This window comes from Moschus berezovskii, chromosome 19 (assembly GCF_049115385.1).
Source record: "Moschus berezovskii isolate FMDL1 chromosome 19, NW_MosBer_1.0, whole genome shotgun sequence".
Classification (NCBI taxonomy): domain Eukaryota; kingdom Metazoa; phylum Chordata; class Mammalia; order Artiodactyla; family Moschidae; genus Moschus; species Moschus berezovskii.
The window spans coordinates 22,572,927-22,717,105 of NC_142478.1; the positions used below are offsets into that span (position 1 = coordinate 22,572,927).

The window sequence follows — 144,179 nt, forward strand, 5'->3', positions numbered from 1 at the left end:
CTTAGGCCTTTATGATAGCTTAGGCCAGCGTCATCAAACTTTCTGTAGAGCAGGATGGTAAACATTCTCTGCTTTGCGAATTACTCAGTTTCTGTTGCAGTTATTCACTGCTGCTGTGATACTGTCCAAGCAGCCAAACACAATATACAAATAAGTGGGCATGCCGGCGCTTCAATAAAACATTATTTACAGGATCATCTGTCATAGTTAGCTCAGTGACTTTGCATTATTTTATCCTGTTTGCAGTCAAAGTACTACTAGACCAAGGGTTGGTAAACTGCACAAAAGCAAGGAATAATTTTTACATTTTTAAAGTGTTGGAAAACACAAATGCATACACACGTGAAGAATGCTGGACAAAGACTATGTGTGGCCTTAAAGCCTAAATATTTACTACCCGGCTTTTTACAGAAGTTTGCCGATTACTACACTAGACTTACAAAAATGAGTTGGATAGTTATTCTATTTTTCATTCTCTTGAATAAACTGCTTAATTCATAAATAAGTTATACAATAAATAAGAACTAAAAAAACTTTTTTAGTTCATAAAAATTTGGTATGCCTCCATTGTAAATCACAGATTCCTGTGATTCCAGGCTCAGTGGTCGGAGAAGGCAATGGCAAGCCACTCCAGTACTCTTGCCTAGAAAATCCCATGGATGGAGGAGCCTGGTGGGCTGCAGTCCATGGGGTCGCTAGGGGTCAGACATGACTGAGCGACTTCACTTTCTCTTTTAACTTTCACACATTGGAGAAGGAAATGGCAACCCACTCCAGTGTTCTTGCCTGGAGAATCCCAGGGACGGGGGAGCCTGGTGGGCTTCCATCTAAGGGGTCACACACAGTCGGACACGACTGAAGTGACTTAGCAGCAGCAGCAGCAGCAGGCTCAGTGGTAAAGAACCCACCTGCCAATGTAGGAGACACGGTTTCAATCCCTGGATCTGGAAGATTCCCTAGAGGAAGAAATGGCAACCCACTCCAGTATTGTTGCCTGGAGAATCCCATGAACAGAGAAGTCTGGTGGGCTACAGTCCATGGGGTTGCAAAGAGTCTGAAATGACTGAGGGAATAAACATGCGTGCATGTCTGGAAAGCAAATGAAGCCTAGTTGTTGTTGGTTTGTTTTTTTTTTGCATTATGGATATCCTTGATGATCACCTTAAATGGTTATTTGATTTTTTATTTGTTTAATTTTTCTCTTTTTGTCTACTGCCATTTCAGTATCTATCTATTTTCCAAAAAGATGTCCATTTACCATAGGTTTCTTTATTACTGGCACATAGTTTTCATTATATTTCTTTGTTACTTAAAAACTTTCTCCATCTTGCTAAGATATTTTCTATTTTTTATTTTACATTTAATTAATTTCCTAAGTTTTTATTCAATTTATCAAACTTTTATATATTAATCTTGGCAAAAATTACAGTTTCCTATTAGAAATGTTTTCTATTGTGCTTTTATTCTTACTTTTCTTACTCCTGAATTTTTTAGTTATCCCAAAGTTTGTGTTAAACATGTAGCTACTTTGCTCTAAAATTTCCTTATTTTCTTATTAATGTAATTTATAGCTTTCAATTTTCCTTTGAGTAACTTTTCACTGAGTCTCACAAATTCGAACATATACGTTTTTATTATTATACAATTTTAATTATTTTCTTAATATTTTACTCACATTTGTTTAACCTAAAAACAAGTTGATAGTATGATTTTTAATTTACAAACATCTAAGATTGATTGTCTTACCTTTTATAATTGTTACTAATTTCTAATTATTGCATAATGGTAAGAGTGTGTAGCTTGTGTATAATTTTTTGAAACTTTGTTGGGGTTTCAGTTGTGTCTTAGACATGGCATTTTGGATAATGCTTTCTATATGCTCTAAAATAATCTGTGTTTTATTTGGTGAATAGGAAGTTCTCTATAGAATGACCATCTTAAATTTGTTAATCATAATCTGCAGATTTTCTATGGCGTTGCTTATTTGTCTGCTTGGTCTGTCTATTTTTGAGAGAATGCCATGAATTTTCAACTAACATACTTGTTTTTAAAAAATTGAATTTTAACATGTATACAGAAAAGTATAAAAATATCAGCATGCAATCCAGTTAAAAGACATAGGTATTTACCAGGTTGTTAAATTGCACACAGGATCCTGGAAGTGCCTCTGTGCCCCCTTCCCCTAATCACTTAAATCCACTTATCCCCCAAAGATAGCTATCAGAGCTTTCACACAATAGAAGTTACTTGTTTTTAAAATTTTATGTAAATTAAATCATACAGTATGTAGGTTTTGCATCTATCTTCTAACACTATGTAATAGCTATCAGTATTGCTGTACAGTTATATTGTCCATTCTTTTTCATTATATTGTAATATTTCACAGAACAAATACAGTGATGCATCTGTCCATTCTACTGTTTATGTATATATGGATTATTTTCAGTAAAGCTACGGTGGGTAGTCTCATCCATGTATTTTGGTACATGAATAACATGCATTGTTGTTGGGCAGGCAAATTCATAAGAGTGGGATTTGTCGGTCAAAAGGTATCTATATGTTTAACTTTAGTAGATACTATCAAAGAACTTTAAATCCCACTTTAATGATAGCTTTATAGAATTAAAAGAAGATCTTCGGGATCCACAGCTAATCTAGGTTACTTAGGAAGTAAAACAGGACTTGATGATACTGGGACTTTCCAAGTATCCCTCTTCTCTGCTTATTCTCTTTTTCTGTTATTTCATGAGGGTTTTCTCAACATGGCAGGGGACAGGGCCACCAGTTGTTCTGGGGTCATATCTTTACAACTTCCAACAGATGAGAAAAAATAAACCTAATCTGTTTAGAAATATCCTATCTCAGGCCACATTCCTCCTATACCCTGCAGCTGGGGAGATGATTATTTTTGGCCAGGTCATTCTTTATATGCCCATGTTAATAATCATGGGACAGAAGTTGTCACCAGAAAAGGGAAGCTACAATGACATATTACATATATTTTTAAATATTATTTTTATCCCTATTTTACGGAGGGTAAAATAGGATCTAAGATAAAATAGATTGTCAATAGCTGCTGCTAAGTCACTTCAGTTGTGTCCGACTCTGTGCAACCCCACAGACGGCAGCCCACCAGGCTCTGCCGTCCCTGGGATTTTCTGGGCAAGAACACTGGAGTGGGTTGCCATTTCCTTCTCCAATGCATGAAAGTGAACAGTGAAAGTGAAGTCACTCAGTCGTGTCCGACTCTTCACGACCCCATGGACCGCAGCCTACCAGGCTCCTCCGTCCATGGGATTTTCCAGGCAAGAGTACTGGAGTGGGTTGCCATTGCCTTCTCCTGTCAATAGCTAGATTCTTTTTTAAAAAAACAATTAAAAATTTTGCATGAACAGCATTCATGGAAATAAAAATGAAAGAGAAGAAGCCAAATGACAAAGATTCAGTCACCTTAACACCCTGACAACTCAAACTGAGTTTTCACCCTGACAAGTCACCCTAACACCCTGACAAGTCAAGCTGAGTTTTACCTTCTAGTTCTTGTCACTATGCAGACACAATTTTAATGTTTTAATTACTGTGTCAAAAAATGTTCTGTTTTCATTTAATAGCTTTTTATTTCACATAATCTTTGTAAACTTCAATGACCTGTATTATAATTCATAGTTCATGTAACTTCTAGTAATTGGATATTTAGTTTATTTTTAAAATATTTATCATTGTAAACAATGCTGCAGTAAACATCGCTGGGACTATAGGTTTTCTTTTGTATTATTTTCTTGGGAGGGATTCAGGGAGCATAAATAGTTTTATGGCTGTACCAGGCAGTTTGAAGACAGAAAAATTCCTTTAAATTATAGTAAAAGTGTTTGAGGTTTCCATACATTCTTTTCTGTCCCAGAATATCTAATTCTGTTCTCTTTTATCTATTTGGATCTTTTTTTTTTTTAAACTTTTTAGTTTGTATTGGGGTATAGCTGATGTGTGATAGTTTCATGTGAACAGTGAAGGAACTCAGCCACACACATACATGTATCCATTCTCCCAAAAGTTCCCCTCACATCCAGTCTGCCACATAATATTGAGCAGAGTTTCCTGTGCTATACAGTAGGTCCTTGTTGGTTGTACATTTTGAGTATAGCAGTGTGTACATGTCCATCCCAAACTCCCTAACTATCCATTCCCTTGATCCTTCCCCTCTGGCAACCATGAATTCGTTCTCTGAGTCTGTGTGTCTCATTCTGTTTTGTCAGTTAGTTCATTTGTATCATTTCTTTTTAGATTCCACACATAAGAGATGCCATGCTATATTTCTCCTTCTCTGTCTCACTTACTTCATTCAATTTGACACTCTCTGGGTCCATCCACATTGCAGGAATGCAGCATTCCATTCTTTTTGATGGCTGAGTAACATTCCATTGTATGTATATACACCATATCTTCTTTATCCATTCCTCTGTCGATGGACATTTAGGTTGCTTCCATGTCTCGGCTTTTGTAACACTGCTGTGGTGGCTATTCTTTGTGCACTAAATTAATATTTGTAAATAACACCAGAATAGTCTCCCAATGCTTAAAATAAGGCCTAAAGCCGGGGGAGACTATAAATGCATTTGCTTAGAACTAATTTTTATGGTACACACATATTTGAAGACCATACAATTTTTTAATTTGTAAGCTTAGGACTATTGCTTTCTAAGGTAACCCTGAAAATAACTCAACATTTTCTCTGTAAACTACATTTTCTGCAGATTTCCGTGTGATTGGATGAGGTATACTGGTGTCTTTGGTACCTATTTGCAGCTTTGCAGAGTTTTGGAATGTGACTCTATTTGTATGATAGTCCAGTCCTTTTGGCCTTAGTCTAACTTCAACAACTTTTCTGCAATAACTTTATTTCCCCTCGTTTGGAGCGGAGTGTTATTTTTTCTTAAGAGAATATTTTTCCTCCTTTAGACTTTATCTAACTTCTGTCTGAGTGCAGCCTTGCTGTCAATTTATTAGCTCAGTCATTTAGCACAAAATTTAAAATTAAACTGTGGCTCTATGTTAGTTAGAGATGGGAAACTGTTCCCTGAGATTCTAACATTCTACTTTTAACTCATATTTCTTCAGAGCTAATCTATTTCCTCTTTTTGGAAAACAAAGGCCTCTCCTCTCTTCATTATGTACATGAAGCCAGAGAATTGTGTGATTGAAAGACATGTAGGAGGAGGAAGAGAAATAGAGGAAGAATTTTCCTTTTGCTTCTTTTTTTTCCCTTTTATTTCTTTTTTTGGCATTTCAACAAGATTGAATGAGAAAAACTAACCATTTTTATTCTTTGAAAAACATGCAGCTGGGAAAAAGTATTTATTTTGGCTTGATAAAAACCCTAACTTGGTATACTCAAAGCAAATTATTTGGGTTTAGGTAGATTATACAAAAGGGAAATGATGTAGCCTCAGTTACTTGCACTGATGCGGTATAATTTGCTCAGGTGCCAACGTAACAGGAAATGGTCTGATCTCCACTTTAAAGTGGCTGCTGCTTTCTTGTGTCATCCTGGCTTACCTCCTCATCCCCATTGCCACCTCTCACACACACGTTTGCTGTCTGTTGTTTTTGCTCAGATGTTCAGAAACATATTTAATAGTGTTTGTAAATGTAGATTCAGAGTAATGATAACTAATTCTTCTCACTAAAATCCACAACCACCCATGACCACAGCCAAAAGTGGTAGCTGAGATTTCTTTTGTTATTTGTTTTATGAACACTTGATTAAGAAAGTTAATAGGGTTTAAACATGTTTGCCTTTCTTACTATTTCAAACTAGACATTTTAATTTTAGGTTATATTTCTAATATATTTAAAATTTATGATCATAATGTAACAATAGTCTGCACACAGACAAAAATCCTACATAATGTAAATACTTTCTCAATTTTATTCTGTGTGTCTGTTTTCAAGCTTTTATTATATGCATGTTTTTATATCATTGTAAATGTTGGTTAATTTTGAAATTAGATATTTTTGGTAATTTGTTGGAATAACATTCAAATGAAGGGTACATCTTTTATGAATACTTAGTTTAGGAGGTCACCTAGCACTAATAAGAATCAAAAAATGACTATTTTCTGGAGTCACTAATTTTTGAAGTAGTCATACTCAGGTGGCAATTTTAAGTACTGGTGTATTATTGATAGTAAGAAGTAGTTTTTATCTTTAATGTTAAGTAAAGCTCACAGTTTTGTGCGTGACAGCAGCTATACAGAATCCTTCTAGCTCTGTGAATATTAGATTGACTGTGTTGCTAGGAAACCCAAAATAAAAAGAAATTTAAGTAAGCAGGAAGCATTATGAAAACTAAATTTTGTTTTTATAAACAGTGCAGCTTTGGGTTATGCTCCGTGATTAAAAGGTTGGTGTAAACTATTTCATATGTACATTAAGAAGAAAGAAACTTCTTACAACGTAGTGATCGTTTCCTGTTTCATTTTTAATTTTCTTCTCGTGTAAAGAGCTTTCACTAGGAGTTGCTTGAAATCTCTGGGAAGGTCTGTTCTGAATTTACTACTTCTGGATTGGTTAAAATCCCTTTTAAGTGTGTGCTTTGTTCTTTGAAAGCTTTGGTCAGTTGAGCAACTTGCTGCTCGTGTTAAAAAAAAAAAAAAAAAAAGAGCTGAGTAATGCTGGAGCTTTCTCATGTGGCTGATGCAAACCTGGAGAATTTGCATCATCATCTAGCTGGAGTAAGTTGGTGTGACAGGCAGGCGCTTAAATACCAGCCCATGAGGAAGCTGATCTGGTCTGTAGTGATAGGGCGGCAGCAGCAGCCGCAGCAGCAGAGGTAGTCGGGGAAGTGAACGAACCAGAACACCATGAACAAACACACAGGTGTTTCTGAGGCATAATTAGATCGCGGAAGGTGAAAATACACCTTAGATCTTTTACCTGGGAGCACAGTATCACTGAGAACGAATCTGAAAGCAAAGAGGAAGAGATCAGTTCGGTCAGTCACCCCAAGAGACATCACAGTTGAAAGTTTGGAATTAAAAAAAAAATTTTTTTTTCCATTTCCTTTTTCCCCCCTGCGGGTCACGACCATGGTCAGAAAGCCCGTGGTGTCCACCATCTCCAGTGGGGCTTACCTTCAGGGCAGTGTTAATGGGAGGCTGCCTGCCCTGGGCGGCAAGGAGCCACCTGGGCGGGAGAAAGTTGTGCTGAAGAAGAAAATCACTCTGTTGAGAGGAATCTCCATCATCATTGGCACCATCATCGGAGCAGGAATCTTCATCTCTCCCAAGGGCGTGCTCCAGAACACAGGCAGCGTGGGCTTGTCCCTGGTGGTCTGGACGGTCTGTGGGGTCCTGTCACTGTTTGGTGAGTGTTCCTGCTTCTCTGGGGGTGTGTCTGGGGGGTTGAGCACTGTGCTGTCTGGGAGAGCAGAGCGAGATTTCAAAGGAGTGAATGAATGGCAAAGGCTACCGCAGATTCTCTGATTTCTGGGGAGGTATGCGAACTATCTAAGCACACTGTCCACTGTTGGCAGAATGCTGAGTTCCCTGAAATTGCATCCTATAGTCTAGGCTCTCTGTTCCTGACCAAGGCACTCTGTTTTCTGACTTTTCCCTTTGGCATTGAATGTTGATGCTAACTTTGATGACCCAGTAAAATACAGGTGAACTTTCTGTACCCGGCGCTTATGCTCAGTTAAGGTATGTTTGGGGTGTCTTGGCAGCTGGCAAGCTGAATGAAACACCTGTGAAGCAAAACCCGGTGTGGCCTATTTAGACACAGAACTGAGTGCTCAGCAGAAGTTTTACTGACTTTTTATTGGCAAAACAAATGGATGGCAGTCTTTCCCCTTTTAATTGTTTTAACTTCATGTGCTTGTCAGTTCCTAGTCTTCTTTCAAAAGTCCTTGAAAGTGGATCAAAGTGTGATGGCACATAATTCAGCTCCTTTTGTAACGGATTATTGCAAGGGTGTGAGCATATTTCACATTTTTTTATACTTTTCATATCTCCCCAGTACCCATAAATTTTTGCAGTATAAATTGTAAAATTGGAATTGGGTATTAGTTTGCTATGCTTGCCCAGCTCTGTTTTCTTCGTTTACAGTTCACTTGGTCTTCTGAGACACAGGTCATTGGTCCACCTGTCTGCAGAGTTAGTCTCAACAGAACTGGTAGAACTGGTAGAAGAAATGTGATTATTAACTTTTTTTTTTTTCAAAACCTAGATCTCTTTTATTGATGTGATAATTAATAATAAAGAGGTAATAAATGTCCCCTCATGAGGTGGGCATATGACTGGAATGCTTCTTGGGTTAGCTGTAAAGGTATTAAAAACTGGTGAATGGTCAAGAAAATTAAATTATATTTATACTATGGGGAAAATGTCTAAGGTATATTTGCTCTTCTCTGGCAAATAGTGCTTTTTTATTCCAAAAGATATTGCTCTTTAAAGGTATTAACTCTTTGTCCTAACTCTCTAGGACCAAGTACTAACTCTTGGTCCTACATGGACCAACCTGTTTATTCTGAAGGTCTTGACAATGTTTTCATGCATTGGTTTGAGCATCTATCTAGAGAACTCAAACTTTCATGATTAGGAAGAAAGTATTTTAAACAAAACTTGTTGAAATAAAAACTTAGTATGGAAATATCAACAGAGGAATTATATTTAGATATTTACAAAGGGTTTATGGTATTCACATGGTGTGGCATACACATTTATAGACAAAGAGAAACCTAATTATTGATATTCTTAAATGATTTTGTGTACCCTCAGCCTTTTATCTTCTCCAACACTTGGTATATTCAGAATAAATCATTTTCTAATAGGAGAAACCATAACCAGTTTCCTGGATTTTGTATCCTGTGTGCATGCAGCTCCACTATGTGATTCCATTTTTGTACACTATAAAAGGCTATTCAGATATGATAAAACGGGTGGCTCTGAGCATTAACTAGTTAAAGTGATGTTGAATTATACTAAGAAAATATGCTTCTGCATAAGTGGTTAAAAATAAGCTAATGGGACTGGCTAAGTTTACACTTCAGTTGGTATTCTTTGATTACTAATCACAGGGAATATGCTTCTATACTAATACATTTATCAATGTTTGCATGACATTGGTCATTTGAGCTACTAGGAACTTTTGACAGGAGTGCCTTCCTAACGGGAAGCAAAGCAAAATATAAGGGAAAAAATTCTTTGTCTTAAAACTCTGGAACTGAGTATAGAATGTGTATATTGTGTTTACAATTTTGTTTAAAGTCAGGTTTAATACATGGTTTTTTACATCCTATTTTGAACTGTTTTCATCTGACTAATATGGTTATGGAGCTTGAGACCTTTAAATGAAAATTTCACTTCCCCAGAACTCAATTTAAACCTGGGGCAACCATCCTGGAGTTTAACTAAAGAATACACAGGTCTAGGTATTGAGTCTCTGGAGATAAATTCTGAGATTCTTAAGACACTGTCCAATAACATTTAATATTGGATGATTTTTTGTACAGCCTACCAACATGGCAACTGGTTTCCAATAGAGAATGAACTGCAACTAGTTATAGTTAGTTTTAAATGGATAAACTGTATTGGTGATTCCCAACTATCCATCTGTAGACTAAGTTGCTTTAGAATTAGCTGTGCTAATTTTGAAATAATAGATTTTCTTTGATGCCTCTGTTGAAGAGTCTGGCCTCTCTTGATCAGAGAGTAGGTCTGGGGTATGGCCTTAGTGCTTATATTTTTTATTTTAATTAAAAAATTGTTCCCAGGTGACTCTGATACAGTGCTGGTTTTGGAAATAGGATAAGTAACACTAAGATTTTGCTGAATATCCAAATTACATTTATGTTGGACAGTTGTACCTGAAGCTCTGATTAGTAATAATTTCTCACGCTTTTAGTCTCCAGAGTAGCTCAGGCAGAAATTATGTCTTACATTTGAGTACTTAACAGTATGGGTAGAACTTTTCACATAATGTCAAGATATACTTTTCATTATATATAAAATAAGTTGCTCACAGCAGTAGGTAAAGCTGTATTTCATGAGGTGCTTTCTGTGTATCAGGCCCATTACTGTCCTTGGCATTCATTTTCATACTTAGACACACAATCCCCTTATGAGGTGAGAATTAAAATCTTTATTTCTCAGAGGATGAAACTGAGGTTTGGGGAGATTATATAGTCTGCTCAAGTCTTTGTGAATTCTATTGCTAAATGTTAAAAACTGGTTTATAATTAATTTTATCTCCATGTTCATAAATATGTTATTGCATCTCTTTTTCAAAACTTTTATTTTAGTCACCCAGGAATGATACTCTGAAATACATCTATAAGAAACTTTCCTAAAAATAGAGTATCTGAGTCAAATTAATTTTGTTGATAAACAAAACATATCCTATAAATTAAATGAAGCCTTCCAAAACCCCGAGTCCATACTTTTCAGGAGAAGAGAGGAATTTTATTGATTTTGATGTGTCACAAAAACATCATTTATTAAAAGGATGCTCAATATAATGAGGTCAATTTGATATAATTCTTTGTCTTGATGTGAAATTATGTTCTTCAAAAATGGATTGTTATTGGCATCTATTTTCTTTCTCTTGTTCTCAGATTTGAGATTCAAAATTCTTAATAATAATATATTGTTTTAGAAATTTGTCTTTACCATTTCAAGCAAAATTACCTTGAACAGAATGAATGAGAGTTCAAGCATGAGGGAGTTACAAGGGGAATTTAGAGGTTCTTAGGAATTTGATGAGGATTGTTTATTTTGAAAAAGGGTGTCATTTAAACCAAAGGATGTAGTATCATCTCATGAAACATTGTTGTGTCCATTCTACTGCTGGATGACTTGGTAATATTTTGACTTTGTGCCTTTTTATCATAATTATTTCACAGGAGCTTTGTCCTACGCTGAACTGGGAACTAGTATAAAGAAATCTGGTGGTCATTACACATATATTCTAGAAGTCTTTGGCCCATTACCAGCTTTTGTGCGAGTGTGGGTAGAACTGCTCATTATACGGTAAGAGCCTAGATAGAAAAAAAGATTAAGGAAAAATAAACCTATTCATTATCCCATTTTTGAATCACTTTGATTATTTTTAAATAATGGGAAGAGTTGACTCACTGGAAAAGACTCTGATGCTGGGAGGGATTGGGGGCGGGAGGAGAAAGGGACGACAGAGAATGAGATGGCTGAATGTCATCATCGACTCGATGGACGTGAGTTTGAGTGAACTCCGGGAGTTGGTGATGGACAGGGAGGCCTGGCGTGCTCTGATTCATGGGGTCGCAAAGAGTCGGACACGACTGAGCAACTGAACTGAACTGATGTGGTAAATATGTCTCCTTTAGGACATAAAATCCGGGTTCTCAATTAATGTTTTTAGTGCCATTTTGCCACTGGCAATAGTTTTCTAACCATGCCAAACTTTCAAAGCATCTGCTTGTTGTTAATATTCAACTATTCTCTGTGTCATTTTCAGGAAAGATGCTGACCTGAAAAGAATATGAATTGTCAAAATCTACCATGATAAATCAGACCTTTTGTTTGATTATAAATTGTGACAAAATTAAATGGTCTTCTAGGAACTGGGGTTTTCCTTCTTGTAGATTACACCATTAGCCATCTTAAGTTTACTCAGTTTTCGTGACTAGGAAACTTCTGTTCCTAGCAACTTAGTATGTCATCAAGTTTTATATTCTACCAAAAAAAAAACAACAAAAAACAAACACATACACAGTTGTCACAAATGACTCATATCCTCACATTAAACAAATCAGTGAACTACAGTTGCAAAAAGCTTTTTTGATTATATTGTTGTAAGAATACATTCCCCTTCCTGATTGCCTTGGTTTAAAATCAAACCAAATAATGCTAAGTCACTCTGAATAGCAAATTTCCTCCAATTTTGTGGGAAACTTATGATGTCACGTGAGAACTTCAGATTATCCTTAAAGCAAACTGCTTCCATGAAATGTGACTAGCACATTCTGACTGCAGAATTTAACAGAAATAATTAAAGAAACTTGCTCTTACTGTAAACTTATCAGACTTACACAGCTGAGAGCTCCTGTGAGCTCTTATTCTATCATTTAGAGCTAAGTGGTAAATGCAGAGCTAATAAGTATTGACTTAACACTAATCTTGATTTTTATAGTCCTAGGAGTCTCTTTAGTAGTAAAGAGCTTAGAATAGTATTTACATCTTTGTTAAGTCTGTTCTCATTTTAAGCAATTTTGCATTATTTAAAACTTGTTATAATGAAATAATGATAAAGAAGTATTTTGTTCCTTTTCTAAACTCTGGGATTTGCCTGGGAGGTGCCTTCCACTCTTTTCTGATAATATGAAGATTACTCTTCAAAGGTCTACTTAAGTTCTATCTTTTCCACAGTTAATTTCCTGTTCACCCTAGTTTATAGTATTTCTTTCCTCTCTTAATTCTTCTGAAAAAAAAAATGCAGTCTCTGCTTCTCATTTGACATTGAACATGCTGGCTTATATTCTTACTGAATATTTCAGGAATCTGTGCTCTGTTTCCCTGTTAAAACTGCAAGCATTTCAAGCATATAAAACCAGGTCTCTCACTTTTTGTAGCTCTTATACTACTTATTGTCATATATTAAATGCACTGATTGTCATATCTTAAATTCTTTTTGAATAGAAGTTGAAAAATTTAGTAATCATTCAATCTTTTAGTAAGTTATATTGGGTTGGCCAAATTGTTCATTCAGGTTTTTCCATTAAGATGGCATGGAAAATCCCTAACATATTTTTTGGCCGACCCTAATAGTTTGAATAAAATATACTCAGTATTCAAATAAGGACAATACTTATTTAGAGTGGTGGCCTGTCAGAATAGTGGGCTCTGGGGCCTGATGCAGCTGAGCTTGAGTCCCTGTCCAGCCATGTGCTGGATAATTGTGTTGGCTGGTGAGCCATACTTTGGTTAATTGCTCAGCATTGTGATGGACTTGATCATTCCATTTGCAGTAGTAGCACCAACACAGTGCTCATTCATTCATGTGTTCGTTCCACAGACTATGCTGCTGAATGGTGTATGGCAAGTTAAAAAGATCTAAAGTGAAGTGAGGCTCAGTTCCTATTCTCAAGTAGCTTATAATCATATTACCTTAGAGAGCTACTTCACAGGGTGTGTGTTTATGGCAGCAATTACCTAAATATATTCTAGAAGCTTTTGTAATGGATTCATATATTTCTTTGTAATAATGGACTCACATTACTCAGTTGGTCTTTCAGAGTAATGAATGACTTGAGGGGGTGACAAAACACCTGAGTAGTTTAACATTACTCTTCCATTGAAAGTACCCATGGTACCTAAATATTTACTATTAAAATTGTACTTCAGATTAAGTCACTTTTGTCAGAAATAATCTGTAACAAATCTTAAAAAGAAATCATACATCAGAGATCATTAGAATTCATACATTCACCATGTATTCATTAGTTTTCTGTTGAGTTACAGACACTTTACTAGACACTTTACCATACACTGAGGATGAAATAGTGGTTAATATGGACACAGTCATACTCATGAAGCTCATGGTCAAGTGAGGGAAACAGTTATCAATCAAGACATCATGTAAGAGAATAAAAAGTTACTACTGTGATACACACGTGAAAGGGGAGTTATGAATTTCCATAAAAGAGTATACTCTGGGAGATCTAATGCAACCAGAGGACTGAAGAAGCTTCCTTGGGAAAAAGATTGAACTGAGACCTGAGGTATAAGAAACTGCCAGTGAGTTTCAGGGGCTCCAGGCAAAGGATATTCAGATTCTTCTAGTGGGAGGAAGCACATGGAAGAGGAAGGAAAAGTTTTGACCAGATGGAGCCTTGAATTGAAGGATTTTTGTGTCTTCTGACTATGTTTTGAAAGCACTAAAATGACAGGATGAGATTTTAATTTATACATTGGAAATTTATAAATGATGGAGAATAAGAAAAATATCTTGTGGTTAGGAGGAGATTGTCTTGGAAAGGAAAAAAAAGAAATCAAGAAATCTCACTACTGCGCTTCTTCACTGAGGAAATCATAATTGAAAAAGACACAGGCACCCCAGTATTTATCACAGCACTGTTTACGATAGCCAGGATATGGAAGCAACCTAGATGTCCGTTGACAGAGGAATGGATAAAGATGTGGTACATATATACAACGGAATGTGGCTCAGCTATAAAACAGAACACATTTGAGTCAGTTCTAGTGAGGTGCATGAACCTAGAGCCTGGTATACATAATGAAGTCAGAAAGAGAAAAACAAATATTGTATATTCACACACATGTATGGAATCTAGGAAGATGGTACTGATAAACCTATTTACAGGGTAGCAGTGGAGACGCAGACCTAAAGAACAGACTTGTGGGCATGAGGGTGGGGGAGGAGAGAGTGGGGTGATTTGAGAGAGTAGCCTTGAAACATGTACATTGCCACAGATAGCCAGTGGGAATTTGCTATATGATGCAAGGAGATCAAATCTGGTGCTCTGTGCCAACCTAGGGGAGTTGGGATTGGGTGGGAGCTGGGAGGGAGGTTCAAGAAGAAGGGGACATATGTATGCCTATTGATGCATGGCAGAAACCAACACAATATTGAAAAGCAGTTATCCTCCAATTAAAAATAAATAAATCTATCCTGGTTTCTAATACCAGCAGGTCAGGGTTGGAATACATAATGGTGGTTGGTTTCCTGACGATCCAGGGGTTGGACCTGGAGGTTGAGTAACCATGAGATGGAAAATAAACTGAAATGGAAGATTTGGCATGGGAAATTTGATAATTCCATTGACTAGCCTGTGTATCTAACAAACATGCATTCATATTGCAGTATCTTTAAACTGGAAAGGCCTGTGTCATTTTCTAACAGAAAGTTGAAAAACTAAAATAGAATCATTTGCTACCAGTTTTACTATATACCTGAACTTATTTCATTTTCTTATCTCATTCATGCTTTCTCTATTTATAAAATGATGAGACTAATTTTGTTTTTCAACACATACATTTCACCTAAATATTTCTCTGGAATTAAGAATAATCACTTGGCTTTTCAAGGTTTTTCTGTTTGGAAAAATCTGGACTAAAACAATGTTAAGAATGTAAGCATATATTTGCAATGAACACTTATTAATACTAAATTTTTTGAGTTTTGTGTTCTTTTTCTGAACCCATGAGACTGTGCTGTTAACTCACTCCTACTCTGATGGAGTTTAATTGTTGACTGACTGAGAAAGGAGACTATTTCTTGTGTGGCCCAGCCCTATTGGATCTCAAGTAATAAACTAGATTTTTAAGAAAAAGTCAAATATGGGAGGGAAGAGGAAAAACTGACAGCACCCAGCCTTGTTCCTAAGCAGATGTGAAGTTTAAAAACTAGCTACTAAAGTTGTAGACAGTATTTCATTTGTAATATCTGTGACGACCTAATCAAATATAGGCTAAAAATTCAACATTCAGAAAACTAAGATCATGGCATCCAGTCCCATCACTTCATGGCAAATAGATGGGGAAACAATAGAAACAGTGTCAGACTTTATTTTGGGGGGCTCCAAAATCACTGCAAATGGTGACTGCAGCCATGAAATTAAAAAACGCTTGCTCCTTGGAAGAAAAGCTATGACAATCCCAGATAGTATATTAAAAAGCAGAGACATTACTTTGTCAACAAAGGTCCATCTAGTCAAAGCTATGGTTTTTCCAGTGGTCATGTATGGATGTGAGAGCTGGACTGTGAAGAAAGCTGATCGCCGAAGAATTGATGCTTTTGAACTGTGGTGTTGGAGAAGACTCTTGAGAGTCCCTTGGACTGCAAGGAGATCCAACCAGTCCATACTAAAGCAAATCAGTCCAGAATATTCATTGGAAGGACATGCTGAAGCTGGAACTCCAATACTTTGGCCACCTGATGTGAAGTACCAATTCATTAGAAAAGACCCTGATGCTGGGAAAGATTGATAGAGGGAGGAGAAAGGGATGACAGAGTATGAGATGTCTGGATGGCATCACTGATGCGATGGACATGAGTTTGAGGAGCCTCCGGGAGTTAGTGATAGACAGGGAAGACTGACATGCTGCAGTCCGTGGGGTCACAAAGAGTCAGATACGACTGAGCAACTGAACTGAATCAAATATAGAGTTCTTAAATTCATAGACTTCCCTATTTAATATGTTCCATATGCTGAGTAACAGTACCTCAAGGTAGAAAAAGTTAGTGAAAGTCCTATTTTTTTTTCCTGTGGTTAACCTAAATATGCATTTCTTCTAGCCCTGCAGCCACTGCTGTGATATCTCTGGCATTTGGACGCTATATTCTGGAACCATTTTTTATTCACTGTGAAATTCCTGAACTTGCAATCAAGCTCATTACAGCTGTGGGCATAAGTGAGTATCATAGGTATAAATATGAAGAAGAAAACAGTCCCTGCAAAAGTGACTGGAGACAAAATTTCTCGAGACTTTTTGCATGGTAGTGCTACTCCCCACATGGTGGTGGTCTTGCTTACAACTGCTCGCCAGATTTCTGTTGGAAAACAAAGAAAAGAATAAGGTTTTGGAGTGATGCCTGATACGACATTATAAGCCTATTTTGTCTTGGGTCAATAGATGTGACGGCTAATCCTTTAGAATAGGCAAACAAATCCACCTTCTTAGTAAAATAGTAACTTGATTGTGCATAAAAAGAGACTTTTACAAGTGAAAACCCAATTTTTAAATGGGTGTTCTGAATTATAAAATATCCTTCCTTAGCAATAACACGTAGAAGTATAAGGCACTTACCCTCTTGGAATGGTGTTTGTGTGTTGGGTATGTATGCTGTGTTCATGAATTTTCTAGTGTTACCACCTGCCACTCACTCTGTGTTTGAATTTTAGCTGTCCATTGATGGTCACTAGATTCTTCTTCCAATGTTTGATTATTAGTAGCGTTTCTCCAATAGGGGTTTTCTTGATCATTTCCAAATTAGGAAGTTGCTCATTTTCATCACTGGGCACAGATATTAGAAATTTTTTTAAAAAAAGGAAGTAAAAAAAAGAGGGATATGCATAACATGACATAAGTGATGTGAGGCTCAGTATGACTCCAACTTCCTGTTGTAAGAGAGAGGCGAACACAGTTACACGTGAAATAACTCTAGCGCTGGGTCCATATTTCTGAACTTAGATAGTTTCATCCTGGATTCCCCCCTTAATTCATGAAACATAATAATTGTTATGTGGACTATTTGAAGGAAGACCATGAAAAATACTTGAATGAGATATTTCTAAGTTCTGGAGAGGTAGTAGTGTTCTCGATTGATCTTACCCTTTACATACACTACGGCTGTGAGAATTGGGGTCAAGTCACTTCTTTCTGCACCTCAGTGTTCTTATTTATAAATCATGTCCAGTCTCATAAGTTGTCTTTTGAGGATTAAATGATATTAAAAGAGTGTATATAAAGTGTTTTGAGTAATGCTAGAAAGGTTTTAAGAGTGAAATTACAAATGGTAGCTTTTTATACTCTTGTGGGAACACATCTCATCAAGTTCTATAAGACCAGGGCCTTAACTAACTGATATGTTTCCAGCCCTTCACATAGCCCCTAGTATGTTGTTTGTGCTCAACAAATATTTGTCCATGACTGATTTTAATGAGAAGAGATATAAGTATTCTTCTCTAGTAGAGAAGCTAATGGAATGCCTATGTGTTAAACTTAGAGAATTACACATCTTCACGTTTCTCAAGCAGCAGGAAATGGAGGTAAATGAAATAGATTTTGCTCAGATCTAACACCGTGAAGTTTGATTTTTTCAACCATTTTAGCATTGTGGTTATAGCTCAGGCTCTGCAGGCAAACAACCTGGAATTGAAATTGAGTGTCGGGGTTTTCAGTTATGTGATTTGGGACTAAATATTAAATCTCATTAAGCATCAGTTTTATTTATTGGTAAAATACCTGTGAGACGATAATTTATCTTCAGTGGCTCTGGAAGGATGAAGTTAGATTTCTAAGACTTTAGCAGAGTGCCTTGCCCATAGAAAGTTCTTGATAAATCTAGTGTTCCTCTTAGGGACTGGATCAGTAGCCACTGTTGAGCTCATTTTATTCTTGTCTCTCAACTCACTGAGGCAGAATCGTATCACAATTATTATATTTGAAAAGAGAAACACAGGGGTAGCATTTTGAGAGCTCTGTAAATTGCCAATCAGAGGGTACTGATTAAAAGCTGTAACAGCAAACTTTCATTATATATTATGTAAACATTTACAAATCCACAGCTTGGATTGAGAAGGACTTGTAATGAATTAGATAATGACAACACATTACCATTTTGGTAAATCTAGATGACTCTTTTATTTGTCCCAATTCTGTTAAACATTTTAAAGGGAAAACTGTATTTTAGAGGAGTAAATGGAAACTGTTCAAGTTAAAAATTTAAGGGAATTATAGGTACAAATGATTAAATATGTTGCAGTTTACAAAAGCTGTAGTAGGGTTTGGTGACGGTGTAATTAACAAAGAGCTTGAGTAAATCTTAGGTGAACTTAGTCATGTTCTTCCATTTTTACCATTAGTTATAACATTAATTTACAGATTTTGAAGCAAGCTTGAGTTTCTGAGGAAATTTGTTCCTAGGATCAGAAGCACTGAATGATGAAACTAGATATTCTTGCAACTCGGTGGCAGGTGATATAAATCAATGGCCTAATTGGGAAAGTCAAGCTGTCTCTGAGAACTTAGGTTTAAAGCAACAGCAGGTGGAGATGGAGATAGAAAAGGAGACATTTACCTTGGGGCAAATCTCACATTCTGTAGGGTTCAAAGCGAGGAGAGAGGTGATTTTCTGCCTGCTGGGGGTGAAAGGTTAGTGAGATGTAGAAAACAGAGTTTAATTGCATGAATTGCTTCCCTGTGTCCTCCTACAGGGGATGGAAGCAATTTGTGGTAGTTTGAATTCTCTAGTTCAAGTAGAGAAGAAGAACAAACCTGAAGGTTGTTTTTATGGTCAAATCATAGAAGAAAAGGAATTTCAGGGTTTGTGAAATGTTAACCTATCACTTGAGAAGTGAGAGTCAGGTGGGAGTGTGGCATTGCTAAATACTAATTGCCCCTCTGGGGCTTCCCTGGTGGCTCAGACGGTAAAGCATCTGCCTGCAATGCGAGAGACCTGGGTTCAATCCCTGGGTTGGGAAGATCCCCTAGAGAAGGAAATGGCAACCCATTCTAGTACTCTTGCTCCAGTACTCTTGCCTGGAAACTCCTTTCCTCTTTTGAAAGTATTCAACTTCATTTCTCTCAAATTAATAAAGGCGAAGTTTTGGAGTACTTCCTTTGTGGTCCAGTGGTTAAGACTTCTGCCTTCCAATGCAGACCATGCAGGTTCGATCCTTTGCGTGGTACTTTTCATGCATTGGAGTAGGAAATGGCAACCCACTCCAGTGTTCTTGCTTGGAGAATCCCAGGAATGGGTGAGCCTGGTGGGCTGCTGTCTATGGGCTCACACAGAGTTGGACACAACTGGAGTGACTTAGCAGCAGCAGCAGATCCCACATGCCTAGCAGCCAAAAAACTGAAACATGAAACAGAAGCAATATCATAACAAATTCAGTAAAGACTTTAAAAATGGTCCATGTTAAAAAAAAAAAGTCTTTAAAGATAAAAGGGTTTTGCTTACTCCAAGTCTTGTCCATTCTGGCAAGCATGTCAGGCACGTGGAAGTTGAGTAGGGAAATCTTATGTATTCACATTTGTCTTTCTCCTCTAGCCCAGTGTCCCTAGGTAAAGGGACATTGCTCCCTTTACTTTCTATGGAACTTCATGAATTTTCACTCTCCTCGAAGCTTCAATAAACACTGAAGTATGTTCAAGAGTTAAAATGACCCTGTTTAAGTATACACTTGAGTGACAGAATATTCCAATAAAAGTACCTTCTGTCAGATGTGGGCTCTTATCTCAGACACATCCCTAACAACCTCTCTGAGTCTCAGTTTTCTTATTAGTTTAATTTACGTAGGTGAACAAAGAGCCTTAGCTTCTTCCGACAACCTGTGGGAATAATTGGAGAAAGCAAACAAAATAACACTTGTGATTATGATGTGAGAAAAAGAGATAGCCATTTCTATAAATGCATCACTGTATTTTCTCAAACTGTACTCTGCTAGCATCATTAAATTACATGAAAGAAAGTCTAGGCTGCGTTCAGTGCTAGCTTTTCAAATATTGCACAAAAAGTGGCTCTGTTTAAACCCGAAATTGGACTATCTTTACTCCTCTTCTACCGTAACTAAATACCATGACAACCAATTCTTAGGTAGAGATATGTAGTATTGAAATATACAAGGACTTCAAAACAATAACCATACCCTTCAGAAGGATGAGAAATAAAATGTGGAATCAAAGTGTCTTGAAATCCCAGCCAAGATAAACGTGAGCCTTAGCAGAGAGGAAGAGCATCAGATGTTTGAGAGAACTAGTGAAATCATATGTGTCTTTTGACCCGCTTCCTCATGGTTACCTGTGAACTACTGGTAAAATTGTGTACTCTGGAGTCAGTTTACTTGGCTTCAGTCTTATCTTCACCTTTACCTTTGTGAACATAGACAAGTTAAGTAATATCCGGGTTCTCAGCTGTTCATCTGAAAAATAATGCTGATGATGGTAACCAAGTCATAGCGATATGAGGATTAAATAATATTCATGTAAGGCCTTTGCACAATGTGTGTTATATAATAGTGTGCATTTGTTTAATGCTTACCATTTTTATTCCCAGTAGTGAGATCCTAGATGTAGCCTCTCTCCTTCATAAAGGTGTTTATTGCTACATAGCTTCTCTGAAATGAATCTGTCCAGGAAACAAATGCTAACAGAAAAATGGAGGCAACCCAGGCAGCTGCTGCAAAGAACAGTGGAACAATTCATTTCAGCTCACCATGATGCATCCGTACAGTGTCCATATATTTTACCAGCTTAGCACAAAGCGGCCAGAAGCCAGGGAGAACCTGAACCTGGGGGAAAAAACAAAACAATATATCCAGACTCAGTAACCTCACTCTGCAAAACAAAAGACAAACTTGAACTACTGAAGTACAGAAAGAAGTGCTTGCCAGTCCTTAAATCACGGTATCAGTTTTTAACACTCCCCTAAACATCCTCTTCGGGGAAGGCAATGGCACCCCACTCCAGTACTCTTGCCTGGAAAATCCCATGAACGGGGGAGCCTGGTGGGCTGCCGTCTATGGGGTCGCACAGAGTTGGACACGACTGAAGCGACTTAGCAGCAGCAGCAGCAGTAGCAAGCATCCTTTTCAAACGCAGCTCCCTTCCCTATACATTTCTGATTGCCAGAGTTTATACCTGTAACTTTCATTGCTGCATTTCAATTCTTAGGATCTGACCAGCACCATTAATAAGTAAATAAAAGCTATATGTCTCTTATTTTCATTTTGGTAACATTTAAGGTCAGGAAATAATAAATAAGCTCAAATCAATACAGGTAATTTTTAATGCATGAAATTAGCAATTATTATTCAAAGGAAGTAAAGCTAGGATGAAAGCTTGCTCAGATTTCTTTAATGCTTACAGTGTAAATAGATAGTGTATGAAAACCAGAGTAGATACTATTTGTTTCAGAAACTCTGAAAGCTCTTAGCATTTAGTGAATCCCAAATCCCTTTTCAATATTGTTGGATAAGCAACATATGTGGACTTAAACTTCTCTGTAAAGACACACGATGAAGCAGCAGTTCTCACACCACTTGAGGACCTCCACGGTGCCTCTGTACTGGCTGCCTCATTGCTTGTTAAGCTGTATCCCTTCAGGGTCATAGAGGTACATCTCAGCTGGAATTTGGCGTATGGAGTAATGAGGGCAATGTCTGGATGCTCAGATAAAGCAGGGTTTTGAGAAACCTTTTGAGAGAAATCAGGCTTAACCAGAATTTTGATTTCAGGTGCCTGAGAGGAAAGCAAGGTGAGATTATCAATTCATAATATTTGTTTGATTTTTGTCATCCATTTTTCTAAGAAAACTTTACAAAATATAAAATCCCCATCACTCATTTTTGTTTTCTAATTCAATAGGCATTGAACTCTGACGCTCTTTTGAAAGTAACAAGCCTTCTTTCCTCTTCCCAAATGCATAGAGGTTCTAATATGAGAATGCCTCTCCTTTCCCTCCCCCTTCCCTTCCTTCTTTTCCTCCCTCCCTCCTTCCATTCCTTTTTCTCTTCCTTCCTCCTCTTTTCCCGTCCTCTCTTTACAATAGCTCTTTTCTCCTGTGCAGTACTCTCAGAATGGTGTTTGGTTTTAGGAGCTCTGCTTAAGAGAGAACAGTGCTCTTTTGTGTTGGTGGGAACATGAGTCCAATTATTTTCAGACCAATGCTGCATCTCCTTAGCTAAAAAAACAATCCCTTTCATATGATGATTCATTTATCACAGAGTCATTTGCATAGAAAAAGGACAAGAATCACTGGATGATGACGATGAGTGCAGAGTTGCATTAAATTATTTTCAGTATATAAGTGCTTTTTACAGGGGCGAGAAAAATCATTTTACTTTTTATCTTTCTGCTGATAAAATAATGCACTTGGCAATTAACAATGGACCTGTCTAGTTCTTCATGTTTCCAGCTTCAAACACAGGTAGAATATTTCGCTCAGCCTACCATATAGCTTATTCAGGGCTTCAGCCTTTCTAATCATTCTCATCATTTCTCCTTTCACACACTTCTTCATTAGTAAGCCCCTACTTAACTTTGTATGGTCCCTTATTCTTCCCATCTTTGAGCTTTTTTTCCAAGATGAAAATTGCTTTAAAATTTTTTTTTTTTACTTAATGCTTCATGTTCATTATAAGAATTATTAAAAGTAGAAAAATAAACTTTTAAACTTAAAACTTATTCCATATTCTGTCATCTACAGATACCTTCTCTTAATGTTTTGGTAAATACTCCTTGAGAATTTTTCCTTTCCTTGCTTTCTATGTTTGTGACTTTGTTTTCTATCTATCTTCCTATATGTCAATTTAGCATCTTTCCATCTCGCTGTAATTTGCTGTGTTGGTCAATAACATGTCATGAACCATCTTTTATGTAATAAATATTTAACTGTGTCATGATTTTAAATGGTTGCATAGTAAACCCTTAAAAAGCTATACCTTAATCAGCCTACTTTTAGAAGGCCGGATTATTTAAAATATTTTTGCTGTTGTATATTATGTGTTGAAAACATTTGCATCAATTCTTAAATTCTGAAATTAGTAATGATTGTATCAGGCAATTGGAACTATGAAGATCACTCATTAGTGTACATATGGAAAGCTTCCTATTACAACCTGAATTGTAAGAATTCTGTTTTTATTTTTAATCCTCCAAGAAGTATTTTCATTCATTTTTGTTGTTTGTTTAGGGAGAATACACCTTTTAAAAATAAAGCTTGTAGCTAATAACTACAAATGTCAGGTATGAAGTAGCTTATTTGTTTGGAGTGGGTAGGAGAGGGTGAGTAACACCAAGTGTGAGGTTTTAGGTAGAGTATAAAGTTGAAATCTGCTGTCTAGAATAACTCAGTCATTCTAGAATAGTATAGGAGGCAGGGCCTGAAAGTACCACCATTTATTTCATGCCTTTTTGGCTGAAGGTATTATAGATTTTGTTTTAAAAACTGAGGATCCAGCTCATTCATTTATTCAACAAAACTGTGTTAATGATCTTCCTGGGCCATAAATGAAGCTGGATACTAGCAAGACAGAGATAAATGATGCTTGTTCTGTTCTCAAGGTTCTCACGGTCCACAGCGTGGGGTGAGTGGCTAGTTGAATACTGCTGAGGACATTGTAGACAGCATCACCAAGAAAGAGAAATTCTGCTGGCTTCAGACCCCGTGTGCATCCTACTCTGGAAACACTTTTGGATTTATCATTCAAAACATTTTTTCAAGTTCCAAAACATATCTTGGAAACCTGTACATTTAGGGTAGGTTGAAAGTCACTCCTTACTATGCTGATTGGAAAGTGGAGAGAAAATACAAAAAATTCTGGCTAAGGCTAATTCTGAAAGTCGAATAAAGTCCCAGCCCACTTTTCCACACATTGTCCCTTCTTGAGTGTGATCCCAAGTCTGTCCCTTTAATGTGATCCCAAGTTGGCAGGTGACCATGCATGCGGACATTGAGGGAGGGAAAGAGCTGTCCGCTGTATCAGGTAGAGTCATATTCAACAATCTGCATGTAATGACCTCAGGATTTGCTTAGAAGATATTTTTATATGATTGTTAGGGCACCACAATCCTTGTTCACTCTTATTGACATATATACAAGGAATCAAACCGTGATCTGCTGCATTGCAGGCGGATTCTTTACCAACTGAGCTATCAGGGAAGCCCTTACAAAGAACAAGAGATAACTTTTTACTGTCTGCAGATTTTATCCAGTTTCTCAAACTTCAGGGTGCATAAAAATCACCTTGAGATCTAGTTGAAATGCATATTTGTAGTCCTTAGGTCTGGGGTGGCATCTGAGAGTGTGCATTTCTAAAATGCTTCCAGGTAATGAATGGCAATGCTGCTGGTTCATGGTTGGCACTTTGAGTAGCCAGGACCTATGACGTCTTCACATATACCAATGAGGATTCACCTTTCGTAACTTCATCTGTTTGTTTGCAGCTGTGGTAATGGTCCTAAATAGCATGAGTGTCAGTTGGAGTGCCCGGATCCAGATTTTCCTAACCTTTTGCAAGCTCACAGCAATTCTGATAATTATAGTCCCTGGAGTGATGCAGCTAATTAAAGGTATGGACTGAAAAGTAAATGCTTTTTAAAATATGTATCTGCTTTTGGTCTCTTCTAACACCGACTTTCACTTGTACTAGCAGAATCCCTTAATTAGTCTCTCTGCTCATGGAACTTAGACTCTATACTGTCATCTAATTGATTTGAAAGCCTGCAGCATTGGGGGGGTGAGTTGGTATTTACAGCTGATTGGCAACAAGAGGATTAAGACTGGGCCAAGCAGCAAAATAAGGCATCAGTGAATTTTCTCTTGGTCTAAAATGTTTGTAGCGAAAACACAAAGTGAAAAAAAAAAAAAATAAGCTGTTAGTTTTAACTACAGATAAATATGTCTTCTTACTTTTACTTTAAAGTAATTCAAGCATATATTAAAGATTAGAGAAAAAGATATCTGGAAAATAATGAAAAATGATAAAATATTGTTTTATTTTTTGGTACTTATTCCTTTTACCTTGAGAATGGAATTTTGACAGAAGAGAGTCAGATATGGAAATAGCATTCATAAAAAGAACAAATGCTATCTGACAATAAAAATAGTTATAAAAATATATTTTATTGTTACATTATTTTAATGTAAAATCTGCATTTCTGTAGGAATGTAACACCATTTTCTAGAGTTGAGATGGTTGAGAGTGATGTCATTTAGAATTTAAATTGTTCTGGGTAAGAAGGCACAGGCAATTGCTTGGATTCAGGGGAAATTATTGGGTGAGAAGGGGGTCTAGTGAGTTGTTTAACTACCAATGGGCACAGTAGTAGGAAATAAGCAAGGAAGTAAGAAGCAATGATAAAGTAGTGATGTGTAACTTTGGCACGTAAAGTATTTCATGTTTACATTGATGTTGTCTGTTCCAAGGAAAGGAGTTTATAGAGAAAGTTAATGAAGTTACAAGAGAAGGATTACTCAAGGCAAAAGGAAATACCAAAATTAAACAAAAAATCATTGCTGATGGTAGAGGCATTAAACAATAACGAAGGTGGAAAGATTTGTCATTCTGTACCTGGGGAAAAGTAACTACTGCTGTCCGTTTAATAAAACCTAGTGGGACATCTTAGAACTCTCCCAGCTAAATGTTTGCATCAAATTCAGCAACCTCAACCAACTCAAAATAAACACAATGAAGATCTTTAATGCTGTAGCTTACACTGAAGGGAAAACATGAACTCACTCTTCTAATTCATATTGGTCTCCACAGAGCTGGCCTTCTCATACTTTATCTGATCCATTAGAAATGTAGGGAAAGTAATTTATTTTGTTACCGCTTTCCTTTTCTGGGCTAACTCTTTAGATTTCTATAAGGAATTTCTTACATTTTTGGAAAGTTCAGAAACCCTGAGTCATTTATTCCAAAAAATGACATACAGTCCTTTAAAACAAAGATTATTTTTTTCTTTTCTCTTTTTGATGTAGGACTGTAGTCAGTTATTACCACTTAATTATATATGTTGGTGAGGTGAGGTGTAGTTGCCCAAATGTTACTGTATTGCAAATTCCTTGAGAGCAGAAGTCATGACATATCTTTTTTATTTTTTTTGACACTTACACTAGAATGATCCTTTAATGTTTATGGTATTGTTACTGAATCAAGCTTGGGTCTGCTTGCCCAAGGACCAGCAATGCCAATCTACTGACAGCAAATTGTGGTGAAGGAAAGCATAGTGTTTGTTTCAGAGAGTCAAGCAAGGAGAATGGGCAGCTCATGCTCAAAAAATCTGAACTCTCTGGTAGCTTTTAGGAAAGCCTTTTTAAAGAAAGTGTGAAGGAGAAGGTCACAGGGTACCTGATAAACTCCTGCACAATATTCTGATAGGTTGATGATAAAGGTGAGGTCACAGAGGTCAACATTATCAATCCTTAGGTTCTAGCCAATTTGGGGGCTATGTGATAGTGGTCATCTTGCAATTAGCTTCTTCCCACCTGATACAGGCTTTAGTATCTGGGAAACAACTCAAGGATAGGACTCAGGATGTTAGCTGTAGCCCTAAGGAACAACTGGTGATGGTGGTTTTAGTTGCTAAGTTGTGTCCGACTCTTGCGACCCCACGGACTGTAGCCTGCTAGGCTCCACTGTCCGTGGGATTCTCCAGGCAAGAATACTGGAGTGGGTTGCCATTTCCTTCTCCAGGGGATCTTCCTGACCCAGGGATCAAACCCGGGTATCCTGCATTGCAGACAGATTCTTTACCAATTGAGCTACGAGGGAAGCCCAGGGAATAATTAAGGAACCTTTATTTTGCTTTATAGCTGAACTATTACTCTTTTATCTTTCTTGACTGCTTTCCTTTGTTTCTGCATTTTCTCACTTCTCTGATTAAAATCGCTCTTTGGAACTCAGGGAAGCCTAGGAGGCTAAAACTTTCCTACAAACATGTGGCCGGGAACATGGCAGTGTTCTGTCCCCAGTTTCATTATCAGTGCTTAATGTGACCAGGTTTCCTTATATATCTCACTTAGCAGATAAATGACCTGGGGATTTTACCAGATTTAAGGTAAGTTAAATATTTTGGAGAGTATTCTTAGCAGATATATTTACTCTGTTACTATAAAACAGTGATATTTCTTTGTCTCTAACTTATCACATATTTTTCACATTAATACAAAACTTCAAGAGGAGAAAATTTTTACTTACCCAGATTGTGCATTTATTTTGATCTAATAAGATTCAGAAAATAATTGTATGTTCTATATTCTCTTATGAGGATTTGTTAAACTTTCCTTTGAATCTAATAACTTTCATCTTCTTGAGATCTCTGTTATGCAGCCAAATACTCCTGAAATTTGGAAACAACTCTCTTTTGTAACACCTTGTGCTCAGGATTCAGTCTGTACAAAGTTTGGTATCCTTTATTGATTATTCAGTATTGCACTTTTAGCAATATTGTCCCATGAGGCCTAGGAGACCACAGATCATGATAAAGCAATATACAGCAGATGTTTTTAATCTGGGTTCCAAGATTTATGTTTTTTTCTATGAGGACACAGAGGTGTTTTAGTAAAATAGATATTTCTAAATTGACAGTGTCACTTTAAAAAATGAGATATATTTGGGAATTGGATGTTTTGAGAGAAAGTCATTTAGTGGATAACACAATATTCTCCATTTTTGGCCTCAAAACTCACACACTGTATTGATATATACGTTGTTGTCTGGAAACTGCAAACAAAAACTGAGATTTAAATGTGGAGAGAGTTTTATGTACACCATCTACCTTCCACCCCCCTTTTATTTACTTATGTGGTGGCCAATTTTGAAACAGTCATATTTCCTATTTAGATAATCTCATTTGCCATTTTCTTTGGGAAACAGAAACTCATTATGCTTTACTTTGAATATTGACGGACTAAATCTGAATTTCTATTTTTCAATTATCCAAAAGATATAGAAGAAAAGTCCTATCACAAAGAGGAGAAAACTGTGATGCATAAAAGCATTCAGTCTGCATGTTGACGCGACAATGTGTTTAAACCCTATTTAAAGTTCAATATAGTTTCTTTTGCATGCTTCTAGAAGGAAACAGTGCCGTTCTCTAAGTAAGGGTCCACAGACCTTCTCTGTAAATGGGCAGATAGTAAATGTTTTCAACTTTGTGTGCCGTGTGATCTCTGTGACAATTATCAGCCCTGTTGTTGGAGAGTAAAATTAGCCATAGACGGATTGTATCTAGGTAAATAAGTGAGCCCAACTGTGCTCCAGTTTTTCTTTATAAAACAAGCTTGGAAGCGCCAAGCAGATTTGTTTCACAGCATTATGCAACCCCTGTTGGTATCTAATGGAGTATAGGGAGAAAGCAAAAAAAAGCAAGTTAAATGATAGGAGAAGGTGGTTCTGGGGTTTCATGCCACCTCCTCATTGAAGATAGATCCTTGAATAATTCCTCCCAAGCACTGTATTATCATCACTGTTGATAATTATATCACACTCCTAAAAATTATAGTTTACAGATGATCCTTTAGTCTTCTTTCATGGTGAAACTTTGTTAAAAGTAGAGGCATGCTAAAGCAAGGGATTGTTTTTGAAATTTTGTTTTCCTCTTTGCCACGATTTTATTAAAATAAATGTGAAGTAGTGTTAGTGGCTATCAGCATATGTTTGGGATTCCTTCTCTATAATGGATACAGCATTAATAGGTAAAGTTGGAAATGAGCAGAGAGTAAGAAATCTAGACCTGCAACTGTTTAGTTCATCCTCAAGCCCCCTTCTCCCCCTTTTCATTTTTATGGTTAAAGAATGAATAATAACCAGCTCTTTGAAAAGTCCTTAATCTTTCCATTCATATTTCAGGGCAAACACAGTATTTTAAAGATGCCTTTTCAGGAAGAGATGCAAGTATTATGGGATTGCCACTGGCTTTTTATTATGGAATGTATGCGTATGCTGGCTGGTAAGTTGATATCACTATCAACTGGTGATTTGGATGGTTCATTAATTTCTTCAAGTACTTCAAGTGCCAAGCACGGTGCTAGGTAATTGTGAACAGCCCTAATTCAACATGATATGATGCACTTGAAGAGAAGAAGGTAATGTGGCTCCCTTCACCAGCCCAGTCACCGTGTACACAACTTAACATATCACCGAGGTTTCCAGTCAAAGCAGGTACTAGATTTAACCTGATAATGTAAATTTAACATGATAATGTAAAAAATAAGCACATGCTAGGTCTTGAGAACCAATACAAATCATTTATAAGTATGGATCAGTAAGAGCATAACAGTGTCAAAAGCCATTAAAGAATAGCACTTTGTTTGTCAAAAGGGCTTCCAAGTTCCAAGGTCTACACAAATAGTGATTAGTTGATTTTTTTTTCCACCTTCCTATCAGAAAGAAAATTCAGATATAGAAATAAGTAACATGTTCCCAGGAGGTAAAATGGTACTGTAAAGGCAAGAAGGAGTAAATAGGATAGCGAAATCAGATGTAGTAGATAATCTGCTACATTTTAAAGGGCTATATAAATTCCTTAAAATTTCCTCAACATTTGAAAACAAAAAAATGCAGAAAAGATGAATAAAACCACAGTGCCACAGGTACACTTCTGTGGATCCATGTTAAAATGTGATGACATGCTGGTTGAAGCATTAAAGCTTTGTATTTATGTCTTGTCGTGTTTAAGAAATGAATAACAATAACCATGGTTATGAGTGGGAATTTTTTCTAATTAAATTTTATTGATCTGGTAAGATTCAGTTGAGGTGATTATTGCAAGAAATGTCACTAGAAATTCCATTACTTAAACATCAAAATGATTGTAGTAAAATTAAATTTCAGTTTTGAAGTAATTAGTAGCAATATTTCTTTTAAAAGAAATTTATGGAGCTAATTGTACAGTTGCAGTTAGGATGTTCTATGAGCCTAAAAAAGCAACAAACTATACTAGCTTAAAATTATGTAAATGCATCTCAAATACAAACACAATTTCTTTTTGTTTCTTTTTAGGATCTTACTCTCTAATACATGGAATATAAAAATATATTTTTCAATAAATGAAATTTTTACCCTTTTAATCTCACTGAATTATGGAAATTCAGAGCACTAGAGGAGGTTAGGAGAGTAAAGGAACTAAAAATTTTAGCATGGCATCTGAAGCATAATGTTTGAAGTTCTTAGAAAATTGTAGCTCTGAAGAGTCTAACATAAAATATTTGTGTACTTTTGGAATATTTTGATAGCCATTGTGTATGTGTGTTAGTCTTAGTATTTTTGAAGTCTTTTTATATTTGTCCAAAGCACAGTGTGGTGCTGAGCAAGAAAAAAAAATTAAAAAAGGAGTTGTGCTCCCAGGGTTAGCAATGGAATCATCTATTCTATGGCAATTCAGCCTGATCAGAGCTCCAGCGCCCTGGGGCAGCGGCCAAGCCCTGGGAGGGTCATCAGGAGGGGCCAGAGCAAGTTGGGGAGGTGACAAAAGCTTTCAGTTAGAGCCAAGTGTTGGGGGCTTGGTAGTATTCAGTCAGGAATGTGGAATGTGGAGATCCTCATGAGAGAGTTTTGATTAATTCTATTGAATGAAGTTTCTTTTGCCTGTGAGTGCCATGCATCTGTTGCCACGGAATCTTAAAATATTCTACCCAACTCACTCCCCTACTACAAGGGCTGAATACTCAAGCCACCTGCTTTATGGAGAGCAAATCTTCACTTCTATAATCTTTTGAGGGCTGATAGCGTTCTCCAAGTATAAAGAGTCTTTTCATTTTGAATTATCTTATTATCTTAATCTTTAGTTTTTTTGATGCTAAACCCAAGATGTTACTCTCCTTAGAAACATTTTAAAAAGACAGTTTTGGTGATATAAACAAGAGTCCAGAGAACTTAAAAATGAGGTGGAAGACAGGAAGCTTTTATGGGATGAAGAGTAAGGAACAAAGAAGAGAAAAGTGGAAAATGAATGTAAAACAGGTAAATAAGTATAGAACCCAAGATTGACTTGGATTTTAGTCTTGGAGATTAGTGGCTCCATCTTAGACATAGAAATTTATTTCAACACTCTGTTTACAGGGCAAATGGGGTTTACATGAACCCTTGTTTATATTATACTTTTCCTCATAGAATCCTCATGTCCATGTCATATTTTAAAGAACAGGAAACTTGGTTTTCTTATATTCTAGAGGATTCAGTCATAAGACATTAAGGCCAGGATTTTAAATGAATGTTATCTGATACAAGTGATTTATGTATGGGGCAGATAAGTAACTATATGTCTCCAACAGCTGTTCAGCTACCTGAATGCTGCTTTGCAGGTAGGTAGAAATAACGTGCTTGTTAATATGTGGCCATCCATCTTAGAAAAAGGGAGCTGTGTTTAGAAGAAATAGTCTGCTGGTTTGGAATTCCAGAGGAAAATGTTAATATCTGGATATAAATGGAACAAGATGGAAACTAATAGAGTGCCCAAAGCAGGGGTTATGTAGTCAGTTTCCAAATATGATCCTGCCTCTCTGACCTTTCTTTGTCTTTCATGATGGAATTAAAAGACTGTTTTGTGAAATTATAAGTGGGGCACCATAAATGAGCCTCCACTCCCTGTGCTCCTGCCCTGACAATGTTTGATGCAAAAATGAAAGTGTAGGGGGCATTGCAAATAAGGAGACAGAAGCAGTCATTGTCGTCAGAACTTAACCACCCACGGTGTAAGTAAAAGCAGCAAGACCCTTGTTGTCTGGGAGGCCTTGTTCGGTTAGCAAGTCACCACCTACCCATTGAATAGGAAAAAGGCACGGCCAGACCTTGGATGTGAATAGAGCAGGCTGTTGGTTTATGAGGAGTGCTGGACCTTTTTAGAATGATGAAAACTCCTTCACAAAAACATGATTGGGGGAAAGAAATCATTAACCCAGCCAGGTCACAGAGTTGGGTCAGAACAACTTTAATATTATTGCCAACGTCTGCATTCAGAGAAATATGTCAGTCTCCCTGTGGCCCAGGGGAACTCAACCAATTTCAGTCCCATATCCTGATCCAAAGCTAAATATTGCTTGGTGGGGTTTTTTTTTTTTTTTGAACTGTGTAATAGGAAATAGATTTTTATTGTCTTTTTTTAAAAAAAGTTTTAAATCATATCCTCAGTGGATTTAGTCTTCTAAAGCATCTTCTGGGATTATTTTGTAGCATTGTGTCAAATCTAATCTAAAGAATAAGCTTCTTTTTAAAATAATTCATAGTTGGGTATTGGAATGCATTGCCAGCTTTGCAGTGCCTTTTATACGCAATCATGGAAAAGCTGGAACAATAGATCTTGTGAACATTCTCTAGAGAACTTGAGTAGATGTATAGGGAACGCTATGGATGCATGACTGGAGACTAGGAGAGCATAAAGGTATATTTCCCACAGGATGTGAATGTTTGGACCAAAATAAGAAGCTTTCTCCTTCCAACCCTGCTACCATGTCCCAAGTCCTTTCCTTTTCTCTATGGAAAATATTTGAAATTGGGTTCTTGTTTTCATAAATATTTCCTTTCTTTCCTTAACATTGTTGGAAAAAGATCAGTTTCTAAAACAACTGTTTAGAAGGAACTGGCTATTTTTGAAGCGAGAAGCCTGGAAATATTTCTGTGTGTGTGTGTGTGTGTGTGTGGTTTTTGTGTCACTTTTTTTTTTTTTTCCTTTCCCCCTTGGTTTTTTGTTTTGTTCATTTTCTTCTTGTACTTCCCATTGCCTTGGGCTTATAACAAACGCATCAAATCCCTCAGAGTGCATATTCCACATATAAGTATTGATTGTTGCTTGCCTTCCTGGTATAACTACAACCTCTATTTTTAGAAAATTACTTTCTAGTCATTAAAAAATATCCTTGGCTGCTAACCTTTTAGATCACCTTTGTTGCTACTGCTTTCTCAGATATTCAAATGTTTTTGCTTCGCATATAGTCCTTAAAATATCAGACACCTTAACTTTATTAAAAGATAAACTGAGTCATATTAAAATTTTTAAGAGTTTGAGAAAAAATCGATATGAATTGACAGCATCCTATCTAGCAGATAGAAAGGAACTCCAGGGAGCTGTACAAAAGAGAAAGCTTTTTATCGGCTGAAAGGGTGGGAACAAAAAAGTTATACTAAGCTAAAAAACAGATTGGTTATTACAGAGTTATTTTCATTTAGGGGGTAGCAAGAGTCTACCAGGCAGAATACTTAAATAATGCAGTTCCTAACTGACTGGTATTGTATTCCATTTCTGGGAGATCTGAAGCTTTAACTGAATTATGTTTTGGTTTGGTGATACAAGGCTTAAGCATAAATGACTCCATTTTGGGCCTGTTGTCTTGGTTTTTTACAACTATGAGCATCAATTGCCTGCTTGTGAATAAAGATGGAATAAGAAAGCTTTTCTCATCTTTGTTTTATGAGATACTTTAAGTATGTTAAAGGCTGATGGACTAATATTCTAGTCACTTGGTTTTAGATTATACAGAGAATTTATCCCTATTGACCCATGCTTCTGTGGACCTATGTAATGGCTATTTTATCTTCTAAGGAATAATAAGAACACAGAAGAGTACAATGAAAATATGACTTTTTCACTTTGTGGACATTTTCTAAGCCTCTGCAATGAAGAAATGAAAGTCTTTGTCCTTATGTGTCTAGCTCTATTCATTATAATCCCTTAGGTTTCCCATCTTCATGATTTGGTGATCTATGTGTGCATATCTGAGGGGTCTGCTGCATCTTGGAACCTTGAAAGAGAACTTTAAGGGCTTTAAAAGGGTCTCCAGCAGTCCTTTTAGACTGGAAAAAGAGCTCAAGGATGCGAGGCAGCCAACATTCCTGGGTGGGATAATGAGAGTTATAAAGTGAGGGAAAGGAATCTGAATTCTTCTTGGGCTATAAGTTTAAGGTAATATTTGCAACCCTATGGGACTAAAAAGTGAACTATAATGTGTCTAGAATGCTTCTTGTCATGTAAGAGATGACAAAAGTGTTCAGGTCTTAGTATCAGTTTATAGTGTATTGACTAACAATGGACCTAAAATTAGCTGCCTAAATATACAAAAAAATTGGCAACTTCATAGTTACTATTATGCGTAAGGCATATTTCCCTCATGTTGTTCTTGTAGTTGCCTCATGACTTGAGATTATTTGGATGGGATGCATATTGGAAAACTGAATTGAAAGGAAGAAGTGCAAATTGAGAATTTATTATCTTTTATCCCATTTTTTATTTCCTGTTTGCCTCAGTGTTCATATCTAGTAAGTCAATTCCCTAAAACTGAGAAATGTTATCATACTTCTATTTTCCTACAAGTTTTTATTGACCTGTCATCCCTACTGAAATCTAGATTCCCAGAAGCCAGAGGCCATCTTGTCCTTACACTCTATTCTCACTCCCTGGGCACCCTTTGTACTGCAGAACGTTAAGCTGTAGCTCACAGCCCTGTGCACACAGAACTTTACCACACCCACATGTGTGTGTGCTATACTCCACCTGGGATGTCCTTATGCCATTTCACCAGGGCTAATAGTTAAGCGTTTTTGAAGTCTTGACTTGGGTGATGCCTCCTCTCTAAAACTTTCTATGACCTGCCAGTCTGGTTTTGACCTCACCCCTGGCTCCTGGTAACCTGGACATGCTCTAGCATTGCCTCCCGTGTTATATCCACAATGGACCATTCTATGAACAATGGGCTTTTTAAGGAGAGGGATTATAGATTTCCTACTTTTATTTCCCCAGTGACTAACACACAATAATCTCATATATTGCTGGAATGCAATTAGGAATCCAAAAATGGTAAAAAAAAAAAAATTTTTTTAAATAATAAACATGTATCTACCCTATGATCCAGTGATTACATTCTGAGTATATGCCCAAGAGAAATGATTGCATGGTCCCCAAAAGGACATGCACAAGCATATTTATGGTATCCATATTCATAATAGCTATAAATTGGAAATAATTCAAATACCCATCGGTGGTAGGCTATATTGGTGTTACATTCATACAATGAAAAGCAACAATAAAGAATGATGAAATGCTGCTAAACACAATAACATGGATGAGAGTCAACAGATATAAAGTCCAGCAAAAAAACAGACACAAAGGAATAAATATTGTATAATAGTTATACAAGCAGATATTATTAGTCTATTGAGATGAGCAAAACTCGTCTATAGTGATAGAAATCAGAATAGTGGTTGCCTTTATAGGACGGTGAAAGTGATGATTGCAAAGGGCCCTGAGGGAACCTTCTAGGGTGCTAGAAATGTTTTATGTTTGGATCTTTGTTTTGGTTGTGTAGGTGTATAAGTAAATAAAAATTTATCATTATACACTGAGATTTGTTTGCTGTTTTTACATTATACATATTTACATTTTTACTGTTTACATAATGTTTACATGTTAATACATTAAGATTTGTTCACTGTTTACTAATCAGTTTGCTGTTCATGTTATACCTCCATTAAAAAATTAAGAAATAGAAAAGAACTCCATAAATACTGTTTAATAGAAAAATAAAATGCGGGAACTTTTAGTGTTGGAGAATTTCATCTTAGGTTATTTGTTTATAAGGTTTTTATAATTCTGAGTTTGATTGTAAATATTTAAAATGTGAAACTTTGGATAGTGATCATAAAGTTTATTAATGGTTTGTAATTTATGTATGTCTTCTTAGGTTTTATCTCAACTTTGTTACTGAAGAAGTAGAAAATCCTGAAAAGTAAGTAGTTATATTTACTGTGAAATATTTATAAGGAATAAAATATAAGGTTATATGGTTAAAAAGTAGACCTAAAGAAGGAATTCAGCGGGGGCTAATTAGCTTTCTCACCATCATGATCAGTGTCTTGGGCAGTAAAATATACTTGATTTTATTATAAGTTAGATGTAAATAACTTTATTGTATATTCTACATCCAGTATTTAAACTGTCCGATTACCTGAAAGTACAAAAGAATAGATTTATATTTTAGGTAATTCATTTCTTAAAAATATACATACAACTTAAAATGGACTCCTGGCTGCTCACAAATGTTCCATAATTTGTGAACTCCAAAAATTGAGTATTTCTAGTATTCATGTGAATTTTTTTCATAACTATCCAATTAAGGAGAATGATGTAATTAATGAACAAGTAGTTATGAAAGCCTGTAAATAGCTGTAGAATATCATAGGAACTCGTAAATTTGAGGAGCTGGATGACTGCTTTTACTTTTGTTGTTGATAAAAATCATCCTTTTATAATTAGGTGTCATGATGGTTTATATAGGTTCCAAAATGAATTATTTTTAATCTAGAACTTTGAAAAATGAATTTTTATGATTTGTATAAAAAATGGACTTTATACAGGAAAATTACATAATCTATGGCCAGAAAGTCAAGAGAAGGACAATTTAAGTTGTACAGGGTAAGATAAAGACAGAATTTTGAAACTATTTAATTCATCTGACTTTTATTAAATATCTACCATGTTCCAACTATTGTGCATCATCTTACATGATGAATAAGACTTGCATTCAAGATTTTATTGTCTAGTCATTGAGTCAAATATGTAATTAAATAACTGTAACATGGTGTGATTGGTACCACAGTAGATGATTTTCTCAGTCTGACAGAGATGAAAGGAGGAAATATTATCTAGAGAGATGTTGCTTATACAGAGACTCAAGTGATGAGTAGCTGATCCTTGTTGTTGTTTAGTTGTTAAGTTGTGTCCAACTCCTTTGTGACCTCATGGACTGTAGCCCGCCAGGCTTCTCTGTCCATGGAATTCTCCAGGCAAAAATACTGGAATGGGTTGCCATTTCCTTCTCCAGGGGATCTTCCAGACCTGGGGATTGAACTCATGTCTCCTGCATTGGCAGGCATATTCTTTACCACTGAGCCACCAGAGAAGCCCCAGGTGTTCCTTAGGTAATAAAGGAGAGAGAGAAAGGAAGATAAAGGTAGAAGAAGGGACAGACTTTGAAGAAAGGGGAACAAGTACAAAGGTGAGTCGGTATGAAGTAACCTGGACTTCAGAGAACATGCCTAAGGGTTGACAATTCAATTGAAGGTAGACTAAAGTTCTGGCGGCAAGTATATTAGAAGCTGATTAAATCTGGCCAAGTACCAGCGTTGTCAGTATTTTGGACACATAAACCAGCGTGTGTGCATGCTAAGTCAGTTATGTCTGACTCTGTAACCCTATGGACTGTAGCCTGACAGGCTTCTCTGTCCATGGGACTCTCCAGGCAAGAATACTGGAGTGGGTTGCCATGCCCTTCTCCAGGGGATCTTCCCGACCCAGCAATTGAGGTTAAAATGGTATTTCATACTATCTGATGTAAACTTTATGCAAATTTAAACATGCGAAAAGATTCTTTTATTGAGAAATATAAATTTATAGCAATCTTTTTATCTTTAGAACTATGGTAGAAAACATACATTTACCAGAAACTAGTTATTTCTAGCATTACTCTGAAATGATAAACTACATTTTAACTCTAAATCTATTGATTACAGAGATAAATAGGTTGCTCTGTTGTTGTTTTTTAAATAATTAGTGTGTAAGTGGCAATGTGGAGAAAAGAATTCTCTTACTAGGTTTCATGTAAAGTATTTATTGAATTTGCTTTGTGTTAAAGAGATAGCAATGGTTTATGGCTGTCTCTTTTTTAATCTAAAAACATTTCAAGAGACTTATTGCTAAAATCCATTATCAGAGATAATTTCTTCTCAAAATAAGGGCAAACTGTAGGTTTGGATGTGAACCCGTAATATAACATTTATGACATGGTACCTCAGTGGCATGGATATAATTCATATTCTTTTTTAATGTTATTTAATAATTTAATCGTAGGTTTTGTTTTCAGTGTGTACAATAATACTATTGTGCATATTAAGCTTATTCAAGACTATTTATGCCATTGTTAGCTTGATCTGAGTTTTTGATGTATTCTGTCAGAGAGAGATGCCAGTCAAGGATTCTCTTTCTCCCCTTTTCTTTTTCTTAAAGAGCCTTAGTTTCACGCATAGATAATGTCCACGATCATTATATATACAAATACTAAAGAACTTTGATGTATTGGTTCAGTGATTTTTCATCATCATTATTGTTGTTGCAAAGAGATTTCCTCATCTCAAAAAGTAATCATAATAATAGCATGTGCCTTATTGGATTATGGTAATGAGTTGATATGTATAAAGTATGTAGATTAGTGACTTATTTTTAATCTTTACACAGTTGGTTATTGCTAATATTTTTATACTCTTGCTTTTGGAACAAGATAAAATGTTACTCCCGTAAGAATGTTTTCTAGTTTTCAATATCCTAAGCAATTCTTTTTCTCTGGTGTGTTTGAAAGAAATACAGAAAAATTATTTCATACCATGTTGAAACTTGTTGTATAAGACTAAGGTTGTTATCACTGGTTACATTGGATGAAATATTGTCTTTTATTGCAAATCATGATTCTGCAAATTTCATTAACTCTTCCTAGAATATTTTTCATTTAAAATTATATTTTAAGCTCTTAAACAAAGGAACTTTTCAGGAGAGAGTGCACATCCCTAGATTTTTAACTTAAGATGGTGAGTAACTGCCAAGGCTTCAGCTGAAGAAAGAAACCTCTGATTTCTTTCTGTTCTTTTATGTTAGGTACTCAGATATTCCATTTTTGCATGGAGGATTCTTTGTAAAACTCAGACAACACATTTATTTTCTCAGAATCAGAATATGAGAAGTCTGCAGAATCCCCTTAATAAAAAGTACTATGGAAAGTACCTAATGGAAAGTATTAATTTGTAATATGTACTTATCAACCAATATTCAATGTATTAATTTTAAAAATAATAATCCTCTGAAATGTTGACAGTTAGTCCAAGTCTTTTAAAACTCTTATTTTTTAAAAAAAAAAAACAGACTGCTTTGGGAAATATTGATGGTTGAATATAGAGAACAGATGGTAGAATTATGCGGACCTCGTCCAGCTGTGTAATTTGTATTATTTTGTAGGGAGACACAGCTCCCAAATACCTTTAGTTACAAGGGAGAATAATTATTATTCCATCTCCTTTGTGACGTGCCAAGATAAATATGCTTCCCAATCAGTCATGGGTGCATGTGTCCAGGTGTGCTATAATGGGCAGCATTCTGGCAGCTGGTGAAATGAATCATCAGCTGGAGATACAATACTTTTTACTGTCCTCTTCCACCTAGTCGATATAATTTCCCTAAAATTGTGACCTGATAGTAAAAGAGATCATTAATTTAGATCAGTGAAAATAGTGATGCGATTTAAAATATATAGAATGTAGAATAAGTTTTCATGATCGCAATGTTACCCTTCACATATAATTTAATTTCAGTGGAAATCTTTCAAATTAACTAACATTGCTCTATGGAATAACTTCTGAACTGCTATTATGACTATGACTTATAGAACAGTTTCTTAATGTAGCAAATGAGAGATGAACTGGGAAATTAATTGAATCTTAATAATGGAATCCAAATAGCTCATGACTTCTTTCTTAAGTCTCATCTATTCTTTAAAGCTTATAAAGGGCAAAAATTTGGGGCAAAATTCCTGTTATATGATTATATTTGTAGTGTTAAAAAATATTCCCATGGTGTTTCTTATGATTTATGTTGATGACGTTGGTTTTGTTGTTTTTTACAATTTTCTCTGTAGACTAAGGGAAGAAGAATGCTTGTGTTTTTAGGAAGTGTGAGGCTTTTCTTTGACTGCCAAACTCTTTTATGGAATATATCTTTATATTAATGCTGTTGCTTTGATTGTTTTTGTTTGGGGTCATATCAAGATGGCATTAAGCACCTCGGTGGTAAACTTGGTTGCCAAGGGAACCAGTTGGATTGGGTGTGGGTAGGTACCACAGGAAGGTAGCCAGTTGACACAGTCTGAAATAAATTTCATCAGGTGATTAAAAAAAAAAATCTATGGATCTATGGAAGGAGTTATCATTTAGGAGTTATTAAATATTTTTATGTGAAAACACAGTGATTATCATTAAAATTTCATAGTAATATAAAATTATTTCATTTAATAGTTATTTATAGCATGGTAACTGGCTTCACAAACAACAAATATTAGAGTAAGGATCATATTTTGAGGAGCAAAAATGTCCAGTTTGGACCACGAAGGTGATATATAGTCCCAAGGAATATCTGAATTTTAAAATGATCAAGTGTGCAATAGTAATAATTGTTAATGTGTATCAGTTCAGTCACTTGTATAGTTGTTCTTAAAAATCAAAATGTTTTTATTTGAAAATATAATGAGTTTTTCCTTCGTGACATTACTTTTCTGGCAACTGTGCAATCTATCATTGTTCAAAAAGTTACATGGGGTGAAGAACATATCATTGAGATGTATAATGTTTGTAATCCTGCTTTCACATGGATAAATCATGTCTTCTGTTGATGAGAGCCAAGAAATGGATTGCTTTAGTTTGACCTTGGGGGTCTGAGATTAGTCAGTCTGTCTATTAGACTTGTTCCAGTGTTCTTCTCACTTCATTTATTCCTTCTGTTCTGAAGAATTGGAAATAGTAGACTTGGAGGAAGTTGGTAAACCTTGATATCATCTGTCATTATTGAAGAGCAGGCTATCAACATGCTGTGATTAATCAGTTTTAATAGAAAGTTTAAATAATCAGAGTGTCAAGTTTAATTAATACTTTGCCTGCTTTCAATTTGTATTAATTGATGCCTGAAAGTCATCACACCTTATACCAATGATAATTTAGAAGAGGAGAAATTTGGTTTGGGAAAAATGCCCAAAAACCTTTAAGGTCCTGGGATTGATCAGAGTGGTTCATAAATGGTCCATAACCATGTTATTTACATTCAGTTCAAATGATGCAGTCTTCAATTCTGAGTATGTATGTTTTTATCCTTATTGATTTGTAGTTAGCCAGAGTAAAGGCGTTTGTTAATATTTTATGATTTTATACGCCTATTGCTTATAGGATATATGAAATATTAATATATTAAAATCATAGAAAAACAAAGCAATTTAAAAATTGTCCAAATATGCTGAAGCAAAATTGCATGACAAAACATGAAAAGTTCACTTGAAATCTTTTATCTTGCATTTTGGCATTTAAAGGATGTAATTTTCTATGAAAGGCAAGTCTTCTTAAATGCTTTCTAGCTTTCTAATGTAACAGTTGCTAGAAAATAGCATATAATGTATATATGTACGTTCCGTTCCGTTCTGTCGCTCAGTCGTGTCCGACTCTTTGCGACCCTGTGGACTGTAGCCTAGCAGGCTTCTCCATCCCTGGGATTCTCCAGGCAAGAATACTGGAGTGGGTTACCGTTTCCTTCTCCAGGGGATCTTCCCGACCCAGGGATCGAACCCGGGTTTCCCGCATTGGAGGCAGACGCTTTAACCTCTGAGCCACCAGGGACAGATTGTAGTAATATTGTTTTGTGATCTTTTTAACATTAAAAAGTAATGTTATTTTCATTCTTAGAGTATTCCCAAGGTGCTTTTTATAAATACTCAAATGTTATGTTATATGCTCTTAAGGTATGTAAACTAATTTTCACAGAAAATTATCTCACCGTAGGTAAATGTATCTAGAAAAATACGGATTATTAAGCAAAATTAATTTGTAAAAGTCTTTGCCACATGAGCTTCTTAGATATGATGTCTCCTAATGAAACTAATTTGTAAAATTGAATTTATACCCAAGTTTACAAATATTTCTTTGGCAAAATGAGGCATCTCTTTATTAATGGCAATAAGGCACATTGCTAGGATTATTTTAATATGTGACAGTGTTTCTCTTCAGTTGTTGAAATAATTGAAACCTAAATTGAAATCATTCTACTTTATGTATTTTTTCTGGAAATATATATATGTAAGTTTGGCAGATGTATTTTTAACTATTTTCAGAGTAGGAGGATAATTATGCTGGTTGAGCCACTGAGGAAGACAAAAGATCAGGAGTTGTACAAATGACACAGAGAAGAGATGATTCTGTGTTCAGAGAACAAGGTCACCAAGTTACTCTTCCTTCCCTTTGTGCTGTCTAAAAATTTCTCTCTAATGGAACATGAGGTTGATGTTCCCTGAGATCACAATTTTTGCATTTCTCAGCTTCACATATGCATAAAAAATACATTTGGCTCAAACACAGTTTGTTCATGTAAGGCTGAAGTGTCAAATAAGTGGTGCAGAAATTACAGGGTTATATTATAATATTTTAGCAAGCAGTAATCAAAGAAGACAGATATTAATCCTTCATGTGCTTTGTGGAAGATATTTAGAATTTTTTTCCCCTAATTTTTAGGATTCTAATCCTATTATGAGGCAAAAATCTGAAGGTGAATGCTTTTGACTGTTTTATGTCCTTTCATTTTAGTTGTCTCTAAATTTGAATTTTAACTTTTTTTAAGTTTATATTTTGAGTCTAAATTCATAAACTCATGTTTTAGGAATAGTGGTGGTTCTACCCCATGTTTCTGTTCCCATTAATTATATGTAAAACAAGAGACCACAAGTGGTATGATGAATGGAATCAAAGAATTTCAGAACTAGAGGGGGACTTTGAATGTTGTGTAATCTAACGCTTTACCAAATATGAATCTCCTCCATATCTTTAAACAGATATAATTCATATAAGAAACACTGGGAAACTTACTGTAGCCTCTTTGAACTGGGCTACCAGTATTTTTTACTGCATCTGTTGATTATCAACATGCTAATTTCTATAAGTGTTTCAAACTTTGATAAATTGTTGACTGGCTGGCATAAGTAGGGTGAATCAAATGTCTTGACTTTATTAGGTACAACAAAACTGTCCTTTAGGGGCTTCCCTGGTGGCTCAAGACAGTAAAGAATTTACCAGCAATGCAGGGAGACCCAGGTTTGATCCCCAGATCAGAAATGCCCCCTAAAGTAGGAAATGACAACCCACTCCAATATTCTTGCCTGAAGAATTCTATGGACAGAGGAACCTGGTGGGCACCTGTCCATGGGGTCACAGAGTTGGACATGACTGAGTCACTAACACTTTCAAATGTCATTAATTCCTCAAACAATAGATGTTGAAGAGTTAGAATCCTCCCTGGTGGCTCAGATGATAAAGCGTCTGTCTGCAATGCTGGAGACCTGGGTTTGATCCCTGGGTCGGGAAGATTCCCCTGGAGAAGGAAGTGGCAACCCACTCTAGTACTCTTGCCTGGAAAATTCCATGGACAGAGGAGCCTGGTAGGCTACAGTCCATGGGGTTGCAAGGAGTCAGACATGACTGAGCGACTTCACTTTCATTTTCACTTTATCTGAAAGGAAATACCTTCTGCAATTAGAAGTAATGTTGGTCACTAGGTTGTCTCCTGCTTTTGAGTTCAACATTGTAGGAGCTCCCTTCATCAGTATTCTGCTTTATGCAAATAAGCTACCCTTCTCTATGCCTGGATTTGAAAATCGATGATTATACTCAAAAGGTGGCTCATTACTAAATTTTACATTCTGGATTATACTAGGTAAAAACTTCTTAGAACACTAATATCTAGTTCTTGAACTGCTGCTTGGTATTCATTCATTCATTAAACAATGTTTAAGATTCTCACAAAAATAGATTGATGTCCCATATTGTTTCTCACGGGAAGAAACAAGATGTATCTAGGCCACTAGCTGTGTGTTTGCCATGCACTGAAATAATTTTGACAATTTTGTTTTAGTCATACTCAAACATTGACTCAGCTTATCGATCTACTCAGGAAAACAAGCAACTTTTGAATTTGTATAGGTGTAAGCTAAAATTGTATTCCAATAATGTAAACATCTAAGATGAACCCAGTAAAGTTGAGACTTTCCAGTTAAGCAACATTTCCTTCAGTTTTATGAACTATAAAAATATTTACTTACTGAATCTTTGAAAATAGCACTTGCTCAGGGAATAAAAATTCTAGTGCTGTCTCATCTTAATGAGATGTTTCACCTTGGGCAGACCTCTAAATTGCTTCTGAATTTTTATTAACCCCCCTTTAAATAGAGGGTATTAATCCCTATATTGCGGTTCCCATGGGGTTGTAAAATATGTGAAAATCAAAAATGTTAAAGAGCCTGACAAGTAATATACAAACACCATCTGCAACTCAAACCTATGTTCTTCAAAGATTAGAATATTTCATAATCTTTGGAAAAAATTAGAGGATTAGCATAATTGTTTTATGAACAAAGGTGCTTTTTCAACACACATGACCTATTAATCAGCTTGAAAAGTTGTTCTGCACCATCAGCAAAGTGCCCAATTATTAGTAGTTAAAGGGTTCAGAAGATGATGAGAAATGCTTTTTATTTAATAGTTTCTAACCTCCCTCAGGTGGTAATAAGCTCTTGCATCTTAATCAGAATGAGTTTCTTGGCAGGTTATTTTTTCCGTCTGAACCAAATATTTGCATACCCACACCCATGCTGTCCTCATCACTCCATTGGCTAATGGTGCTGCTATAATGGATGGACTATTTGTATTTCCAGTGCAGTCACCTATTTTTAGGTTCTCTCTCTTCCCAAGAAACTCCTTTATGAAATCTGACGAACAGGTTCTTGATCTGAGTGGCTGGTATCATGTACTGAAATTTTTATTTCCGGAAAGCAAACTATGGAATTAACACAAAATTGGAGAACACAAGTGCTAGTTTAGCCCTAAAAGGTGTTTGTGTGTGTGTGAATGTTCACCTAATTTAAAAATGCATTTTTGAAAATATTATACTTGTTATCTAAGTAATAGATGGATTACTTCAGAGTAACACTTCACTATTTTAACAATATAATGTGTCTTATTTCCATTCTTAATTGAAAAAGCACATATAGAAGTGAATTAACTTCTCATGGCCATGTAATTAGTACATGAGAAGACTAGGATTATAATCCATGTTTGATATAATAATGGACTATTTCTCTGTCTCCAGAGCTTTTCTTTTCTTTTTTTTTAAATTCGTGTATAGTTGATTTACAATGTAGTGTTAGTTTCTGATATACAGCAAAAGTGATTCAGTTACATAAGTATACATATATATATATATAATTCTTTTTTAATATCCTTTTCATTATGGTTTATTACAGAAAATTGTATATAGTTCCCTGTGCTATACAGTAGGACCTTGTTGTTTATCCATTCTATATATAATAGTTTGCATCTACTAGTCCCAAACTCTTAATTCACCCCTCTTCTCCCCCATCCCCCTTGACAAGCACATATCTGTTTCTTATGTCTGTGAGTCTGCTCCATAGGGAGATTCATTTGTGTCATATTTTGGATTCCGTACATAAGTGATATCATGGTATTTTTCTCTTTCTGTCTTATTTTGCTTGGTAAGACAAAGGTCCATCCATCAGAGTTCTCAAATACCAGCTATTCTCCTTGGAGGCAAAACAGATGTGGCCCATGGGTGTGCAGGGTGATGGTGTAATGCCTGACTAAGGATGTAATTTGGCTCTGAAAAAGGAAGTTTGGAGAAGGGCAGAACCTGGAAGGCTAGAACAGGGAAGTGACGGTATCTCTGATAGGGGATAAGTGAAGTGAAGTCACTCAGTCATGTCCGACTCTTTGCGACCCCATAGACTGTAGCCTACCAAGTTCCTCCGTCCATGGGATCTTCCAGGCAAGAATACTGGAGTGGGCTGCCATTTCTTCCTTCAGGTGACCTTCCCAACCCAGGGATTGAATCCAGGTCTCCCGTGTTGTAGGCAGACGCTTTATCATCTGAGCCACCAGGGAAGTGGTTCATGGGCATGCACAAAACCATGGAGCTGTTTGGTGGTTTTAGGGAATATTGTGTGGACTCCTTTAGCTAAAGTGAAGGATTGTGAAGATGAATAAGAAGACATAGTGGTAGTTAAGATGTGGGTGCTGTCGTGAGGTGAGCTTTATCCTCCATTACAAAAATGTAGGACCTGATCTAGGAGCCCTCTGGGATGGTGTGGGTGGGGGTATGTTGAATATTTTCGGTGTACTAATGAAGCATTGTTTGGGGAGGATGACCCTGATGGCATGTTCAGTGGATTTTCTTTTTGTGACGTATATACAGTTTGAAGAGAATTACAGCTGAAGAAGTCACATTTCATTCTTTTATATGATTTTTTTTTTAATTGGAGTACAATTTACAACATTGGAGCTTTACAATGTTGTTTTAGTTTCTTCTGTACATTGAAGTGAATCAGCTATATGTATCTTAGAAAAGGTAGTTGTGTGCTGGATTTGAACCACTGCTAGAGTCAGACATGGTGAAAAAAACATGGCAGAGAATTCTATCATATAGCACCTTAATCTCTTTACTGCCCAAGCCTAAAGACATGGACTAAACAAACTACTTAGAGAAAAAGAATGAGTCAGCATAGTCACATATAACTCTCCTAAAAAATACAGAATTGTCTTTTTTAATGAAAAAAATGGGGTCATTTATTCGCCATACCAATAAAAGAGCAAGTGAGGCTAAATTAAATGAGAAGAGGGTTCATTTTAGAATAAAATTTCTATTGATATGTGTTGAAACAAAGAGAATTTGATTAGGCATTAGAATTATCAAAATCAAGCTAAACGGGTTATCATTTAGCCACAATGATTTAGATATTCAGGTTGAAAAAAGTCAGAGAAACCATTGCCTAAACTTGCTTCCAATTCTATAATATGAAGATTCATTGTTTAGATTAGTTGAATATATAGGAACCAATGTGGAGAAGCATATACTGCATCACAGGTCCATATTATTGGGGAAGGTGTCACCTATTAGGAAGATAGAGGAAATCCAGAAATCCTTAGTTAGATTTTTAAGGTCAAATAGAAATCACAATATTGTAGTTATCTTTTAATTAAAAAAAGTAGTTTTAAAAAAAAGAAATCCTGTATCAGAGTTTGGAAGTATTGAAATAAGATGGGTTTAAAAAATCTGACATTCAAACATTTGGATTCTAGGGGAAACGAGTGTAAGGAGGCAAGGAAAATAGCATCATCATATCAGTACAGGACAACAGTTGGGCTGGGAGGAAGTTAGCACTGCCAGGCATAGTGAGATTCACGTTGGTGTAGAAAAAGCTCTGAACTTGAAGTAAGTGATGAGGAGTCTGGTTCTGGAGATACTTAATTTTGTGTCTGTAGCTACATCCTTTATCTTCTCTGAGCCTTTGATTTCTCAGTGCAAAAAAGGAAGGGTAGAATAGCGAATCTTGAATTTTCTGTCAACTCCAGTATGTTCTGTGATTCTTGTAGATGACATGCAAGTACCTAGTTTAACAAGTAGAAGGTATTTGGGGAGCATGGCCAAGGGATGAAACTTATGAGACCGCTCTGAGGAAGAAAAAGTGTCAACTGTGACCAGTTTCTAGATCACATAATGATTGGGAGATTAGACAGGACTAAAGTTTTGGATTTACTTTAGAAAATGGTAAGAAGTTTGGATGGACATGTCGGGGTAATAAAGCCAGATTGGCATCCACCCTCATCCCAGTGTGAGAATTTATCAGACCTGAAGATCTAGGGTGAGATGCAAGCTCTGAAAACTGACTCATTGGCACCACCTTAACTACAGGATCTTATGATAAGTTCTCTACCCATTTACCTTCTTCCATTCTCACATTAGCATTGTTGTGGCCCAGTTTATTAGACTAACTCACTGTCACAATTAACAACACATTGAACTTGACCTTAAAAAAATAAACCACAAAGGCCTGGGGTGTTAGAACTGGAAGGAAAGTAGCCCTGAAATTTTCCAACCCTTTCCTTGTGAAGATAAAACAGTTGAAGTCAGTTGTTGGATTGGTGGATTAATTTGCTTGTATTTAGGAGTTTCAGTCTTGATCCCTTTCCAGTCCTCTTTCTAAACACTTAGTGATATTTGAATTGGAGAAGGCAATGGCACCCCACTCCAGTACCCTTGCCTGGAAACTCCCAGATGGAGGAGCCTGGTGGGCTGCAGTCCATGGGGTCGCTAAGAGTCAGACACGACTGAACGATTTCACCTTCACTTTTCACTTTCATGCATTGCAGAAAGAAATGGCAACCCACTCCAGTGTTCTTGTCTGGAGAATCCCAGGGACGGGGGAGCCTGGTGGGCTGCCGTCTATGGGATCGCACAGTCAGACACAACTGAAGCGACTTAGCAGCATCAGCAGCAGCAATGATGTCTGAATACGAATCTAAGAGAGATGGATAGGGCAAGATTGTAGCCTTGAAATTGTTAACAGTTGAGGGGAGAATATAATCATTAGGAATCACCTGTATGTCATTTGAGAAGAGAACAAAACTGCTTTTCAAAAATACTAACATTTACCTACATTCGACTTTCTAAAACTGTTATTCACATACTGAATGAAAGAAGTCCCAGGCTACTTGAATTAAGTATCCTCTTCCAGGTCGCTTATTGAAGGTCTTTTAGTTACAAAATCAAAACAGAAACTTGATGATTAGGAAATATTAAAATATTAAGCCATTATAAGGAAATGGTTGGGTTTTTAAAAGATAGACTAGTTCTTAAAAGAGTTCTGAAGTCTCTCTGAGGGGCAATATTTAATTTCCCTGCATTGATATTGTCAAACAGTCAAAATCTCACTTCCTTTATTCTGGCCTGAGGCAGGCAAAAGAGAAATTGATATAGAAGACACGATTAATTTTTTTTTTCTTCTTTAAGCCAGAAAATGACAAAAGAAATGAATGAGATAGATAGCAAGAGGAGGTCATGATTCTAAAAGACTGTTTTCTAGCTGCTCGAAGTCTGATAGAGGAGAGGTTAAATGTGTTTTAAATGCATGTATTTAGCTACTGATCCTCATAATGCCATGTACTCTTGCCAGGGAGAGGGGATCCAGTGGCAAAGATGGGGGCGGAATGGAGGTGCAAATTAAACTCAGTGATATCTCTGTCTGGGCCATGAAACTGTCTTTCTGCCAAGCCACAACCTGAACTCTGAACTGCAGCAAGGGAGAGAACTTCCGCTTGAATGTGTAGGTGCTTTCACACTGGCAAATTTATGATGCAACTCTGTGACTCAGAGCGGCAGTTTCCTATTCTCTAAAAGATAGTGCTAATTCAGTTCCTATTGTTATTTCTTTCTTTCAATTGATTTTTTTTTTTTTTTTTTTTGAGCCTAGTTACCATTTCTACAGCAACTCCTCCCAAAATTCCCTTACCTCTCAATCTGGCCTCCCCAACTCCACGTGGCTAGTCCAGGGGCACCCAGGAACACAACCCTGTATCTTGTTCTCATAATTCTCCTAACACACCTTGTTTATTCCATTTTAACTGGTTAGGACACAAATTTCCATCTGTCGTTGTGGTCAAATGATTTAGTCAAGAAATAGAACAGAAAATTTCTTTTTTTTTTTCCTTTATTTTATTTATTTTAATTTTTTTCAAAAACAATTTTAGCAATCTTTACTTAAAAACAACCTTATCTTAAAATGGAGTAACTTTGGTTTTACGAGCAGCAAGCAAAGTACAGAAGCAAAAATGCATTACAGAAGCATTAAGTTCTACATTAGGTCACAGCGTCTAATCTGAAATCACACCCATAATATCATTTTTCAGGATATCTGGGAAATAGTTATTTCCCAGGATGTCCGAACCATAGCTACTCTATTTTGACTTTTAATTGTAAAAAAAAAAAAAAAATTTTTTAATAGCCAAAGCAAATTTCACCATTAATGACATCAGTGTTTTTCTAGGTATGGAACTCGTAAAACCTTTTTCTGAAAAGATCTGACTATCTGAAGGCCTGTTCTGCCAGTTTTTTTTTTTTTTTTTTTTTTTCAGAGCACAGGGTGCCTCATTCCTGATTTTCACCCTGAACTTCTTTCAAGGGGTGTTGAAGGTCAGCAGCTTGCAATGGTCATGATGTAATCTTTGTAAAGGCAGCTGGCAAGTACCAACTTCCAGTCAGCAGGGTCCCTTCATAGCCACATATCTGAGCATGTGACACCATTTCATGGCCATTGTGTACCGCGGTGCTGGGAAGGCTCATTCCCAGGTCTAGGAAAGTGATGGGCCACTCAGTGTGCTAAAATTGGACCAGGTCTTGCAAGTAGCAAAAGTCTCTGGACCACTGTCTTACTAGCCTCCTGGTCCAGGAAAATATTTCCTCTTGTTGCTTTTTCCCATACCCAGAGTCACATTATTACAATTATTGATCTCATATGGAATTGTCAGTTCAGCATTATATCACAGGCTCAGTGAAACAAGTGACATAGAAAATAATATAGCCATAGCTAGCAGTTATTAGTAAAATAAGAATTATAAGTCAAGAACTTTCATTAGATAAAGCCTGGTATACCCCAAGTCACCTGACTTCATTTGTTAAATGATTATAGTCTGGTGTTAATCTCCTGCCTGTACATATTATGGAGCATCCAACCTTTATCTGAAGACTGGTTACTGAGATAAGCCTTAAAAACTAACCTAGAGTGTCCTTTTTAATAACTTAATTAAATCTTTTAGCAATATCACGTAACAAGGAACTGTCTCAGCAGTGAGTCTTAGTAAACACTAGACATTAACAAAACTAGAAACTTAATTTAACAATTTACAAACTTAATATTCCGTGATTTTTCATTATGGAGGCCCTGTAGCCAGGGATGCTTTAACCCATCAAATAAAAAATGAGGTTTGTCAGGGAGCTGGGAAAAGCCAAGCAGCCATCTTGGATTTCCCATAGCCCTGACTCTGATTTCCAGCTATTGTTTTTAATTTTCCAATTTAGAAGCAGACTGTTGCCATGGCTTAAGGACATTAGGGTGGCACAAGTCTAACAGAGTTTTTGTATAAGCTGAATGAGCTTTTACATGTCTACAAACCCGACAATTGGATTAATTTCTAAAACTAGCATAGGATCAGGCCTATGGTAGAAAAGCATTTGATTTATATGCAGAGGGCTAAGAAGTCAAGAAAACATTATAAATGATCATACAAATCAGGTCCAGCATCTTGGGCAAGCTGTCTACCTCTGATGTTGTCGTCTTCTCATCCTGGTGTAGTGTAGTTTCTTCTGAAAATAGTCCTTCCATCCAGGTTGGAGACAGTCCTTTAAATTATGTCTTTTTTTTTTTTAGTCCTGGTTGCAGGTCACGAGGCATCTGATTTTCATCCAAAGATAGATCACTGAGATAAGCTTCAGAAACAAACTTAGGGTGTTCTTTAAGAATTCAATTAAATTTTACATTAATATCACATAACAGCAAGGAACTATCCAAGAAATGAGTCTTACTACCTCCATTGGTAGACCGCCATTAACAAACTGGGATTTAACATTTATTGAAACATCCTTTTCTCCCTAAAATCACCCTCATTTTTACCAAATATAACCAAATTAAGACTTATTTAAAAAATAGATCTGTTCTCAATAAACTTGACCTGATTATTTATATAACCATAGACCCCCCCCCCCTTTTTTTTTTCTGCTAAGACTTTTATGGAGTCTCAAACTTAACTTTATTTTTTTTATTTTTTTTTATTGGAGGCTAATTATTTTACAATATTATATTGGTTGGTTTTGCCATGCATTGACATGAATCCGCCCCTGGTGTGCATGAGTTCCCCCTCCTGAACCCCCCTCCCACCGCCCTTCTCCCTTTATCCTCCCTCTGGGTCATCCCCGCACACCAGCCCCAAGCATCCTGTAACATGCATCGACCCTGAACTGGTGATTCGTTTCACATATGACAACATACATGTTTCAATGCCATTCCCCCAAATCGTCTCACCCTCACCCTCTCCCACAGAGTCCCAAAGACTGTTCTATACATCTGTGTCTCTATTGCTGTCTTGTATATAGGGTTATCATTTGCATCTTTCTAAATTCCATATATATGCGTTAGTATACTGTATTGGTGTTTTTCTTTCTGGCTTACTTCACTCTGTATAATAGGCTCCAGTTTCATCCACCTCATTAGAACTGATTCAAATGCATTCTTTTTAATGGCTGAATAATACTCCATTGTGTATATGTACCACGGCTTTCTTATCCATTCGTCTGCAGTTGGACATCTAGGTTGTTTCCATGTCCTGGCTATTATAAACAGTGCAGCAATGAACATTGGAGTACATGTGTCTCTTTCAATTCTGGTTTCCTCGGTGTGTATGCCCAGGAGTGCGATTGCTGGATCATATGGCAGTTCTATTTCCAGTTTTTTGAGGAATCTCCACACTGTTCTCCATAGTGGCTGTACTAGTTTGCATTCCCACCACCAGTGTAAGAGGGTTCCCTTCTCTCCACACCCTCTCCAGCATTTATTGCATGTAGACTTTTGGATAGCAGCCATTCTGACTGGTGTGAAATGGTATCTCATTGTGGTTTTGATTTGCATTTCTCTGATTATGAGGGATGTTGAGCATTTTTTCATGTGTTTGTTAGCCTTTGGAGAAATGTCTGTTTAGTTCTTTGGCCCCTTTTTTGATTGGGTCGTTTATTTTTCTGGAATTGAGCTGCAGGAGCTGCTTGTATATTTTGGAGATTAATCCTTTATCAGTTGCTTCATTTGCTATTATTTTCTCCCATTCTGAAGGCTGTCTTTTCACCTTGCTTATAGTTTCCTTTGCTGTGCAGAAGCTTTTGATTTTAATTAGGTCCCATTTGTTTATTTTTGCTTTTATTTCCAATATTCTGGGAGGTGGGTCTTGGAGGATCCTGCTGTGATTTATGTCGGAGAGTGTTTTGCCTACGTTCTCCTCTAGGAGTTTTATAGAATCTGGTCTTACATTTAGCTCTCTAATCCATTTTGAGTTTATTTTGGTGTATGGTGTTAGGAAGTGTTCTAGTTTCATTCTTTTACAAGTGGCTGACCAGTTTTCCCAGCACCACTTGTTAAAGAGACTGTCTTTTCTCCATTGTATATTCTTGCCGCCTTTGTCAAAGATAAGGTGTCCATAGGTGCGTGGATTTATCTCTGGGCTTTCTATTTTGTTCCATTGATCTATATTTCTGTCTTTATGCCAGTACCATACTGTCTTGATGACTGTGGCTTTGTAGTAGAGCCTGAAGTCCGGCAGGTTAATTCCCCCAGTTCCATTCTTCTTTCTCAAGATTGTTTTGCTATTCGAGGTTTTTTGTATTTCCATACAAATTGTGAGATTATTTGTTCTAGTTTTGTGAAAAATATCGTTGGTAGCTTGATAGGGATTGCATTGAATGTATAAATTACTTTGGGTAGTATACTCATTTTTACAATATTTATTCTTCCAATCCACGAACACGGTATATTTCTCCATCTATTAGCGTCCTTTTTGATTACTTTCAGAAGTGTTTTATAGTTTTCTATGTACAAGTCTTTTGTTTCCTTAGGTAGATATATTCCTAAGTATTTAATTCTTTTCATTGCAACAGTGAATGGAATAGTTTCCATAATTTCTCTTTCTATTTTCTCATTATTAATGTATAGGAATGCAAGGAATTTCTGTGTGTTGATTTTATATCCTGCAACTTTACTGTAATCATTGATTAGCTCTAGTAGTTTTCTGGTAGAGTCTCTAGGGTTTTCTGTGTAGAGGATCATGTCATCAGCGAACAGTGAAAGTTTTACTTCTTTTCCAATTTGTATTCCTTTTATGTCTTTTTCTGCTCTGATTGATGTAGCCAAAACTTCCAGAACTATGATGAATAGTAGTGGTGAGAGTGGGCACCCTTGTCTTGTTCCTGACTTTAGGGGAAATGCTTTCAGTTTTTCACCATTGAGGATAATGTTTGCTATGGGTTTGTCCTATATAGCTTTTATTATGTTGAGATATGTCCCTTCTATTCCCACTTTCTGTAGGGTTTTTATCATAAATGGATGTTAAATTTTGTCGAAGGCTTTCTCTGCATCTATTGAGATAATCATATGATTTTTATGTTTCAGTTTGTTAATGTGGTGTATTACGTTTATTGATTTGCGGATATTGAAGAATCCTTGCATTCCTGGGATAAAGCCAACTTGGTCATGATGTATGATCTTCTTAATGTGTTGTTGGATTCTGATTGCTAGAATTTTGTTCAGGATTTTTGCATCTATGTTCATCAGTGATATTGGCCTTTAGTTTTCTTTTTTTGTGGGATCTTTACCAGGTTTTACTTATATCTTTCCTTTCCTCCTTTGCTTTTTGCTTCTCTTCTTTTCACAGCTATTTGTAAGGCCTCCTCAGACAGTCATTTTGCTTTTTTGCATTTTTTTTCCATGGGGATGGTCTTGGTCCCTGTCTCGTGTACAATGTCATGAACCTCCGTCCAGAGTTCATCAGGCACTCTATCTTTCACATCTAGACTCTTAAATCTACTTCTTACTTCCACTGTATAATCATAAGGGATTTGATTTAGGTCATATCTGAATGGCCTAGTGGTTTTCCCTACTTTCTTCAAGTTAAGTCTGAATTCGGCAATAAGGAGTTCATGATCTGAGCCACAGTCAGCTCCTGGTCTTGTTTTTGCTAACCGTATACAGCTTCTCCATCTTTGGCTGCAAAGAATATAATCAATCTGATTTCGGTGTTGACCCTCTGGTGATATCCATGTGTAGAGTCTTCTCTTGTGTTGTTGGAAGAGGGTGTTTGCTATCACCAGTGCGTTCTCTTGTCAAAACTCTATTCCTTTGCCCTGCTTCATTTTGTGCTCCAAGGCCAAATTTGCCTGTTACTCCAGGTGTTTCTTGACTTCCTACTTTTGCATTCCAGTCCCCTATAATGAAAGGGAAATCTTTTTTGGGTGTTAGTTCTAAAAGGTCTTGATAGAACTGTTCAACTTCGGCTTCTTCAGCATTACTGGTCGGGGCATAGACTTGGATTACTGTAATATTGAATGGTTTGCCTTGGAAACGAACAGAAATCATTCTGTCGTTTTTAAGACTGCATCCAAGTACTGCATTTCGGACTCTTTTGTTGACCATGATGGCTACTCCATTTCTTCTAAGGGATTCCTGCCAACAGTAGTAGATATAATGGTCATCTGAGTTAAATTCACCCATTCCAGTCCATTTTAGTTCACTGATTCCAGAATGTCGACATTCATTCCTGTCATCTCCTGTTTGACCACTTCCAATTTGCCTTGATTCATGGACCTAACATTCCAGGTTTCTATGCAATATTGCTCTTTACAGCATCGGACCTTGGCTCTAGCATCAGTCACATCCACAACTGTGTATTTGTTTCGCTTTGGCTCCATCCCATCATTCTTTCTGGAGTTATTTCTCCACTGATCTCCAGTAGCATACTGGGCACCTACCGACCTAGGGAATTCCTCATTCAGTATCCTCTCATTTTGCCTTTTGATACTGTTCATGGGGTTCTCAAGGCAAGTATACTGAAGTGGTTTGCCATTCCCTTCTCCAGTGGACCACATTCTGTCAGACCTCTCTACCATGACCCGTCCATCTTGGGTGGCCCCACACGGCATGACTTAGTTTCATTGAGTTAGACAGGGCTGTGGTCCATATGATCAGATCAACTAGTTTTTTGTGATAAGCATCTGAATGCAGAGTTCCAAAGAATAGCAAGGAGAGATAAGAAAGCCTTCCTCAGCAATCAATGCAAAGAAATCAAGGAAAACAACAGAATAGAAAAAACAGATCTTTTCAAGAAAATTAGAGATATCAAGGGAACATTTCATGCAAAGATGGGCTCGATAAAGGAAAGGAATGGTATGGACCTAACAGAAGCAGAAGATATTAAGAAGAGGTGGCAAGAATACACAGAAGAACTGTACAAAAAAGATCTTCATGACGAAGATAATTACGATGGTGTGATCACTCACCTGGAACCAGACATCTTGGAATGTGAAGTCAAGTGGGCCTTAGAGAGCATCACGACGAACAAAGCTAGTGGAGGTGATTGAATTCCAAATGAGCTTTTTCAAATCTTGAAAGATGATGCTGTGAAAGTACTGCACTCAGTATGCCAGCAAATTTGGAAAACTCAGCAGTGGCCACAGGACTGGAAACGGTCAGTCTTCATTCCAATCCCAAAGAAAGGCAATGCCAAAGAATGCTCAAACTACCGCACAATTGCACTCATCTCACACGCTAGTAAAGTCATGCTCAAAATTCTCCAATCTAGGCTTCAGCAATATGTGAATCGTGAACTTCCAGATGTTCAAGCAGGTTTTAGAAAAGGCAGAGGAACCAGAGATCAAATAGCCAACATCCGCTGGATCATGGAGAAAGCAAGAGAGTTCCAGAAAAACATCTATTTCTGCTTCATTGACTATGCCAAAGCCTTTGACTGTGTCGATCACAATAAACTGTGGAACATTCTGAAAGAGAAGGGAATCCCAGACCACCTGACCTGTCTGTTTAGAAACCTATATGCAGGTCAGGAAGCAACAGTTAGAACTGCACATGGAAGAACAGACTGGTTCCAAATCGGGAAAGGAATACATCAAGGCTGTATATTGTCACCCTGCTTATTTAACTTATTTGCAGAGTACATCTTGAGGAACGCTGTGCTGGAAGAAGCACAAGCTGGAATCAAGACTGCTGGGAGGAATATCAATAACCTCAGATACGCAGATGACACCACCCTTATGACAGAAAGTGAAGAAGAACTAAAAAGCCTCTTGATGAAAGTGAAAGAGAGTGAAAAGGTTGGCTTGAAGCTCAACATTCAGAAAACAAAGATCATGGCATCTGGTCCCATCACTTCATGGGAAATAGATGGAAAAACAGTGGAGACAGTGTCAGACTTTATTTTTTTGGGCTCCAAAATCACTGCAGACGCTGATTGCAGCCATGAAATTAAAAGACGCTTGCTCCTTGGAAGGAAAGTTATGACCAACCTTGATAGTATATTAAAAAGCAGAGACATTACTTTGCCAACCAAGGTCCGTCTAGTCAAGGCTATGGTTTTTCCCATGGTCATGTATGGATGTGAGAGTTGGACTGTGAAGAAAGCTGATCGCCGAAGAATCGATGCTTTTGAACTGTGGTGTTGGAGAAGACTCTTGAGAGTCCCTTATACTGCAAGGAGATCCAACCAGTCCATTCTGGAGGAGATCAATCCTGGATGTTCATTGGAAGGACTGATGCTAAAGCTGAAACTGCAATACTTTGGCCACCTCATGCGATGAGTTGACTCACTGGAAAAGACTCTGATGCTGGGAAAGGTTGGGGGTGGGAGAAGGGGACGACGGAGAATGAGATGGCTGGATGGCATCACTGACTCTGTGGACATGAGTTTGAGTGAACTCCGGGAGTTGGTGATGGACAGGGAGGCCTGGCGTGCTGTGATTCATGGGGTCGCGGAGAGTCGGACACGACTGAGCGACTGAACTGAACTGAACTGACACTGTTTCCACTGTTTTTCCATCTATTTCCCGTGAAGTGATGGGACCAGATGCCATGATCTTTGTTTTCTGAATGTTGAGCTTCAAGCCAACCTTTTCACTCTCCTCTTTCACTTTCATCAAGAGGCTTTTGAGTTCCTCTTCACTTTCTGCCATAAGGGTAGTGTCATCTGCATATCTGAGGTTATTGATATTTCTCCTGGCAATCTTGATTCCAGCTTGTGCTTCTTCCAGCCCAGCGTTCCGCATGATGTACTCTGCATATAAGTTAAATAAGCAAGGTGACAATATACAACCTTGACGTACACCTTTACCTATTTGGAACCAGTCTGTTTAAGAACACTTAATTAGCATTGTATCATTATTTATAAAAAATCTTGTTAAATGAAAAGCAAAAATTCAACCTCCTTGTTTTAAGTTCCAATTTCATACAAGAGGCTTCTTCCTTGTCAGGTAGCTGTGTGGATGCCATTTGGGGGCATTAATAGTCTTGATTCAATAGATCTCTTTGTAGATCATAGGCACTGATTCTTTGTATCCTGTGTTGTTTTTTTTCTTTTTTTTGTAAACATTTCATGAATTTTTCGTATAAATAAATTTTCATTATGATTCAACTTATAGAACTTTGAATTTAAATATAGTAACTAATAAGTAAATTGTTTAAATATCTATTGCATTTAAATGTGGAGCTTCCCAGGTGGCACTAGTGGTAAAGAACCTGCCTGCCAATCCAGGGGACACAGGAGATGCTGGCTAGATCCCTGAGTCAGGAAGATCCCCTCGAGGAGGGCATGGGAACCCACTCCAGTATTCTTGCCTGGAGACTCCCATGGACAGAGGAGCCTGATGGGTTACAGTCCATGGAGTCACAAAGAATCAGAAATGACTGAAGTGACTTAGCAGCAGCAGCACATTTAAATGTAACCATTTAAAATTTTTTTCTGTATATTGCTTTTATATCATAACTGTTTCTATATCCTAGATCATTTAAATCTCACTCATGTTTTGTTTGTTTTTCCTTGATTTTTTTCCATTGAACATTTTGTCTTATCTGGAATGGATTTCTTCGAGTGTGATCCATCCAACGTATCCATCTATCCTTGATTTTCCCCTAATATTCCGATATCCCATCATTTCTTAAATAGCCATATTACCTTTAGCTTATGATATTTACTTAGTTTATAATATTTACTGCAGTTGTCTTATTATATATTAAGTTTCTATGTCATGTACTAGGTTTTATTTCAAGGTAATCTATTCTGTTTCACTTATCTCTATTGATATATCAACCAATTAATAAGAAATTTTTATTATTAAAAGTTTTAATGCTTATTTAATTGAGAGGAAAAAGAGGCCTTAATCAGTATTCTTTTTTTTCTAAATAAATCAACATGAATATAACATTTGTATAAAGACAGTTCCTACTCTTAGCTTTCCATGCATAGGAAGAGAATCCATTCAGTACTTTGAAATCTAAAACTCATGGTTTTTCAAGTTATTTTGGTAATATTATCTCATAATATAACTTGCACTATATAAAGATATTTCCTGCACATATGCATAGAGAAGGAAATGGCAACCCACTCCAGTATTCTTGCCTGGAACATCCCATGGACAGAGGAGCAGGGTGGGTGACAGTCCATAGGGTTGCAAAGTGTTGAACACAACTGAGTGACTAAGCATGCAAACATTGCATATATGAAAATTCTTTATAGTCTAGAAATTTCTTTTGCTGTGTACTATGGTTAATTGTTGGCTTATTCTTTTTATTCTATTAGATTTTTAAAATGCTGTGACTAATTAAAATGACCTACAAGTTATTATCCAATAATATTAGTCTTAATCTTTTCCCCTTTAGCCTTTCTTTTTTTAACACCTGATCTCTACTGATAAAGCACCTTTTATAATGATTGTCTCTGTTCTGGAATATTTTTAAACAAAATGCCAAATGCCAGAATATCAATAGAAATTTAAGTGGAAACATGCAAAAGTTATTTCTTTATGATGCTTGTAGTTGTTGAATAAACTGTGTAAGGGATTAAACATGAAAGAATGTAATTATTATGTATGTATCCAACTAGTTCAATTTATCCTCCAGAGAAATAATCTTTTGCCACACAGATATAAACATGGCAATATACACAATTCCTAAGCAATATATGTTAGAAATAATAAGTTTTTCCCTTGACATCTTTCTTATCATTGAACTAAACATCTGTGGGAAAATACTCGAATCAGGTTTTTAATGCATCTCTTAGACACTTGCTACTTTTCTTACAAAATGAGAATGCAGTATCGAATTATGTCATTTCTAGCACTTATTTTCTTGTGGTTCCAACTCATTTGGTACAGTTCCAAGTGTATGCATAGAAATCAACTCAAGACACAATTGTGTTGCTCTGTCAATCCAATAGTCAATCAAGAAGCTCAGTGCTTTGACTGGGAGTGAGTCAGCTGCTATCATGTATTTAGAAGTGAGCCTTCCTTGTGCCTTTTCCCTTCCTCGGTGATATCTTTTCAGTTTGGGATCCCTTTCCATTGGCTGCTGCCTCTAGATTTCGAGCCTTGATCCCTTCCACAGTTTGGACACCCTGTTTGTTTGTACTGCTATTTCTCTGCCGATGGTTGCGAGCTGACAGTGCCATGCTGTGTTTGTGTTTTATGGGGAAACGTTCATGTGTGGCTGCTGTGTTTGATATTAAATCTGAGATGAACTTCAGGAAACCTCCTGCTTTTTATTAAAAATGATTTTGACTAGGGGCTGTGTTATCCTGTTCATAAATCAGGTGTTCGCGGAGATTTAATAATTTAGAATTCACATGAGGTTTGGGTGGAATAAACATTCCTTTTTTTCGTTAAAACTACCTCTTAACATTTTTTTCCTTTTTCCTCTTCATTGCTTCCACTTATTTATTTTTTAAAGTTTTCTTTTGGGAGGTTTGTACAGATTTATCTCCTAGCTGTGAAAATAATATAAAGGAAGAGTCAAAACGATAGCTTAGTTTGCTTGAAGTAATTTAAATTTGCTAAGTTTTTTGAGTCTTCCATCACAATTATAAACACACTTCTAAGTTTTTTAATCCCATTATACATCCAAAGTAGTTATCTTCTCTTCTTGCTTTAATGAATTATTTCTTTTAGAACATGTCCAAAAATAAAAGGTTGATAAAAAGCAAATAAATAAATAAATAATAGAGGCCAAATAGTCCAGGAGCTCTTTCCATTTGTGCTTACAAAGTTCACAAAAAGCAGAATTATCCTTGAGAGTGACAGAGTCCTGACAACTCCTCATGGAAATATTTGCACTAGAGTTTTAGAGCGGATGCTTGCAGGACACTTTAAATGCTCAGTTGGATGTCCTTAATTTCTCTGTTGAATTTGGCAAGTGTGAATACGCAAGGATATTTGCAAAGACTGTTGGAGTTAAACATGTTTTGTTTCATTTTTCTCACATTGAAAATAGTAGGGAGTGAGGAGTACAGGGGTTGTGGGGCACACTCTGAGATGGAGACGAGGCTTAGATCTGAGCCTGACAGACCGAGGCATCCTGAATGGGAGGTGAGGATCTCCATGTCTTATCCTGTTCAAATTTTGGATTCTATAAGAGGGTGCATTTTTTATTGTCGTTTATATCTTTATCACTTTACTTATAACAATGTCTAGCATAAATAAGATATTTGACAAACAGTGGTGAAGTGAACTTTTTTATAAACATCTCTGATAGATCAAATGACAATATCCTTGATAATGTTATTACAAATGTCCTCTTAAATTCATATGATTTTAAAAAATATATTTGCAATAACATTTTGATGAAAGCTAAAGGCATGAAATATAAATGTCTTTGATAATATTGTCCATTTAATGTGGCTTCCAGAGGTCTGACCTGATGTATAAACACTGTCTTAGAATTTGGAGAATGGACAGACCACTTAACCTTTAAATTCTCTTCTATAATGGTCAGCCAGGCTGATACAATGTAGGTAGTTGTAATGTGCTGGTATTCCTGATTGAAGATAGAACCATAATCTCAAGACCCAGAAGAAGAGTTTGAAAGTCAGTATCCTAATTTTTTCTTTAAATGACAGAGCAAGGCAAAAGCAGGCATTTCCTTAGGATGCTCTGATACATGAGTAGGGCTCAGCTGAGTATTCAAAGGATTCTGTTAAACTGTCTTTACAAATCAGCTTTATTTGCTAAAGTGATCAAATGATGATCTTCCAAGTGAAATGGACACTGCATTTCATTAATTCAGCACCCTCTTTAAGGAGGAAGTTTAAGCCTGGAGAGGTCCAATGATCTGCTGCTGCTGCTGCTGCTAAGTCACTTCAGTCGTGTCCGACTCTGTGTGACCCCATAGACGGAAGCCCACCAGGCTCCCCCGTCCCTGGGATTCTCCAGGCAAGAACACTGGAGTGGGTCGCCATTTCCTTCTCCAATGTGTGAAAGTGAAAAGTGAAAGTGAAGTCGCTCAGTCGTGTCCGACCCTTAGCGACCCCATGGACTGCAGCCTACCAGGCTCCTCCATCCATGGGATTTTCTAGGCAAGAGTACTGGAGTGGCTTGCCATTGCCTTCTCCATCCAATGATCTTCTAGGTCCCTGCAAATGACTGGAACATGACTTGAACCAGCTTTCAGATTGGAGTCCAGAGAATTTTTCATAATTCTATGAAATCAAGTTAAAACAAACATCAAAGGCAAAGCTTCAGAGAAAAGGTTTTGCATAAAGAAAGTTTACACTTGCGATGGTAAATGTACATTTTTGTCTTTTCTTGGTTATAGGAATTTGAGGATGGGGCTATGGGAGCCTATGTAAGAGAAGGGAAATTACAGGGTGGATGAGTGAGGGAACCACTTCTTTTTCTGAGGCAGATGGCCCCTCGACCATTGCACGTTGCGTTGGACTTTGTAATACAGTGTATCCCTAAGGAGAGAGCTTGCCTGTGAATCCTTGCAATCTAAGAAAAGGCATTAGCAAATACAAGATAAAGCACAAAAGCTTATTTTTCAAAAGGTTTAACTTTTGAGCTGAAAGATAAAAGATGACGGTATCCATTTCTACTGGGAATACAAATCTTGGTAAAGGAACAGCCCAAGGAGAGCAGAGAGGAGCTTGCAGGAAGTTCTGCCATTCTGGGGGCCTTTGTGACCTTTGCAGGGAGCTGTCAACGGTTCCACGCAGGAGTCTTCATCGTTACTTTCTTGATAATGGCATATTATCTCTCTTAACTGGCAAGGTGCTTAACCTATCAGCTCTTTTTCTTCTCATCTTCACCGTTCTCTGTGGCTCCATTAAGCTGCTGTGTCATGTTCTCTGGAGCCTGGCCTTGTGAATTTACCATTTTGATTAAAATCAAGACATAACTATTAGCTCCCCTATCAACTTTACACCTTTCCTGTTAAGCATTTTTCCCTTAATTACCTATACGTAGGATGTGTGGCAGTGAAAAATTATTTTAACTTTTAGGATCAAATATATCCATATATGCAATCATTCATAGATACGCAGTTTATGAAACCAATTCATGTACCTTTAATAGGAAGCCAGTATTGAGTCCAAAAATTATCTAAAGACATGATTTGACTTGCAGCATCTGGAGGAATGATGTTGAAACTATTCAGTAGCACTGGATCACTTCAGTTGTGTATCAATACATAAAACAAGTAAAAGAGGACTGATCTGGTTGAAGTGAGTGAGAATAGGTTCTCCTATTTACCTATTAGTTAGTATATCTATAGTATATCTATGCTTGTATATGTGCTCCGTTGCTTTAGTAGTGCCCGACACTATGAGGGGAGAAGACCGTGGTACCCCACTCCAGTACTCTTGCCTGGAAAATCCCATGGATGAAGGAACCTGGTGGGCTGCAGTCCATGGGGTCACTGAGAGTTGGACACGACTGAGCGACTTCACTTTCACTTTTCATTTTCATGCATTGGAGAAGGAAATGGCAACCCACTGCAGTGTTCTTGCCTGGAGAATCCCAGGGACGGGGGAGCCTGGTGGGCTGCCATCCATGGGGTCGCAGAGTCAGACACAACCGACACGACTTAGCAACAGCAACAGCAGCAGCAAACACTGTAAGATTCTATGGACTATAGCCTGCCAGGCTCCTCTGTTCATGGGATTCTCCAGGCAAGAATACTGGAATGGGTTGCTGTACCCTCCTCCAAGGGATCTTCCCAACTGAGGGATCAAACCTGCATCTCTTATGTCTCTTGCATCATTAGCTGAATTCTTTACCACTAGTGCCACCTGGGAAGCCCAGTCCGACCAGTGACCACCTTCTATTCTGATTCCCAGAGCACCCAACTGGAAAGCGAGTTATCAAAGTAAAATGATTACAAATAATTAGACTTGTCATTGTCGGTCACAAATTTTGAAGGCAGTTTTTGGTTGTAGAAGCAGTAGTTCATTTGTCGTGGTTCAATGTCTCCATGTTTACCTGTTCCATTTCTTATCATGCAGCCGGTCAGAAATGTGACTGTATTTGATTTATGGGTTTATAGTAGGAGAAGTGTTATCAGTTCCTTCTGAGACTCATGTTAATGGCCTGAGGGAATTTTGACTCTTAATTCCCACTTACTATGCCAAAGTGGGTATATTTATTTTACATCACCTTGTTCTTAGCGTAAGTATATTTATTAAACATTGCATTATCTTATTATGTGTCCTTGGTCAAAAAAAGGCAATTATACTTTGATCTTTGTTGGATTGGTAGCAGTTTTCAGAAATGCAGGGGATATTATATTTCAAAAGAATGAACAATGGGGTCTATGTTTGCTCTGTTTCTGGGAAGTTGGAATAATAATAGAATTTTCACTGTTCTAACTTTTTCAAATGTTTTAATTTATTCTCATCTTGTGGGACATTATTTTAAAAACTTTATATCATATACTAGTCTCTTACAAAACAAAAAATATAAGATAAAAAATAATGAGGACCCATTTTGTCTCATATAAATTAATTCATTAATTTATTCTCATCATGTGGGGCATTATTTTAAAAACTTTATATCATACTAGTCTCTTACAAAACAAAAAATATAAGATAAAAAATAATGAGGACCCATTTTGTCTCATATAAATTAATTCACTGAGATCTACAAAAAGTCTTGATAAAATGAAGTCCTTCATTCTCTTATTAGTTAGGGTAATGCTAGCTGCTTTAACAAATGAGCCACAGATTTTCAGTGGCTTTAAACAATCGAAAGTTTGATTTTTAAATCACGTAACAGTCCACTGTTGGTGTCCCTGGCTGAGGATGGATATTATTCCATGTATTGATCCTGTGGCCCAGATTCCTTCTTCCACATTGTGGTTTTGCCTCTGTATAGATCCTCTGCAACCAGGGAAGTAGGGGTGGGTGCAGGGGTGGACAAGGCAACCTACTTCTTAACCACCTTGGCCCACAATCGCCATATCAATCAACATGGATGAATGAGCCACACTGCCACCAATATACTGGAGAGTCTGGGAAATGTCTATCTGGTAGCTGCTTCTCAGGAACAACTGATACTTTGGAAAGAAGAACACAGAATTGTGATGGGTAGTTCATTTTCTCAGCTATATGTATCTGAGGCCTTCCCTGGTAGCTCAGTTGGTAAAGAATCTGCCCGCATTGCAGGAGATCCCAGTTTGATCGCTGGGTTGGGAAGATTCACAGGAGAGGGGATAGGCTATGCACTCCAGTATTCTTGGGCTTCCCTTGTTGCTCAGCTGATAAAGACTCTGCCTGCAATGCAGGAGACCTGGGTTTGATCCCTGGGTTGGAAAGATCCCCGGGAGAAGGGAAAGGCTACCCACTCCAGTGTTCCGGCCTGGAGTCGGACACGACTGAGCAACCCTCACTTTCACTTTATGCACTCTGAATCTCAGGAACTTGGTTATTCTGAAAACATGGTTCACATCCCCTTAGAGTACTTTACACAAAATCCCAAGGAAAACATCACATTTTAAAAAGTATCCTGTAAAAACAATATAACAAAAATAAGAATTGAACATTAGTGTGAAATGTAATTTATTGTTATTAAAATATTTTATCTTCTGATTTATTTACTTGCTAACATTTTATCAAAAACCAATTTTGTTTCTATTTTTGTGCACTCAAACTTGCCTACTAATATCTCTACATTCATCCATGATAAATATGGATAACTGCAATACATCTGGAAGACACACTCTAAATCTTGAGAAAATGAGAAAAAATGAGATGCAGACAATGCAAATTTTTTGTTCCTATGAAATTCAAGCAAATGAAAATTTACTCTCAAGCTATTTACATTTTGCTGAATAATTTTATTTAGGCATGAATTTATTCTAATAGTGGGATAAAAAATCAAGTGTTGTTAGGGCTGAAAATGCTTAGACTAATGCTTCTGATTGCTTATTACCCCATGTTTCTGCATTATAAGTTGCCATTTTAGTTCATTTTTCTGCGTGGTTTTGCTGCACTTTTCTCTCTTTCATGTATCTATGTACGTTTTTCCTTGAGCCTGCTTCAGCCTGCAGTCTTTTAATCTGTTTCTGTTCATTTCTTACATCTCCCTACAGGTTTCTCTGTCTTCTTTTTGTTTATGGAGTTCTTCATCTGTGGACAATGGAAAATGGTGAGATTTAGATTAGACATCAGTGGTATTTAAATTTACAGCGTCTCAGTGAAAATACCCGTAACTTTGCCAGAGTGCAGTAAGAAGCAGAGGGCAGGTGTTTACTTGCTTGAAGTCAGTGGGATCACTGTGTACCTGTACGTGACAATCTGCTTGTCGCATCACTGTGTTCAGCCTTGGCCCAGAAGCTGTCACTAAGTTAGAATGTGAAGCGTGGACCTCTACGAATGTTTATAAATAGGTTTATTGAATGTATTCTTCCTCTTGCTCCATTTTCTCCTTTCAGTGACAACCCTCACCACCTTCCCAACTACTTGCTGTGTCTCCTCAAGTGCAGTTCTCTTATAGTGTTATTAACAGTCCAGTTCCCACTCATGGCGTATAACTAGAGATATGATAGCACTAAATGACAATGAGACAAAATCACTGAAAACGTATAAAGCAATTCATCAGATTCCCGTCAGCTGTAATCTAACTGTTTCAAGTCCGGAAAACAATCCAAGAACTCTTCTTTGTAATACAGTCCCTGCTGGAAACATCAGAAATTACATAGCCAGATATTACATTTCCATTCTAGAGGGCATCTCTGGAGAGTTTGAGATGAACAAGAATCAGGGAAATTATGTAAAAATGTATGAAAGAGAATCACATGAATGAAAAATATAGATTTCTTTTGATATATACTATTATTTATCTTTTGGTTTGTAACATTTTTGGAGTGAGGTAAAATTAACAGCAGTGGTAATAAAATAAACTGAATAATTCTTCAAAATTAAATTGGTGGATCAAAAAGGGAGTAGTAAGACATGCTTGAGTCACTTCCAGGTCAGAGCTAGAGAAAGGCTTTCACGGTCTCCTTAGGGTCCTTATAAAGAAAATGGGAAATATGTATGATTCTAAAATAAGTACTCAGAAGCAAAAAAGTATGTTTAATATTAAATATTTTGTGTTGACATCAGTCATGGCTTTTTTCCAGTTACATATAAACAGTTTACTAAAAATTTTAAAATTCTGTGAAAAATCCTATTTTCCTTTTTATTTGTATCTCATATTAAGAAGTTTGCTGTTTTCATGCCCTTCATTTTTTGTTTAAAAAATTTTTAATTGGAGGATAATTGCTTTAATGCTGTGTTGGTATCTGCCATACAACATGAATCAGCTCTAAGTATGCATATGTCCTTTCCCTCTTGAATTTCCCTTCCATCCCCCAACCCCATCCCACCCTCTAGGCTGTAACAGATCATCAACACTGGGTTGAGGTCCCTGTGTTATGTAGCAACACTTGGCTTCCCACAAAGTGGAAAGTGCTTAAATGCTCAGTCCTGTGCAACTCTTTGTACCCCATGGACTGTAGCCAGGCTCCTCTCTCCATGGGATTGTCCAGATGTGAATACTGAAGTGGGTTGCCATTTCCTTCTCCAGAGGATCTTCTCCACCCAGGGGTCGAATCTGTGTCTCCGCTGTTGCCTGCATTGCAGACTGATTCTTTACCCACTGGGGAAGCCCCAGCTTCCCACTAGTTATCTATTTTGCTTATGCTAATGTTCTTGCCCTTCTTTATTTCTCTTTTTTTCCCTCCCTGCTTCATCCTGAATGCCAAATACTTGCTTAAAATATTAATGATTTTTAAATTTAAAAAATGTGAAGAATCAAGCACTTCTCTTAGAAGATTCCAGTATACACAGGAGTAGGTTTTAGCAGAACTGTCACCATACCCAGTTCCATGGCTCAAAGACAATTTTAGATGCCTGGGGACCAATGAATTTTGTGGTCCCCAGTGGGTATAACCACTGAGGAATGTATGAAACTTACTTTCATTCACATAAATCTCAGAAGATTTTATGCCAGTTATAAAACAGCTTTAGAAATCTCCAGAAATTCAAGTGATTACAGAATTACTCAGATGTCTGAATATCAGAAATCTTTGTGACCTTCAGGTTCCTCAACTCTGAAGAATCAAGCTAGATTTGTTAATTCTGTTTTCATGGCAGGAGTCTTTTTAGCCAATATGAAGCTGGAAACAATGATCATTTTTGTTGCTCAATCATATAGATACAAAGCGTATTGAAAATGCATCCCATGCTGCATCATTTGTGATGATTAAGTGCATAGTAAAATATACTTGGCTTAAAATGTGTCACATGGTAACATCAGAATATATCAGCTTTCTGATCTTTGTATTATAAATAGAGTATGTGTTTGTCAGCGTGTAAGGTGCCTCTGCCTTTTCTAAAACCTGCTTGAACATCTGGGAGTTCACGGTTCACATATTGCTGAAGCCTGGCTTGGAGAATTTTGAGCATGACTTTACTAGCGTGTGAGATGAGTGCAATTGTGCGGTAGTTTGAGCATTCTTTGGCATTGCCTTTCTTTGGGATTGGAATGAAGACTGACCTTTTCCAGTCCTTTCGCCACTGCTGAGTTTTCCAAATTTGCTGGCATATTGAGTGCAGCACTGTCACAGCATCATCTTTCAAGATTTGGAATAGCTCAACTGGAATTCCATCACCTCCACTAGCTTTATTCGTAGTGATGCTTTCTAAGGCCCACTTGACTTCACATTCCAGATGTTCAAGCAGGTTTTAGAAAAGGCAGAGGCACCAGAGATCAAATTGCCAACATCCGCTGGATCATGGAGAAAGCAAGAGAGTTTCAGAAAACCATCTATTTCTGCTTCATTGACTATGCCAAAGCCTTTGACTGTGTGGATCACAAGAAACTGTGGAACATTCTGAAACAGATGGGAATACTAGACCACCTGACCTGCCTCTTGAGAAACCTGTATGAAGGTCAGGAAGCAACAGTCAGAACTGTACATGGAACAGACTGGTTCCAAATAGGAAAAGGAGTACATCAAGGCTGTATATTGTCACCTTGCTTATTTAACCTATATGCAGAGTACATCATGAGGAACGCTGGGCTGGAAGAAGCACAAGCTGGAATCAAGATTGCCGGGAGAAATATCAATAACCTCAGATATGCAGATGACACTACCCTTATGGCAGAAAGTGAAGAGGAACTCAAAAGCCTCTTGATGAAAGTGAAAGAGGAGAGTGAAAAGGTTGGCTTGAAGCTCAACATTCAGAAAACAAAGATCATGGCATCTGGTCCCATCACTTCATGGGAAATAGATGGAAAAACAGTGGAAACAGTGTCAGACTTTATTTTTGGGGGCTCCAAAATCACTGCGGATGCTGATTGCAGCCATGAAATTAAAAGACACTTACTCCTTGGAAGGAAAGTTATGACCAACCTTGATAGTATATTAAAAAACAGAGACATTACTTTGCCAACTAAGGTCCGTCTAGTCAAGGCTATGGTTTTTCCCGTGGTCATGTATGGATGTGAGAGTTGGACTGTGAAGAAAGCTGATCACTGAAGAATTGATGCTTTTGAACTGTGGTGCTGGAGAAGACTCTTGAGAGTCCCTTGGACTGCAAGGAGATCCAACCAGTCCATTCTAGAGGAGATCAATCCTGGGTGTTCATTGGAAGGACTGATGCTGAAGCTGAAACTGCAATACTTTGGCCACCTCATGCGACGAGTTGACTCACTGGAAAAGACTGATGCTGGGAAAGGTTGGGGGCGGGAGGAGAAGGGGACGACGGAGAATGAGATGGCTGGATGGCATCACTGACTCTGTGGACATGAGTTTGAGTGAACTCCGGGAGTTGGTGATGGACAGGGAGGCCTGGCGTGCTGTGATTCATGGGGTCGTGGAGAGTCGGACACGACTGAGCGACTGAACTGACTGACTGACTGAAGGATCCTAGGAACTTTGTACCTAGAGTTCAGGTAGTCACAAAGCAGACATGTTATCCTGGATGAGATAAATTCCATGAATGTGGTTTTAGCATTGGAAGATCTAGGTTCAAGATCCAGCTCTCATGCTTACTACTTTTGTGACCTTGGCCTGTCAAGTTGTTTAAACTCTCTGAGCCTTGGTTCCCTTGTTTGAAAATACAAACAAGGGAAAATTGTTTGAAAATTGCCTCCTGTTTCAGTGAGTTTTGGATTTAGTCATTTGTTCATGTTCTATTTTGTTTCACAAAGGCTATGAAATGCCATGTGTGTATTTGGAGATAAAATGTATTTGCCATCACTTTGTAGATTATACAAATATAATCTACCTGCCATTCCTATTGGGATTATTTAAATTCTGAGGAAGTCTGTCTCTAAAATGAGAGTGCTTCTAAGCAGATGTTCCAGAGACCTCCATTTAATAATTTCTGATAAAATAAACATTTATCCATGTGTTACATAGACTGGTTACAGATGCCAATTTAAAATAAGCCTACAGCAAAAGAAGACTATCCAAGACCTTTTAATTGGAGACTATTTTCAATTAATAAAAATATCAGATTCTCACTTAATTTTTCTCATTAATACATAATTGAAAAGACTCTATCCATCTATTTGTCTATCTGCGTATATGGTTTGTTGTTTATTGTTATTTAGTTTCTAACTCTTGTCTGACTCTTTGCAACCCCATGGACTGTAGCCCACCAGGCTCCTAGTTCACAGGAATCTCCAGGCAAGAATACTGGAGTGGGTTGCCATATCCTCCGCTGGGGATCTTCCTGATCCAGGGATAACACCCCTGTCTCCTGTTTCTCCTGCATTGGCAGGCAGATTCTTTACCACTGCCATACCTGGAAAGCCAGGTATATAGATAGGTAGATATGACCAAAAAAGCTCTTAAGGATTAAGTCTCTTTTCCCAATACATTTGTATCTTGCTAACCATTAATCTTGGACATACCTAACAGTTTCTCCTCGCAGAATTACAGAAAACTAGGGACGAATACCGGAGAAGGCAATGGCAACCCACTCCAGTACTCTTGCCTGGAAAATCCCATGGATGGGGGAGCCTGGTAGGCTGCGGTCCATGGGGTCCCTAAGGGTCGGACACGACTGAGCGACTTCGCTTTCGCTTTTCACTTTCATGCATTGGAGAAGGAAATGGCAACCCACTCCAGTGTTCTTGCCTGGAGAATCCCAGGGACGGCAAAGCCTGGTGGGCTGCTGTCTATGGGGTCTCACAGAGTCAGACGTGACTGAAGCGACTTAGCAGTAGCAACTTAGGTCAACCATTAAAAAAATGCACAAACATTTGAGAGAGTAGAAGTTATAGGTGCAAGTCATTTTTATTCAGCTTAAAGACAATGCTTTTGTTGCATTTGCAATTGGTGCATGCCTCACAGTAACACAGGAGTTTTGAAATATCAGTGGCCTACCAGTTCCCTTGATTCCTTTTATTATCATATGCCATTTGCCTTAATCTTGGGCACTAACTGTGCTTATCTGCCCTCTGCGTCTAAAGCCTCCAGAAAGATTGCTTCTGCATGTCCTCAGAGCTTTTATCAGCTCACCCAGTGGCTCTTAGGCTTTGCTGCTTGAAATACAGGAGTTACGCACATGGTGCCAAGCCCTTCTGAACAAATGAACTCTTCTCTTCAGTAAATGATTGCTGTTTATGCCAAGGCAGCCACAACCTCCTCTCCTTCCCTTTGTGAAAGTGAAATGGAACCTTAAGGACAGAAGCCAGTGGCTATCTGGCCTCATCCTCTCAAATTCCCATGGCTTAATTTTACCTCAAGGGGAATTACTGGGCTTATTGTGAATTGCTGCAAGGTTAGACCCTTTTCCTCTTTTATCCTATAGTTTAAACTCCTTTGATTTTTTCCCCCTCTGGTATCTATACAGTGTATTTGGCTGATAGTAAAACTGTTAATAATCTATTTCAAATTATCTGATATGTATGCTTATTTTCCCTCCTTTTCTGTGAGAGTTGTCTAGGGAAGTTTATTCAGTGAGCTTTTGCTGTTTTTAAATTAAGGAGGAACCAGTATTTCCTAAATATTGAGACTTTTGAAAACATTTACTTGACATTATAGTTTACATAAGACAGAAAAGCTGAAGTATAGATCTTAAGAACTATAATGTTTCATAATTTATGAAAATCCTGGAATAAGTCTTTTACCTTCCTTCATACTACATGAAACTGCATTTTCAGTGAATACATGAAGAATACTGCCATGATAAGAGCTTTCCAGTGAACGTTATAGATATTCAATAGTTATGATTTCTCTGAAAATTGAGTTTGAAGACCCACGTACATGAGAGAGAATATTCTGTAGTGGTTTTAAGTGCTTTGACTTCAAGGTAAGCTAAATCTGTGGCTGAATTCTGGGGTTCCACTTATCAGCTGTGTATCCTGAACAGTTCTTTGAGACTTCAATTATTCATATATAAAATGGTGATGATGCTCCTAAATCACAGAATTTTCCAAGGATAAAATGAGACAAATATGTAAAGTAGGGGTACATAGCAGAGTTGCTGCTGTTGTTTTTGTTACCAGTTGAGGAAGGAAAAAAAGAAAAGGAAACTAACTTGGAAACTTCAATTTTTTTAAGACCCCTTCTGCTGGAGTCAGTTTAGAAATACCCCCTCAGAAAGACCATAATCTTTGGGCAGGAAACAGGGAGGGTGCTTGGGAGGCTAGGTACTCTGCTGGGAGAGCCACCATCAAATTTCAGACTCACTTCTCTCTGCTCTATGGCAGCATCATGTGATTGACAGTACTACCTGTCCTGGACAGGTTAGGTGACTTCACTGCACTGAACAGTAGATCACTTCAGTTTTTATTAGCAGAGCCTTCGCGTTTCTTAATCCTCTTGCGAGGAATCTCTAGAGAGTCTCTCCCTCTCTGCTTTCCTCCTCCACAGAAAGAACTCAGAACCCCATTTGGGATGTTATAGAAGCTTAGGGATTCAAATTTAAAGGAATACAGTGAGTGGTTGAAAAGCTGCGTATTCACCTTCTTGCTCAGCTGCTTCCGCCTTTGCGTTGATCTGCCACCTCTCTTTCAAACAGGCATCCTTGTGTGCTAAGTCACTTCAGTTGTGTCCAATTCTTGGCGACCCCACGGACTGTAGCCTGCCAGACTCCTCTTACATGGGATTCTCCAGGCAAGATTATTGCAGTGGTTTGCCATGCTCTCCTCCAGGGGATCTTCCCCACCCTAGGATCAAATCCATATCTCTTATATCTCCTGTATTGGAAGGCAGGTTCTTTACTACTCGTGCCACCAGGGAAGCACCCAAAGAAGCAGGATTCATCTTTAATTTGCCCTATGCCATTTGGCCCTCTGTTTTATATTGGCCCAGTGATTTCCTTTGCTTACACTTAGCATTTATCATTCTCAATGAGCAATTGAGTGTTATGGTGTGAACAGCAAATTCCATAGGACCCTCTTCATGCTGGGGAAGGGGAACACCTGCTCCTTTCCTGTTAGGATGCCAGGATTTTAGAGGTCACTGTGTTTCCCCACCAAGGCTTAAGGCTTTGGGGATCAGTCGAAGTGTCAGGCTCCAAGCACTGTAATGAATGGCAGTTGCTGACTGGCTGGGTTTGCCTGTTCTCAACAGGGGACAGAGAATTCAGCGTAATGAGCTGGGACTTCGTGTGCTCAACACACCCAGCTTGGGGAGTGAGGCAGGCTGTGCCTTTTTTTCTTCCTGTTTTCAGAACTGTATTTTCATCTTGGAAGAAATTATATGGAGGTCTTCATTAGTGGCATCCAGCAGGGTTAAGGCTCCATGAGGGCTGATAAGTTCTATGGCTAAAAAACCCCATCAGCCTTTGTGCAGGGAGCTGATGGTTTAAGTTGCTTGAACCGGAAAGAGTCTGAAGAGGTGATTATGTTAAGCAAGTAATGTGTATCGGTAACATGGAATCAAATTATTAGGGTCAGTGACTTCCTGGCTTTCCAAGTGCATTAAATGAAGACATAACATTGCATTTGTGCCGGATCCTTCATGATGCTGCGTGGTGTCAGTGCTATCCGGTCATATGTTCTTCACAGCATGTCAACCTCTAATTTCATGGGATTATCTGTGCTATGGTTTTAATAGATACTCATGATCTTGAGCTTCCTTTGAACTCACAGCAGGGCAGTGCAAAGCCATTATTGGAAGCACTTTTAGGCTTTTTGTGTTATGTACAAAATTATTATTGCCATCATTTAGAAGGTAGATATATCCTGTTCCCATGCTTCCAATACTGTACACTTATTTGATAGCAAGGAGAATTACTGAAGGGGAAAACACTGAATGCAAAAGACCTTTTTGGAAACTAGTTTTAGAAAGGTTGTCAAGCCAAGTGAATTAGTATTTGAAAGGCATTTGAAAGGCCAGTGGATCTCAAAGTGTGGTACCCTGGCCAGCATCATCAGAATTACCCAAGGAGGTGTTACAAATGCAAATCCTCCTGAATCAGAAATTCTTGTGGTGGGCTCAGCAATCTGTGTTTTAACAAACGTTCCAGGTGATGCGTGCTCAAGTGTGGGAAACACTGCTCTAAGATTTATGGAGTAAAAGAATGGGACAGACCCATATGTTCTGGGGCACAGCGGTAGACAAGACAAATGTAGTATCTCCCCTCATGGACCTTATTAAATTGCAAAGGACTATGTGGTACTTCATCCAGATGAAATGTTTATACATACCCAACAGGGCCTGTAATTATCCATACCATTTTATTTTTTGCTTTGAATGAGCCTGTTATTTTCTTTGATCTCAGAGAAATGACTAACAAAAGATGAGTAATAAGCAATTTCTTTGTGCATTTCAGAACCATCCCCCTTGCAATATGTATATCCATGGCCATTGTCACTGTTGGCTACGTGCTAACAAATGTGGCCTACTTCACAACCATTAGTGCCGAGGAACTGATGCTTTCAAATGCAGTGGCAGTGGTAAGTTTAAGTTGGGCTAATGCCAGTTTGAATTTAGGCTAATGAATTGATGCAGTTTTATAGTAGTTACCTCCAGTGGAAAGTGTTTTGGTAATTTAGTAATTTTTTTGAACTGAATGATAATGAATATTTTAAAAATTTAGGATATACCTTAGCGTATTCCATTTAATTAAACTACAGCTACAAATACAGCTGTAGCCGTTGATACAACTGCAATCCTATACGATTTCTGTATTATTAATTTCATGTAAAATATGTCCACATATACCAGCTTAAAAACACATTTCCACACATTCACATTGAATAGAAGGCATTATTCTTCCAATGTGTCTTTAAGGACAGGTGGGTAGTTACTGAGTTTAAATGAATTCATTTTGGGGGTTATGCAAATTACAATTTATTCTGTACTCTTTCCTGTTTAGACACTTTTCAAATGCTAACTTAAAATCTTTTTCCCAAAGTATCACTTTAGAATTTCCAAGTAGACCATATGCATTTGTTTTTTTTCCCCCTAGTATATCTATCCTTTTGAATGCTAGAGCCTAGGATATTATTAATTTGGGGAAATAGAGTTATTCAAAGTTAAACAGATGTCATTTTTATTGTACTTCTCAGAATATCACAGAAGCTAATGTGTATTTTAACTCCTAAAGAAGTGGATACTTATAATTTCACAGCATTTTCCAAAATTTATTTGACTTCAAGACCATCTTTTGCTTCCAGAGGTCATGTTATGGGACTGCTCTTCTGTGACACAGACTTTTTGGCATAAAAACTTAGCTAGTAAGAGAACGCTCATTCATGACCTTGTAACAATGAAGGGTGGAAAAAAAGAACTTTGCACCACGAGATGTCAGTTCCTTTTAAAATAGTCACTATTACCTCATAATAATCATCCACAGGGAACATCCACAGGGAACAAATTATCCCATTTCGTGAACCTATGTATGAGTTCACTGTATTAAAGAAGACTTTGCCCACTGCTGTAACTTCTACCAGACAACCAAATGCACAGAGCTTTCTGATGTCAGGTCGTCATCTCATCTTACTATACAAAGGGCAGCACTTAGTCTTTGAGTGTAATGTGGTCCATTAATTACATAGCGCCAGCTGCTCAAGGACAAGTAAAGAATCCCACATCTTTTTATTTTGAAAAATATATCCTACATGACTGCAAATGCTGTAGAATAAAAGGAAATGTCATAAACTTTGTTTCTCTTCTATATTTTCTGTGACTTGATTTCCTCAGACTTGTATTGGTATTCTAACCTTTTAATAAGAAACGACAGAAGGAATTGGCAGATACCTGAGAGAATCCTGGGTGTTCATTGGAAGGACTGATGCTGAGGCTGTAACTCCAATACTTTGGCCACCTCATGCGACGAGTTGACTCACTGGAAAAGACTCTGATGCTGGGAAAGGTTGGGGGCGGGAGGAGAAGGGGACGACAAAGAATGAGATGGCTGGATGGCATCACCGACTCTGTGGACATGAGTTTGAGTGAACTCTGGGAGTTGGTGATGTACAGGGAGGCCTGGCGTGCTGTGATTCATGGGGTCGCAGAGAGTCGGACACGACTGAGCGACTGAACTGAACTGAGAGGGTGGGATTGAGTTGATAAACAGAGATGCAGCTGATGTGATTTTTCTGGGGCAAAAGATTTTCAGAATTGTTCTTATCCATGATATACATATTAAGTCATCACTTATGTTTCATCACACTTCTAAGTCATAACACCAGGATTGGTATATGAAATAAGTCTCTGCAACACTTATCAGTCTACCTTTGTACTTCACTGTAGACATGTGGCTTTCCAGACTAAAGAGAAAGTATCATACAGAAGGATTTCTGTCTCCAAAAGGAGGAATTCTGAATTGAGCTCTTTTTTACTTACCAGAGTCAGAAACAATAGATATCATAGTTGATAGCTTTGATAAATGGATCACTGCTTTTTGAAGGTAGAGGAAAGGTGCTTGTTTAGACCGTTGTCCATAGTTTTCTAGCAAGCAAGGCTACCTGCCTTTGATTATTATCCTAAGAGCTTAGTCTGACCCTAACCCAAACGAAGGATTGTAAAACACACACGTATCACCAGGTGAACAGAGAGTCATGGAGCGAATTTGGCCTAAACTGTTTCATTTTATTCTACTTTCTGGCAAAGCATTAATTTGCTCCCTTCTGCCTTTCACTAGACCTTTTCTGAGCGGCTCCTTGGAAATTTCTCATTAGCAGTTCCGATCTTTGTTGCCCTCTCCTGCTTTGGCTCCATGAATGGCGGTGTGTTTGCTGTCTCCAGGTGAGTGAGTTCAAGCATTTCTAGAAAGACATTTCTGTTTTTGAGATGGGATGTGATAAGGATAAGTTTAAGAAGAAATAGTGCCTCCAAACCTGTTGTTTTTAAAGGGACACGCGAGATTGAAATCTTCCTCAGCACGTCCTACTCTGTCCATTAGAGGGCACTGCTTGTCAACTCATAGCCTATTCTGAAGCCAGGCATCAAGGGTGTTTTTATTTATTTTTTTTGATGTATGTCTATAATAACAGCATTTTATTTCTAGTAATCTTTGGTTTCTCTAAAGAAAAGGTGACAAGAAAAAAAAGTAAAGTAATAGACACAAGAAATCATCATCCCACCATCTGCATCCCTTTTGTTTCATCTAGAAATCCCTTTTGATTTAATATGATGAAAACCCAACCAGACAAATATGAATGTTTGGTGTGTGTGTGTATGTTGTGTTGGATTGACAGGTCACTGGGAATCTAGAACTAAATTCCCCATCAGCTATATACACGGGGACAGAGCTGTACTGAGTCAGATGTTGCTATTGTTTCTCCTCAAGGAATCATATTTTGGCAGATATTTATAAAATTCAAAATTTGATTTCTCATAATGTACTCTACTTGAAAAAGCAAAACCTCAGTAATCACTGTTTGGTGCAAAGAAGGTGCAAGTTTTCTCTTAGCTTTCTGGATTTCCCCCCTTGGAAATGATCAATTATACATTTTTCTCCCATCAGGTTATTCTATGTTGCATCCCGGGAGGGTCACCTTCCAGAAATCCTCTCCATGATTCACATCCGGAAGCACACTCCTCTGCCAGCTGTTATTGTTTTGGTAATGCATATTAACATGTGTATCTAGATATAGCCTCAAAGGACAGGTTAGTAAGGAGGATTTCTTTGTTTTCCTTCATCTCTCAGTTGGCTCTCTTTGTATCACGGTGGAGTTAGAGAGGCAGGATGGTTTCCATTGCTTCCCTTTATCCAGCATTCTGTGCTGTGCTTAGTCGCTCAGTTGTGTCCAACTCTTTGCCACCCCATGGACTGTAGCCCTCCAGGCTCCTCTGTTTATGGGGATTCTCCACATAAGAATACAGGAGTCGGTTCCATGGGGATCTTCCCAACCCAGGGATTGAACACAGGTCTCCCACATTGTAGGCGGATTCTTTACCATCTGAGCCATCAGGGAAGCCCAGAAACACTGGAGTGGGTAGCCTATCCCTTCTCCAGGGGATCTTCCCAACCCAGGAATGGAACCAGGGTCTCCTGCACTGCAGGCAGATTCTTTATCAGTTCTGATGCATATTTGATACTTTGGAGCAATAACCAAATGACTTCTCTTTCACCTTTGTAAAAATTTGTGAAATGGAAGGGAAATGATTACCTGGGCTTTTTGTCAATGACTTAGAGCCTTTATGGAAAATGGTATAGAGTAAAAAGTCCCGATTCTACTTATTGAAAGTGGAGCTAAAAGCTACAGTCCCCAAATATCCAGATGTCTCATCAGAGGCCCCATATGATGAAATGCATACAAATTTATAGAAAAAGTCATTGAAATCCTAGACACTGCAGTGATTCTGTGCTTAAAAGTGAGACTTTTGAGGGCAGCCTAAAGGGAAAAAATAAAAGCACTGCAATTTAAATTTGAGCTGTAGGATTCTTTATGCAGAGAAAAGTATTTGCAAAATGCGATACAGAAGACTGTGTAAGGTGTGCAAGTCCTCAAATCCTCATCAGCAATGTTATATTCCTTTTTATTTACTATTTTGTAACATTTTCCTCCGATGGAATCTGCTGTCAGGACCATGTTAGAATGCATTGAAACATCTTTTTTTTTTTTCCCCATGAATTTCATTTGTTTCAAAATGTCTCCTTGAAATTTCTTTGTCAAGTATGTTTACGCTCCATGTAGCATCTGGAAGTTTACGTCACTTTGGGAACAGAATGTATTTATTCAGTGAAGAGGGTTTTTTCCCTTTAAGCTTCCACTATCAGTCATGCCGTCCTTGGTATGTGCAGCTGGAGAGACTTGCTATGCTGATCTCTGCGCTTCATTCTTTTCTGTGGTCTTGAGGGTCATACATGGCAGGCACATGGGGAAAGGGAGTGTGGGGGAAAGAAAGGTCATGTTTTGCATCCAGGAAACCACACAGTCACCTAGAAGTGACTGTCTTTCCTGTGTGTGCATAGCCAGGAGCTCACCAGACACCATTCACAGAGCTTTCTGTAAATTTTTGTATTGGATGCACTTTTAATTTTTATCGTTAGTTATTAACCATCTCTGCCCTCTGGATCTTTAAATTTTGAGTTATTGAGTGTCCTGTGTTTTACTCTTGGAAAACACATTCTCTTAATGAAAAGCAACGAAAAATAACACATCCATGTATGTGTGTATGTCGGAGTAAAGAGTAGGCTATAGCTAGGAGGGTAGGGGAGTATAGATTTTAATCATGATGCTAGTTTATCAGTAAAAATAGTCATCTGGAAAATACAAATATATTGTGTAGTGATGTTATTGCTTGTTATGTTTGTTCCCTTTTAACTCACTGACTGTGATTTTCCTCTTCCTTCCCCCAGCACCCTTTGACAATGATAATGCTCTTCTCTGGAGACCTCTACAGTCTTCTGAATTTCCTCAGTTTTGCCAGGTGGCTTTTTATTGGGCTGGCAGTTGCTGGGCTGATTTATCTTCGATACAAACGCCCAGATATGCATCGTCCTTTCAAGGTAACCTCAGCAATCTTCATGGGTTTACATAAATCTTCCTCCTAATATCTGGCCCTCTCTTTGTCATAACTTGATGATGAGGAGCTTGGGCAGAGGGCAGAATCCTCTAAAATAAAACGTTTAACTCTTGCAGGTAATGCCTTCATATGGGATTTATTTTAGTTTGGAAAAATAGTTGATTAGCTTGTTTGTGATGTACTGAGCTTTGTATGTTGCACTTTTGAAAAGGGGCATTAATATTAAATGATCGTTACGTTGATTTTTCATTACTGTGCCTAATGATCTGATACATTCAAAGTATAGACTACTCTTTAATGCTGAATAGTTGTGGACAATCATGCTGAGAAACAGTGAGGCAGATACATATGAAATCATCACTAATTAAAACTCTGAAGAGGAATTATTGTTATTTAATAACTAAATCGTGTCTGACTGTGTGATCCCATGGACTGTAGCCCGCCAGGCTCCTCTGTCCATGGGATTTTCCAGGCAAGAATACTGGAGTGGGATGCCATTTCCTTCTCCAGAGGGTCTTCTGAACCAGGGATCAAAACTGCTTCTCCTGCATCTCCTTATTTGGCAGGCCAATTATTTACCACTAGCACTACTTACTTTACCATCATTAATTTTTTAAAGCCTAGTGGAGAAGGAAATGGCAACCCACTCCAGTGTTCTTGCCTGGAGAATCCCAGGGACGGGGGAGCCTGGTGGGCTGCCGTCTATGGGGTCGCACAGAGTCAGACATGACTGAAGTGACTTAGCAGCAGTAGCAGCACTACTAGGGAAGCCTCTAAAAAGGATGCTGCTTTTCAAAAAAGGCATTTTGAGTATTCTTGATGGTTAGGACATGTTACATTGCCCCTTTTCCGCATCAGGCACTCCAGAAGTAATAGAGATATAAAATACGTAAGAAAGTGAAGATGTCTGAAATTTACCACTTAATAGAATGTCCATTTACCATAATGAAGCATTTCCTTTTGAAAAGGCTGACGAATATGCTTCTCATCTCCTTCAGCCTTGAATGTTTATGGATTGATTTGAACTCACTATGTATTTGCTTTTAAGAAATAACACAGATAATGCTGTCCATCATGTTGTCCGAATTTGTTTCTAATTATATTCATTACCTAATGCTGGCGACGTCTTTATTAGTGGTTGAATAGGAGTTGGCCTATTTTATCCCTGTCAGTTCGTATTGTGAATCTCCAACAGAAAATCAATATGCACTGAAAGGCTTTAACATGTAACAAGCAGCCTGTGCTCTTGGCTCTACATTAAAGTGGATTCTAATCATAATTATCAAAGAAGCAATCTTTTACAATCAGAAACATAAATCATAATGGTACTTAGCTAGTAAAATAATTCAAACAGAACATCTCTAATGAAACACACTTATTTATCCTTAGATTTTGTTCTACCCAAAGATTTATTTTTAATTTAAAGGAGTGTTTTTAAATCAGTATCTGCTCTGTGCCCTAGTCAAGAGATTTTCATAGAAAGGTAAGTAGGATGGTGCCTGTGTGTCACCTGATCACGTGACTGGCATGCTCAAGTTGAATCTGCCTTCTGTCTCTTAAGCCGCATTTGAAGTGGTTTTCTTTTTTGCTATGTTCCAGGTGCCGCTGTTCATTCCAGCTTTGTTTTCCTTCACGTGTCTCTTCATGGTCGCCCTTTCCCTTTATTCAGACCCGTTTAGTACAGGGATTGGCTTCATCATCACTCTGACTGGGATTCCTGCCTACTATCTCTTTATTATATGGGACAAGAAACCCAAGTGGTTCAGAAGAATGTCAGGTAAGACCTTTAAGCAGTGTTAGGACCTTTGAGAGACTGTTGTAGAAAGCCCATCTCTGTGTCCATATATAATACACACCCTAAAGTCTGAAAATTCCACTTGGGAAACTGCTAGTTTGAATATATTACTGCATTCTGATGAGAACTTGAAGAAGCAAAGGCAGGAAGGATATTTAGGGTAGAGTCACTGAATCCTTTGAGGGTATTTAGTTTGATTTTCTTTAATCATTCTTAGGAGAACCAATTTTTGTATAGAATTTTTACCAGCAGTACTGTAAACAACCTAATTGTTCTACTGAATCCCTCACTTACCTAATTGTTTTTATCCTGGGCTGAATGCAGTTTATTGATTCTATATGATAACACAGTACTTAATGAGTGGTGTGAGATTTGGGGTGTGGTCAGGTAGAGTCTGAAAAGTTCTCAAGTATCATGATTTCTTTTACTATAACATTGCCCAACTGGTGAATCATGGAGAATCATAGGAATAGCAAGAATGATCAAGAAAAGAAGAGCAGTTGACAATTATTGAATGATTTCTATGTGTTAACCGTATTTAATCCTTGTATCAACTTTCTGAGCTGGAAAAAAGTTATCCATATTTTATAGATTTTGAGTTACGGTATGGAAGAACCCATATAACTTGTTCCAAGTCATGAAGATGTTAAGTATAAGACCTAGAATCCCAAATTGGGCAGATTTGTACTTTACAAAAGTCATCCTGGTGAGAGGGACAATGAGGATGGAATAGAGAGCATGAGGTTGAAGACATTCTTAAGAATAGTGATTAGTGGTTATCACAGTAATCCTGACAGAACTGAGAAAAGTCTGAATACAGGTGATGTTTCAAAGGAAAATGAAAGATATTAAAGACGAAAAATCAACAGAGCTTGGTGACCAGGTGTGTTGAGGGAAGAGAAAATACAGTAAATCAGTAGGTAGGAAAAGTACTTAGGAATAGCCTCTGCCAAAAGCCATCAAAAGCCTAACCCCTCTGTCAGGGGCTGGGAGATTCTCTCTTACATCATCATCTCTTTCATTCCTCCATAAGATCCATGTGTGAATTTGTTGATTTCTATACCCAGATGGGACAACCAGAATGCAGGAAGATGTAGCGTTTTTTTAAAAAAATTATTTCTTTTAGACTGAAGGATAATTGCTTTGCAATATTGTGTTGGTTTCTGCTGTACATCAACAGGAATCCGTCATGTTGTACATTAGGTACACACATCTCCTCTTCCTCTTGAACCTCCCTTCCACCTCCCATCTCTTGCCACCCCTCTAGGTTGTTACCGAGTCCTAGTTTGAGTTCTCTGATTCACACAGCAAATTCTTTCTGGCCATCTATTTTACATATGGTAGTGTATATGTTTCCATGTTATTAAGCTGGGATTTGAACCCATAGCTGCTGGACTTAAAATTCATGCTCTTTTTATACTGAGTGCCTGGGGGAAGAGAGAAAGAAGTAAAAAATATATCCAGAGGAGCAAATGTGTTCCTGATGGTGAGTTTAGAAATCCTCTTTTGTTCTTCTCATTCATTTTAATTTACTTACTTTACCATCATTAATTTTTTAAAGCCTAGTGGAGAAGGAAATGGCAACCCACTCCAGTATTCTTGCCTGGAGAATCCCATGGATGGAGGAGCCTGGTGGGCTGCAGTCCATGGGGGTCACTAAGAGTCAGACATGACTGAACGACTTCACTTTCACTTTTCACTTTCATGCATTGGAGAGGGAAATGGCAACCCATTCCAGTATTCTTGCCTGGAGAATCCCAGGGACGGCCGAGCCTGGTGGGCTGCCGTCTATGGGGTCGCACAGAGTCGGACACGACTGAAGTGACTTAGCAGCAGCAGCAGTGAAAAGTTCAGGGAGAGTTCTGGTGAAATTATTAATAAATAATGTCAGTGTTGCTAAATATAAAAAAACAAACAACAACTTTGTGTACATTTTGCATCTCTACTGTGCTGCACAAGCTCATTTAGAAGCTAGTCCTTTAACACAGACTTCAGCTACTACCTTTTATTAGCTTGGTATTTGATATCATTAGCCCTTATACTGCTATTTATACCTGCATTTTGTTTCCTAGCTAGCAACATTCTTCCCCAAAGAAGTGTTACTATAAAAGTTAGGTTCTTCAAGGCTAACACGGGAACACTGATTGCCTAGCAGTGTATTTAATCCTTGTTTCTTGTCAGATCACACTAGTTTTCTGTAGAAAAGCTTTCGTAAAGTTTCCTCTGCTGTAGGCAGTAAATATAGAGCTTTTTCTGGGAAAAAAAAAAAATCTAAGTCTTGTTGCACAATATTTACCATTAGGATTGCTCGTTATCAATTTTCAGAGTAGATGAGTATTTAACACTGGGAGGTCTTTGTCCATTTCAGAATAACTAGCTAAAGACAATTAAAATCCCTGAACACATGGAAAACCTTGAGAATTTTAGGATGAGCAGGTTGCCTTAGAGTTGAACAATGAGATAGATTGCCATGAGAGAAAGGGGGTCCTTTTACTTACTCTATTGAATAAACATTTTGTCCCTCCTGTTTGTAGTTAGCCAACGCTAACGAAGCTTTCCTTCTGCTAACATGTGCATATTTTCTTTCATTCTTTGCTGGTGCATATTAACTACTGATTTTCCTGCTTGCTCCTTGTTTGATATTTTTCCGTGCTTGTGTAATTTTGAATTTTTCTGTTATTTTCCTGTCTCGAATAGCGTTTTGAACATCTCCAAGGACTCTAAATGTAGTGTTAGCCATTTGTGAAAGTAGCGGCAAGTAGTAGTCCCATAATGGTTATTTGGTTCTCAACAATGCCATTGAGTCTTACCAGGGAGCGTGGCAAATCTGCCTCTAAACTGCGATCATTGTAACCCTTTATCTTTATAGCTGCCTTGAAAGTGAGTCTGCAAAAGGCAACAATCCTCCGTAATTTTGTTTGATTTTCCTCTTAGGCAGCATTCTTGTAGTAAAATAAAGAAAGTTCATAATATTTATTGCGGCTGTAGCAAGTGTTTTCCTAGCCTTTGGCCAAAACAAGTCACACACACAGACAACACAGCAGAGTCTGAACCACTGTCTCACCTCCTCTCCCAACTGATTCTGTTTGGGGCGGGAGAAACTCAGTGTGAATTCAGAGGCCAGAGAGCCTCTGCTTGGTGCCCTGTGTACAGATTTAACATCAGATTGTTCTGTTGGGGAACATTCGTTAGCCTTGATACCATATTTTCACCCAAATATACATGAACAGATTAGCCCTGTGAAATGATAGTTTATCAAAACACATCTCACTGAGGATGCTTGCATTTAAAAAAAAAAAAAAGAGGTCACCGGAACAGCATTCAGAAAACAGGGAGATAGACTGCTGAGTTCACATAGCCAGGGAACTTCAGAACTGGAGAAGCTGAGTTTCAGAGATTTGATGAATTTTTGTGGCCACAGGATGCCAGTATTGAACCACGTTTCATTTGACAGCGTTCCTGGGATGAGAAGAAAAAAACTGCTCTTAAGGGAACAGTCGGATGTGCAGAGAGCTTTTTTCCGCCATCTGTGATGGAGTGTTTAATTCTTCTGGATCTTTATTTATTTATTTATAGAGGTACGAGCTTCTCACCCAAGGAAAAGGAAGCAGATACCCCACCGATGTAGTGAAATTCATGAAGCTAGCTAGAGCCGGCAAACCCCAGCCAGGCTTCCCCGCAGCCCTTTTACTTGGCTGCCTCTCTTTATCAGTCAAACCTCATCCCAGCTGAGACTGAATGGGATGACTGGAAGTGATCCTTCTGGCTCCGGGCATGATGTGGAGGACAGCTGTATTTAAACAGAATCTTGAGTTATAGAGGATCACACTGGGCAGCACCAGGAGAGTGACAGTAGTCCGTCATAGTGGACAGTGATTTTGCAAAATCAGAGTCCTAAGAGCATAGTCTGCATACAGTGTGTCGTGATCAGTTTGTTTATGGTATTTCACTGAAAGCTGCTACACGCATTTGACAGACTCCTCATGAAACCTGCAGTGCAAGCTTTTCAATGAGTTTAAGCTTGTCTACATTTCTTAGGAGGTCAAACCATCTTCACTGTAAGAGTGAAATGCAGCCAGACCTGTGAAAGGGTTTTGAAAGCTTAAAAAAAAAAATAAATACTATTATTCTTATTATGATTTCTGGGAAAGCTTGGTTTTGTGCCAATACTTCAATAGGCTTATTCACATTTGGCTGTAGCTCCTATGCTTGTACCAGGCATGCTTGGGTAAATCAGATTTACAGGGTCAGAAGTTGTTTCATCTGATTTCAAAAACAATTACTGAACATGAACGGCAAAGCTAAAAATCCTACAGTTGCTGTTTGGTTTTACATAACTAAAAATATCAAATGCAGACTCAGTGGCTCAACTTTATTTAAAGAAATATTGTGGGACGGATTTATCCTGAAAGCCAAAGACCTTATATGGGTAGGGATGCAGTTGGAGGCCACAGGCCTGCAGCTTTCCTGGACAATCAGGAAGCTTCCTTGGAGGCTTGCTTGGGTCTTCAGAGCTCCGCTGTCTGGCCTCACGGCTGTGAGTGACCTGGAGAAAGTTGGTAGGACTCCAACACCTACTCAGAGCCCAAATCAATCACTCCTCAAACCTCCATTATGATGAAGATTATTGAAATCTCAAGGGCTTTCCCAGTGGCTCAGGGATAAAGAATCCACCTGCAGTGCAGGAGATACAAGAGACCTGGTTCTATCCCTGGACTGGGAAGATCCCCTGGAGCAACAAATGGCAAAACACTCGAGTATTCTTCCTGGAAAACCCCATGGACAAAGGAACCTCGTGGGCTACAGTCCATAGGGTTGAAAAGAGTCAAACACGACTAAAGGGACTTAGCACACTAGCATGTACCACCTTCCCAAGATCCCTAAAGAGAGTATAGGAAAGCCAGGAGGGACTGTCAACAGAGCTGATTGAATAGGGAGGCAAAGAAAGAACTGTGTGTAGACCCAGAAGAAGGATTCTTCCGCTTCAATGTGCTACTGAATGGAGGATCCAAATTGAGTTTTTGGGAAGGAGAGTGTCACAGGAGAGAAGCAACAGGGCCTCTTAAGTTGTTCTCGCTGTGTTTGGAACCCATGCAGCATTGTGACAGAGTTGGTAAGATGTCTAAGAAAGCCAAGGGCTAAGGGCTCCAGAATACAGAGGCACACTTTTGGAAAAGGCTTTTGTTTTGGGCATGGAGAAGCAGATGCTGTAGAAAAAAAGATAGTTGTTAAAAAAAAAAAGAGAAAACATCAGTAGACAAATTCAGGAGTAGTCACACAACACACACACATGCACACACACACAGAATGACAGTTGTTGTGGAGACTAGCTAAGGTAGGTACTGCAGGACTTCTCCAGACAGGAAGAACCCCTGAGCATGCCAACATAACCTCACTGCTTTGCATTTCGCCATGAAGCTCTTGTTATTGCAAACCATCTGTTAGTCCCAGTTTCATCTCTGCCTACAAAAGCCACATCTCCCTTACTATTATTGGTTGATATTTGCTTTTCTGCATTGTTTTTTCTAGGATAATTGTATCATTTCCCTTTTCTGTAAACGTGAACTTTAATTGCTCTTGAGTGCTCCCCTGTGCTCCACATACATCTCAATGTCAACAGTGGGCTGGGACAAAAGAGAATTTGTTCGGGAAGCATGTACATAAGAGTTTACCATTTACCAGGATGGTGCTGGCCCCTTTATAATGAATGTATATTATGAATATTGGTGTGCTGAGGAAAACAACTTTGGGGGACATCATTATAAAATAAAGGATGAAAAAACATACTGGTTTTAGTGGCATTAAATATTGCCCTTAAGAGACTGTTACAGGTGACAAGTCATAAAAGAGGAGAAAGATGGCCAGTCTGGATGAGAGATGATGTGGGTCTGAAACCATCAAGACAATAGAACCCAGCGGCTTTAGAAAGAGGGTCTTTGGGGACAGATTACAGAGATAAGAAGTGGATAAGAACTAATATCTCAGGAAAGTAGAGTCACAGAGTTCTAAGATAAAATGACCTTAGAAGTTGCCTAGCCCAGTGGTGCCTACATTTTAGTTCCTTATCAGAATCACAGGTTTCTGGACCCCACCTTCCGTTTCTGATTCAGTAGGTCTAGGATGGGATTTGAAAAGTTGTATTTCTAATATCTCAGGTGATTCTAATGTTGCTTGTCTGGGGATTAAACTTTGAAAACCACTGATCTGGTCCAAGTCCCTCATACTTCTTTATTAGTTAACTTTTTCATTATGATTGACCCATAACATTGTATAAGTTTAAGATATATGACTTGTTGATTTGATATATTTATATATTGCAATATATACAGTGGTAGCATTAGCTAGCACCTTTATCATGCTAAACAACTTTAACATTTGTTGTTGAGAATAGTAAGATTTAGTCTCTTAGCAACTTTTATAATATAGTACTGTTTACTGTAGTCTTTAGAATTTATTTATTTCTTAGTTGTGCATTTGTACCCTTAAATGACATCTCTTTCATTTCCCAAACCCCCAGCTCCTGGTAACCACTCTCTGTTTTCACAAGTTCAGTTTTTTTAGATTCCACATTTAAGTGATATGATAAATAGTATTTGTCTTTGTCTGATTATGTCACTTAGCATATGTCTTCCAGATCCCCGTGTTGTTGCAAATGGCAGAATTTCCTTCTTTCTCATGGCTGGATAGTATTCCAGATGAGATGTGTATATCACATCTCCTCTATCCACTCATCTGTTGATAGCCTCTGAAGTTGCTTTCTTAGCTTGGCTACTGTGAATAATGCTGCAGTGAGCGTAGGTGTATAGACTTCCTTTTGAGATATTAATTTTCAATTCCTTTGAGTACATACCCAAGGGTGGAATTGCTGGATCATACTGTAGTTCCGTTTTTAAATTTTTTGAGGAACCACTATTCTGTTTTCCACCTTGGTTTACGTCCTTTTACATTTCCACGTTGATTGAGATTCCTATAAACAGTGTATAAAGGTTTCTTTTCCTCCACGTCCTCACCATTTATTAGCTCTTGTCTTTTTGGTAAAAAACCTTTCTTGTGCTAAGGTGAAGGTGTTCTCTCACGTGGTTCTGAGTTTCATTTCCGTGATGATTACTGATGTTGAATACCTTTGCATACACATCTTGGGCATTTGTATACCTTCTTTGGGAAAATATCTATTCAGGTCCTTTGCCAATTTTTAAATTGGATTATTTTCCTTTTTGCTATTGAGTTGTGAGTCCTTTTTTATTTTGGAGGGTAGTTACTTATCAGATGTTATAGTTTGCAAATATTTTCTCCCATTCTGTAGATTTCTTTTTTCAATTTATTGATCATTACCTTTACTGTGCAAAAACTCTTTAATTTAATTCAATCGTTTTATTTATTTAAGTTTTTGTTGCCTGTGTTTCTGGTAACTTATCCAAGAAATCATTGCCCAGACCAATATCAAGGATCTCTTCCCCTATGTTTTCTTCTAGGTGTTTTATGTTTTCAGATCTTAGGTTTAAATCTTGGATCTATTTGAAGTTAATCTTTGTGAGTGGTATTAGGTATACGTTAAGTTTCATATTACTTATTCATTTATTTTTTTGGTGTGTATATATAGTTTTCCCAAATATATTTATTGAAGAAACTGTCCATTCTCTGTGGTGTATTCTTGGCATTCTTGTAAAAAATTAGTTGGCTGTGTACATGGGAGTTTATGTATGGGCTCTTCATTCTGTTCCACTGGTCTGTATGCCTGTTTTTATGACAACACCATACTCTTTTGATTGCTCTCCTTATAATATAGCTTGATATGTAATCAAGTATTGTAATGCCTCCAGCTCTCTCCTTATCTTTTAGGATTACTTTGTGGTTCTAAGCAAATTTTAGGATAGTTTTTTTTTTTCTATTATTGTGAAAAATATCAGTGGGATTGTGATTGGGATTGCATTGAATCTTTAGATCACTTTGGGTTATGTGGACATTTCCCCAATATGACTTCTTTCAACCTAGAAACACAGGATATCTTTCCATTGGTTTGTCTTCTTCAATTTCTTTCATTAGTCTTGTAATTTTTAGTGTACAGATCTTTCAGGTCCTTGGTTTTATCTATTCCTAGGTGTTTTACTTTTTGATGCTATTGTCAGTGAGCTTGCTTTCTAATTTCTCTTTCAGATAATTCATTGTTAATGTATAGAAATGCAACTGTTCCTATGTGTTGGTATTATATCCAGCAATTTTACTGCAATTCATTTATTAGTTCCAACAGCTTTTTACTGGTCTTTGGGGTTTCCCATATATAAGATCATGTTGTCTGTGGGCAGAGATTATTTTACTTCTTCGTTTTTGACATGGACACCTTTTATTTCTTTTTCTGCCTAATTGCTCTGGCTAGAACTTTCATTACTATATTGAATGCATCCATGCATTCCAGAGATAAATCTCCCTTGATCTTGGTGAATGATCCATTTAATATGTTGTTGAATTTGGATTGCTAATATTTTGTTGAGAAGTTTTACATCTGTATTCACCAGAAATACTTGTCTGTAATGTTCTTTTCTTCAATGTCTTTGTCTGTACTTAGTTTCAGGGTAATTGTGCTCAGTCACTCAGTTGTGTCCATCTCTTTGCAATCCTTTGGACTGTAGCTCTCCAGGCTCCTCCGTCCATGGAATTCTTCAGGAAGAAGGCTGGAATGAGCTGTCATTTTCTCCTCTAAGGGATGTTCCCGACCCAGGGTTCAAACCTGCATCTCGCATTGCAGACAGATTCTTTACCACTGAACCATTAGGGAAGCCCATCATGGCAATGCTGGCTTCATAAAATGAATTTGGAAGTGTTCCCTCTTCTTCGTACTTCCTCGTACTTCCATATATTTTCGTGTTATTGATTTGTGTATTTTTGTTTCAGCTTAAAGAGCTCCTTTTAGGATTTCTTATAGGGCATGTCTGATGGCTGCAAATTCCCTCAGCTTTTGTTGGTCTGGGAAAGTCTTTATCTCTCCTTCATTTCTACATGATAGCTTTTCTGGGTAAAGTATTCTTGTTGGTAGTTTTTTTTTCTTTTTTTCCTCTGAGCATTTTGGATATATAATCCCATTTCTCCTGGGATCCCAATCCTAATCTCTGTTAGAGTTCTGCTGATGAATTTGCTGATAGTCATATCAAGATCCCTTCATATGTGATGATTATTTCTTGTCTTGCTGCTTTCAAGATTTTCTTTGTGTCCTTGATTTTTTGAGAGCTTCACTACAGTGCATCCAGTAAAGATATCTTTGGGTTGAATCTGTTTTTGAATCTTTGAATTTCTCATACCTATATGGCCATATCTCTCCCCAGATTAGAAAGTTTGCCCCATTATATTTTTAAATAAATTTTTTGCGTCTTTCTCCTTCTCCTCTTTTGGGATTCCCAAAATATGGATATTCTTTCTTTAGATCATGTTCCACAGTTCATATAGGCTTGCTTCTTTTTTATTTTAATTTCTTTAGTCTCCTCTGACTGGATAATACTGAGATCTGTCTTGAAGCCCACAGATTATTTTGAGCCTACATGTTGAAGCTATCACATTTTTCATTTCATGTATTTTATTCTCCAGAATTTCTTGATTTTTAAAATGATTTCTATTTGTTGAATTCCTCATTCTCTTCATATACTATTCCTGAGTTCATTGACTTGTCTGTGTTCTCTCATATATCACTTGACTTCTTTCAAATCATTATTTTCATTTTTTTGTGGTTTTTTTTTTCAGTTTGGTCACAGACCTCCATTTACTTGGGGTCATTTACTGGAGTAGTATTGCGTTATTTTGGTGGTGTCATATTTCCTTCATATTTTTGATGGGTTTGTGCTGATGTTTGTGCCTTTGAGGTGAAGTCACCTCTTCTGGCCTTTTCAGGCTGGCTTCAGTAGGGAAAGCCTTTCACCTGGAGGTAGCTATGAGAGCACTTGCTGGGTGAGATGCAGTGTCTTTGGTTCCTGAGGAGGCACAGTGATTCAGACTCCATGCTACTCCACTGGCTGACCTTGGCCAGAATAGGGGGTCTTTTATGCTTAAGGCTACAGAGGACAGGCAGCAGATGGGGCTATTAGTATCTTAAGCAGATGAGGCTATTAGTATTTCTCTCGTTGAGGAGACCCCTCTTGGTGCCTGGTCTGATGTGCTGACTCTCAGAGCTGTATTGGAACTGGGGTTATAGGACCAGGCACACGTGGGACTATAGTGCCAGGGTCCTGGAGCATGGGCACAGTTGCTGTGGGCACGGCACAGGTGGGTAGGGTGTCGACATGTGTACAAAGCCTATGGAACTGGTCCTTGGGTTTCACAGGCTCTATGCTGTGACTTGTGATGAGGGGAGAGAATATGGCGGTGACAAAGGCCCTGGGATGACAAGGTGCACTGGTGGCTTGGGCTCAGCAGACAGAATGCAGTAGTAGTACAGCCTTGGAATGGTAGGTTAAAGTCTCAAGTCTGCCTCCACCCCTCCCCACCATGCAGAACACTCACAGGATAGCAGTAGTACAAGCCTAGTACTTGTTTGTTAGAGCTATGTGTTGAGACTCCGGGGAACTGGGCACAGGGCAGTAGTAGCAAGGCCCTGGCAGTGACAGTTCAGAGCCTCAACCTGGGATGGGAGGATCAGGGCAGTGGTAGCCTGGTCCCAGTCCTGATGGGTCAGAGCCCTGACCTGAATCCTGATGGGTAGCCCCCCTGGAAGTGATGGTTAAAGAGCCTCAATATGGGATAGGGGTGAAGCTCAGGGTACAGGCAGCCTAGTCCCAGCAATGATGGATCTGAGCTTTAACCCCGCTACCTGCCAAAGCAGGGCTCAGGCCAGGAAGGTTGCCTTGGTAATGTTGGAGCAAAGCCTGGGACTGGGGTGGGCAAAGAACAGTGGTGGCTCTGGTCTCATATGGGGAGGTGTGCTGCGGTACCAATCTGTGAGAGTGGGGCACAGCAACAGCTGGGACCCTTGAAGGCAGGTCTCACCTCGGCCACAGCTCCAGCCTCTGGGAGTAGATCCAGAGCCCAGAGCCTTGACACTGCAGACTGCTCCATCAGCTAGGGTCAACATCACTGAAGACTGAGAGACCCTTGTACCAAAAGCTGCTAACACCCACGATGGTGAGGCTTGCTGTGGTCCTTCTGCTCTCCTTCTCCTTATGTGGTGACCTTCCTCTGAAAGGATTCCTTCCGGTGCCTAGCAGTTCCCTCCAGGGAGGTGGGATAATGTGGGCAAAATGCTTCCTTTATTTTCCTATGTGGCCATCCTTGATTTTTGAGCTCGCCATGTTTTTTGCTACTGCTTCTTTATTGTCTAGAGCTTTGCCTGAGCTGTTTTCTTCCATTTGTAGCTGTTTATTGTTCTTGGTTTTCTTTTTTTGTTTGCTTGGTTAAGGGGGAGAAGATAAGCATCCCTGCTGTCTGTCTTGCTGATGTCATTCCCGGGTCCCTCATTCTATTGATGAAGCAAATGAGGCCCTACCTAGGAGATAATATGTTTTGCTCAATAATATACTACAAGTTGAGACTGGAAATTATATTCTGATTCTTCTGATTTTGCTACAGAATTGGATGTACTCTCGTAGGTGCAAAAACAACAAACCAATTTTAGACTTAAGATGAAGTGTAGTTTTGAACATTTATTTATACCTTGGTCCTACTGTCTCAAAAGATTTTCAGCCTCCTGGTTAATGAATAAAAGTCTTTATCTGAACACAAAATATTAATGTACTCTTGCTGAGAAGCCATCATAGGAAGTTACAGAGGTGACAAGTAAATTAATTGAGCATGATAGGATTCTAATGAAATAAATATTTCTTGAAAGTGCTCTATGAAATAGTCAGTTGTGGGTTTTCAATATTCAACCCCAAATAACTTGCATTTTGTTGTTTTTATGCATTTCTGATACCTGTGCATTTTAAATTTCTCTTCTTTATTTCTTTGTAGACATTATAACCAGAACATTACAAATAATACTGGAAGTTGTGCCAGAAGAAGATTGTCATAAATTATGAATTAATGCATTTGAAATCTTGGCATTCAATCCTTGGCTTTGTTTCTGCCCAAGGCTGAAACAAACAAACAAACAAAAAAAAGGATCTTCACTCCATTTTATGAAAATCCAGAGGATTGCAACTTTGGGGATGGACTAAAGGAATTGGTTATTTCTATTTAATTTTCCAGTGTTTTCAAAGTGGTTACTAAGAAATTTAGTTACTACTCCATGTAGTTCTAGAAAGCTGATATGCAGATATACCATAAGTTCATATGATCATTGAGTTCCCTATACCTACCTGTTGAGGTTAGGGGAAAAGACTATAGAATGTACAACTGCTATAGTCATCTTTGTCTGTGAGATATATTATGGCTAAGAACCTTCAAATTGAAGACTGAGATGTTTTCTGCATGTAAGGGTTTTGTAAAAATAATTTTTATATACTGTAAATGACTGGACTGTGAAAATTGTTTTCTACTCTTTTGGGTAAAGAAAAGTGTTTGCCATCATTATGGACAGTGGAAAGAAATTTATTTTACATAAGCATAGCATTGCTTCCCATAGATACCAACTTAGATATCATTCATGTTTTAATGGATTATATCCAGAGCATTTTGAACAAAGAACAGAGAGGGTATGCCTAATTTTAATGAGTCCATTAAAGAAGAGCTTCCAGGGGTTATTGTTTAGGAGACAAAACCAGGAATTATGTTTAAGCAAAAAAATATCCTTTAGAATATGATGTTAGGATTTTTTTATTCATTCATTATCAGGAAGCTCCATGGATACATGCCATTTTGTTTTCATGGTAGCCTAATTGATCAGGAGAGGACGTAGCGCCGTTCTTAGAGTAAAGCAGTAGTCATTTTGGTATTAAATTCTCTTAAGCACAGTCATGTGTTTCACTAATAATTTACTCTTTGATAAATTTATCTAAATATGTGCGCTTTAAATCTTCAAATTAACAATATCAACAGAAGACAGAAATCACCAAGAGAGAAAATGTCCAAAATATATTGCCCAGATCTATAGTTCTATATACATTGTTAGTGATTCTGAATAATATTTTAATTTCATAGCTGTTTTCACATGGTGATAAATTTTGACAGTTTGTCTTTGGCCAAAACTGTCCAGATCAATTAGGAAAAGACATATGCAGGAGGCTTGGATTCAGTCCCTGGGTTGGGAAGATCTCCTGAAGAAGGAAACGGAAACCCACTCCAGTAGTCTTGCCTGGGAAATCCTGCAGACAGAGGAGCCTGGAAGGCTACAATCCATGGGGTCTCAAAGGGTTGGATGTGACAACATGCACACATGCTAAGGAAGAAATGTCACTGCTAAATAAGATTTACAATTGATGTTTCCAAAAATTTTTCCATTTCTACATTTAGGATTGGTCAGTAATCTCAATAATGTCTTCACCTTAATTATCATTCAACTTGTGAAAGAGATAACTAATAACAAATTCACTGAAAGAAACTGCATGCAGTATATATATTCAGACAGGTATTATTATGCTAGGTTTAGAAAACATTGTGAATTTTCAAATAAGAATAATATAATGAAATTTCTTAACTCTTTCTTAAGTCTTGGATTGAATAGTCATGGCCAGAATATTTTTAAAATTTAATTTTTGTCCATTTGAAAAAAAGAATTTTTGGAAAAATTATACTGATTAAAATTAGTAACAGATATTGAGTTCATAGGCAGTTGATAATAATTTGAGGCAATTACAATTCATTAACTTTCAGTTCATTAATTTCAATATCAAAATTTAATTAATTAAATTTCAATTTAATATATATCCGAGATTGAAATTTTTTTTGCCCAAACCTAGTGTTTGGGTCTTTAAATGAATTTATAAAAATTCCTTCCTTTTCTCTTACCATGGGCTCTTAAAATTGGATATGAAATTTATACTTCTTATATCCATTTGTCTACCTCTCTTCCCACTATTTTCTAAAAGTAAAAACAGATTTCCTGTATACTGTTTTTTATAGTCTAGGCCCACATAATCTAAACCAGCAACCTCTTCTGGAATTTTTTTTTTCCCCTAATGGAAAAAAAATAATGGTGAAGCATCATGGAGAAGTTTGTATACTTCTGGATTATTTCTGAGGTTAATGTGCTTGTATCAACAGTGACAGGTCTCCTCATTTAATTTTTTCTTTAGTTTTGTTTCTAGTTTCTCTTTTAAAGGACTTCCCTGGTGGCTCAGATAGTAAAGCATCTGCCGACAATGTGGGAGACCCAGGTTCGATCCCTGGGTTGGGAAGATCCTCTGGAGAAGGAAATGGCACCCCACTCCAGTACTCTTGCGTGGAAAATCCCATGGATGGAGGAGCATGGTAGGCTACCATCCAAGGGTTGCAAAGAGTCGGACACAACTGAGCAACTTCACTTTCAGTTTTTCTTTTAAATATATCATTATACAAATTGACTAGATTACACATTATTTTCATCATTTAAAAAATGATTTTATTGTTGTTAAATTTCTAATTGTAATGCCATTTTAATCAGAAGGAAAGTCAGTTAGCAATTTTTAAAGTGATGATTAATTTGTATTTCTACTTATTCTTAAGATACATCATGACAAGACACAGGCCTTCTGTAATCATTCATTTAATATTCATAGCATTTATTTGGAATGGTTTTATGTTAACCAGATTCTAGTTTGAAAACTCTCCTACACATTTTTTTGTATATGTGTATTTTTATACTAAATAATTTTTTCTCATCTTTAGGAAAATTTTTTCTCATATATATTTTTTATATATCGAACTTTTGCATGTAATATATTTGTACCAGTATACATTTTAAAATGTTTAGATACATTTTATCAGTTTATTATAACACGAAAAGTTTAAGTAGCCAGTATAGTTTACAACTAATATAACATCTTCAAATGTTCTGCTTAATTATGAATTAAATAGATCTAGTAATGACTTCCAAAGCTCAAACAGTCTGATAGATTAAATGGAATGACTCTCCTTACACAATTAAGAATATCTGAGTAAAAGTTTTTGACCCCCTTTAAAAAATATTAGATTATTTTTCTGAGATTTTTTTTCTTCTGTGTAATGAAGAAAACTGACCATTATAAATGGTGTCTTGGTCAGCTAGAAATAGACTCCCTTCTTGTCTTTCATTAGGGGATTAAAGATTTGTCTTAGAAAAGATGGCCAAACATAAACATTAGATGTGTGTATATGCACATTTGCATACGTACTTGTATTATATCTATCCCACTTGTGAGGTGCAAAATTAGGGAAGAATATTAGGTTACATTAGCAGTTCATGGTGGTTTCTCTAACACTAAGATAATACATGTTGAAGCAAGTTTCTAGATCGTTTTGTGTGTCTGGTACAATTGTTTCCCCACAGCTATTTGATATATCAACAAATGGTTAACATGAGTATAATTACATAACTCAATAGAATTCTCTGTTGAACTGAATCAGTCTTTGAGAAACTCATTATCTCTAGTATTTGAGATGTATGTAATGCTAACTGAGAAAGGGCACACCTTTGACCTGTAGCTGTTCTTACAGTCAAGGAATTGGTTATGAAAAGATAGAAACTGATAGAGAGTAGCAGGAAATGAAAGGTAGTATGTGATTGGAGGTAGCAATATTTTGGTCTAACATTATGCAATATAGTCAGAGAAATTTGTAAAAATTAACACAGATATCCCCAAAAGCTAATGAAATGTAAGGTTCAGTGCCTGTCACTTAGACATGCCTTTGTTAGGGTCCTGTATCTCATTTTGCATTAGGAATTTTATATTACATTTCTTGAAGAAGATTGGCAAAATTGTATATATATTTCTGGCCCTACAAAATCTGCATCTGTCCCTGTGAGAAAGAACAAAGGACTCTCATTACTTTTTCTACTAGAAATAAGCATGGGATATTTGTTGGATATATTTGTAAGGAATATAGTTGTGAGTTAATTGAATTATCTCTTTGTAACTATAGAGTGACTTTCTCCTAATGCATATTATATGTAATATACAAGGAGAGAGTTGCACTTTTGACATATTTTGTGTGTCAATTCTGAATGATAGGAAAACAATGAATAAGATTTTGATTGTAGCTCTTTTTCTTAGTTTGGAAAGAAATACGGAGTTATTTGAAATTTGAATGCAGATGAGTCAAGAAATTTGATTTTAGTTAAACCCTGCTTCATTTCACCCTGTGTGATATGCTGTATGTTGGTATTGATCATGTTTACAGAGCTACATTTCCTAACTTTCCTAACCATTCAAAGTCAGGAATCAAAGCATGTCATTGTGTAACTGACGAGAAGCTCATGGTGGATGTAAATTAGAGAAGATAATGAGTCATTTTGACAGCTTCTGTTTACATTATTTATTTATAGGTAAAGAATTATTAGGGCTTCCCTGGTGGCTCAGTGATAAAGAATCTATCTGCGATGCAGGAGATGTGGGTTTGATCCCTGGGTTAGGAAAATCCCCTGGAGGAGGGCCTGGCAACCCACTCCAGTATTCTTGCTGGGAAAATCCCATGGACAGAGTTTATTACCTATAAATGTATTTTAGGTTAATTTTCTGATAAACTATTTTTAATTTATCTCGATATATATAATACCTAAAAGTGTAACCTCTAGGTATTATTAGTACTGTACTTAAGAAGATATTTTAGTAGCCAGTTTTGAGAGTTAATCCTTTCTTCTTTTTGTAGCATTTACAAATTACTTGGCATCTAAAAATAAATGCCAGGTCTATTTTTAGATCTGATACAAATTCACATAGGTGTTCATCATGGTCTCACAGAAAGTTCATCAATTTTCCATATGTTGTGAAATATTGTCACCTCATCAGGATAAGTGATATTTTTGAACCATTTCTCTGTTCCTTTTAATCAATCAATGATTCTCTTTATTTTTCATATTTTTGACAAGTTATTTTCAAAATAAGAGTGAGCCTTAATTTTACACAGTTACTTGATATTCTTAGCATGAAGCTACTACTTCAGTTAGTTGGGGTACTTAAAGTCCCCGCCACCTTCTCTTTGTTACCATTGGCTTTAAAATATCGGTGGAGGATGGTTACAGTCTCCAAATAGTTATCTGTTACCTGTGTGTGTTTTGGCTACTTGGACCAAGGGTACATTTATAGTATCAATAACTGCCTTAACAGTTTTATAGATAACAATCTCTCAAGAAAGAGAAACTGTGGAACATTAGATATCTGGGAGCAATACAGATGGATGCACTGGTTTGAAAGTGAGCATACGTTTTTCCCTCAACAGATACACTACTGATTTTTTATCTTTTGTAATTAATTAATTTTTTATTGGAGGCAAATTATTTTACAATATTATATTGGTTAGTTTTGCCATACATTGACATGAATTCGCCCCGGGTTTACATAAGTTCCCCCTCCTGAACCCCCCTCCCACCTCCCTCCTCCCTTTATCCTCCCTCTGGGTCATCCCCGCATGCCAGCCCCGAGCATCCTATAACATGCATTGACCCTGAACTAGTGATTCATTTCACATATGACAACATACGTGTTTCAATGCCATTCTCCCAAATCATCCCACCCTCACCCTCTCCCACAGAGTCCCAAAGACTGATCTATACATCTGTGTCTCTTTTGCTGTCTCGTATACAGGGTTATCATTTGCATCTTTCTAAATTCCATATATAGGCATTAGTATGCTGTATTGGTGTTTTTCTTTCTGGCTTACTTCACTCTATAATAGGCACACTACTGATTTTATTTTTAAATTTTATTTTTAAAAGCATGACTTTCAAGTGAATTAATTTTCTTGTTTAGAAGATTTGCTTCCTGAGTCCTTGTCACCTCTTGTTGAAGCCTCTAAAGGGCACACTGAAAGCTAGAGAGAGAGAAAGAAAAGACCAATGCATAATTATTTCATTGGCAGTAGTGACTCTATTTGAGTACTTTGTGCATAGCAGCTTGTGGGAAACAGTTTAGGCCTTTGGATGTTACAGCTGTGTAGCTGGTTGGGCTTGAGAGGCCTGACTTAAATGAGGATTGTGGAGTTAGACTCAGCTTATTTCTACTGATGAGCATTCTTCTGTGTGCACGAGGAAGCATTCACAGTGCACTAGAAGGCGATGCCATATGGCTCCCTGGTTTGAGTCTGAACTGTCTTATTTTGAAGGATTTCTGAATTATTTTTTCCCTTACATTTCTCCTTCATTCCAAATCTTAACTCACTGACTAATGGACTACAAAGTAAAAGTACTTTGGAAAAGTAAAAGATTGTTTCAAATGAATGTATGCTTATAATAGAATAGAAATTATCTACATTAAACTACTGTGTATGTCAATTACTTCAAACACTACCACACAGCACTTTTAAATTGCTCTGGAAGCAATTTATATATATATAAAACCATGGTTTTCACACAAACCACAAGAACCCTTCCAAGATTTTAAGTGGTCTAGAATTACTGCTTTTTCTTTTTTTTTTTTAAAAGTCTGGGATTATGTTGATCCTCTTTTTGGAGAAATTGATTATCTAATGATTTTCCCTTGTGAATGTTATTACTACTGTTATAAATCTAGAACTGAATTATTGATGCTTATATCTTGAAAACAGGGTTCATCTTTTGATAATATCCATGTTCTAAGAGTGGCATATCACTCTACTCTTGCTTATTGTGAACACAGGCATTTGCCGCCAGTTTTTTATCTTTTTGTATATGGATTATACACTATAGTAATGAATTTTCAATGGTGCCTCTCAGTATTTGGAGAACTTTGCAAACATAAGCATTGGATGTGTTAAAAACAAAAAACATCGCTTATCTCCATGGAATGCAGAGTCTTCTCTTAGGGTGGACACACGTGGTGTAGAATTGTTTCACTGATGCTGCATGTTGATTACCTGCAGTTTTATAATAAGTACAAGTCACCAAGAGGAAAGACAAAAGACTTCTTGTGCTGGATGCTTTGAGAACTTAATTTCTCTTAGTTTGCTATCAAAGTTTTGATGCTAGGTTTTGTTGTGCTTGGTTTTTAGTTTTCATAGGGTATATTAGACGGTAGCAATGCACTGGTAGAGATGGTTTTTACTTATTGACTCAGAATTCATTTCATTTTGAATCTTTCATGTTGTCTTTTGTATGTATAACTGTATCGACCCTATAAAAAATGGGTTTGGTGAGTTTTGTGTTCAGATTTGACCTGGTAACAATAATTTCTTTTTCAACTATCAAGGGACAGAAAATATCCATATGTATTGGTATGTTCATTAACATATTATTAGGTACTATATGTGAATGTATTTAAATGCCTTTCATAGTCTCTGGCAAGAATCTGTAATTTGCACCAAGGGAATCAATTTAGCCCAGTGGGAAAATAGTTTGGTTACCCTGGAGGGCTGTGTCGGCAGCTGTCTCTTTGATCTGTGCTTAGATTGTAATGAATAGACCAGCCAGCCAGCCTAATCCATTAACTTGGGTCTGGAATGCATTCCCCATGACCTTGGACTGTTTCTCTGATTGGAAGGTGGGGGAGGTGGGTTTGGCCCGATGCTCTCAAGTAGAAGAACAAGAAGTCCAACGGAGGGGGAAAGCCTCCCCATTCTAACGGGTGGCAGTGCTTCTTGCTCTTAGCATTGTGATTGTGAACCTTGACAAATGGGATTGTGTGTATTTTATACACATTTTACACAATATCCATTGATAAATTCTTAAGGCACAAAATTCCTTTGCTGCATCTATATTCCAGGATAATGGACTAAGATATTTATGAAAATACAAATGACGCAAAGGGACTTTCATTTGGGGATTGTGCAGTGCTTCTTAGGATTCTCTGGCACTGATACCTATACCAGCATGTGATATGTGAAATAAAATGGATTTTTCTACAGCTTAATGATTGCCCTCTGGGGAGAGTTCTGGTACAGCAATCACACTACCAGATGGTGTTTATGGGCTATTTGTGTAAGTGGTAAGATACTATGAAATAAGTATGCTTTCATCTGGTGGAAACTCTTGATGCATGTGTTTTCTTGTGGAATAAATTTTGGTGCAATATGATGTCACTCAGTGTTGCATTGCATTTATTTCAGTTGTATTTATGTACATGTATACCTGTCACGCTTCTGGTTCAAACTTTGTATACATATTTTTGTACATATTTTTAGTAGAAAATACTTTAAATGGAAATTAAATAAACATTTGATAGTTTACACATCACATGTATGCTGTGTTTTTATTTAGCATACATTTTTAGTGTTAAGTCCATTAAATTGAAGGTTTTGGTTTTAATGATTGGATTTATCACTAATTATATAAATTTGTTGGGGTGTCTCACTTCGAAACCATTTCCTGTACTAAACCCTGAAAGTGGTGGTGAATTCAGCAAACACTGTAGACATTCTTCCTCACGGCCTACGTTCGTCTGTCCTCTGCCCTGAAATATCTAGCAACTTCTCTCTTCCATTTTTGCCTGTCCTAGTTTGGTCCTCTTATTTCTTGTGTCTTAACAAAAGTCTTATCTCCTGTCTATCTCTAATTCAGTCTCACATGTTTTCCCCGGGATGTTCTTTTACAACACAGCAATGGTAAAAATCCTTGATAGTTTCACATTTATTGATTTTTTTCCCCTGGGTGGGCAAAACCCATACTTCTGTATAGCATGCAGTACTTTCCATAATTTGCCACATTTCTTTCTCCAGCTACAAATGGCCACCTCCATATTCTCTGCCACAATATTAAATGCCTTTTTAGTAGTCTAACAAAGAAAAAGATGCCATTATTTCATCTGACATAGTTGAAACAATGTAGGGATTCTGCAGATACCTACAGGAATTATATTATCCTCCCCCATTGATGTCTCCTATGCCCAACATAGCATACTTCTACCTAACATTCAAGTTTGAGTATAAAAGTCACTAATTCCAGAAACTTCTTCCAAGTTGGGTTAGGATCTGACTGCCAACCATGTTCATCTTCTGCAGCACACTTCTTTAATGGAACTCATAGTACAGCATTGAAATTGATTTTGCCTAATTCCTGTCTCTGCCTGGATTTGCAACATCTAGTTATCTTTTACTCAACTGAAGTATAATATATGCTCAATGTTTTATTGGATTTTTATTTATTTATTTATGTCTGTGCTGGGTCTTCATTGCTGCATGCAGGCTTTCTCTAGTTGTGGCAAAGGGGGCTATTCTCTAGTTGCAGTGAGGGGAGATACTGTTAGTTGCAGTGTGCAGACTTCTCATTGCAGTGGCCTCTCTGCTGCAGCACATACTCTCTAGGGCATGCAGGCTTCAGCAGATGTGCCTCACGGGTTCCAGAGCATGGCCTCAGTACTTGTGATGCACTGGCTTTGTTGCTTCTTGGCATGTGCAGTCTTCCTGTACCAGGGATCGAACACATGTCCCCTGTATTGGCAGGTGGTTTCTTTACCACTGGACCACCAGGGAAGTCCTCTGTGTTTTAGATTCATACATTCAATAAATGAACATGGTTATTCATTAGGTTTCATGGTAAGGTTTTTTTCTTTTTTTTTTTTGGAAGCAGTTTGTATTACTTTTAAGCAATCTCTTCGATTCTGTGGAATTCAGTGAAATGTCTTACCTTCAGAATGTAAGAAAAGTGGAGAGTTTCAGTTTATCTTTTCTCCTCATCTTTCTTTCTACCACCTAGTTCATGTTGGTAAGTGGGTCTTGAATAGACAAAATGGCAAATGACCTACTATGAACTCATCCCATGAAAAGATATTTGGGTTCCTATAGTCTTGATAAGGTATCTTTTTCATAACAGTAGCATGAAAACAAATAATGGTCTGAAATAGCAGAAGAAAATCTATATCTTTGATGATTCAGCTTCTCTTTGAAATACACACAGGAGATTAAATAGTATTTTTTCCTAATGATATATTTTGAGAGAACAATAAGAAGAAACTATTAATAAATTTTGCACCTGTTAAACACTTGAAGAGAAATACAAACCATGTGTTATGTATTTATACTTATTTTATATACGTATCTTAAAGGTAATGAATATGACTAGAAATGTATTTATTGAAAATGTGTTAAAAAATTAGAACATACATATTAGGCTCTTAAACCTTTTGGTTTAGGTTCACAATGACTTTGCAACTGAACTACATCTAATAATTTTCTACTGTGAATTTTAGGCTGTTTCTAATTCATAAAAATTTGAAATGATGTATATGAACAACCTAGACAGCATATTAAAAAGCAGAGACATTACTTAGTCAACAAAGGCCTGTCTAGTCAAGGCTATGGTTTTTCCCGTGGTCATGTATGGATGTGAGAGTTGGACTGTGAAGAAAGCTGATCACCGAAGAACTGATGCTTTTGAACTGTGGTGTTGGAGAAGACTCTTGAGAGTCCCTTGGACTGCAAGGAGATCCAACCAGTCCATTCTAGAGGAGGTCAGTCCTGGGTGTTCATTGGAGGGACTGATGCTAAAGCTGAAACTGTAATACTTTGGCTACCTGATGCGAAGAAAGAAAAGACCCTGATGCTGGGGAAGATTGATGGCAGGAGGAGAACGGGATGACAGAGGATGAGATGGTTGGATGGCATCACTGACTCAATGGACATGGGTTTGGGTGAACTCCGGGAGTTAGTGATGGACAGGGAGGCCTGGCGTGCTGCTGTTCATATGGTCGCAAAGAATTGGACACGACTGAGCGACTGAACTGAACTGAACTGAACTGATCCTGGGCTGGGTAGGCAGGTCCTAGGTAATGGTACTGTTGCTTTTGCCTCCACATGCCCTAAGAATTACATTTTCAGACTTTCTAGAAATCTGACTTTGAAGGTTGGGTCCCCATAGCCACTTTATTGTTTTTATAGTCTTAAGTTTAAGAACACCTGGTCACCAGCAGACATTAACTACAAACTATGATCTTAAAATGTTTGATGTTTGAAAGAATTTAGAAATAAAAATATAATTAGGATTCAATGCCTTTAAAATTTTTAGCTTTGAAGATTTATTAATCTCTGAAAGACATGAAAGAGAATTTCAAAGGTGTTAATTCAGGTTAAATTACTATAAAAATTGAAATACCCTCTAGCTATAATAAAGTAAATTGGTAAGTATAAATGAGTATAACCCTAAGAAATGTATGAGCAAGTCAGTTATTTTCCTCTCATTCTAATTTTTGTTAAAAATAAGAGACTAATCCTACTTTTCTCATAGTAATTAACATTGTAAATATACAATATGTCATTACAATCATTATGTACTCTGTTTCCTAAAAGCTCAGTACACCATAAAATTTTCTTTCATGTTCTGGATTCTATCTTAAACTTATGTTTATTTCTCACTCCTGCATTGTCATTTTCCTTTCAAATTTGTTACTCAAGGCATTAAAATCAAAGTTTAATTATCCATTTACTGATTCGACAAAAATTCAACAAGCACCCGCCTTATGCCAAGCAGTATAATGATGCTAGAGATACAGTGCTCAAGAGTTAGTATTGCCTATGATTCAAAAAGTTGAGGACATAGATATTTTTCCCTTCATCACTCACATGTCTTGTTAAGAATTAAGGTAAATCTCAGGTGCTAGAACGCAGTATACTCCAATATGATCTGGTCTAGGAGGTTGGGGAAAGCTTTCCTAATGATACGACGTGAATTCATATTGAAGGATGGGTGCTCATTAACCAGGTAAAGTGGAAGTAGGATGAGGAGGGTTATAGGCAAAGTAGACTATGTGACAAAGGCCCTGAGCCAAAAAAAGCAACATTCGTTAAAGGAAATAGATGCCAGATCAGTGTTCCTGGAGTGCAACACAAAGCCATAATGTACTTTGGACGAAGAGCAGTTGCAGGGGACTTATTAGGCAATGTTCAAAATTGTGGTCTTTACCCAGTATGATGGAGATGGTAGAGACAAATGAAATTCACATGTGATGTGAACATTGAACCTTATCAAAATTTCAAATTTTACCCTTTTGCAAAACTTCTAAATATAATTATTTCAGTAGTAAAAGATGAGTTGTTTTTACCACTTTCTTATTATTCATGTATCTTATCTAATTAGTTCACACTGCCAGAAGTATTTGTAAAGTGCAATAGGCTCCACATATAATATTGAAAGAGAAAGTAACTACAGGAATGTGTAATCAACAAATGAGATAAAACTCTTTTTCCAGGAATTTTATTGTTGGCTCTCTTGAGCATGTTTTCCCTTCTCTCTTCCAAGTTAGATCGCATCTGATCTACAATGTTAAACCTCATCAATTATTATCTCTAGGAAGGTTTGTAATTTTCTTTGAGAGATAGTCCTCTGGTGCTATAACTTTACATTTCTTCTTAACTTCTAAATTTATTTTTTGTCCAAATGAAAACATTAAACAAAACTCTAACTTGAATGACATACTATACCAGAGTGGTTGTCTCACAGGTAAAAGTATCATTCATTTGACTCTAATGGGTTAATATGAAAAATGTCAATACCCATAAATATTTGAAATTTTTCTGGTTCTGTAGAAATATGGAGAAGAATGTTTAGTATTTTTTCCCCACTCTTCATAATCCACAATTGATGAAAAGTGACTCCTCCAACAAGAGAACAACAATTTTATTTAAGCAATTGGGAAATAAAGTGACAAAAACTATTTGAGATTATTTAAAGAACAGATCCATGGAAAATAGGGAGTTCTCTGATACCGTTTTTTTCTCCCAGCTTTGTTGAGATACAGTTGACAAATATTGTTATGTAAGTTTAGTACAATGTAATGATTTGATACATATTATGAAATGATTACCACATTAAGGTTAGTTAACACATCCTTCACCTCACACAGTAACTGCTTTTTTCTGTGGTAGCAATATTTAGGATCTATTCTCTTAGCAATTTTCAAGTGTACGGTACAGTTTTGTTAACTACAGTCACCATGTTGTATACTACAAGTGCAGAATGTATTCGTTTTATAACAGAAAACGTGTAGCTTTTGGCAATCTCCCCATTACCGCCACCCTTCATTCCCTGGTAAACATCAATCTGCTTTCTATGAATTTGACTTTTTAAATTCTACGTATTAGTGAGATCAGAAAGTATTTGTCTAAGAGTTTTTTGATGGAGTGTTTAAGTTTACTAAATATATAGTCATGTCATCGACAAACAAAGACAATTTTACTTCTTCCTTTCTGATTTGGATCCCTTTTATTTCTCTTTTTGGCCTAATTGCTCTGGCTAGGACTTTTAGTACTATGTTGAATGGGAGTGGTGAGAGTAGGCACTCTTGTTCCTTATTTTAGAGCAAAGGCGTTCAACCTTTCACCATTAAATATGATGTTAGCTGTTTGGTTTGCTGTGCATGTGTTGCTGCTGCTGCTAAGTCACTTCAGTCGTCTCCGACTCTCTGCGACCCCAGAGACGGCAGCCCACCAGGCTCCCCCGTCCCTGGGATTCTCCAGGCAAGAACACTGGAGAGGGTTGCCATTTCCTTCTGCATGTGTATGTTGAGGTATATTCCTTCTACATCCAATCTGTCGAGAGTTTTTATCTTTAAAGCGTATTCTGTTTTGTTAAATGCCTTTTCCTCATCTATTGAGAAAATCATTTGATTTTAATCTTTCCTTCTATTAATGTCATGAATCCTATTTATTGATTGCATGGGCTTCCCTGGTGGCTCAGAGGTTAACGCGTCTGCCTCCAATGCGGGAGACCCGGGTTCGATCCCTGGGTCGGGAAGATCCCCGGGTCGGGAAGATCCCCTGGAGAAGGAAACGGTAACCCACTCCAGTATTCTTGCCTTGAGAATCCCATGGACGGAGAAGCCTGGTTAGGCTACAGTCCACGGGGTCGCAAAGGGTCGGACACGACTGAGCGATGGAACGGAACGATATTGCACCATCTTTACAGTCCTTGAAATAAATCCCACTTGGTCCTTGTGTACAATCCTTTTAATGTTGAATTTCATTTGCTAGTATTTTGTTCACAATAACTGAATCTGTGTTCATCAGGCTGTGCCCCCATAGCTGGATGGTGCCCCTGGTTGGACTCTCTGTTCAATCCTGGCTGCAGTCTGTAATCATGCAGTCTGCTGACTGAAATTCACTCTTACTCTAAGTCTCTGGCTGGAATCCCTGGCGGAGCAGGGCCTCCAGCTGTACCTTGCAGTTGGGTGGTGCTGGAGTCTGTGATCTGTAAGGGTTGCTGTCCACATTTCCTGGGCACGTGGAGCCTCAGGCCACATACCATGACTGGGAAGGGTGGCCTGCTGGGCTCTGCCTAGAAGAGGAAGGTGGCTGTGTTCAGCCTTTAGGTGGCAGTGTGGGCTCAACACCAGAATGCCTAGGGTCATGCTTTGGGCTCCCATGCCATGCCATGGGACTGGAAGTTATGTTCTGTGGTTGGGTGGGGCAGCCAGCTTGGCTGTCTGCCTCAGCTGGGTTCCAGGGTGAGCATCACAGCTGCTCAAGGTCTCTGGCTGGGCTTACTGGTCAGGCAGGGCTGGTGGCTATGTCTAGCAGCTGAGTGGAGCTGCAGACTTGTTTCACTGTCTAGACAAGTGTACAGAATGGGCTCTGCCACTGGGACAGCCTACTGGCTGTGTACCGAAACGGAGCAAAACTTCCTACTAAGCTCCCTGGCCAGACAGGGCCACTGACTTGGGTCTACAGATGGACAGAGCTGCTGGCTGGAATCTAAGATCAGGCGTCACTACCAGCAGAAAGTTGTCTGTCAAGATCTGTAAGCTCCTCCACCCCACTTCTAGCTGTTTCCCAGCTAAATTCCATGAGGCAATACCTTAGAGGGTCTCCTGGGAAACTTTCTGCATGCTGGAGAAGTTGGGTATCTGCCTTGGGCCCTCCTTTTGCCCTGGAGAAATTACAGGTCAAGCGACTTCTGGGTGTGGCAGCACACTGGCCTGGGGCAGGAGAGATTTGGCCAAAAGGAAACAAGTGCCCTGACCCTTTTAATGTGTTTTTGCTTGATTTTTGTGGACCAGGTGTGTGCTTCACCTTCATCCCCATGTTCTGGGATCTTCACAAAGGCATCTTGTCTGTGTGTAGTGCTAGTCACTCTTTCTTTGAGGGGAACTGAAGTCAGGAACCATTCATTTTGCCATTTTGCTCTGATGCAGTTTTTCCATACCCAAGTCTCCCTAATCTGAAGTCCCATTACTAGATGTTTCTCTATATTTATAGTGATATATTGATTTCCTTAAAAGAATAATTTGATATCATCCAGGTGTGGCTAATGATAAGAAAAGGTTAATGTGGAAAGTCTATGATTATTAGTAAAGCGCTTTTTCAAATCACAGCTCTCAGATTCCAGTGAGAGAATATTGAATCAAAGGACTGAAAGGGCAGAAGGAATTGAACAATGGTTCAATTTCGTAATAGATGTTATTTATCATTTTTATTAAACTTGGTATTAGCCATGTGCTTTGCATTGACTAGGATACTCCTCAACACTTTCTATGAATAAGACAGATGACAAGTCTTACTTCCATTTTTGGATTAAGAAAATGAGTCCAAAATAGCTAAATTTTTTGCCTCCAGCAACAGAGAAAGTCAAAAAGATCAGAGTAGAAATTCTGATTACTACTTAAATCACTCTTAAGTTCCTGAATGTTGGATCAAATCATTGCTTAGGTTGAAAACAATTACTTTCTTATATTTATAAGTCAATCAGTCATTAAGTATTTATTTCATATCTACTCTATGACTTACAATGAACTTTATGGTATGGGAAATGTACCATGATTTTTCAGCTGAATCTCACATAAATTCAGCTTGGATAAAGAAGAATCTATAATAAACCACAGGGACACATAATTGAATACATTATGGGATTAACTGAAAAATGTGTGTTGGACTTTGCATTAGTCTTTAAACATTTGAAGGAGACTGTTTGTAGAGTAGATGTTGATTTGGATGATGTGTGTATGTGGTTTACAATTTGATGAAAGGCATATATTAAAAGGATACTCTGCCTTTGGTTCATAAAGGAGTTAAGTCCAAATAGAATTCAGGATAGTAAATACAGAGAAGTTGACTGTATCCTGGTCACTTATGGCAGTACCTTTAAATCAGGAAAATGAGTGTGATCTGAGGATGGAAGCCACTGAAGGCATTTCTGAAGGGAATCATATGGTCAAAGTGGCAACTGGGCAAAGTTGTCAGCTCTGCTAGAGTTTATGAAGACAAATCTGGGTTCAGTAAAATCTAGCTGAAGAGTTTTTGCAATAAACAGGCATGAAGAAGTCTGGATTGGAGATAAAAGGGCAGATGAAAAAGAAATTTAGCAAAAAAGTCAAACCTTTGTGCCTGACTTACTTTGGAGGATTAAGAGGAGCAGGGGTCATAGGTGACTCCATGTTGTCAAGCCTGTGCTGTGCTGTCATGTCCAGCTCTTTGCCACCCATTGGACTGTAGCCCACCAGGCTCCTATGTCCGTGGAAGTTTTCGGGCAAAAGTACTGGAGTGGTTTCCAGTTCCTTCTCCAGGGGATCTTCCTGATCTAGGGATTGAACTTGGGTCTCCTGTGTCTCCTGTATTCCAGGCAGATACTTTACCTGCTGAGCCATCAGGGAAGCCCAACCTGAACAAGCTAAAGAAACAAATAAGGGAGCATGTGACTGAACAGACATGTTTGCTGGCAAACTTCTGATTTCCTTTTTTGAGCTGATTGGAGATTAGAACACATTTTCATTTGTAAAGTGCTAAATTTGAGGTAGTGATAATTCCATCTGGATGCATCCCTTGATCAACAGATTATAAGTCAAGAATTCAGGTGAGAGGAGAGGATTTAGATACACATTGTTAGTATTCTTGGGAAGGCTTATACATAAGACCTCTCTTCCCTCTTTGAATTATAAATCAATTAAGCTGTAAGTGGAAATTTTAAAGCAGATAGAATAAAAGATCACCTTTATTGTTGACACAGCTAATATAGAGAAATATGATTCATAGCTAAGGGCAAGTGGGTTTTCTACCATTGAACTCTGGGGTTAGAAAGGTTTCCTCACTCCCTTGCAGGCAGTCTTATACCATTTCACACTTCTTGCTTTGGGTCTCTGACCCTGGAAAACTTAAGACATGAAGCAGCACAGCAGAATTAATGCCCTCTGAGACCAGGATGGCTCCCAAGAGAGAAAAAACGTATAGTCAGCTTTTTTTTTTTTTTCTTTCCAAACTCACCAGTAAGATTAGGGCACTACTTTTCTAGAATGAGGCCAAGAGTGTCTCCCTGAAATGGTGGTTTCTACATGGGAGTAAATATCAAGAAAGAACCACTTCTTTTTCTCACCCCAACACTTTAGAATTGCTCTGTATAGAAATGGACCTTATGGGTTCAAAAAGCATGTAGTTTGTATCTACAATCTGACAATCATGGTACCTGGAAAATATTAATTGCCTAACAGATAGTTTTTGATTAAATGGGCAAATAAAATTGGCAGTTGAAAATGATGGATTTCCGTTGCAGAAATCCAACTTGATGGATTTCCATTGCAGACAGTGTAAAAAGAGAAGAGTATAGCCCCATGGAATAAACTTGCCTGAGATAGGAAATGGAGCAAGGCAAGGAAATTAAATAGGAAAAGGATAGAGGGCCCCTAGTAAGACTGTGGATCTGAGAAGGCTGTCTATTTTGCATGACGACACGATGTGTTATAGTTTCAGAATACTTCCATTGATGTCATTCTCTATTTTTTCCATATTTTGATCAAGTTGACAGCTATTCTAGCCTTTGTGGTTTCAGGAATGTGATGTCCAACAGTGATTACTGTTTCAATTTCTGATCCATCAAAAACACAGTTTTCAGCCTTAATGGGCATTTTTCAGCCTTAATGGGCATGTTTCAGCCTTAACCAGGTTGTTGTGACATATTACTTAGACTTTATTAGATGCAGGTAACAGAAACCAGTTCAAGTAATGAAGCAAAAGAGGGAATGGGATGTATGGTTATAGCCATACCTTGAAGAATCATTTATTAGTAATGTGGTCTGGCCTCAGAGAGGGCCCCAGGCCTGGAACAGAGAGCTACAGGAAGCTGGGAAACATTCTCTCCATTTCTTATCTCCATCTCTGTGTGACTCTATTCTGCTTCTATTTTTCACTGTACTGTCCTTCTGTGTCCAGTGCCTGAGATTACACACATCTTCCAGTCAAGAGAAAAACTCAGATGAACTCTCAGATCTTTTAGTCAGCTAATGCATTTTAACCCCAAGCAGAATCCAGTTATGGTTTTCAGGTTCCTGCACAACTGAATGGGTACATATTTCAGAGGAGGAAGAACTCTCAGAGGCTGCGCTCACTATAAAATGTTTCCTCTGTATCACATGCATACCGCACATACACAGACACATTCATGTAAAACATGAATAAATCCAGAAGTTAGAAAGACTAAGAAGAGTGAAATGCAGCCAGCAAAATAAAAATAGCTAATGCTGAACAAATGCATATTACCTGCCTTTAGCACTATTTAAGCACTATACACTAACTCATTTATCCTCATGGCAGCATTTGGAGGTCCTCATTCTTAGGGAAAAAATGAAGGCAAGCTGGAATCAAGCCCAAAGCATCCGAAATCACACAGTAAGTGTCTAGAACATTTCAGATGTCTTTAAATAAAAACATTTAAAAGTTATTCATATTCTCCAGCCACCAAATGTTTTATTTTTAGTCTGTTCATAATTATTGAATTTGCTTACTGGGAAAAAGTTTAGGAAAACTCCATTGGTAAAAGGATTGATAATGGGAAGGATGGATAGTACTACTGGTTCTTTGGGATACTCATAGGTCACAGGGTGTGCTGATATTCACCTGGAGGATACCTTATCCAGCTGTGGGAAGATGTTAAGAGTAGAAGTGTTATTTGCTGGGTTCTCTTACCACTGGAAAATCCTGCAAGTAGTAAAACAATTCAACTCAAATTATAGACCTGACTTCCACAATCCTATCCTGAGCCTATAGCTAGTAAAAATGATTCTACTTCTAATTAACAATTCCATGTTCCTTTTAGTTTCTTGTTTTCAGAAATTTTTTTAGTAGGGGTGAAGTAGGGGTGAGCAGTAGATAGGATGACAGGGAGATTTGAATGAACTGCCAATTTTAATTGGAAATTTTTAACACTTTCTCAGAAATTGTTTATATCATACACATAAGACATGAAGCTATAGAATGTTTGAAAATAGTAATTATATTTCTATAATTTATTACATATAAATTATATGTTGATGTATAAAATTGTATATACATATGTGTGTATTTAATACCAATAAGCAAATATTATTTTGAGCATCCATGTACCACCCACAGAAATTTAACTTCTGTTGGAACTCAATGAAAACCACTTAAATCTCAAGGAATCAGCATCTTGGAGACTATGATGATAATATAGTAAAATTAGAAATTAAAAAGAAAAATATAGCTTTAAAAAGTCTATAAATCTGTACTCTTTGGTAAAAAAAATTTATAGAATACTTAGAACTACATGATAATGAAGAGCACAAACAAGCCAGCAATTTTCCGTGATTGTTAAAGCATTTAGGAGGGAAACTTGGAAGGCAAGGAGGATGGAGATGCAGATGATTGGGGAAAACAACAATAATAACAACAGCATAACAGCAACAAAACCAGGAGAGGTATTGAACATGTTCAAGATGATGGGTCATGAAATGAGAAACTGCTTAATAGTATTTTACAAAGATAATAGCTTTGAAAAAATTAACTGCAGTAATGCAATAAGCAATACGTGAACTGTGAACTTCCAGATGTTCAAGCTGGTTTTAGAAAAGGCAGAGGAACCAGAGATCAAATTGCCAACATCTGCTGGATCATGAAAAAAGCAAGAGTTCCACATGTTTTTCTGGTAAATAGAAATAGAAAAACATCTATTTCTGCTTCATTGACTATGCCAAAGCCTTTGACTGTGTGGATCACAATAAACTGTGGAACATTCTGAAGGAGATGGGAATCCCAGACCACCTGACCTGCCTCTTGAGAAACCTGTATGCAGGTCAGGAAGCAACAGTTAGAACTGGACATGGAACAACAGACTGGTTCCAAATAGGAAAAGGAGTACGTCAAGGTTGTATATTGTCACCCTGCTTATTTAACTTATATGCAGAGTACATCATGAGGAACGCTGGGCTGGAAGAAGCACAAGCTGGAATCAAGATTTTCGGGAGAAATATCAATAACCTCAGATATGCAGATGACACCACCCTTATGGCAGAAAGTGAAGAGGAGCTAAAAAGTCTCTTGATGAAAGTGAAAGAGGAGAGTGAAAAAGTTGGCTTGAAGCTAAACATTCAGAAAACAAAGATCATGGCATCTGATCCCATCACTTCATGGGAAATAGATGGGGAAACAGTGAAAACAGTGTCAGACTTTATTTTTCTGGGCTCCAAAATCACTATGGATGCTGACTGCAGCCATGAAATTAAAAGACGATTACTCCTTGGAAGGAAAGTTATGACCAACCTAGATAACATATTGAAAAGCAGAGACATTACTTTGCCAACCAAGGTCCGTCTAGTCAAGGCTATGGTTTTTCCAGTGGTCATGTATGGATGTGAGAGTTGGACTGTGAAGAAAGCTGATCGCCGAAGAATTGATGCTTTTGAACTGTGGTGCTGGAGAAGACACTTGAGAGTCCCTTGGACTGCAAGGAGATCCAACCAGTCCATTCTAAAGATCAATCCTGGGTGTTCATTGGAAGGACTGATGCTAAAGCTGAAACTGCAATACTTTGGCCACCTCATGCGACGAGTTGACTCACTGGAAAAGACCCTGATGCTGGGAGGGATTGAGGGCAGGAGGAGAAGAGGACGATAGATGATGAGATGCCTGGATGGCATCACTGACTCTGTGGACATGAGTTTGAGTGAACTCCGGGAGTTGGTGATGGACAGGGAGGCTTGGTGTTCTGTGATTCATGGGGTCGCAAAGAGTCGGACACGACTGAGCAACTGAACTGAACTGAGTGCAATAAGAATGTGTTCCATTTAAATCAGTTTTTAGAATGATTGTTGTTGTTGTTTAATCCATAAATTGTGTCCAGTTCTTTGGGATCCCATGGATTGTAGCCCCTCAAGCTCCTCTGTCCATGGGATTTCTGAGGCAAGAATACTGGAGTGGGTTGCCATTTCCTTGTCTGGTGGTTGGGGGTTGTTTCACAGGAAATTAAATTGATAGTGAGGAGCTGTGATAGAAATGTTTGTACCAATGAAATATCAATGCATGTTTTAAATTACCACCAATTTTTTAGTTATTTATGCATCTGTCATCCATAAAAGAGTAAAACATTAAGAAGAATAAAGATGGTGAGTTTGCCATGTTAGCAAGAGAAGTCCATTTCATTTGTGGATTACTGCAGTCTTCTTCATTATCCAGGAAATTCATTCCTGTTTTCTAGGTTTCAGAGAAAAGCGAAGCATAGAACAAACCTCCTCACTTCTCAGCTTGCATGGCCAAATTTTTGACCTAATCATCTGAAGTTTCCAGGTAGTATAATTTTCAAATATTAATATCGCGTGAATCATAAGATAGTCTCCACAATTTAACTCCATTCTAAATGAAGCAACCAAAAGAAGCCTTGAGACGGGCTTATTAACCTTTCAGCTATATAATAAGATAAATATGGCAAAGGGAGATCATTCCAGAGACTTTCATTTGAGTCCCAATATGAATATGAATTTTAAATTACTTCTTATCCTATAAAATCTATTTCCTTCATTGAGCAAATATGAGTCTTATCTGCATTATACCAACGCAAAGGTAATTTGTACTTTTAAACTAGAAATTTACCATTGCAACCCTGGGTTGTTTTATACACCATTTCCTATCTTAGATGGATTTTCCAGGTTATAAATAACAGAATGAATTGTGATGTTTTATAACATGCATTAAAATTTCTCTCACTGGTGACATATGTTTCTATCACAGTTTCTCAATATTCCAATTTGCTGTTAAATTATTTCCATCCGTTTGTTAGAAACTAGTCTTTGTATCAGTTCAGTTTAGTCGCTTAGTCGTGTCTGACTCTTTGCGACCCCATGAATCGCAGCACACCAGGCCTCCCTGTCCATCACCAACTCCCGGAGTTTACCCAAACGCATGTCCATCGAGTCGGTGATGATGAACAATATTATGTAGTTGAATGGAATAATTTAATTTATTCAACATATAAAAGCAACTACTGTGTGCCATAGTTGACTGTTGTGTACTGTTTTTCTCAAGTAATTAGCAGTGAAAAAGAGACCCATAAACAAATTTAAGACAGTGTTATAAAGGCTGGATGGAGGCATGCATGGGGGGCTTATGGGAGCTTTTAAGAGTAAAACCAAATCCCACCTAAAGAGAATAGAGATGAGATCCTGGAGGGGTGATGAATAAACCTGGCATTAAAGGTTAACCAGGCAAAGGGGGTATGGGAGGCTTGAGATTGTGGAAAGCATTCTAGCTAGTGCGTGCAATGTGTGTAATGCCATGTAGGAAGAAATGGTACGGAGCACACAGGGACCCTGATAGACCCCAAGCTTGTGCTTCTCACCACAGGACAGGCCAGTAAATCAAAAGACAAGCTGCTGGGGAAAGGAATAGTGACTTTATCTGGAAAGCAGACAGACTGGGAAGGTGGCAGGTTAGTGTTCCAAAGAATCATCTTACCTAAGTTAGAATTCAGGCTTATTTTATACAAAAAGGGGAGGGAGTGTGGCTGGTTGTGGCACACTCCTTATTTCAGGAATCCTTTGTTCTTGCAGCTGTCCATATGGGTCAGGTCACAGGGTTCCTATGTTATTCTCTGTCTGCAACTTTTTATCTCTATATGAATGAAAACGTGTTATCCCTTTGAAGATTAGAGCCTTGAGAATGGGGTCATTCTGTATGTTTCAGGCTTTAGGTAACATTCTTTTACAAAAGGAGCTGGACCAGAGTGACTAAGCACAGGCAGCAGAACACAAGGGTTGGAGTTAGGAATAAGGAAGAGACCCAATATGGAATCAAGTCTGTTCTTCTCTACTATAGGACCTCAAGTGGTGTTTGTGGGAGGTATAAAAGCATAAAGCTGGAGAAGGAAGCAAAGGTCGTATGGGACGACATACAACATTGGTGAACAATCTTTATACGATTCCTTGGGTGAAGCAAGGGGAAGTTTCACACAACCCCATAGTGGATAGAGACTAGAGTCTAGCATGTAAGAAGAATCACAATAAATTGGTCCTGACAGTGTTCTAGACAAGACATGTCAGAACTAAACCAGAGCTGTGGACATTGAGACTGAGATAAAGGGGTGTATTGATTTTCTATTGCTGTAATACAATGGTGCTAAGAAATCACTACATAGTTAAATGGGGCTTTCCAGATGGCGTTAGTGGTAAAGAACCCACCCACCAATGCAGGGGACGTAAGAGATGCAAGTTCGATCCCTGGATAAGGAAGATCTGCTGGAGGAGGGCATGGCAACCCACTCCAGTATTCTTTCCTGGAGAATCCCATGGACAGGGAGCCTGGTGAGCTACAGTCCATAGTGTCACAAAGAGTCAGACATGACTGAAGCAACTTGACACCCATGCACATATTTCAATGGCTTAAAACAATGCAAACGTATTACCTTACCCCTTTCGAGGTCAGAAGTCTGAAATAGGTCTTATGTGGCTAAAATCAAGTTATCAGCAAAACTGTGTTCCTTCTGGTTGCATTAGGGGAGAATCTGCTTCTTTGCCTTTTCCAGATTTCCAGCATTACTTCGTTCATTTTCTCTTCCTTGCTTCACTCTGACTTCTGTTTCTGTCATCACATCTCTGACTGTGACCCTCCTGTCTCCCTTTTATAATTGACTCACCCAGATAATACTTCCTGTATTATTATCCTCATCTCACAAATCCTTACCTTTACAAAGTTCCTTTTACCATGTATGAACAGGTGTGAGGGATAAAGATGGAAACATTTTTGATGGGTCATTATTCTGTCTACCACAAGGGACAAGTTAGTAATTTAAGAAGATGGTGTGGAATAAGTGAAAGAGAAAGCAAAACATTCCTATGTTTAACTTAGCTGACTTTAAGGGGTGCCATCAACTGGGATGGCATATACTGGAGGAAGAACTGTTCAGATTATGTGAATTGTCATTCACATGTGAGGTGTGGAGCATGTAGAGGCGGAGGTACCTGTGGAACTTCAAGCCAACAGGAGATATCTAGTTATCTAGCAGGCATGTTGCTATAGGAACCTGATATGAAAATTGTGTTGAAAGTCTAGATTTGGATGTTTTCAGACTTTAGACAGCAGAGTTGAGGCCATGTTGGATGAAAACACATTGGAAGAAATTGAGGGTGGGAAGAACAACGGGAAGCCAACTTTAGGGATGTTTGGAAGAGAACTCCTCAACTCTGACTGAAAAGGTTTTGTTAGAAAATTGCTGAAGAGAATATCTCAGGAGCCAAGGAAACAGAGCAATAGTTTTTACACTATACTCCTCAAAGTCCCACTAGGGGTTACCCTATTTCACAATAGCAAAGAGGAGAATAAATGGGACCCCACACCTGTCACCAAAATCAAAATGACTGTGCTTTTATTTGAGTCATAAGTTCACATTTTTCCCATAGGGTTTTATTTAAATGAGGGTGTTTGTTATAAAATTGTATTAAAATAGGAAAATCTCCAGAGAAGAGAATTTGGGGTAGAGTGAATGATGAACATCACATAGTTGCTTGGCTAGAGCACAGGGTGAATGTAGCCAAAATGATGCAGCTGCAATTGCTTTTGTCAATCTGTTAATTAATGATTCGTGTTGTTGGTTCCCTATAGTCTCATAGCATCTTATGCAACGTTTGATTGTGGCTCTTTTCATATTCCATTTTCATTTTTCTTTTACTTCTCTGTATCCTCCTCTAGATTATGAACACACTTAAAAATCTCCCCAGTGGTTTTCATCTTTATATTGCAAGAATAAAAAGATGAGGGGAAAAAGCATTCCCTAGACTTTATCCTGGGGAGAAATTTTGCCTATCTTCAGGTAAAGAGACAGACCTCAAAAGCATGCTTAAACAAAATACCATGCCTGCTAAACTGCTTTGTGGGAGAAAGAGAGAGAGATTGTTTTGTTCCTGAGGAGAGAGGAGAGGAAAAGGAAGAATCTTAACAAAGTTAAGATACAACTCTGGCCCATAAATTGTCAATAACATTTCTATACTTGTAATCCCTTTCCTTTAAATCAATAACTGATAAAGGTTATGAATTTTGGGCTGAGCTGGTATAGAGCAAAACAGAGATAGTGTGTATAGAGGAAGTATTTGGCAGAAGTGCCATGGAAATGGAATATCTTGGAATTTGAAGAGATCAAAAAGAGGCTTTGAACTTTAACAACAAAAAAGGTATATTTGAATTAGGATATTTTAGGCCAGTGGTACCCAATAGAAATATAATGTGAATTGCAAAAGAGAAGCCCACATAGGTAATTAAAAATGTTCTTGTAGTCACATTAAAAAAAAGTAAAAATAGTGGAATTAGTTTTAATAAGTTAATAAAGCATATCCAAAATATTTTCACTTAAACATGTAATTAACATAAAACTATTAATGAAATATGTCACATTCCTTTTTTAAATGCTAATTCTTTAAAAACTGGTATACATTTTGTACTCATAGTACATTTCAATTTGAACTAGTCACATTCAAGGACTCAACATGTGACTAGTGGCTTCTATATTAGACATTAAGACTCTAGATTTCCATATTATAGGTAGCCTGCAGCTGATCGTTCATTTTCAGTGCTCCCCTAATATTGTTGAACTTGGACCAAATATAGAACTACATCTTGGATGATGCTAAACCAGTAATACATTCTCACCATAGCTGCCTAACTGTTGGATGCTCATAAGATTCAGCAGAGCATCAGTGAACACAGTTTCTTGAGTAGGAAGTGAACGTTTAAACATCAGGTTTTCGATCCATTCTCTTCCTTCACTTGGAAAATGCCTCCAAGAAAGAACAAAGGTGACCCAGCTGTCTTCTTATAAACATCCTAATTACAGAATTGCTGGGAAATGCACTAATGGTATTTAGTAGTTCGAGAGTCTTCTATCTATGAAATGCTGTGAGCAGATGCACCTGGTCTGTCCATGATTGCTTATGGGAGTCTGTGAATTTGGGGGAATGAAATCTATGGATGTGTGGGCATCACCTTTCAGGAAATGTCATGGTATTTGGTATAAAATGAAGTTATTTCACAATTAAAATAGATTCCTTCTGTGTAGGTAGCGTAGGCACATATATTATTAGTGATCTCATGTAAATCAGGGCTGGAAGGTATTCTGATGTGGCAAGAAAACACCAGGGAAGCTGTAGGAGGGCTTCTAGACCTCTTTGTTTTGCTTGTTTCATAAACTGATTTAAAAATAAAAAGACTCAGATGGTAAAAAGTCTGCCTGCAATGCTGGAGACTGGCTTCAGTCCCTAGGTTGGGAAAATCCCCTGGAGAAGGAAACGGCAACCCACTCCAGTATTCTTGCCGAGAGAATTCCACGGACAGAGAAGCCTGGCAGGGTCACAAAGAGTCAGACAGGATTGAGTGATTAACACTTTCAAAGTTTGAAACTCTGATTCAGGTGAGTCTAATTCATTAAATCAGTCCTTGTTGTGTGTTTTTTTTTTTCCCATTAAGAGATTAAAATATTGACTGTGAATAAAATGAGGTCTATAAAGATACACTTACTGACTTGGTTGCTAATATAACCCTGATTATTAAGCAAGTACTTGAATGCTTGGCAGAAGTTACTTGCTCTAGAGTGGTGCTGTTCCATATAGTAACCTCTAGCCACATGTGCTTATTTAAACATTAGTTAATGAAAATTAAATAAAACTTGAGGTCCTTACTTGTCCTAGCTACACTTAAGATGTTCAGTAGTCACATATGGCTATACTATGGACAAGATGAATATTGAACATTTCCTTTGTTGAAATGAGTTATATTCAACAAACTTGCTCTTTAAATTAGAGGTCTTACTGGACGGACTCTCTAGAGAGAGGCTTGTGTTTGATTTAGAACATTTCAATAAAATAAGACAGAAATATCAGGCATGCATCTGGGAAAATAATTTGCTTAGGTCTTTTATTTATTTTTTGCTGCAAAAAGCTTTATTGTTTCCATTTGGTCAAAGGCTTGGGAGAGAACTTCAGGGTGGTTACAAATCCAACTAGTGACTGCAGAGAGGGGCTTCAGATAGAAGCCCTGACACCAGAAGGGCCCCCCTCAAAGGCTGGTGGGCTTCGGAAGCTGCTAGTCCTTCTTACAGGTGAGAGTTTCCAGGAGATCCTTGCCCAGTCCAGCCTGAGACCCAGCCAGCCTGCAGAGATTGGTTAGCTGGTCGCCAACTTCTTAATAAGTTTCACCTACTCCTCTAGGGCGTGGCTCTCCCGGCAGTCCCAGAGGTAGGGGTCAGCGAGGGCAGAACCTGGGCCTTGCGATTCACAAAGGTGTGTTTCAGGTTATTCTCTGTGAGCACAGGGACTTCCACAGGGTGCTGGGTTTCACCCCACTCATCTTGAGAAGGCTTCAGCACATTCTGGAAAGGGAGGGAGCAGCTACAGCACTGGTTTGCACTTGAAGAGAGGCCTGACTCCCTCTTGCTGCTCCTGCGCCATTTTGTGGGGGAAAAAAAGTGGCCGAAGCCGTCCTGAGCCACGTTGTGGAGGTCGAAAAAGAAGCCCAGAGAAAGGTAAGTGTAGGAGGCATGCAGATGCACGTTGCCCCGGTGTCTGATGACAGCCTCCACCTCATTGGAATAAGTCTGAGGAATCCAAGAGCTCATGGTTGATAGGTAGTAAGGAATTTTAAGCTCAAAAAAAAAAAAAGAAAGAAAAATTGGTTGATTGAGGTGGCGGAGAACAGCTGAGTGGCTGATTCCAAAGGTTCAACTGGAAAAAAGGTTGGAAGGCGGGAGACTGAAACAAGGGATGTCCCTGGATCTGTTCTGTCCAAACACTGTTGAAGCAAGATCAGACTGAACACCGTCTGGTCTTGAGAGATGGAGGAGAGTGGAGTGGAGAGACAGAGGGAACTAGAGTGCTGGGAGAAGGCTGTACATTCTGCCATGTTAATTTCATACTTGTGAGTACAACATTTTTTAAAATATTTATTTATTTGGCTGGTCTTCGTTGTGGTTTGAGGATCTTTGTTTCTGGCATGCAAACTCTTAGTTGCTTCACTTGGGATCCCCTGACCAGGGATTGAACTCAGGCCCCCTGGATTGGAAATGTGGAGACTCAGCCACAGGCCCACCAGGGAAGCCCCAGGAGTACAGGAGTACAGTGTTTAACAGCATCGTTAAACTTGAGAAATAGCCAGGTGTGCATGTGTGGGAATGCCTGCTCAGTTGCTTCAATCGTGTCTGCCTCTCTGTCACCCCTTGGACTGTATAGGCCACCAGGCTCTTTTGTCTATGGGATTTTGCAGGCAGTAGTGCTAGAGAAGTTTGCCATTTACTCCTCCAGAGGGTCTTCCCAACCCAGGGATCGAACTTGTGTCTCCTGTGGCTACTGCATTGGCAGACTGATTCTTTACCACTGATTAATCTGGGAATTCCTGCATGTGTTTACCTTTCATTAGAAGCACTAAGTTTCACAAATGGATGGGTGTGGAAGCAGATGACTTCAAGATAAAATAGGGCTCTGGAAACGTCAGTTGTGAGAAAGGCTTTGACTTTCCCAATGGTTTAAAATTCACAATTCAGGTCATATATCTAGGTCTCAAAGAGAGATGGGGGAGTTACACTTAATATTTTGATTATATCAGTATTGACCTGATATCTGACATTAAATACCTTCTCAATAAAATGGTTGAATGAATACATTAATATCCAGAACTAACTGACTTTCTTGAAGCAAAGTTTGTTTCTAGACAGTTTTAAGTATTTGGAAAGTCAATACAGTATAATCTTTGACTTGCTTTTTTTGAAAAGGAATTTCTTTGGAGTATAGTTTCTTACAATGGCATGTTAGTTTCTACTGTACAACAAAGTCAATCAGCTATACATGTATATATATCCTCTCTTTCTTGAATTTCCTTCCCAGGTTACCACCAAGCATTGCATAGAGTTCCCTGTGTTATACAGTAGGTTCTCATTACTTATCTATTTTATACACAGTATCAATACTATATATGTGTCAGTCCCAGTCTCTCAATTCATCCCTACCCCCACCCCCAATCCCCCTTTTCCTGTTTGGTATCCATAGGATTGTTCTTTACGTCTGTGACTTGCTTTGATTTTGTTCAGTTCAGTCAGTTCAGTTCAGTCGCTCAGTCGTGTCCGACTCTCCGCGACCCCATGAATCACAGCACGCAAGGCCTCTCTGTCCATCACCAGCTCCCGGAGTACACTCAAACTCATGTCCACAGAGTCAGTGATGCCATCCAGCCATCTCATTCTCCGTCGTCCCCTTCTCTTCCCGCCCCCAACCTTTCCCAGCATCAGAGTCTTTTCCAGTGAGTCAACTCGTCACATGAGGTGGCCAAAGTATTGCAGTTTCAGCTTTAGCATCAGTCCTTCCAATGAACACCCAGGATTGATCTCCCTTAGAATGGACTGGTTGGATCCCCTTGCAGTCCAAGGGACTTTCAAGAGTCTTCTCCAACACCACAGTTCAAAAGCATCTATTCTTTGGTGATCAGCTTTCTTCACAGTCCAACTCTCACATCCATACATGACCACGGGAAAAACCATTGCCTTGACTAGACGGACCTTTGTTGGCAAAGTAATGTCTCTGCTTTTTAATATGCTATCAAGGTTGGTCATAACTTTCCTTCCAAGGAACAAGCGTCTTTTAATTTCATGGCTGCAATCAGCATCCGCAGTGATTTTGGAGCCCAAAAAAATAAAGTCTGACACTGTTTCCACTGTTTTTCCATCTAGTGATGATGTAAATTTGAATCAGTGGCACTGATCCAGATAGACACTCTTAGGAGCTAAAAGTAGACTGACTTGTACTGGAGACCCATTAGCTTTTGAAAGTCTGTAGTGTTTCTTCCGGAGAAGGCAATGGCAAGCCACTCCAGTACTATTGCCTAAAAAATCCCATGGATGGAGGAGCCTGGTTGGCTGTAATCCGTGGGGTCGCTAAGGATCGGACACGACTGAAGTGACTTAGCAGTAGCAGCAGTGTTTCTTCACATAGATTTACTGCTCCACTCAAAACTCTGAAGCAACTTAGTGTACACTAATCTCTCTTGTGGTGATAATAGTGATAGACACTATTAGTGATATACACTAATATCTCTGGTGGTGGTGAGGTGTTGGTCGCTCAGTTGAGTTCTGCTCTTTGCTATCTTATGGACTGTAACCCACCAGGCTTTTCTGTCCATGGGATTCTCCAGGCAAAAATACTAGCTGCTGCTGCTGCTGCTAAGTCACTTCAGTTGTGTCCGACTCTGTGTGACCCCATAGACAGAAGCCCACCAGGCTCCCCCATCCCTGGGATTCTCCAGGGAAGAACACAGGAGTGGGTTGCCATTTCCTTCTCCAATGTGTGAAAGTGAAAAGTGAAAGTGAAGTCGTTCAGTCGTGTCCGACCCTTAGCGACCCCACGGACTGCAGCCTACCAGGCTCCTCCATCCATGGGATTTTCCAGGCAAGAGTACTGGAGTGGCTTGCCATTGCCTTCTCCGAAAAATACTAGAGTGGTTTGCTATTTCCTTCTCCAGGGGATCTTCCCAACTCAGGGTTTGAACCTGGGTCTCCTGCATTTCAGGCAGATTCTTTATCATCTGAGCCACCAGAGAAGCCTATCTCTACTTGCAGTATAAATCTTGTAAATTTAAAGGAATATTGCAGACACCATCAATTTGAAAAAATGCAAAAAGTAGATGATATGAAGATATTAACCATTTTAGTTCACTCTAACAAAGACAGTGCTAGAAGTGCATCTCAGTTTTGATCCCAGAAGACTAGTCATAAGATCTGATTCTAGTGCCAAAATTGCCCTCCCTGAAAACTGGTTTAGATTCAGCATTACTGAACTGTGTAAAAGAGACTTCATTAAGTTGGCTTTCATTCTGTTTATGCCTTTGTCATTTCTTTCACTGTTTAAGTGAAAGTAATACATAAGAAATCATTGCTGACAGGCCTAGAATTTGTCTTCAATTATTTATTGTGATACTCCTCTCTCCACCCACCATTATACTCTAACAAGTCAAGTATCAGTTAAAGGAATGTTCAAGACCCTGTAATTCACAGCATGGTAACTGTTTTGACTATATTTAATGACCAGCACTTACTCCAAATGAGTTAAAGCATATTATTGTGTAAGCATTTATTTTCTCTAGTTTACTGCCTTAGTAAAACATTTTGCTATTTTTCCATTGCTTTTCTGTCCTCTTGTAAGTTTAAATCACAGGACATAACTATTAATAGCTAATGAATAGGATTAGATACTGTGCCAACCAGGTTTATAAGTGTAGGAAATTACCACCAATCTGACAAATGGATAATTGTGTATATATACAGTAGACACCCTGGTCTCACATTTTTCCACATGTCCATAATATTTGAGAATTTTGCCCTTCAACTCAGCCCCTCAACCTAGATTTCCCCCTCTTAGAGAATGGTATCACCTTGTTGCTCAAGTCAGAATTTTGGCTATCATTCTCATCACCCTATTGTAGCTTATCAATACATTACATTTGGTGAATTTAGAATCTAATTGTATAGCATACATGATAATTTGAGAGAAACTTGGTTCTTTTCCTTCTTTCCCTTCTGGGTTATCTAAATTGTCTGCATGAATGTTTATCATCTATGGATGATTAATTGTAAAGACTTTAGTTTTTCTTTCATTCACATACTTATCTGTTTCACATTTGAATCAGTCATGAACTTGATTTTGTAACATCTTACTCTGTTTAATAGCTTTTAATTATTGAATAAGAACAGAAATAGAAATTTGGATATATTAAAGTATTGGCTTTTGCTATTTTTCTTAAATTGTCTTCTAAGGAACTTTAATGAGAACCTGACCATCTATGTCATTAGAATATAATAAAATCAGATTTAGCCTTCCTACAAGAAAATATAAAAGTTTATGCTGTTATATTACCCATATATAAGCTTTTGTTAAGAAAACATCCCACCATCCTGTCAGTTCTCTCTATAAGAGTCAGAGAAAAGCATGTTCATAGCACTATTTGGTTAATTGGCTAGTTATAATGACTATATGTATTAGCTCTATGTAATTTACTGGAATAAGTATCAAGAGAAATTAAGAGAAAATAATAAACATAAAATGTACATATAAGGAGCTATAATTGAATACAAGAGAGATTTTAAATACAGAAAAAGATTTTAAACAAGTAAAATTCATAGTCAACTAAGGTTATAAAATTGCATATTCAAAACTCAAGTATCAAGATAATGATGTTTTTATGTATTAAAATGGCATATAATAGGAGATAATGTCAGTGGTGCAATAAGTAAATAAGTGAGATAGATAAGCATTAAAAATGTTGCCTTCCCCAAATGTTCAAAACATGAGAAATGTTCACAGTATTACATTGAGTAAAACCAACAGATGACTCAAAATCAAATACATAGTGAAAAAACTGAGTCTATGCAGCTTCCAGAAATTTCCCTTGCACTCTTATATTAAAAAACAAATCTCTTTTGCATTTCAGTTCTCACAGCTGTGTTTGCTCTATCCTTGTTGGTTTCATCTATTACATCGCTTATCTTTGAGGTGAAATTACGTCTCTCATCTTTGAGGTGAAATCTTTGGTACTTGGCATATATCCATCAGAATAGGTTACTATGCATAAAACAACACATAACTCTTATTAACTTATAGCTGTCATGTTTATTTTTCTCATGCTATATCCTGCACTGGTGAGTTCTCTGTTCCTTTTATTTCCCTTAGAATTTAGGGTGATGGAACCATAGCTATCTGGAATGAGTAAAGAGGCATGGCAATCCACACATAGGCTCTTAAGCCTCTGCACCTCATTAGCTCACAGCACTTCATGCACATTTGTTTGGCCAGAGGAAGTTCAGGTTCAGCAGAGTGGGAATGTGGAAGTGTCCCCGCAAGCGGGACACTAAAAGAAGGGAAGGAATAACATTGGATCTCACAGCAAGTGACCCTCAGCTGTCATTCCCTCCACTGTCTCACACTAAATAACCCTGCCACTTTGTTGTGGTGGTGGTGAAGTCACTGAGGCATATCCGACACTTTTGCTATTCCACGGACTATAGCCCAGCCATGCTCCTCTGTCCGTGAAATTCTTCAGGTAAGAATACTGGAGTGGGTTGCCTTTCCCTTCTCCAGGGGATAGTCCCAACCCAGGGATCGATCCCGTATCTCCTGCATTGGCAGATGGATTCTTTACCGATGAAATAGTGGACTTCCCATGTGTTTTATGTTAATTAATTGCTGCTACTCCCTGTTAATTACCCATACTCATGTCATATCTTGCACTATGGTTTTGGACTCTCAAAGGAATTCAAACATTGTTTCCTCTCACAACATTCTGACTCCTTATTCGAGAATCGGTAGGAGTATTCCACTCAGTGGGTCTCTAGGAGATGAGTTGCTCAAAGTCAGAGACATTATCTTCCAGTTGAAAATGGATAGGGGCTTTCTCTGTGCTGAGATGGATTGGTCTGGTGCTGTCAGTAGCCTGGAGCATTCTCTTTCTTATAGTTGTTAGGACATGTATATTTACTCTCTCTTCCTTTTGAATTCTTTCTGATATAATCAGGTAAGATGAGTGAGTGGAATGGGGATGGAACTAGTTAGCTTTTAGTAAAAAATGAGGTAACTATTCTCTGTGGATATCCTAAACATTTTTCTTTCTGCAAAGGTGGCCTTTCCTTCCATTGAATATTTGAAACATGTGATCACTATTTGGGATTTGGTATAGAAACAGAAAGAAATTTCCAGTTTAACACTTTAGCTCCAGAACTTTTCAACTTATGCCCAGAGTAGTTTCTCTCTAAAATTTAGTGATTTTCCTCTGATTTGTGGTAGTATATGAGTTTTTATATCTTTAGTTTTTTCTTAGTTTTCTATATTTTCCAAATATTTATTTTACAATAAGCATATTATTGCTTTTACATGTAGAAAAAATACAATAAATTTATTTTCCAAAACAATTTAATTAAACAGTGTATAGGAGACAGGGATCAAGACCATCCCCAAGAAAAAGAAATGCAAAAAAGCAAAATGACTGTCTGAGGAGGCCTTACAAATAGCTGTGAAAAGAAGAGAAGCAAAAAGCAAAGGAGAAAAGTAAAGATATACCCATTTGAATGCATAGTTCCAAAGAATAGCAAGGAGAAATAAGAAAGCCTTCCTCAGTGATCAATGCAAAGAAATAGAGGAAAACAATAAAATAGGAATGACTAGAGATCTCTTCAAGAAAATTAGAGATACCAAGGGAACATTTCATGCAAAGATGGGCTCAATAAGATCTTTTTTGTGTAGTTCTGTGTATTCTTGCCACCTGTTATTAATATCTTCTGCTGCTGTTAGGTCCATACCATTTCTGTCCTTCATTGTGCCCATCTTTGCATGAAATGTTCCCTTGGTATCTCTAATTTTCTTAAAGAGATTGCTAGTCTTACCCATATGATATATAATTCTTACATGGTAATTCATATAATTCCATATATAAAACTCCACGTTTAGACCCATACTTCAATATAAAACTCTTCTGAGTTATCCTGAACCAAAAAGATCAAGAATGTTTTGGGTGGATTTTCTCCGTCTAAACCATCCATGGACTGTAGCCTGCCAGGCTCCTCTGTCCATGGGATTTCTCAGGCAAGAATACTGGAGTGGATTGCCATTCCCTTTTCCAGGGGATCTTCCCAACCCAGAGATCGAACCCAGGGCTCCTGAATTGCAGGCAGATTCTTTACCATCTGAGTCACTAGGGAAGCCCTTCTAGATTAAGAACATAAAAGCAGAGTACACCATATTATCTATCTTATTATTTACTTGCATTGTGCTTAGTCGCTCAGTAGTTTGCTGCTCTTTGCGACCCTGTGGACTGTAACCCACCAGGTTCCTCTCTCCATGGGGATTCTTCAGTCAAGTATACTGGAGTGGGTCGCCATGCCTTCCTCCAGTGGATCTTTCCAAACCAGGGATTGAACCCAGGTCTCCCGCATTGCAGGTGGATTCTTTACTGTCTGAGCCATGAGGGAAGCCCAGTATTTCCTTACTGAAGCACAAATATGTGTCAGTTCAGTTCAGTTGCTCAGTTGTGTCCGACTCTTTGCGACCCCGTGGACTGCAGCATGCCTTAAATGTTTGCAAATATAGTTAAGAATTTATAAATTCAGAGCACACCCACCAGTAGGCAAAAGAGAGTGCAAGAACAGGATACAAGTCTTACATGAATGTTTGAACATTTTCTTAGGTATAGAGATGTTTTCTTCTTTTGGATCTATTTAATTAATATGAGATGGAGGAAGAAAAGTTCTGGAAAAGTTACATCCACATGCATTCGCTAGCAAAGTGTCCAATAAAATCTGCAAGTATCTGAACATTTCATAGCAGTTCTGGTTTCGCTGAAGAGCAGTGAAACTTGCTGGGAACAATCTGAACCAGAATTTGACACCATTGCAGAGGCCAGTCCCTGCAGGTAGACATGAAGAGATGGATTTTAGGATGGATAAATCTTCTGATATTTCAAGTGGTTTGGAGGTAGATTAGGGTTTTTTAAAGAGGTAAAGTCTTTGGCCTTTATTTTTCACTATATTAAGTCTGCCGCAACCACCTAGAAGATTGATCATCAAATTTTCATGCATTTTATGAATATTACTAATAAATTCTAGCATGTAACAGATCTAAGAAACATATCTGATTATCATATTAACAGTCACAAATAGACAAAGCTAGCACTTCAAATGTACAATCTTCTGTCATACTGACAGCTTTACTATTATTTGCACTGTTTTACAAACAGCTTGTACGAATGTTATGGTTTATTGGAGCAATACATTTGTATCATCATGGATTTTTTGGCTGTTACAAAATTCTCCTTTGAGAACACTTCAGAAGATATTTCTGAGTTTAAAAATCCAGGTCGAATTATGAAAATTAAAACAATCCTAAACCTCAAACCTGATCATGTAAAAAGTGAGTAAAGTTCAATGTAAGAGAAAAAGGTAAGGCAATCTCCAATAGTTTAAAAGAAAAAAAAAAAGATTTTTGAATAAAAAGAGAATTCTTTACCACCTTAATCCATTATTAAAGGTGACCATTCATCCTTAGTAATAAGATCAATTTGTGCTGAAAATTTAGTTCTATATGTGTGAATTGGAAGTGATCTTATTAGTGTTCTTCTACGTCAAGTTTGATAAAATCCCCAATCCATTTCAGTTAAGTTTCTATTGATTCACTTAACAGATCAATTTGGACTTGTTCGATTCTTTTGTCAAGGGATTTCATCTGGCTTGAGTTTAACTTTATGAAATAAACATGATTTAGAAATGTAAGATGGAATAAAAAAGAGTCCAGATAAGTGTTGACAATTATTTGAACTCAAGTTTTTGCATTTGAGCATTTGATAGGGCATTGCCACTGAGAAATGGACTAGAAAAACAATAGGACAAGAAGACAGAGTGCCTTTCAAAGTAGTGAAGGTCATACTTTCCTTCACTTGGACTAGTGATTATGTTTCTGTGTCATTGAACAACTTGAAATCTATTTGTCAATAAAATAGTTTTGCTTTTATTCTTTAGTATGTTTTACCTCTGATACTGACTTTCATGAACTAAATACTTCCTTCATATCAGCTTTTCATTTTCCTATTTTCTGCAGCTCACCCTAATTTTTATTAGGAGACAAAGAATAGATTTTAAAATGTGTGAAGGTCTTGGGGACAGTGACACGAGTTCCACCTGATAATCAGTTTCCTGTCTCTTTCTTACCTTCAGGAACAGTTTTGCTACTGCTGCTAAGTCACTTCAGTCGTGTCCGACTCTGTGTGACCCCATAGACGGAAGCCCACCAGGCTCCCCCGTCCCTGGGATTCTCCAGGCAAGAACACTGGAGTGGGTTGACATTTCCTTCTCCAATGTGTGAAAGTGAAAAGTGAAAGTGAAGTCGCTCAGTCGTGTCCGACCCTTAGTGACCCCACGGACTGCAGCCTACCAGGCTCCTCCATCCATGGGATTTTCTAGGCAAGAATACTGGAGTGGCTTGCCATTGCCTTCTCCGTCAGGAACAGTTTTCAGTTCAGTTCAGTTCAGTTCAGTCGCTCAGTCGTGTCCGACTCTCCGCGACCCCATGAATCACAGCACGCCAGGCCTCCCTGTCCATCACCAACTCCCGAAGTTCACTCAAACTCATGTCCACAGAGTCGGTGATGCCATCCAGCCATCTCATTCTCCGTCGTCCCCTTCTCCTCACGCCCCCAACCTTTCCCAGCATCAGAGTCTTTTCCAGTGAGTCAACTCGTCGCATGAGGTGGCCAAAGTATTGCAGTTTCAGCTTTAGCATCAGTCCCTCCAATGTGATGCTAAAAAAGAGAACTGCCCAGAAACATTTCTCTTTCATACTAACTCTCTTCTTATACCCACAGAATAGGCAGGGAAGTACTTTTAGCAAGAAGCAGTCCTTAAGACCTCATGTTCCACGTGGTGAAGAACAGGTGTATAACACAGGGAGCCCAGACTGGTGCTCTGAGATGACCTGGAGGGGTGAAATGGTGGGAGAGCCTCTCTCTCTGTGTATATATATATATACACACACACATTCACAGACATATAATATGTATGTTTTATACATATAAATATAATTAAGACTGATTCATATTGATTTATGGCAGATACCACCACAATATTGTGAACTAGTTATTCTCCAATTAAAAAAAAAAAAATAGGTGGCCGCCATCTTAGTTGCTGCCGCTGCCTCAAGCGAAGCGCTGCCTCCGCTGAGGGGAGGGCGCCCGCGGCCCAGCGTCATGGCGGCGGCTCCTCCTCGGACCCCGGTGCTCGCCGCGGCGGCAAGCAGCCGGCTCCGGGCCGCGAGAGCCCCGCTCGGCGCCCAACGAGCGTCCCTGCCGCTCCCGCCCCGGGCCGGCCGCGGCGCCGGGAGCCGGAGCGATGCTGCGCCGCCCTGCGCCCACTCTGGCCCCGGCCGCCTGGCTGCTGCTGGCCGGGCTGCTCTGCAGCGGCGGGGTCTGGGCCTCGCGAGTCAACAAGCGCAAGCAGTGGCTGGAGCCCACGTATCATGGCTTCGTTAGGGAGAGCGACAGCACCGTGCTCCTCGACCTGCCTCTCATCGCCCTGGACAAAGACGCGCCTTTGCGCTTTGCAGAGAGTTTTGAGGTGACAGTCACCAAAGAAGGTGAGGTTTGTGGATTTAAGATTCACAGACAGAATGTGCCCTTTGACGCAGTGGTGGTGGATAAATCCACTGGTGAGGAGGTCATTCGCTCCACAGAGAAGCTGGACTGTGAGCTGCAGAAGGACTACACGTTTACCATCCTGGCCTGCGACTGCGGGAAGGGGCCAGACGGGGCCAATGTGAAAAAATCTCACAAAGCAACTGTCCACATTCAAGTGAATGATGTCAACGAACATGCACCCGTGTTCAAGGAAAAGTCCTACAAAGCCACAGTGGTGGAGGGGAAGCAGTATGACAGCATCTTGAGGGTGGAGGCGGTGGACGCAGACTGCTCCCCCCAGTTCAGCCAAATCTGCAACTATGAGATCGTCACCCCGGATGTGCCATTCACTGTCGACAAAGATACATAAAGAACACAAAAAAAGCTGAACTATGGTAAAGAGCACCGTTACGAGCTGACTGTCACGGCCTACAACCGAAGGAAGAAAAGAGTGGCAGAAGATGTTTTGGTGAAGATCAGCATCAAGCCCACCTGCACCCCTGGGTGGCAAGGATGGAACAACAGGGTGGAATACGAGCCTGGCACCGGCGCTCTGACACTCTTTCCGAATGTCCATCTGGAAACAGGTGACGAGTCGGTGGCCTCGATGCAGGTGGTGGTGGAGCTGGAGACCAGCCACATCGGGAAGGGCTGTGACCGTGACACCTACTCGGAGAAGTCACTTCACCGGCTCTGCGGTGCTGCGCCCGACACGGCTGAGCTGCTGCCTTCCCCAGGAGGCTCCTGGAACTGGACCGTCGGCCTTCCCATGGACAACGGCCATGACAGCGACCAGGTCTTTGAGTTCAACGGCACTCAGGCGGTGAGGGTCCCGGACGGCATCGTCTCCATCAACCCCAAGGAGCCCTTTACGATCTCTGTGTGGATGAGGCATGGGCCATTTGGCAAGAAGAAGGAGACGATTCTTTGCAGCTCAGACAAAACAGAGATGAACTGACACCATTACTCACTCTATGTCCACGGCTGCCGGCTGATTTTCCTCCTCCATCTGGATGCTTCAGAAGAGAAGAAATAACAAACCTGCAGAGTTCCACTGGAAGGTGTCACATCTGTGACGAGGAATGGCATCACTATGTCCTCAATGTGGAAATCCCCAGTGTGACCCTCTACGTGGACGATGTCCCTCATGAGCCCTTCTCTGTCACTGAAGATTACCCACTTCATCCATCCAAGATCAAAACCCAACTCGTGGTTAGGGCTTGCTGACAAGGTGGTGACCTGCGCATGACCCAGTTTTTCCGAGGTAATCTGGAAGGCCTGACCATCCATTCTGGGAAACTCACAGATAAGAAGGTGATTGACTGTCTGTATACCTGCAAAGAGGGGCTAGACCTGCATACCCCCGAAGACAATGGCAGAGGTGTCAAGATTCAGGCCAACCCCAGTCAGTAGATGTTGACCTTGGAGGGAGAGGACGTGGGGGAGCTTGATAAGGCCATGAAGCACATTTCCTACCTTAATTCATGACAGTTCCCCACCCCAGGGATCTGAAGACTCAAAATCACCAGCACAGTCAAGTGTTTTAATGAGGCCGCCTGCATCTCCATCCCCCTGGTGGATGGCTACATGATGGTTTTGCAGCCAGAAGAGCCCAAGATCAGTATGAGCGGCATCTACCATTTTGCTCCAGCAGCTTCTGAATTTGAAAGCTCGGAGGGGGTTTTCCTCTTCCCCGAGCTTCGGATCATCAGCACCATCACGAGAGAAATGGAGCCGGAAGGGGAAGGGGATGAGGACCCGACAGTTGAAGAGTCACTGGTGTCAGAGGAGATTGTGCACGACCTGGACACCTGTGAGGTCACAGTGGAGGGAGAAGAACTGAATGGAGAGCAGGAGAGCCTGGTGGTGGATGCGGCCCGCCTGCAGCAGAAGGGCATCGAAATGAGCAGCTCTGACATGGGCATGGTCTTCATGGGTGTTGACACTGTGGCCAGCTACGAGGAGATCTTACACCTCTTGCGCTGTCAGAACTGGCACACCAGGTCCTTGCTTGACCGCCAGGTTCAAGCTTGTCTGCTCTGAGCTGAATGGTCGCTATGTCAGCAATGAGTTCCAGGTGGAGGTGAATGTCATCCACACGGCCAGCCCCATGGAGCACGCCAGCCACACAGCCGCCCAGCCGCAGTTCGTCCACCCGTAGCACCGCTCCTTCATTGACCTCTCGGGTCACAACCTGGCCAACCCCCACCCATTTGGAGTCGTGCCCAGCACTGCCACCGTCGTCATCATGGTGTGCATCAGCTTCCTGGTTTTCATGATCATCCTGGGGGTGTTCCGGATCCGGGCTGCACACGAGAGAACCATGCGGGACCAGGACACCGGGAAAGAGAAGGAGATGGACTAGGATGACTCCGCCCTGACCATCACCGTGAACCCCATGGAGACAAACGAGGACCAGCATAGCAGTGAGGAGGAAGAGGAGAGCGAGGACGGGGACAAGGAGGACGACATCACCAATGCCGAGTCGGAGAGCAGTGAGGAGGACGAGGGGGAGCATGGAGACCCGCAGATCGTGAACCGGCAGCAGCAGCTGGAGTTGGACGATTCCACCCTCAGCTACTGAGCACCCTCCTCCCCTGTCCCCCACCACCCCATCTTCCTTCCTGCATCCAGAGACTCTGCTGCCATTGCTGCCCACCCCTAGGGTCCATGATGTACAAAGTCATTATGGTCAGTAGGTCTGCAGACCCTCCCCACCGCCCATCTCTGCCCTGCTCGGTGTGTAGGCCCGTAGACTCCCTCCCCTGCCATCCTCCTTCCTCCCACTTGCCGGGATCGCTCTTAAGTTATGTGAGGAGCTGATGCTGGCTTAACTCCGGAAAAGCTGCAGTGACTGGACTCCTTGACAGAGGGTTAGAATTGCTCACTCCCACCTGGTAATCCTTTCTTCTTTTTTTAAAAGTTTTTATTTTTCCACACTAGTGCATGTATAAAATGGCAGAATGGGGCTAATATGTAGATGATAAACTTTTTAATATTTTGTAAATAAATTGGGATTCCTCATGAAAAAAAAATAGGTGTAAAATATACAGTGATTTTGCATGTATTTGCATTGTCAGTGAAGTTCATTGTCCTTTTCCCTTGGGGTATCTTCTTGAGGACAAAGAGATTTGAAGATAGAGACTCAACATGTGCAAACAAGTCAGAGACTTGATTGGTGGTCGGCGTGGTTTGTCATGCCATTGTACCCATCAGCTTTCAGTTAGGAGAACAGAGCCACTCTAAGTTCCATGGGAAAAAAAAGATTTATTAGACTTTGTGGAAAAAATTAGACTATAGACAAATGTGGGGCCTTGCTGAAGAAGTGATGTTCTTGAAGGGTGGGTGATGTTGGAGATTAGAGAAACAGTTACTAAAAATCACAAAAGAGCTAGTGCAGGCGGACAAATTGAATCTCATGGGAAATCCAAGAAACTTAGCCCTCTAGGTAGTCAAAATGGGATCAGACGTGCACACACATGCTCTCCCATGATACTAACGGCATAAAAATGAGGAAGAAAAATGATGAAGAAAGACAAGGCGCTGGGAAAGAAATCAAATAAGATGCCCCCTTCATCACATTTTTATTTCAATTTTTGTTATTAAATAATTCTTAAAATTTAAAGACCTCCATTTTGGTTATTTCTCACATTTGTTGGTTTTCTGGATGAAAGGCAACAAGCTACTTAAAACATTTCACCCTGACATAGAAAATTTGGGAATTCAACTTGTTTCCTTTTGTAGATGAGCGCCCTAAGACCTTGAAAATTAAAGAAGTTTATTTAAAATGACACAGTCAGTCAAGATAGAGTTCTGTCAGCCGACTCCTACCTCAGTGCTCTTTCTGTGTTACATGACTCCTCCTTGAAGACACATTTTGAATTAAACTGTGGTGAAGTCTCACTCTTCAAAACTCCAATAATATCACCTCTAATTAACACATACAGAACTAAATTTTTAGCCTAGATTGATCTGATGATAAAGGATGATCCTGTAACTGACCTTATTGACATTTCCTTTGGCAAATCTATCTTTCAAGGCTTACTTCCAAGTGTCAGGGTGGTCTCTTGCTTCTGTGGAGGTCAGGTTGAAAGAAGTGGGTGACAAATTATAATTTACTGTATTCTGACAAGAATGTTCATCTTTAACCAGTTTCATCCAGCAAGTCTGAGAACCTAGTCTGTGCCATAGCCTGCATTAGACAATAAGAAGAGGTGCAGAAAGGATCAGAGACGACCCTTCTGCTTTAGCTTATCCTACTGATCCATTCTATTTCCTTGGATGTCTCTTAGAGCTACCTTTACATCAGCTTTTTAAGGGTTGAAAATGCTTGCTAAATTGGAGAGCTTATTCATTCACCTCAAACTTATTCCAGCAGGCAGAGAAAATAAAGGATATGAAAAGGGGTTAAATAAAGTATTTTTGTCAAAGATACAAAAATATAGGAAAAAAATTCTTACATTAATTGTAAACTATGCATTTGGCATAAGAAAGCTACATCCTTGAAAATGGGAACACGTTATGAACCAAAACTTACCCTAAAATTTTACAATCAAACTCTTTCGATACAAATTCAGAATTCCTAGACTTTGTACCATTTAATACTGTTTTATTTTCCATTTTCATGACATCTAAGATGAGTCAAGTACAACCAAATTTAGTTGTGCTTGTTGGTTTTTCACAATTGCTCTGTTTCTGTTGTGTAAAATTTGTTGATGCCATTGATTCTTTAATCATGGCAACTCTTGGGAGCTTAATCTTCAAAACAGTTTAATGTTTGTGCAGTTTATAGTTAATGTTGCAATAGAGATTTTTCTTTTGATGCATTTGAAAATCACAGAGAAATTACCTTTCTTTCTCCTTCAGGATGATGGGCAGTTCCTTCTCTGACTTTCTGGAAGTGGTTGGTAGGAGTGAATGATTGTCAGCCTTTCAGTAAACAACTGAAGATGGGATCTGCTTTTCAAGAGAACAGTGGCCATTCTACCATCCTATCTCTGATGCCGAGAGGTTGAGAGCAAAAGTATATTTGGACAAGTGAAAATATTACTAATGGGAGAGGTACAGTGTCAGTACTAAGACAGTTATTGGAGAACTAATGGGCAGAAAGGGAAGGGTGGGGAATGTGCGCTGAACACTCGGAAGCGCTTCTGCTCGGGATTGTGTGTGCTCCGCCTCGTTTCTTCTGCTTCCGGGTGCTGAAGGCCCTCTGAGACACCGGTGTATTCTTGTCTGTTCTGCAGCTGAACTTCTACTCCATGTGCTTTCTTACTTTCTGTGAGAACTAAGTTAGTCCCCTCTGTTCCAGCTGAATAGAGGGTTTTTGCAAGCACAGGGATGCAACTTGAATCCAGGCCTGAAGTGGGCGCCAGGGGTTTGATTGCTGTATATCGCATGGAAAGCACAGGGAGACAAGCTGGGAGAGCCCTCCAGTGGCTGCGTCCCTACTCTTGCCCTGTGGCAGTGTTTCCTCCACAGGCGGAAGAAGCAGGCATGAATTACTTTTTGCGTCATTTCATTTTTCTTCTCATTGGTTTTAAGAGATCTCCTATCTGTTTAGTCGTCTTCATAGGTTTTCTTGATATTCATTTTAACCGTACTTCACAGGGAAGAAGGAAAACCAATTTTGATTTGCTCCAGGTTTGATTCCTCTGCCCTTCTGAAAACTCCATTACAGTTGAATTTAGAGAGCTTACAAATGGTCAAGGAAAGGTCTAAAGATGATAAAATTATAGGGAAATAGAGACCTATGAGAAAATTTGCTTACAGAAATTGAGTCATTTTTCATAAAGAAATGAAAGAGGAGCAGGGATAATGAACATGTGGTAGCAGAGATGCCAGACAACCAGCTAATGGTGCATAAATAGAAACAGGAAGTAGCTAAAAGTGCATGGGGTAGAAAAGCAAAGCCCCAGTTGTATTAATATCCCCCCAGTTGATGAGAAATTGGAAGTGATTCCCTGGTTCTCATATGTTGAACTGATATTGTATTTCTCAACCACAGTTTTGTAACGCTTTCTTTATCATAGTCTTTGTCACTTCTGCTAGATAACCTTTCCATATCTTATCTCCTGAGACACTTCCATCTCTTCATAACCTGCCCCCAGTCATTGTAGTAGTTTTTATTCAGGTATATTACTTCCATGGTGACTTCCCAAGGACCCTGAGCTCTGTGAAAAGAGGAATTATTAAAAAAAAAATTGTAATAGAAAGTTTCTCTAACAGTGCTTCATGTATAATTAGTGCTCAATGAGTATTTTTAAAATATCCTCTGACAGAAGTTGCTGATCAGTTTGGTTTGAAGTAAGGACTAGCAGAAAAGCTTAATACAGAGATCTTTCTGGAGCATTAGGAAATAGACATCCTAGTTGGCCACATGCCTGTGACAACCTTAAGTCTTTTCCCAGCCTTTTGCCTTTTCCCATCATTTTCTCAGCTCCTTTCAGCAGTTCTAACCAGCTAGAGAGACTGGAGCAGGAAATGGCAACGCACTCCAGTATTCTTGCCAGGATAATCCCATGGACAGAGGAGCCTGGAGGGCTATAGTCCATGGGGTCGCAAAGAGTTGGACACAACTGAGTGACTGAGCACAGCATAAAGACAATATTAATAGTTAGCGACCAAAATGAACTCAAACCGAAGTTTTAAAACCCCCAAAAATGGAAAAGAAAATGAGGATATAGAAGTGGTCCATTCACCCACATGATTCATCGACTTTTCAATAGAATCTAGGGCACCATATGGATGTGCTGAATGGACCAATTCTCTGGACAAGAAAACCAAAGCAGCCACTCTTTGTGAATCTATGGGAACAAAATAGTACCAAGAATATGTTCACTGTTGGAAACTGGCCCACAGGGCCAGGAAGAGTCCATTTGTTCCATATTCAGTTATTTTTATGACCAGCCATGATTATTTCCTATAAATAGAGACCATCAATATGAATATTCAGAATGAATTCTTATCCTAGGTACATGGAGTATGTTCTTACCTTCAGCAAAAATTGAACCAGAAACAAAATGCTGACCCCCCTCAAAGTTTGTTTTTAACACTTTCAGTGTCTCTTTTTCTCTGATATTCCCATGTACTGCTTTCACTTTTTGCTTTTTGAAAGCTTGACTGCCATGTTGAATACAGCACTCTTTCTGCATAAACAAATTCAATTCTTAAATCCTGTTGTGCAAAGGAATGCTTTGTTCCTTTTTAAAGGATTTTGGGACAATATAATAGAAATCAAGGCTTCAGGGAAGACATAAAGAGAGAAACAATATTTCATTGTAATAAGGAACCTATTCAGTAGGACCGGAATCTGAGTTGGTAGTTGACCACCTCCTCTATGTGGATAGGCAAGTCATCGCATTCAGCAACAGAGGAGAGAAAGCAAGATTTTGACATATTTGTTCAAGTGTAATAGTTATTCATTTCCCTGAATAATTGGCTTCTTAAGCTTTTATTCTGAGTCTTAGTGTATCCTGACCACATGAAGGGATATGAGTCCTTTAGTAAATAAATAGGCTCTGTATGTTCTAAATGAGTAGAATATTGACCTCGACTCTTCCCAGCAGTGTAGTAGAGCAGGATGGTGGAGATGACTTATGAGGCAAGTCTACCACATTAATTCAAGTGACAAACTCTTCCCTTCACAAATAGCTTCCACATTCTCTGCCCACACAGCAGGTGTCTTCTTTTGAGTCAGCAATAATACAACATTTGCTCACTTCCACACATTTAAATAACCAGTTCATAAAAAGCCTTTTAATCTGAGACATAATTTTAAAAAGACTGTTTTTGTGAATATTTTGCATTGGCCTTTTAATGACTCTTTTTACTCAGAACATTAATTTTTGAAGCATTTTAATTGGAAATGAAAGTATACAAATAAAAGCAAAATATGTATACATGGCATTAATAAGATAGAAAATTTCGGAAATAAGTTCTGACAAAATTTTATGACACTTGCAGTGATTTTGCTGTTAATCAGCTTCAAATGCTAAGTTTTCATCTTGTTTTAGTGAGCGAACTACATATTTTAAAGGTGTGTTTGTGAATAGTGTGAAAGTCGCTCTTTGCGACCCCATGAATTATATAGTCCATGGAATTCTCCAGGCCAGCATCCTGGAGTGGGTAGTCTTTTCCTTCTCCAGGGATCATTCCAATGCAGGGATCAAGCCCAGGTCTCCCACATTGCAGGCAGATTCTTTACCAGCTGAGCAACAAGGGACGCCCAAGAATACTGGTGGGTGTAGCCTATCCCTTCTCCAGGGGATCTTCCAGGCCCAGGAATCAAACCATGGTCTCCTGCATTGCAGGCGGATTCTTTACCAACTGAGCTATCAGGGAAGCCCATTTTAAAGGCAACCTCAGATATGCAGATGACACCACTCTTATGGCAGAAAGTGAAGAGGAACTAAAGAGCCTTTTGATGAAAGTGAAAGAGGAGAGTGAAAAAGTTGGCTTAAAGCTCAACATTCAGAAAACTAAGGTCATGGCATCTGTTCCCATCACTGCATGGCAGATAAATGGGGAAACAGTGGAAACAGTCAGTCAGTCAGTCAGTTCAGTCGCTCAGTCGTGTCCGACTCTCCACGACCCCATGAATCACAGCACGCCAGGCCTCCCTATCCCTCACCAACTCCCGGAGTTCACTCAAACTCATGTCCACAGAGTCGGTGATGCCATCCAGCAGCTGACTTTATTTTTCTGGGTTCCAAAATCACTGCAGATAGTGATTGCGGCAATGAAATTAAAAGATGCTTACTCCTTGGAAGGAAAGTTATGACCAACCTTGATAATACATTAAAAAGGAGAGACATTACTTTGCCAACAAAGGTCCATCTAGTCAAAGCTATGGTTTTTCCAGTGGTCATGTATGGATGTGAGAGTTGGACTATAAAGAACCTGAGTGCCAAAGAATGGATGCTTTTGAACTGTGGTGTTGGAGAAGACTCTTGAGAGTCCCTTGGACTGCAAGGAGATCCAACCAGTCCATCCTAAAGGAGATCAGTCCTGGGTGTTCATTGGAAGGACTGATGTTGATGCTGAAACTCCAATACTTTGGCCACCTGCTGTGGAGAGCTGACTCATTGGAAAAGATCATGATGCTGGGAAAGATTGAGGGCAGGGGGAGAAGGGGACAACAGAGGATGAGATGGTTGGTTGGCATCATTGACTCGATGGACATGGGTTTGGGTGGACTCTGGTAGTTGGTGATGGACAGGGAGGCCTGGCATGGTACGGTTCATGGGGTCGCAAAGAGTCAGACACGACTGAATGACTGAACTGAACTGAAGGTCTTTCAAATGATGAATAGCCAATAATATATCATATGTACAGTTTGCTTAGTTTACGCATGGCTGTAGCCTTGGAAAGCAAGATTCTTAGTGAATAGTACAACTCTGTGTTTCTTATAATTTTATAGCTCTGTGAGAATTGCAAGGGATTTTGAAAGCCAAGATTTCTCACCTTTGTACTTTATGATAGAATTGTAAAAGTGAGGTCACCAGGTGGAAGTTTTATTTACCTTACTCTTAGAGGGAAAAAAAATAGATAAAAATGAATAAATGGCTTATCTTAACCTTAGGAGCAAATTAGGAAATCAATAGATTTTTCCTACACCTTCCAACTAGTTTTAAATCATTCTACTTTTAAGAAAATATACCTAAGGCTGGTAATTTCTTTTTATTTTATAGGATTATACACCTGTGTAATATATTTGACTTTAGGATATCGCAGTCTCAAGAAAAGTAGATTAATTTTATGTATTTATTGCTTATATCATTCATTTTTATTTAAAAGGGCTTATAAGATACCATTTTTTTTAGGTAATAAAATTGGAAAATTTGGAAATAAATAGGAAAAGTAAAATAAATCTGGGCATAATGTTTAAACATAGATTATATTCCATAATGTCCAGTAGGCTTTGCTATAGCTTGGCTGAAAATTTGACCTCGGTCTTTCTAGCAGCTGACACAAACAACATTCAAGTATTTTATTCCCAGTAACAGTGTAAGATTTTTCCTATGGATCCTACCATTGGTTTATATGAAATATGTATATCAAGCATCTATTTCCAAAATGATATATTTAGCAAAAAGGTAATACAGTGAGAAAGAATTGTTAAATAAGAGAGCAAACTAAATTTTAGTCACAAAGTAACCTAAATTAGTTTTGGTCTCACAGTTTTAGATGGGATGAAATGGCTTCCTGGCTGTGCCCAGAAAAACTGAAGAGAATATTAAAATGGACATTTCTGTATTTCTGCAGTGATATTTATTAAACATTCTTCATATACCTTGAGAATATAGGGAATAACTTTTCTCTGACACATGAGCAAATTGACTGAGTAGGCCCATTATAAATATTCAATATAAGCTGAACATCTCTGGTTATCTCTGTAAAACATATCATGGGAATGCCAGTGATGCTGGCCAACTGGAAGAACACCTAGAGGCATATTTGGATCTTTTGCCCTTTTCCTTGTTCCATAGATCATGCAAATATTTCTTCCCTACCTAGATGTTAGTTAAAATAATATTAACAGTATTTATTGAGCAGCAGTTATGCACCAGGGTTTGTAGTTGTTACAGTTGATATTGGGCTTCCCAGGTGGTGGTAGTGGTAAAGAATTCACCTGAGAATGCAGGAGACACAAGAGATGCAGATTCGATCCCTGGGTTGGGAAGATCAGCTGGAATAGGGAATGGCACTCCACTCCAGTGTTCTTGCCTGGAAAATGCCGTGGGCAGAGGAGCTAGGTGGGCTACAGTCCATGGGGCCTCAGAGAATCAGTCCTGACTGAGAGACTGTATGCACACACACAGAGTTGATATTAAGAAATCCATAATTTCACAGTATGTAATATAGTAAAGGGACAAATAAACTGAAGACTGTAATATACAATCTACCTAAGAAAGGCCATGAAGAAGTACCAACCCTGTCTGATGAAGAGAAAAAGAGGGACGGTGACCTCTTTTGAAGGGATAGGTACAGGTTTCTTGGAAAACATGGTATTTGAGATGGGTTTTGATGAGTGGGTATGATTGGGACTAGGGGAAGAAGACATTCCTTGCAGAAAGAATGCCATGAGTAGAAGCCCTGAGGTGGCACTTAGTTCCATTCACATCCTTCACACTCTGTCCCCAGCCGCCCAGAGATGCAGCAATTATAGGAAGTCATTAGATCTCTCATTTCTGCAGCTTTTGACTGCATCTCAACCCCTCCACTTTTAAATATTTCCTGTCTCCTATCTCCCTCCTCCTGGTTTCATCACCAAAGCCTTATTTCTGCAGCACTCATTTAAACTGACAACTTGTTTGGTCTGCATGACTTTCCTCCATAGCAACTCTGAGGGATGATCTGGCTCAGATGATTTTCTTAGTTGAATGCCAGCTACCCATGGATAAGATTACAGGGAAAACACTCCTTCCTAGGCCCTTCCCTCCCTTCCCTCTGAATCAGGCATCTAACGTACCCTACTCTAGACTCCAGGGCCCCAGTTGTAGGCTTATTTAGGGGGCAGGATCAAGTCAGGAGAAAATGCTAATGTCACAGGAACTGCAAGTAATCTGGTTTACTAGGAATAGGAGATGCACTCAAGTGGTTGGTCGAACACAGTGTGGAGAGAGAGATAATCTAGGCTTATATTGTGGGAGTCTCTGACATGCTGAGAACATTTTATTTGATTTGATAATAAAGGGGAATTCAGTGGAGGATTTGGAGCAGGTTTTCTGTTTGCATTTGTTTCTTTCTGGTGTGTGTGTGTATGTGTGTGTGTGAGAGATATGTTCTCATAGGAAAAGGGATGGCATCTATTAGATTTTCTTTATGGTGTCATTCACAACTGTGTGCACCTGAGTGTGTGTATGTGTGTTTGTGTGTGTGTGAGTGATATGTTCTCATAGGAAAAGGAATGGCATCTATTAGATTTTCTCTATGGTGCCATTCACAACTGTGTGCACCCAAGAAAGGCTTCGTAGAGATGAGGGTGGTGATGAAATTTGGAAAAGGTTGTCAGACCATAATGCTTTTCAGAATATCATCTTCATAAAAGGATCAAACATCCTTGAGAAGGAACTGTATTGCTTAGAAAAGAGTAAGTGGACAGTGCCAGTAAAAATGGAAATATGTATTTAGCCTGTAGAAGTCTTTAGTTTTAACTGGCAGAGACTGGATGGAAACTGAAACAAATCTCAGAGTTTCATGCTCTGCTGACAGCAGA

At 38.4% G+C, this 144,179-nt stretch overlaps 2 protein-coding genes and 1 pseudogene across 2 annotated transcripts; 2 read left to right on the plus strand and 1 right to left on the minus strand.

Moving 5' to 3' along the window:
• Positions 1–6,804: 6,804 nt before the first annotated feature.
• SLC7A11 (solute carrier family 7 member 11) lies at positions 6,805–101,663 on the plus strand. Its single transcript, XM_055405300.2, has 12 exons — positions 6,805–7,362; positions 10,898–11,024; positions 16,288–16,403; positions 24,663–24,788; positions 29,072–29,171; positions 35,893–35,937; positions 74,705–74,828; positions 77,021–77,124; positions 77,846–77,942; positions 79,685–79,834; positions 81,451–81,628; positions 93,575–101,663. The coding sequence occupies exons 1-12, from the start codon at positions 7,086–7,088 to the stop codon at positions 93,640–93,642; spliced, it is 1,512 nt and encodes a 503-aa protein (XP_055261275.2). The 5' UTR covers positions 6,805–7,085; the 3' UTR covers positions 93,643–101,663.
• Positions 101,664–120,977: 19,314 nt separating this feature from the next.
• LOC148774843 (ferritin light chain 1-like) lies at positions 120,978–131,538 on the minus strand. Its single transcript, XM_088827852.1, has 2 exons — positions 131,485–131,538; positions 120,978–121,415 (listed from the first exon to the last, which is right to left on the minus strand). Exons 1-2 carry the CDS (start codon positions 131,536–131,538, stop codon positions 120,978–120,980), a joined length of 492 nt encoding a protein of 163 aa, XP_088683978.1.
• On the plus strand, positions 131,498–134,546 carry LOC129542388 (calsyntenin-1 pseudogene; annotated as a pseudogene).
• Positions 134,547–144,179: the final 9,633 nt, after the last annotated feature.

Bases quoted from the DNA above. Each gene is read 5' to 3' on its own strand.
- SLC7A11 (XM_055405300.2), top strand. From the start codon at position 7,086: ATGGTCAGAAAGCCCGTGGTGTCCACCATCTCCAGTGGGGCTTACCTT. The intron at 74,829-77,020 runs GTAAGTTTAAGT...GCCTTTCACTAG, and splicing joins TTTCAAATGCAGTGGCAGTG to ACCTTTTCTGAGCGGCTCCT. The intron at 77,125-77,845 runs GTGAGTGAGTTC...TTCTCCCATCAG, and splicing joins GGTGTGTTTGCTGTCTCCAG to GTTATTCTATGTTGCATCCC.
- LOC148774843 (XM_088827852.1), bottom strand. From the start codon at position 131,538: ATGACGCTGGGCCGCGGGCGCCCTCCCCTCAGCGGAGGCAGCGCTTCG. The intron at 121,416-131,484 runs GCAGCGGCAGCA...TTTTTTTTTGAG, and splicing joins GAGGCAGCGCTTCGCTTGAG to CTTAAAATTCCTTACTACCT.